Genomic DNA, 144,179 nt, shown 5'->3' with positions numbered 1-144,179 from the left:
CACAACTGGTGATTTTTCTTTTACTTTAAGGCGATTTGCAAAAGCCGATAAACGTGGAAGTCGCACAAAGGAAGTTTCTTAAGAGATTGTTATTTACGTCATTTAAGGTTCCTCTCATTTAAACAGTTATTATATATTATACACATACACGCTGTATTGTGTATAGTCTATATATAGAAGATCTGATGTGGTGTGAGTAAGCAGTAAGGGGAGAAATTACGCGAAATCACCCTCCCACTCTTAAAGATGAAGCATTAAGTTCAATCAGGCCCGAAAGGCATCCCAAGGGCCACAGGCGACTTAGCCCCGCCATGGTCAGGGATGTTCAGAGATGATAAGCTTTCATTAAACAAAGTAACCCTACCGGAAATCCCACTGAATCGATGTTTCAGTAGTTTTGGAGATTTTCTTGAAAACAACTTCTAGGATTTTCTGTAAACTAAGTTCCGCACGTAGTTCTGAAACTTTGAATCATTTTCCGGGGGAAAATTCGTTCAAGTGCATTTTTAGAGCTTTTCCTTTAAAGTTCAGCTTTATTTAGAAACTATTTGACCATTGAATATAAAACAAGAATTTTAATATTTTACCAAAAATTCCAAATTCTAAAAGAAAACTGGCTGACCGGAAATGGCCATTTAATTTAAGTGGGGTTTTTTCTTTCTTCAGAGATTTTTCCAAAAAATTTGAAAACCTTTCAAATGAGAACATTTAGTAAAGTAAAGTAAACGCCTATTTTTTCAGGCGGGGCTTAACGTCCATCTACCAATTAGGTATCGTGGACGGAGGCGGCTAGCAAACATACTTTACTGTAAATTTTCTTTTATTAACCATTAAATGAAATCCAATGCCTAAGACCGGGGGAATCGAACCCAGTACCACAAAGCATATTAGCTTTACAGGTCTCGCCTCTTAACCGCTCGGCTACCGTGGCGCCTCAAATGAGTACATTTATATTATGAATTTATTTAAAGGTGAACTAGTTTTTAGCACGAACTGTGAAGTTTGAAGAAAATTCAAGAACGTAATAGAGAAAATCGCGCGAGAGTTCACAGTTTTCCTCTTCAATTGAAACAACGATAATTATCTTTGTTTAGCTTTTCTTTTTCATCTTATTTTTTCTTGTCATTAGTGAAATTATTTTCAAAGAAAAACTTGGAAAATATCTTTTGTAAAGTACTACTTCCGCTAGAGAGATTTTCTTAACGTAAGTTACGTTCGAGTCCCACATTGGCTCGCGGACAATTGTAAGTACATACTATTTACCGTGTTTGAGTTCTACTAACCGGTAACTGACAGATGGAAATACAAATTTGTAAAAAAAACTAAGGAAGTAATTTTTCTTGTTCAGCGGATATTAAAACTGCATTTCCGGTCAAAACTGAACTGATAACAAATGCACTCGCTCTTCTAAGGGGGTAGAAGATTTTAAATTTTTTTATTTTAAATAATAACACTCTTCTAATTAGAGGAGAAAATCCAGCGTCACCTTGGACCCTCCTTTATTTGCTCAAATTGTACCCTTATAAGTGGTGCCAGGGGGCAAGTTATACCCCCCTGATGCTCTTCCACGTCATTGTCCCTAGACTAACCCTAAAGGAAACATAAGAACATACATATGTCGGCGGCGGGCGGGAGGAAAAAACAAGGAAGCACGCCATTGTTTAGCCGGAACTAAATGTTTGTTATATTACACTTTACATGTGTGCTTGTTGTGAAGCGGGGGTGGCACGAGGGTAGGCCATGCCTCCGGGGGAAATAACATTGTTTGCAATTTATTTATTTTTTGCTTTATTTTATCCGCGTTCATCTTTCTATCTGCTACATGTCTGCTCCCATCTCGACTACTATCAACTGCAGCTGATTCTGGCTGGCTCTCTAACATGTCCAGTAAACTTTTCTCATTTATTCTACGTTTTCATTCATTTCATTTTCTATTTTTATATAGATTTTGAATTTCTCTTACTCTAGTAAGTAAGAGAAAGCAGCTTAATCGTTCAGATTTTCAATTTGGGGATTCGAGGTCCTCTGAGTTTGAAAAAGTTTGTTCAGTTCGTTTGTCAGTTGAAATAGTTCGTTTTTTTCTGTATTTTTCATGTTTATGTGCGCACCATAAAACAAAATTGTCAATTTTTTTTAAAGATTTGCCCCAAAAAATAGTTTAAACGATTTTTTTTCTGAAAACCACTCATTTAACTAAGTTGCTCAAATTTAGGTTCTCATATTTGAGACATTCCCCCCCCCTCGGGAAAATTCAATGACGAAACTCGGCAAACCGGAAGTGACACTTTATTTTAAAGCTTTTTTATTTTTTAAATAGTTTTTTTTTTCTTCAATTTTATTTTTTTTAACTTAGTGCAGAGTTTAGAAAGACACACAAATCTAAAAAAAAAATTGTGCTCGAAACATGTTCCCCAAAAAGTTCAAAAGTTAAGTTTTATTGGTGAGATTATAAAGGTGGATTGATCCCTTTTAAAAAGTGATAAAGTTATGAAATGTAACTCAAACTTTCGGAGTTTGAATACTTTAGTATAAATTTCTCATATTAACCATTAAATAAAATCAAAGGCCTCTAGACCGGGAATCGAACCCTCTAAACCAACAATACATCTTAGCTTTGCGGGTCTAGCCTATAACCGCCTAACATACTTCACAATAAATTTCTCATATTAACCATCAAATAAAATCCAAGGCCTAAGACCGGGAATTGAACCCACTAAACCAACAATACATCTTAGCTTTGCGGGTCTAGCCTATAACCGCCTAACATACTTCACAATAAATTTCTCATATTAACCATCAAATAAAATACAAGGCCTAGACCGGGAATTAAACCCACTAAACCAACAATACTCTTAGCTTTGCGGGTCTAGCCTCTAACCGCCAAACATACTTTACTATAAATTTCTCATATTAACCATCAAATAAAATCCAAGGCCTAGACCGGGAATTAAACCCACTAAACCAACAATACTCTTAGCTTTGCGGGTCTAGCCTCTAACCGCCAAACACACTTCACAATAAATTTCTCATATTAACCATCAAATAAAATCCAAGGCCTAAGACCGGGAATTAAACCCACTAAACCAACAATACTCTTAGCTTTGCGGGTCTAGCCTCTAACCGCCAAACATACTTCACAATAAATTTCTCATATTAACCATCAAATAAAATCCAAGGCCTAAGACCGGGAATTGAACCCACTAAACCAACAATACTCTTAGCTTTGCGGGTCTAGTCTATAACCGCCTAACATACTTTACTGTAAATTTCTCATATTAACTATTAAATAAAATACAAGGCCTAGACCGGGAATTAAACCCACTAAACCAACAATACTCTTAGCTTTGCGGGTCTAGCCTCTAACCGCCAAACATACTTCACAATAAATTTCTCATATTAACCATCAAATAAAATCCAAGGCCTAAGACCGGGAATTGAACCCACTAAACCAACAATACTCTTAGCTTCGCGGGTCTAGCCTCTAACCGCCAAACATACTTCACAATAAATTTCTCATAGTAACCATCAAATAAAATACAAGGCCTAGACCAGGGAATTAAACCCACTAAACCAACAATACATCTTAGCTTTGCGGGTCTAGACTATAACCGCCTAACATACTTTACTATAAATTTCTCATATTAACCATTAAATAAAATCCAAGGCCTGAGACAGGGAATCGAACCCACTAAACCAACAATACATCTTAGCTTTGCGGGTCTAGCTTACAACCGCCTAACATACTTTACTGTAAATTTCTTATATTAAACATTAAATAAAATCCAAGGCGAAATCGAACCCACTATAAAAGTACACATCCCACTATAAAAGTGTGGAACAGAATATTGAATAGGAGGACAGATAGCCAGGAACCTCAAAGTCATCATGGCAGCCTCCGCAAACCTGAACGGCTCTGGAGAGTCCAAAGTACTCCTTTCAAAGGAGTGGAGCAGTGTTTTCCTCTTCGGTGTGTCTTTCTGTGCCTGTAATATCTGGTCAGCAGGCCTTCCAATAGTCTTTACTCGGCTCTGCTTTTGACCAGGATTCTCCAACGAATTAACATCGTCTGTCGCTGGTATTACTAAATTAATCCAGACCTCAAATTTAGGCGCCACGGTAGCCGAGCGGTTAAAAGGCGAGACCTGCAAAGCTAATATATACATTGTGGCACTGGGTTCGAATCCCGGTCTTAGGCTTTGGATTTTATTTAATGGTTAATATGAGAAATTTACTGTAAAGTATGTTTGTTAGTCGCCTCCGTCCACGACACCTCATTGGTAGTTGGACGTTAAGCCCGCCTAAAAAAAATAGGCATTGCTTTACTTTTACTTTACATCAAATTTGTTGCGGACATGGAACTTACAAGACTAGACAGATGGTTTCGGACCGATCAGAGACTAGCTGCATCTCTCCCGAATTTTAATAAATGCCCATTGTTTTCAGGGGATGCAAAAGGAATGCTTTCATTACCTTGCAAAGCGTAAAAACAAAGCTCGTAATTTTTTTTCACTATCGCCAATACTATTTGCTACGAGTAATTAATGTGGATATATATAAAAAGGAATATCATTTCTAAAAATATTTTATTATATATCAGTAATAATATTTCAATTTGTACAAGGGTAAGGAGTGAGGAAGTACTTCAGGTATGTGTGTCAGTATGTGTGAACAGTATTAATGTAGGATATGACGTAAGAGGTGAACATGTAGTAATGAAAAGGACTAATACTAATAATATCTGTAACGAAATTACAGCTACTTGCCTACAGACAGACACATAAATATGAAACTGAGCGAGGCTACGTGTAAGGTTATAAAGTTATAGGAGAAGGTTATTTAGAGAGTGGTCTCCCAGTGGTATCGGGGCAAAGTGATTGGTTGGACGAGAAATGTACCTTATACCACTACACACGCACATGTGCACAAATATAATTCAACTAGCACTCTATTGAGGAGGATCTACCAGCTGATCTATCCACAAACTAAGCCCAACACCTATTACTTACACAACCAATGAAAATATTATATTCTTTTTCTTCCTGTTAGTCACAAGAAATTGTATCACCAATCACATTAAGCGTGTGTAGACCAAGGAGAAAGTACTAACTTGCAAAGAAATGGGGTTGCTATCAATGATTTTTTAAAAAAAATTTACGTCTTTCCGTTACCACATAAATATATATATTTGTAGGAATTCGGTGTTAAAGAAGGATTTTATTTTAAATAACAAATCACTGTTTTAAAAACAACAAAAATCACAAACCATCCAAAAGAACTGTACTTCTCTTATAATATCTCTACGACAACTGTTCAATTAGCCAAACAAACAAAAAACATATCCGTAACCCTAGCAACTATAAAAAATAACAATCCGTAACCTAGCAACCTTAAAAAACAACAATCCGTAACCTAGCAACCTTAAAAAACAACAATCCGTAACCTAGCAACCTTAAATAAACAAACTCCTTTAAACAGTTATGAACTACTTAAATCAAAAGAACGTCTTCAACTGGTAAAACTCGATAACAACTCCCCAACTCAAACGGATTTCTCACTTCCTTACTTCCTCCCCTTCTTCTCCTATCCTATTCTTCTCTTTTCCTGCAATGAGTAGGTTCAGATCGATTTGATTAGATTTAATTAGGTTTTTCAGGCTGGAATTCCTGCTGCCTAAATTTTGACTAATGAGGAGATGGCCTCTCTAGGGCGGACGTTGGGCATTTAGCACTCGAAACCAGCAACGAAGACATGTTGACAAAAGGTTTTGGGAAACATCCCCTTCATTTGCGCAGCCCTTACACTTTTTAGAGCAGTGGTTCTTTATGACCAGGGACCATTTCAATATTTTTTGTTGTTAGCAGGGACCACAGGTTCAATATCACAGTAAACTACTTTTAGGCTTTAAAAAATAAACTTCAATTAGCATTGTGATTATGTTTTCAGTTATATTAATGTGCTTTTTGAGCTTGCATTTTCTTAACAAGTTGGGGTAATCCTGGGATTGATGAGATTGCTCAAAGCTACACATCATCATTTGCTTTTTAGTCGACTCTTGGACTTTTTTTTAGGCACTCTACGTTCGCTCGACGTCCCATTCACCCTGCCGTCGCATGTTAAATAAATATATTTTTATTTTAAAAAATGTTAAGTGTTGCGCGGACCATATTTTAGTTCTTGCGGACCACAGGTTTGGGAACCACTGTTTTAGAGGTAGTTTCCAAGGGCCAGCAGGTGACCTAAAAAGTCAATCCCTATAGCCTCCGCTGGTCGAAACATCAGCATACCCGCTGATAGCTGTACTGGCTGATTGTATATCTGTGAGTAGGTATATCTGCCACGAGCATCTATATTCAAATGTTTGACAGCAGTACTTCTTCATGATAAAACCTGCATGTTATTTTTGAAAGTGCCCCTACAAAGAAAAAATGAAGTCAATTCAATTACACGTGAGTGAAGATGTCCTATTCGTGTGAAAATAGAATTTACACATTGTAATATATAAACATGGCGGACCGACCTTTATGCCAAACATTTGGACTTGGACTTCCAAAAAAGTAAAAATACAAAATATAATAATAATAATAATAATTCAATATTCATGCACATCGATGTTTAGAATTGGTTGGTGTGTGCTAACAATATTTGTAGGAAATTGGATTGTCATATTGACATGGTCCCTTCATATTGTCACTTTGGGGACACTATTGTAAGTATGAATTGGTTTGAATGGAAACGAGGTAGCGTAGAAATGTCCAACATTAGGAAATCGTTCACGGGGTCTATTTAAAAGAATATTGGCATGCTTAATGGTTTAAATGATGAACATATCCTCGTCTGTAACTGTAAAATTTTTTTTTACAACAACGTAGAATAGATAGATTTTGTGAGAAACGTTGCCCAAAAATAGGGCAATAATATAGGGCATTTTCAGAAAAATCTAAGGGCCGGCAGCTGGATTAGAACGATCTTGGAATCCAGAGTTCGCTAGTCCCTTTGCTAATCCCTTTCCAAAAGTTATATTATTAAGTAAATGAGATGATTTAAACATAATCGACATTCAATTTAAGTTATTTTCTTTGGAGATAATGTAAACTGCTTTCAAAATATATGTGACACATTTAATGTATGTATTAGCGAATTATGTATATACTACATATACGTATAAACGATAGAGCGAGTAAACTTCTTCGACTATATCCTCCCCCCCTTCTTCTTCACAAACCCCGGAACACTTTCAGTGATGCCAACAATCCACTCTACGCAAATAATTATATATAAACGGGGGCCTAATTCAACGCCATTAACTATGTAATCAGAGGCCATTTGAATTCTAATGTATGTAAACATTAAGGGGAATTTTCGAATAGTTTGTTTTATGTAAAGCACTGTTTTGCCCCCCCCCCCGGGGGGGGGGGTTGTGTGGGTGGAGGAAAGAGATAAGTAAAAGCTGCTGCTGCAGACACACAGTTACGCAACTAACGGAAGTGAGGGATGTACGTTTTATTTAGACGTGGATAATCTGTCAGCATATATATGTAATAAGGGCAACTATTTCCTTTTAAAAGCCCAAAACTTTCATCGTCTTCAAATTCTATTTTCTCGACTTAAAGGATCTGGAATGCATACTCGCATGACTTCCTCGTTCTGCTCTTGTCAAGATTCTTTTCTTTTTTTTTTGGTCCAAATTCCATTAAATTACACAGAAGTTTGTACAACCGGAGATTACACAGAAATGAACCCTTACATGAAAGACACTGAGTAATCGATTTAGTAATTCGGTACTTCCGGTGACTGATTTGGATCAAAACTAATCGAGGCATCCTCTGTTGGCAGCTGAATGAAATATCAAATTTACACTTTGTGGTTACATACGATATACGAGGTCTGTAAATTAAGTAATGAGACTGATTTTTTTAAAAAATTTTTTATTCAAAAAGAATTACAATTCTATATTGTCACCTTCAAAATAACTTCCTTCTGAAGCCACACACAGCGCGCTGGAGACGTTTCTTCCACTCCTCATAGCAGTGCTCGAACTCCGATACTGGAATAGCCTTCAGCTGTTTCAGTTACAGCCGTTTGAATGTTTTCGATTGTCCCAAAATGAGTTCCCTTGAGGTGATTTTTTCAACTTCGGGAAGAGAAAAAAAGTCACAAGGACTCTCAAGTCAGGCGAATAAGGAGGCTGGAGGAGCCACAGGAATGTTTTTATTGACCAAAAACTCTGGTTTATTGAAATCGCTGTGTGACAAGGAGCATTATCGTGATGCAACATCCAACTTGTTCTTGATGTTTGGTCTCGTGCACACACACCAATCCCTACAGACCTATTCGTAAAAAAATCACCTTTCTAGGATTCAGGAGCCTTGAAAAAGGTTAATTCCCGTGTACACTAAAAATCGAAAAATCTGCAGGATTACGATGCTCTCTCTCCAACTATGGAAGGAATAAGAGGAAATATATTAAAAACAAAAAAAAGGAAGGCACTGCCTCCCAGCCATAGCTGCAAGCCCACCTGTCAAGTAGAGGGAAGCTTGCCACTTCAAAACGTATAAAGGATATGAAAACAGAAAGCAAGGATTATGAACTTGTATATACGCTTAGCAATCTTGTTACCGTGAGCGCAAGCTGTAGCAGAAAGACGATACAATCTGCTTTCCTTTATTTTTATTTCACCGTTCTTTTTAAGAATTGAATTGATACTGATAGCGAGGTTGGGTGGTGGCAGAGAGTGGAGAATAAGGGAATCTAGCGGAAGTTATAGACAGAGCGGGAGAAATGAACATTTCCGTACTAGATGGCCGTGTACTACTCGTCTCTCGTCCTGTTTTATAAGTGCAAGGAAAGGGATATCTTGATATCTTTGGGTAAAAGCGCATAGCTTGCCTAGGTATGGGAGTCAGTCCCCTGGCAAAGGGGACCATCTCTTCACCGGCAAGATGTTCATAATAAATTGTAAACGTGTTTCAGTTTCAACTTCTTGCGTGTCCTGCCGCTCTCTGCTCCGATTGTGCCGCCCACCCATACTTCCTGTTTACTCCATGGAGAAAGAAGAACGGACTGAGATATCCAAAGAAGTAGCAAGAGTAAGCTCCAATATCCATTCAATATCCTTCTTTATTGCCTTTTCTTCTATTTCACCCTACCTTATTTCCTCATTTTGAGAGAGAGAGAGAGACAGAAAGAGAGTTGCGAAGGTGAGTAGTCTTCTGCTCCAGAATACGACACCATCTCTCCACCACCTCCGTTATCCATCGCTATATCCCAACAGATATTGATTGCCATGTCTGGTAAATTGCTATAAATGAAGGTTTGTCGCATTGTTTTCTTATAGCTGTCGTTTTTTCTTTTGTAGCCCCTTTCTTTATCAAACCACTGCCTCTTGTTCTTCTCGGCCTCTCTTAGCCTCCTCCAGCCTTCTTTCCATTTCTTCAAGAGCTGGTCTTTCTCTTCTTACATGCTTTTGGACTTCTTATCTGCAATCTATGTCCTGAACTTGTTCCCTGAAGTCCACTACCTACTTCTGCTAGTGACAATTATTTCATTTTTATAACATTCCCCCCAACCCTGTTCTCCCGTAGTTTTCTGGGAAAGTGCAGATTTTTCCAGTTTGACTTTTCACTGGAAACATCCTGTATTAATATCATATGATATTAAATAAAATCCAAGGCCTAGAGACCGGGAATCGAACCCACTAAACCAACAATACATCTTAGCATTGCGGGTCTAGCATCTTAACCTCCTAACATACTTTACTGTAAATTTCTTATAATAACACATTAAATAAAATCCAATGCCTAAGATCGGGGGAATCGAACCCACTAAACCAACAATACATCTTAGCATTGCGGGTCTAGTATCTTAACCTCCTAACATACGAGGGTCGTTTGAAAAGTCCGTGCAAAGTCAGAGAGATAGCACTACTGGCGCGTATCGAGGTTATGTTTAGTTAGTAGCATCTCTTGGAAGAACAGACACCAAGTTTCAGTCAGATCGGTCTATTTCTTTGTGTTTGGCATTCGTTTGAATCGAGTGATTTTCAAAAAATGGACGAAAAAGAATTTCGTGTGTTGATTAAACACTACTTTATGAAAGGCAAAACGCCTCAGGAGACTAAAGAGAAGCTTGATAAACATTATGGTGACTCTGCACCTTCGATTAGAACAGTTTATAAGTGGTTTCAAAATTTTCGGAGTGGCCATATGGGCACAAGTGACGCTGAACGTTCTGGACGCCCTGTTGAGGTTACTACTCCAGAAATCATTGATAAAATCCATGATATGGTGATGGATGACAGAAGAGTGAAGGTGCGTGAGATTGCTAGTGCTGTGGGCATCTCGAATGAACGGGTACATAATATTTTGCATCAACATTTGGACATGACAAAGCTATCCGCAAGATGGGTGCCGCGATTGCTCACGCTTGACCAAAAACGAAATCGTGTGAAGTGTTGCAAGGACGGTTTGCAGCTGTTCCAGAAGAATCCGCAGGACTTTAAGCGTCGTTTCGTCACTGTGGATGAAACATGGATACATCACTACACTCCTGAGACCAAAGAACAATCTAAACAATGGGTTACCAAGGGGGAATCTGCGCCAAAAAGGCGAAGACCGTTCCTTCGGCCGGAAAGATTATGGCGACTGTCTTTTGGGATTCGCAAGGAATAATCCTCATCTACTATCTGGAAAAGGGTAAAACTATTACAGGTGCATATTATTCATCGTTATTGGACCGTTTGAAAACCGAGCTGCAAGAAAAACGCCCACGATTGGCCACAAAAAAAGTCCTTTTCCATCACGACAACGCACCAGCTCACACCTCAGCAGTTGTGGTCGCAAAATTAATGGAAATAGGGTTCCAACTCGTTTCACATCCCCCCTATTCTCCAGACTTGGCTCCCTCGGACTACTATTTGTTCCCCAATATGAAGAAATGGCTGGCGGGAAAAAGATTTTATTCAAACGAGGAGGTGATTGCAGAAACGAATGGCTATTTTTCAGACTTGGACAAATCCTATTATTCGGAAGGGATCAACAAACTAGAGCAGCGTTGGACGAAGTGTATAAACCTAAAAGGAGGCTATGTTGAAAAATAATAAAGGTTTACCCCAAAAAATTAAGTAGTTTTTATTTTTGCACGGACTTTTCAAACGACCCTCGTACTTTACTGTAAATTTCTTATATTAACACATTAAATAAAATCCAATGCCTAAGACGGGGAATCGAACCCACTAAACCAACAATACATCTTAGCTTTGCGGGTCTAGCCTCTAACCGCCAAACATACTTTACTGTAAATTTCTCATATTAAACATTAAATAAAATCTAAAGCCTAGAGACCAGGAATCGAACCCAGTACCACAATGCATATTAGCTTTGCGAGTCCCAAAATCATTATTATCATATTTTATAAAAAAAAAAAAGTAACAATTAACAGGAAGAACAATTTTTCGTAAATGTCGTTTCGGCAAATCTATTTGATCTACGTAGTTCCAAAAAAAAAAAAATTCTCTTATAAATCTGTGGCTTGGTGCAAGAAGTGCCAAAGTCAGATTTTGGTAAAAATGAGTTAAAATTCTGTTTTCATATATTAACTATCAAAATTTTTCTTGCAAGGAGTGCCGAAGTCAATTTCAAAGTAGAAACTGAGTTACTAAAACTTACTAGTGCCAATGTCAAAATTTAGCATCAATATTTCCCCCCCCCCTCCAGGTAAACCAAAGAGAACGTACACTGGTAATCCTTTTTTTGACATTGGCACTTCTTGCACCAAGCCACAGAAATAAGGATATGCCATATATTTTAAAGAAAATTTGGGAATTTTATCTTTTATAGAAAGAGAGAGAAAATGGTCCCAGCCTCCTGCACGATATGGAGCTCCATCTGGCGGCAGCCCTCATACCAATACGCCACTATTGCATTGCAGCAAATCATTTTAATTAAGAAAACATTTATTCGAGTTCAGGAAAACCTTAAAAAAGAAGAACGTATTTCTATTGGAAATTCAATACTGAAAATTAGAGACGTTCCAATAATTTTCTTTGCAAGTAGAGAATAACAAAGATGTATAATATTAGTTTGAGGAAGCTGCGCTTTTTGCGTGTGTATGTGTGTGTTCATTTCCATTCTGATCTCTATATTTTCATCTTGTGGTTGAACATCTCAAGAGATGGCTGCAAAAAAAAAATCAATAGAACTACTTCTCTTGATTACTTTACCAGAGAGAGGGGGGAGTGTCAGTGAGAGACATTTTCTTTAAAGGAAACATACCCAAGCAGAATGTGTGTATAAAGGACAGGAAAAGAGAGATTTGCCAAGGAGGAACAGGGGGCTGGTTGATGTACAGAAGGGAAATGGGAGGAAATGGTACACTCTGATGGGAGTTGAACGTCCTGGAAGTAAATTGTTGATGGATATGTTTCAATATTTCCTAGAAAGTAAACAGCCGCTCCCCAAGGATAATGAAGTTTTATAGACTCGTGCAAGTTGCTAGGGGCCCCGCCACCGCTGATGCTGTACAGCAGTTGTCTGAGCGAAAAGATTCTGTAACAGCCCCTTCTCACCGCCAAATAGTGGGTACACAAGCTGGGGGGGGGGAGTTGTAAAGAGTTTAGCAGGAAATATAAATTATAGGGAGTGAGATTGAATTCTAAATTTTCTCTCACGGGCAGTTATATTTTCTCTTACTATAGCGCTTTTCTTCATTCATATCCTTGGGAAAATTCAGGGTGTTTTCAAAGACATACAGGGTCATTGAAGTACTTGGGTGTTCTGGCGCATGCGTTTTCGAGAAATGCTAAAATCAACCTTGTAACAACATCCCAGGTTGAATCTTTAAAAAAATAATATACGAGTATCAAAACTGAATTATCTTCGATTTTTCCCCCAAGAAGAACGCCCACAAACTAATCGCTTAGACAAAGACATACATGGTCGTTGAAGTCACTTGGGCGCTCTGGTGCTTGCATTTTTTCGAGAAAAGCTAAAATCAATAAAAGGGTATTTCCGGTATATCATCGAATTCCACGTTAACCTTATAACAACTTCCCAGGGTAACTCTTAAAAGAATAATACATTAAAACTGATTTGTCTTCGACTTTTCCCCCAGAAGCCTACAAACTGATCGCTTACAAAAAACAAAGAAAAAAATACGTATTCTATTATGGGACATCATCATTTCCGGTGTAAATCTGTACAATAATATTCCACTTATGTTAAATGAGGGGCAAAAACAAATTATTATTATTTTTTTGTTAAACTTATTTTGTAATTTGCAATCTGTATACATTGTATACAATCAGTAAAAATGGAGAGAGTGATGAACTGGTGCGGGAGGAGAGCAGGAGGAGAGAAACTACCCAACGGTAGCATTCTCTATATGAGAGAGGAGAATATGTGGAGGAGAGAGGAGAATAATGGCGTTTAGGTCTTCAGACTACAAGGAAGTCGCAGGGCCACTGGCGATTCAGTCGGCGATGAGGATTGTTAGGGATGTCAGAGGAAGCGAGAAACATGTTCTCACGGTGAATGAGAAGGTGGCGCAACTATTCCCGAAGGCTAAACGACCAACCTCCTCCCACACAGGAGACAAAGGGAACTCTACCATCGTCCCTGCTTTACCACAACCACCACGAAAAACCTTACCTCAACTCTGGTGAACCTGGAGACAGAACTCCAGCGGGCTGTGGCTCACGATCCCGTGGTACCATTACGTGGAGAGACTCTGTCTCCTATTTTATGGCCTAGAATGGTTACTGGCCCAGAGCCATGCCCAGCTCATGACTTACAGGTTTTTCCGCACCCTCCTGTAAGTCAGCTTGGGCTTACTACACCATTCCAGGTGAAGATGGTACACCGTACGGCGTCCCCTATTAGTCGCCTCTTACGATAGGCAGGGGATACCGTGGGACTATTCTCACCCTCACGGAGGGGAGCGAGAGACAGTACAAGAGGATTAGCGCTAGACGAGATGAGAGTAGTATGGAATTTTTGAAAACCCTCCTCCCACGGGATAGCTGGGTGGTTTTAAACTGTGGCCACACAGCGATGTACATGTGTATAAAAAATAAAAATAAAATCGATTCTATAAACTAAAACTTAGCCGCCAAAAAAAAAAAAAAAAAATTGAACACAAAAAGCGAACAATGCAATAATCAATTTTGATTTAGGATCGATTTATATAACCGGAAATCGTAAAATACGTAATTTTGCTAAAATATCAATTTCTAATGTAATTTAGATGATTAATAGTTTTATTGGACATTTCTTTTTTCTATTGGTTAATAATGAATTCATTTCGTAATTGAGGTGATATTGTCAAACATGTTGGGCCCAAAATGTGCCATGTTTGTAAATTAATTGAATAAATTGCTGAGGTATTGAAGCTCGAAGTTCACCAATGAAATAATATTCAATTTTGATGACAAGTCCCAACAGCGAAGCCAAATTAATAATAATTATTATTGATAAACTTCCGTTGACAAAACAACAACCTGGAGTGCTGCGAACAACAATATTTACAAAAAAATCAAGTTTAAACAACTCAAATGACTTTTACTCAAAAGACAGTAAAATAACATTTATTTACAAATTTTAATTTTCATTTAGTATTCATCAAAAATTAATAAAATTGATCTAAATAATTAAAAGCTACTATTTACTACACCAGGGGTCGCCAAACTTTTTTTGATCATGGACCCCCCTATATAATTTTTCAGAAATCTCCATCGACCCCCTCCATAAAAGTAATTTTCAGTTAATTAAAATAAAACTATCAATTAGGTACTGTGTTTGTACATTTATTTTATGGTTTTAAACATTTATTAAAGTATACCTGCAAAACTAATATGCATCGTGGTACTGGGTTCGATTCTCCGGTCACTAGGCCTTGGATTTTATTTAATGGTTAATAAAAGAAATTTACAGTAATGTATGTTAGACGGTTGTAGGCTAGACCCGCAAAGCTAAGATGTATTGTTGGTTTAGTGGGTTCGATTCCCCGGTCTTAGGCCTTGGATTTTATTTAATGGTTAATATGAGAATTTTATAGTAAAGTATGTTAGGCGGTTAAGATACTAGACCCGCAATGCTAAGATGTATTGTTGGTTTAGTGGGTTCGATTACTGGTGTCTAAGCCTTGGATTTTATTTAATTAAAGTATGTTTGCTAGTCGCCTCCTTCCGCAACACCTAATTTGGTAGTTGGACTTAAAGCCTTCCTAAAATAATAGGCGATTACTTTACTTGACTTACTTCTTTTTTGGTATTAGTAAATTGAAAATTCTAGATTCTATAGCGTAGATCTGCTGTCGCTTATTAATCATTGCATGAAGAGTAGTGCAGTTTCTAAAGAGGAACTTAATTATAATCCAGCTACATCGTGTTCAAGTACATAAAGAAAGCTTCCCTCAAAGTTTGCATAATTAATTAGCTCCAGTGCAGGATACCTAATTGGTAGTTGGACGTAAAGCCCCGCCTGAAAAAATAGGCGATTACTTTACTTTACTTTTACTTTACATTTATTAAAGTAATTTGTACATTGTATAACAAATAGTTTTATGAAAACTATCTTAATGTTGAAATTTAAATACCTTAGTATTTATTAAATAATAAGTAATTATAAATAAGTAAAGTAACTACAGTATTGGCTTCTTAATTAATGAGATGGGTGTGTGCCTGGTGTTTCTTTGCAAGGTTCCGCTATATTGGGTTCGAAATTGTTTTTCCTTCGACCCCCCCTACATCTGTTAAATAGACCCCTGGAGGGTCTATATAGACCACTTTGGCGACCTCTGACTTACACAATATGTATTTTTGACCAGCCTGAAGTGAAGAAATGCGATATTTATGTATTTAGGAAAATATAGTAGACAATACAAGATACGTGACGTGTATTCAATATTAAACTTTTTATGAATTTATCCAATTTTATTATATTGTGATCACGTTCAGCTCACGTATGATGTACGAAAACACAGGAATCACTTACCATACTATTCCATAAATATATTTCTAAAATATGTATAAATAATAGCTGGAGTTATATGTCTATATTAAAACTGTCCGGCAGGACAGTTGTATAAGGGTTGATCGTCAAAAACTGCATGAAAAAGTTGTAACGTTGAAAAACACTCAAATTTGACAATTTTTTTCTCTTTTTCTATTGAAGTTAAAATTCCCAAATTTTCTCTATAGTATAGGGCAAATCCTCCTTTATAACTGTAAATTTTTTTGCAACTTTATCAAGAAATTTTACCTTTTCTTCCCCAATATAAAGCACAGACTATTTTATAAAATTGAGACTTGAGAAAAAGACCGCTATAAATCCTTTGATGGGGCTCAATATAAATATAACTTTCAACCAATTCTGGTGTTTTTCAGATAGTTTTGTCCATACACACTATTATAGTTATGTAGATAATAACAGAAAATCTACTTATATTACCAATCAGGAGTCGAAATAACTCCTATGGCTCAAGTAAAGTAATCTGCAAAAAGAAACTAAGAATTCCACAGTCTTCAGCTCGTGATTATCAAATGGTGAGAGAGTGGGGATAGCATATCTAAGAGCAATTTGGGATAGCTATGAGATGTGGGGAAACAGAGTCCTTTCCTATTTTTTTATGGAGTCAAATTGACTCCGGATTGACAATGCAGTTGTTAATTATTCCTGTAGAAAATTCAGGTAAACGCACTTTCAGGTAAAATCCTCGTAATATCCATTTTTAAACAGGGACGGGATTAGTTAATTACTGGATTCCAACGAGGAGATCATGGGTTCCGGGATCATGTCCCGGTGATGGGCAATGTTGTCTGTAACGAGAGATCGCTGACCAATAGACAGGCAGTGAACTGGAAAGAAAAAGCTCCTGGCGGTAAGAAACTTAATTCTCTTTTACTAGGTGGCTTTAGATCGTTTAGCTCATTCCTCCTTCTAGATGTTCTATTTCTAAGAACTAGGGAGTTCCTAGGCAAGACACCCATCTTACGGTCATTAACTACCCAGACAAATATTAACGCTGAGAACACAATTATCCAGAATGTGACGTGGTCCGCAATATGTACAATCGTACTGGGAGCAAGAGATGGTAAATACATCTCTAAAGATGACCCGCAAAACTAGTGTCCAGACTTGAAGACTTTCCTTACAACAAGGAAATATAAGAGATTTATTCTACAAGAACGTGGACAGAATTGTTGTTCAGGCGTACGGGTCTAAAGTTAGATATTTTATTAACTCCTTTGCAAAGAGGTATGGGGAAGATCGGCACTTCATTAAACTGCTGATAGTGCGAGCTTTTGTAGATATATATCTCTATGTCGGCCGGGGTATTGTCAGACACTTGTTGAGCTAGGCGCTACATTCCTAGCATACTCAACTATAACACTTCCGGTCTACCCCCCCTGCCACTCTCTATATCATTATTACTATAAAGGTCATGAAGTCTGTTAATGTCACTAATTGATTTTATAATATAAAACACATTTATATGTCATATTATTAATATTAATGAGACATAGCATAGATCTTTATAAAACTCTTTAACAAAAACTTACAGTTTAAAATGTTAAGTATAAGGGTTGATTAAACGCCAAAAGGTACACAAATCAGCAAGCACCCAACATTTCATTAATTCTTCATTAATATTTAAGTAATTTTACTGCATTAATATTCATTAATATTTTTTAGAATTTATTAGATGTCACAGACCCTTATGCTGGCCATTTTCGTCTACAAAATATATGTTCAAGTAGAACTGTAGATTGACTGTAATATCTAGTTATTTATAATAATCAAACTATTAATTACAGGTTAAAAAGAAAAACGTTATAAAAAATAAAAAAAATTATGAGGCTAAAGAATTCAAAACCTTTTTTAAAAAATGCTTACACCAACATACATTAATGATTTTGTTTATTTTATTTATTTATTTTTAAATAAAAATCGTCGGTTTAAGTTCATTCTTCGATTAAAGTAATTGTTATTTTATGTTGTAGTCAAACGTTTATAATAATAGGTAATAATTATCTGGCTTTATCGCAAATAATATAGTTTTCTACAATTACATTCTCAATCTAGGTATTCATCCCACAATGTTGTATACATGTAATGTAAAATGAAGAAGATATGCATATTTTTAGGGCAGCTAATTATACCAGTATCTTACTATAAGTAAAATTAGGGGGACTAAATTAAATTACAATTGAGAAATCAATAATTGTTGAATAATCTACTTGTTATTAACTGTGTGTTATTTGTGCTCATGAATATTTCGGTAAGATGAATTCAAGACAGTAGCCGACTCTAACTTTGTCTTTTTCTACTTTAACATGCATGTACGTATATGTGATTGATCATAATTATAACAAAAAAATATTATAAATGAAGTGGCCAGCATAAGGGTCTGTGACATCTAATAAATTCTAAAAAATATTAATGAATATTAATGCAGTAAAATTACTTAAATATTAATGAAGAATTAATGAAATGTTGGGTGCTTGCTGATTTGTGTACCTTTTGGCGTTTAATCAACCCTTATACTTAACATTTTAAACTGTAAGTTTTTGTTAAAGAGATTTTTGTACCTTTTGGATGGATTTTCCTTTTTGTCTATTTTGCAAAGTTACATATCTGCTTGACAGATTTTTTTTTAATTTGGAATAAGCATTTCTATCATTATAACCTGATAAGGTGTTAAGTCGGAACCGTAACTACCACTGGAGAGATCTTTTTAAAGAATGATTATTAGTTGCGGTCCCCCAAACCATCCTCTATAACAATTTTTTTTAAAAAAGCGTTTTGAATAACATAGGAAGATATTTGTACGTAAATAACAAAATTAAACTGCGATTTCAGTACTTCCCTTTAAGAGGAGTAAGAAAAATAAACTGCGATTGCAGTACTTCTAGGCAAAGAGACAAAGATTTTTTAATCGAACGACAATTCATTGATTTAAATCGGTTCACTCATTGATAATTTAAACGATTGCAGTACTTCCTCTTAGTAGGTGCAAGAGCATGATAGCACTTCACAGCCACGCAGAGGAGCTTTAACCACTTATTCGAGCTGAATTTTATCAAAATCGGACTAAGCGTTATAGAAATATTGGTAATAATAGTTTTAGAAAGGGCCTTATTTGGGTGGGGCGAACTCCCCTCCTTATGAGGCACAGCGTCCAGGCTTTTAAAGTGCAAATCTGTACAAAATTTCGATTCGAATGACACATCATTCATGAAAATCGGTTCACGTGTGGATAATTTGAAACGATTGCTGTACTTCCCCTCACAAGTGTAAGAGCAGATCGTCGCTTTAATGTTACGTAGGGAAGCCCTCACCCTATCATCCTACCAAATTTTATCAAAATCGGGCTAAGATTTACAGAGTTATTAGTAATAATAATTTTGGAGGGGGTCTCACATACATGGGGCTAACTCCTCTCCCATTCGATGTACAGCGTCGAGACCCCCAAAAGGCACATCTACATAAAATTCCGAATCGAATGACACCTCATTCATGAAAATCGGTTCGCGCGTTTAGGCGCTACGTTGTTTACAAAAAAGGTAACAACAAGAAGAACAACAAGAAGAACAACAAGAAGAACAAGAACAAGAACATTTTCTGAAAATACCGTTTTTGCTCATTTTCAGCAACGTATTTCTCAAAATCTATTTAATCTATGTTGGTGCAAAAAAATTACAGTCATAAAGGAGGATTTGCCCTTTATTTTAAAGAAAATTTGGGAATTTTATCTTTTATAGAAAAAGAGAAAAAAATTGTCAAAGTTGGGTGTTTTTCAACGTTACGCTTTTTCGTGCAGTTTTTGATGGTCAACCCTTATACAACTGTCCTACCGGACAGTTTTAATATTAAAATTATATCTATAATATAGTCTATAATGTTGTATAGCATGAGTCATGAATAGATCACTTTATTAGCATAAATATATGTAATAAATGTGACAACCTGGTGTTTTGGGTGTTGACCTACATCCTGTTCTTAGCAGACGCTATCCAGTTGAGTATCCCTAATAATTGCTTGGAGGTCTGAGGCCACATCAGTCATCTCTGGGATCCTGAAGTTTAGCGCTACGTAGTTTTCCGTAGAAGGTCATCCTGTTCATAATCTCTGGGCAACCATTTTGGAATTCAATCAACAAATAGTAGTTTTCTTAATTAAAAAAGGCTGGAATTGAGGTACTTTGATTGGATGATTGGTCAAACGGCAATGAGAGTCTCACAAAAATGTTATCCAAAGAAGGAAAAGTCTGATTAGACGGACGGGTCTGGAGGGCGAGCTCTAGTGTGGGGGGAGCCACAATAGATCTAAGGGGTCACAGAGGCGTAGGCCTTAAGGGCCGCCCTATTAGAATCTTAATTAATACCTCTTGTCGATGAATCCTTTTCTTATAAAAAGATCAAGTGCCAAATACCAGCAAACTTCCGGCAAAGAAGTTCTTGAAATGAAAGACTTCCGGTGAATACTCCCGAATTTGTAAAAATTGAATCACCACGAGATCACCGACTGCTTTGAGTAATGGACGGGTTGAGGGAGAAGTAATAAGGAGTGCACAGGACTCTTAAGAGTGGAGCAAAAAAAATATTCCAGATTTACATGGCCACTGTAAGAGAAGTCCCCCCTAAGAGAGAAGGAACAGCCGTGGGCGGGGAGAGGGGTGGCGCGCTGGTACGTGGGGTGTTCCCCAGTTCTGTGCTACATCCTGTGCTGTTATCATTGATAAATGACACTAAGATGGTCTTATCGCCCAGGCTGATTGTTCGCTAACAGCCAGATAGTTGATAAATGTTGCCAACTTGCAGACAGCGATAATGATTTATTAAACCTTGTGCTTTTATTACTAACACATTCCAAATATATCTCGTACATAAACATTTACAACGATCATTGGTACATTACCTAGTTTCCGGTTTATCTACTTATTTATATATAAATCTGACACGATTCAATCAAATCTGATTCCTTATCAGATTTTCCTTTAATCTTTCTAGAAACTACAACATTTCTTTCATAATGACGTAAACATTACGTCATAAATAGGACAGAACTAAACAGGAAATACAATTTTTTCTAAGGACAAATATGAATTTATATTAGCTTTTAGTGACCGTAAAAATTTTATATTAAGGATTCAATTTAGCGAGGAATCGAGGTCCAGATCAAAAAACAACAACAACAACAACTCCGTCTTTTTTGCCAACGTTCCTTGTTGGCGAGTTGGTTGTGTTACAAGAAAACACTGTCTCCAATCCTCATAGAATAGAATACATACAGGGTGATCCATTTAAAATGCACCAATCGCTAATAACTTTTTAGGAAAGCGGAATTTCGAGAAAACCCACGAAGTAAACTAAACGGTTTTTTCGTCTAGTTTTCAAATTTTCCATCTTCGATGCTGAAACTTCATTTTTAGCGGAGTTACGGGCAAAAAACTGAACGGGGTTTCATAAGGACCACTGGTTTTGACAATGTTTATGAAAACTACATAGAAAACTGTGAAAAAGAAGTGAGTTTTATAACAATATGGGCGACAAATTTAAATCATGTCGTGATGGTAAGACATTTTGGGAACTCGTAAATAAATGTAAGAATAAAAATTTCATGGGTAGTAGTACAATTAGTCCTTTGGAGTGGAAAAATTATTTTAGGGATTTATATAACCCTATTGTAAGTTCTGATCCAGTCCTCTGGGCTGAACCCTATATTGCCGATGTTGTGTTTGATCGTTCTTTTACACTGCAGGAATTGCTGCTTGTAGTGGGTAGTGTAAAGGATAACAAGGCTCCGGGACTTGATAGGGTACCCTACGAATTTTACAAAAATGCATCACTAAATTTTCAAGAATGTCTGGTGGATTTTTATAATTATTTATTTAGCGTGGGAGTTGTACCGGAAAGTTTTTTAAATTCAATAGTGTTCCCTTTGCATAAAAAGGGCAATCCCAGCACTCCAAATAATTATAGAGGGATCACTTTTATGGATTGTATATCCAAACTGTACGCTTCTTTACTATTGAACAGGTTGACTGAATGGGCTGATAAACGAAACGTCTGGAGTGGGTATCATCAGGCAGGCTTTAGGAAATTTCATTCGACCATTGACCATCTATTCTCTCTGACCAGCATTATTCATCTAAAATGGATGAAGCCCAAGACTAAAGTTTATGCTTTTTTTGTTGATTTTCAATCAGCATTTGATTGCATTGTTTTATAAACTAAGTAATTTGGGTCTTAGTACAAAGTGTCTAAAAGCTGTCAAAAGCTTGTACAGTGGTACTAAAGCAAGAGTTTGGTGTAATGAAGGTCTAACAGATGAATTTAGGACAGAGTCGGGTGTAAAACAAGGTTGTGCGTTAAGCCCTCTTCTTTTTTCATTATTTCTGCATGATCTACCAGCACGAGTAGAGGGGGGACTGATGATAGGTGGTACAAGAGTAAATATGCTCCTATATGCAGATGACATTGTTTTGTTGAGTGATCAGCCAAGCCTTCTACAAGAAATGATTGATAAATTGTATAATTATTCTGAAATTTGGAATTTAAAAGTCAATTTATCCAAATCCAAAATTATGATTTTTAAAAAAGGGGGTGGTAGAAACAAGGCTAATGAGAGATGGATGTATGGTTGCGAACAAATTGAAGTAATTAAGCAGTATAAGTACCTGGGTGTGAGCCTGACCCCTAACTTGAATTTCAAACCGCATATTAAGGAGAAATTGGTTATAGGAAAACGTAGTTTAGGAAGTATATGGAATAACTTCATTTCAAATAATTCTATTGATCTTACGGTGAAATATAAAATCTTTGATGCAGTTTTGCGATCTATTGCTTGTTACGGTAGTCAAATGTGGGGTTCTGTCGCCTTCGAGGATTTGGAAAAACTTCAGAAATACTTCATCAAAAAAATGTTTTGTCTTCCGATTAATACCCCTAATTATGCCATTTATTTGGAAACCGGTAAATGTTCACTGTTCACCTACACATTGAGTACACACTTCTCATATATTCTTAAGATTTTTGCTGAGCATCCAGATAGTAGATTAACTCACATGTTGGCGAAGGAGGTTGTTAGAAAGCAATGTTTCTGGTTTCAAGATTGGGTTCATTTGTCTGAGTTACATGATGTTGAACTAGAACGAGCGTATAGTCCTAAGTGGAAGCAGCAAATGATAACCATTATTGATAAGATAAAATCAGCTGAGAGGTCTGAATTTGAATTTCTTGCTAGAAATGCCAGTTTTCATGAACTATATAAATGCCTAAATTATGACCTAAATTACATGGAACTGAATATTGATCACTTTTCTAAACAAATAATATTTAGAGTGCGAACGGAAGGCCTAAATCTAAATTATAAACCCTGGATCACTCGCAATTATTTGTGTTCAATGTGCAACCTCAGGTCTATTGAATCTACTTTTCATTTCTTAGCTGAATGCCCCATTATGAGAGAGTTCAGGATCCGATATTTTAATAAGCGCGTGCTTAATAAAGAAGAAGTTCTGTGCTTACTAAATGGTAGTAATTGGAGAGCTCTGATTAATTTTGTAAAATGTGCGATGCGTTATAGGAGGTATTTAGTTAATGAATTTAACTATTAATTTATATATTGTATATAGTTCTCCTACTTTAATTATTATTACCAAATACTACAGTAACACTTAAAACTAGTATTCTTATGTAAATATAGTTTTCTTTTCCTCACTTTTCTTTTCATTAAATATGTATTTATCATTAAGTTAATAATTTTTGTTTCAAATGAGACTCTGACAGACGGTAATGTACCATGTCATTGATGTTTATAAAAAGAATATGTATATTTTGTTTTCCCTATTCAAATAAAACATTATTATTATTATTATTATTAGAAAACTGTGGAAAATGGCGTTGACCCCGTTTCGATATCCCTAATATTAGTCGAGATATTTAAGATCAAATTTACAATTTTATCTATTCGTGATCGGTTTTCAATATTAATTTTCCACCGGAAATACACCAGTTTTGGGGAGGTCCTCTGACTGCAAAAAATGTTATTTATGACGCAAAGAACAAAAATAATAACAATAATTGAATGAATACATTTTGTTATACTTAATACATCTTAATACTTTTTTAAATAAAATCTAGTCATACGCGGGATTCGAACTGGGGATTTACATAGCCACGCTTTTGACCACTAGACCAAACACCCTGGCAAGATATTCTTACCGTAATCATAGGTCAAGAAGTCTTGCATACGGGATGCGTTAAAACGATGTGATGGTTGCATTTATTTGATGATAAAACATCATTTATCCTCATTCACCTGTGAGGAGCGGACAAGCGAGTGGTGGGGCGGAGAAGACTTGGAGTGGAGTGGGGATGGGGCATCACAGCGAGAAGAGAGGCAGTGTGGCCTGTGGAGCGGATAAGGCATGTAATAGGAGGGAGTAGCGCTCGATTACCTGCCGCTTGTCTCTAGCCAGCTGTGGTGTCTGAACTGAACTGAGCGACCGACTGACAGACCTGAGCCGATAGTGAAGGTGGAATTTCTTAACTTACCGTTAATAATTTTATGTTTAATAAAAGGTTCCGTTAATTTTGGATTTTGTGTTTCCTTTAGGACCCACTTCCGTTCCCGACCTTACAAATGGTGACAGGTGTGGGGTATAACATCCAAAAATAAAGTAAAATTAAATAATAATAATAATAAGATTTTTATATGTAAAAAAAAAAAAAAAAAAAAAAAAAAAATTTATGTAGGTATGCATGTAGTGTATATAATAACGAGAATGATAGTCATGTTTGTTGTATAGTCTATGTATAGTATATGTATGTGTTTACGTGATTAAAAGTTATTTAGTTTATTTTCTGTTTTATTTACCTTTTCGTTTATGTGAGTAACAGTCATTCAGTTTATTTTCATTTATGTTTATGCATTTAACAGTCATTTAGTTTATTTTCTGTTTTATTTACATTTACGAGTGGAGCAAAAGATTCGTTCTTTTACTAAGTATATTAAGTAGTATTACCACCTAGTAGTAGGGATTGTGTATTACTGGATTAAGCTGAAATAGGAACGTGCGCTTCTCCAGTGGAACGACCTTGAGAGCGTTCGCGCGATAACTCTGTAACGAAGGCTCCTCCACGCTTGTTGAAGATTTTCCCAGTTTCCGAGAGGTGGAATATTATTTTCCTAGGCTATTTTTCTATTTTAAATTTTCAAAAAAAAAAAAAAAACCACTGGTGAAAGTATTTACTGATAGGCCAGGGGGTGTAAAGGGATAGTGTAGGGGCCCGTTGGAACCAGCTCGACGAGCTCTCTGAACAGGTAATCCTTTCCAAACCGGGTATCATGGACGGAGAAATCGAAAAATTAAAAGCGGAGGTGGCCAGATTAACGAAACAGGTGCAAACGTTAAGTGTAGCCTCAACATCTTCCCGCGATAGCTCTATACAGGCAAGCCAGGTTGTTAGAAAGGAACTGGGACTGCAGTCTTTGATTCAACCTTGGAGTGGAGTAGAGGGAGAGGATGATGTTGATACTTTCCTGCAGCATTTGGACATGGTGGCGGTCACCGGAGGATGGAGCGAACAGGAGAAAATGTTAATCTGTCGTTCAAAATTAACCGGAGCCGCGAAGGCTTGCATAACGGCTCATCCGGAATTATTAAAACCCACGGCCCAATTCCAAGAGTATACCACCATACTCCGTCAACGGTTTGAAGGGTTCTCGACTCCGGAACAGCGATTACTACAATTGAATTCCATAGAACAGCTATCGGGGGAGAAAGTACGCGATTACGCGGATCGATGCCGTAGAGTGGGAGAGCAGGCGACCCCCAAATCCAGCTCAGCCGAGGAAGCAACATGGATAAGGGGACATTTCGACAGGGTGGTGACGGCGGCATTTATCAAGGGACTGAAACCTGAGGTTCGCCGACAACTCCAATTTGACCCCCCCTCCAGCTTCCAGGAAGCGGTGAACAAGGCTTCTAGAGTGGAGCAGGCGTTGACTGATGACCCGACCAGCAAAGATGTCTGGGCCATACAACAGGAGAGAGTCGTGGGTGGGCGCTCTGCACCGAAATCGGGGTCCTCGAGTGTTCTATGCTACCGATGCCACCAAAAGGGCCATATCGCTAGGGACTGCTCTCGACCAAATTTAGTACCGGGACCGGGGAACAGGAGATCACTTCGGCTTCCTACCCCGGGAGTTTGCTTCGTGTGTGGCTCCACCAGTCATTTCGCACGAGCCTGTCCCAGGCGCGCCACCCGAGCGGTGACTGTAGGTGAGGAGGCGAAATCGCCAATGATCCCAAAAGCCGGGGGCTCGACGGAAGCCCCGCCGTCGTAGGCCCAACCAATAAAGGGGTCGCCTATATAATCCCGAGTGTCACTTCGACCCAAGAGAGGGGACTAATACAAAAGGTGGAAATCGGGGGAGTACACCGGAAGTTGTTAATAGACAGTGGGTCGGAGATATCGATATTGAAGAAACCTATAGCGGGCTATCCAATACATCCTTCTAGAGTGGTGGCCTCAGGGATCACGGGTGCTCCGATAAATCTCCAAGGCGAGCAGGAGTTAGAGTGCCGAGTACACCCCCTTACTTTCTCACACAGATTTGTGATCGCCGATGTGATATCTCGGGCGGATGGAATAATGGGTTGGGATCTTTTAAGCAAGGTGGGCTTTGTGATCGATGCTGCTCAAGGGCAGCTGGTTATAAAGGGGGTAGCAAATGTGAGCCATGGACGAAAAGAGGGAGACATTGTTGAGAGAGCGGAACTAAGGGGGACCGGTCCCAACCCGGAAGTGAGCCAAGTCCAAGCCGTGACGAAAACTGTAATACCGCCCTTTAGCGAAATCATGGTCGAGGGGAAATTGAAACAGCACCGATATAGGGATGTGCTTGTGGAGCCTATAGCCCAACCTCAGCACGGAATACGGGTTGCACGTAGTCTTAATAGGCAGGAGGGACGCAGGCTGTGGGTTAGGATGGTGAACCTCACTGGAGGGAACGTCGTAGCGAATTAGTAAACATTAGTTTAGCGAAAGGTCAACATCTTGGGTTAGCGGAGGCGGTAAACACACAGGGCGGATCGGGGGAAAATGAAATAGAAGGAAGGACCTCGGTCAGAGTTCAAGGCATAGAGATGAAGGTACTCGAGCAAGAAAAGTTGATAGAGGGGTGCCTAGAACGACTATCTCACTTAAGTGGCGAGGAAAGGGCCGGTATTTTGGAGGTCCTCAAAAGGCACATTGGCCTATTCGGCCCTCCTGGGAAGGAAGGATGCCGAGCGGGGGTGTACCACAAAATAAGAACCACCGAAGAGGGCCCAGTCGTAAAGAGACCCTACCGGGTACCTTTCCACCAGCGTGACGTGGTCGCTGACCATATTCGGGATATGTTGGAGGGGGATGTCATTTGTCCTTCGACAAGCCCATGGTCTGCGCCTGTGGTGTTGGTCGAGAAGAAATGTGAGGATGGTTCTCCTCCCAAATACCGGTTTTGTACCGATTTTAGGGGGTTGAACAAAATTACCAAAACAGATGCCTACCCTCTACCTCTTATCGTCGAAACCTTGGAACGACTGGGCCGGAGTAAGTATTTTTCAACGCTCGACCTAACTAGTGGGTACCATCAAATTCCAATCTGGCCCGAGGATCGGGAGAAGACAGCCTTTACGACTGCCGGGGGACATTACGAGTATAAGAAAATGGCCTTTGGGCTGGTCAACGCACCAGCGACGTTTCAACGTCTGATGGACCAGCTGCTGGCAGAGATAAAGGGAGAAGAGTGCCTAGTATATTTAGATGATATTATCATCTACAGCGCCACCATAGAGGAACACTGCCAGCGATTAGAACGGGTGTTGGTACGGTTGGAGAATGCAAATTTGCGAGTCAACCTGAACAAATGTACCTTTGCGCAGCAAGAAGTGCGTTATCTGGGGCACCTGGTCACGGCAGAGGGGGTTAAACCAGATCCGGGCAAGGTGGAGGCGGTTGCTAATTACCCAGTCCCACAAAACTCAAAGGAGTTGAAAGCCTTTCTGGGCCTGTGCGGATACTACCGGCGTTTTGTGAGGCGATTTGCCGATTTAGCAAAACCACTGACCCAATTACTGAGAAAGGAGGTGACCTTCCAATGGGGGGAAAGTCAACAACAATCCTTTCAATCGCTGAAAGAAGCATTGTGTTCGACCGCTGTTCTCATCTATCCGGATTTTAGAGACCCTTTTATGTTGTCTACCGATGCATCTGGCGTTGCTTTGGGGGCGGTCTTGTCCCAGATGAGAGAAGGGCACGAGAGGCCTATTGCCTATGCCAGTCGCCAGCTTAGTGCAGCGGAACGAAATTACTCCACCACGGAGAGAGAGCTCCTGGCGGTGGTGTGGGCGACGGCTCAATTTCGCTGCTATCTTCTGGGACGCCGGTTCACCTTAGTTACAGACCATTCCGCGCTGCGTTGGATGCTCCACCTAAAAGATCCATCAGCCAGGTTGACGCGTTGGTCTCTCCGGCTGGCAGAATTTACGTATGAGGTTGTGCATAAACCGGGGGTGAAACATGCTAACGCGGATGCACTCAGTAGAACAATTCGGGCGGTGGAGACGACTCGCGGGGACCGCGTAAGCGGATGGCGTGCAGCCCAGAGGCGCGATGAGTGGTGTCGAGCGATGGTGGGAGCGGAACGAATACAGACAGCAAAGAATGGACTGCTGTATCGGGCCAGAGAAGAAGGCGATCGCTCAACTTGGCAAGTGTTAGTTCCGAAAAGTAAAAGAGTATTGGTGATCTCTCACTGCCACGGAACCGCTTGGTCCGGGCATCCGGGGGTGAAACGCACGATACAGAGGGTCCGAGCGAAATTTTACTGGCCTCAGATGAGTGGCGATGTAAAACAGTACGTAAGAGAATGTAGAGTCTGCCAAGAAAGAAAAACCCCAGCTGGGTTGCGAGTCCCTCTAGCGGAGGTACCGGGAGCCTCTCGCCCCTTTGAGCAGGTTTCCCTTGACATTGTGGGACCTTTGCCTAGTACGGCGGCCGGTAATCGCTATTTGCTGACCATAATCGACTGGTTCTCGAGATATGCCGAAGCCGTGCCCCTGAAAGAACAGTCGGCAGAGAAGACCGCTCGAGCCTTTGTGGATACTCTGATTCTCCGGCATGGAGCTCCGGAGAGAGTGCTCACAGACCAGGGACGGAACTTCACCTCGGAATTATTTCGCGTTGTTTGTAAGCGGTTAGGAATAAGAAAATTACAAACAACTGCCTACCACCCTGAGGGAAATGGCTTAGTGGAAAGGCTACACCGAACGTTGACGGACTCACTGGCTTGTATAGTAAGACGTGATGGGAGGGACTGGGATCGGTGGGTGCCCTACGCCCTGATGGCGTACCGAACCACTCCTCATTCGTCCATAGGCTACTCGCCCCATTTCTTGATCCATGGGAGAGAGCTCCGGCAGCCGTTTGAGTGCGAGCTAGATGCCAATGAAGGTCCAAATGGCGTGGCGGAATTCATCCGGCAGATACAAAAAAATTTGGGGGAGGCCTACCAGCATGCCAAAGATATGGACTCGCGGACAAGAAGAGAACGAGCGAGAACTCACGATCGGGGGAAAAGGGTGCGGAGTTTCAACGTAGGTGATAAAGTTTATCTCTATGAACCAGCGGTACCGGTAGGTCATGCGCGAAAGTTTAGGCGCCCGTGGACAGGACCGCACAGTATATTGGCTCGAATATCCCCAGTAAATTATGAGTTAACTCTCTCCTCGGGAGGGCGATATGTTGTCCATGTGAATAGACTTAAGCCGGCCGAGACGAGAGTTCCTTCTCTCAATAGCCTCAATAGAGAAGAGATGGATCGAGAAGAATTCGAGCTAGGAGATTCCAGGGGGGTTGAGGGTGGACGTGAAGGTGAGGGAATTGACATAGAGCCTGTAAGCGAGGAGAGCTCGGAGGTGTCCGAGGACGAGGGGGAGGCCAGTCCCAGTTCCGAAGATGAGGGATCAGTAGAGGAACTTACAGTGGTGGACGATCCCACGAGAGATCCAACCTGGTCTCCAGGCCAGGAAGAGTGGGACCAAACGGAAGCGGCCGAAGTGTCGAGGTTACCTTGTACCCTCAGATGCCATTCGCGTCGCGAGGTGGAGCCGGATAAAGCCGCAGAAAATAAGGGGGAGGGATCCCCAAACCGATGGGAATGGGTTAATACTCGGCCCCGATTCCGGAACCGGACCCAACAGTATTCAGCAAATGAGTCCGGGGAGAATGAATAACGAGAAAACTAGGTCGATAGGGAACTAAGGCAGTAGGTGGTGAGAGTCCACTAACCTCAAACAAAACTAATTTTGATCTGAAGTTAGGACTAGACACTGACAGAGGCTGAGTGCGGAGTGCTGGTGGTGGAGAGTGCGAGCGGACGAGTGCCCCCCCCCTTATGACCGACAAAAGATCCGCACCTAATAGGGGCCTTATGAAGAATTCACTATCTCCTAAAATAAAGCCAAGTAGCAGCCCTAGCCTGGTGGAGGGCGTGGAGATAGCCGAGTGGAAAATGGTCGACAGGCTGGTCAACAGTGAGGCAAACGCTCGAAGAATTGCTATTGTTGAAAGCTGCTTTGGAAGTTCCGGCCTTAGGACCTTAGGAAGAGTCTTAGTTGGAGATGGAGTTCTTACAAAATGTAGGAGGAAGCCTAATGATAGACAGTTCTTCCTTTTAACGACATCCTCGTCTATGGGAATATTATAATCAATAAGAAAATCGAAGACATCATTGGCGTAAATGTGGCGATGTGGTTTGCGGCCCGTGTCCCAATTGGCTTAAGTGAAAACAGGAAAAGTGAGGCTTGCAGGAGAAGCCTCACTTTTTTTAAAGGGGGAGCAGATGTGAGGAGCGGACAAGCGAGTGGTGGGGCGGAGAAGACTTGGAGTGGAGTGGGGATGGGGCATCACAGCGAGAAGAGAGGCAGTGTGGCCTGTGGAGCGGATAAGGCATGTAATAGGAGGGAGTAGCGCTCGATTACCTGCCGCTTGTCTCTAGCCAGCTGTGGTGTCTGAACTGAACTGAGCGACCGACTGACAGACCTGAGCCGATAGTGAAGGTGGAATTTCTTAACTTACAGTTAATAATTTTATGTTTAATAAAAGGTTCCGTTAATTTTGGATTTTGTGTTTCCTTTAGGACCCACTTCCGTTCCCGACCTTACACACCTACAACCGTTAAATTACACTACATTCTTTAAAATCTTCCATTATTAGTTTTTTTTTTGCCAAAAATAGATTGTACACCGGAAGTATCCTGTTTTTTTTTTTTTTTATGTTTCCTGATGCAGAAAAAAGGAAGTAGAAAAGATAAGAATTTCTTAGCTTCTGTGTTTTTATTTTTAAACTTTGAACAATGAACAATAAATTTATAAACTTTTCGACATGAAAAAACCTGCAGAAAATTAGCAAGTTTTATAAATTTAAGAACAGTAATGAGTCGTGTGAGTATACGGAACAAGATTTATTTATTTATTTTTTTAATTTTCTCCATCTAGCGTTAAAAGATTTATTTTCTTTATTTATATATATACATATATAATATACAGAGAGAGAAGAAAAAAACGACCCACATACCCTGTATATAACTTTAATAAATATTTATTTATGGGTCTCCCATCAACCACTAGAATTTATTTATTTATTTATTATTTATTTATTTATTATTAATTTTTTTGTAAAACCATCAAAAGTTCAAATATGAAGGATGTCCCTGGGCCCATGTGGCAGACTATGTGAAGTTTGTTTTTCATTTAAATGCTCACCCGCCTGGGATGGGCCGGGACAACCCACTCGTATTCACTTAGTAACTAGGGAGAGGTCAGTGCATGTATATATATATATATATATATATATATATATATATATATATATATATACACTGACCAAAAGGGAGAAAAATATGGCAAAGACCAATCTGGGAGTTTTCATTAACTAAATATATATATATAAAATAAGCCCCCAGCTTTACTATTGCTGTTCACCTATTCTTGGTTAAATTTCCTTTGGGACTTAGAAAATTAAAAGGCTAAAAAAAAAACTGGTACCAACTGGTGGTAGTTTTATTTACCGATCCATATCCTGTTTATTAACTTCCTTCCGCCATGACTACAATATACACACACATTTTTCTTTTTTCAACTTCTTTATTGTTATTATTTTCCTTAATAAACTGTTCGTTTTCTTTTTCTTTTAGCTTGGAAAAATCTTCTTTCTTTTCCTCATCCCCCTCACCATTGGAAAAAATGTTTACTAATTTTTCTTGAAAATTTATTATCTTCTTTATTATTCCAAATATTTGGGAGAATTTATTTCGGTGTGAAATTGTTTGTACAACACTCCTGACCTGTATGGGGCAAACTCCTCTACTGAATTACACAGCGTCGGTACCTCTAAAAATGTAAATCTACATGGTTATTTTTAATTAAATAACACTTCTTTCAAGAAAATAGGAAGATTGCAAAACTTCCCCTTAGTAGGTGTAAGAGCAGAACGTACGTAGGGGCGCCCCAACCCTTTCATCCTGCCAAATTTTATCAAAATCTAGCTAAGATTTACAGAGTTATTAATAATAATTTTGTAGGAGGGAAGGGATTAGCTATGAGGTTAGCATACTGGACTCCCACGCGGAGGTCCCGGGTTCGAATCCAGCAGCTGACCCTTAGATTTTCTCTTCCTAGGAGCTTCTTACAGCTCACTGTTCGGTGATGGACAGTGTTGTCTGTAACGAGAGAACACTGTCCGGAGGCCGGCAGTGCACTGGAAAAAGCTCCGGGCGCTAATGACCTCAGCTGTTGATGCGCCAAATAAAAAAGAAAAAAAAAAAAAAAAAAATAATTTTGTAGGGGGACCTCACATACATGGGGCTAACACCTCTCCCATTCAATGTACAGCGTCGGGACCTCCCAGAAAGCACATCTACATAAAATTCCGAATCGAATGACGTCTTATTCATGAAAATCGGTTCACGCGTTTAGGCGCTACGTTGTTTTTCAAAAAAGGTAACAAGAACAAGAACATTTTTTTGAAAATGCCGTTTTTACCCATTTTCAGCAACTTATTTCTCGAAATCTATTTGATCTAGGTTGTTGCAATAAAATTCATACAGTCATAAAGGAGGATTTTCCCTATATTTTACAGAAAATTTGGGAATTTTATCTTTTATAGGAAAAGAGAAAAAAATTGTCAAAGTTGGGTGTTTTTCAACGTTACGCTTTTTCGTGCAATTTTTTGACGATCATCCCTTATACAACTGTCCTACCGGACAGTTTTAATATTGAACGATGAAAAAGATATCTAATTGAAATAAATGTTGGTAGAGAAAAAAATGATGTGGCGATAGATCTACAGGAATATCGCTTTTTCATAAAAAAAATTCTCCGCCCAGCTCGGCGGTAGAGTTGAGAGCGAAGTTTACAAGTTTCGCTTAGTGTGGGAAGCTGTAAAAGCCGAACTTTTTTTTTTTACGCTGGAAAGCTGAAGAAGTAAGAAAAAAATCCCTGTAAGTCCTTATTCGGGAAAATCATAGTCAAAGGATAACGTTAAAAAAAGATAAAAAAAAAAATACGAATTATTAAAGTCATCAAGGAATAATTGGATACTAAGGAACTATATCTGTGTTATCACATTACCAAGATTGTAATCGTGAAAACAACACAGATAACAATGTAGAATGGTAGGCACAAGGAAAGAAAAAAGGATAAGAAATAAAGGGACACTTTGTTCATTGTTATGACAGGCACATGTAAGGAGAGAGGACCCATAACAATCCCTGGAGCAATCGGAAGTTGGTGATCACTGTTCAGGGAAATTTTGTTTTGTAAATTTTTTTTTTCTTGGAATAAGGAGAAACTGGAGCGAAGCTTGGGTATCTGGAGAAAGGGGGAATGTAAGGATGGTCCAGAACAGAAAGAAATGGGGGAAGAATGTCATCGCATTGGGTTTTATTTTTATTTTTTTTTATGAATGAAGCAAAAGCAATTGTGGACGAAGGATTGTGGAGTTTATTTAATGATAATATGGTTGTAGAGTAAATGCAATAAAGGGCAAGAGGCTGGGTTAGTGGTGGTGGTGGGGGTTTGTCTCTCTCTCTCTCTCTCTTTCTCTCTCGATGGGAAAACAGAGGTCGTCGAACACAATACCAGGAGAACAGTACTGGAGTATGAATACAGGCTCACCTAAACAGGCGCACACGGCTCTCAAAGCGAACAGGAGCTTTGTGTGCGTGGTAGCAGAGACAATCCAAGCTCCTCTTCTCTTGCAAGCTCCCTCTCAGCTTTGCTTTACTCTCTCTCTCTCTCTCTCTCTTCGACTCACTTAACTAGTGTGTCCACCAAATCCCTATACTAGGAATACCTAAACTAGTGTTGGGTCTCTTCTTCTTCTTCATCTTCTTCTACCACCCACACCATAGCTGAAAAACCATCCTAAAAGGAGTTTCCCTGGCTGCTACTAAAAGTACCTTCCACCACCATCCATGGTAGGACGGTGTTTCCACCTTTTGATACCTGAAACTTTGTATAAACTCCTACTTCTTGTAACAAGCCTACACACCACACTTACTACTCCACTTCTTATACTACCAAACATTTTGCCCGTGTACACTCCCTTCTACAGTCAGCCAACTACTGCCAATCCCAATTCCCACACAGTTCTAGAACTAAACTTACAACAACACTCTTCACATTGGCTTGGTCCCTCTCCCGTCACACCGTCAAACCTGCCAGAGAGAGTAACTAGCCAAAAACCCTTATACCCACCCTCCGCTTTCATCCACCTAACTTACTCACTCTCTTCCTGGGATCTAGTGGCTTCGGTCACCTGCTTGAGTTAGATTGCTTGCTAAACTTATTTCGTTTCCCACTCTTGTCGGCCCTTCTTTAGATTTTCTACTTTCTAAAACCTCCTGACGTCAGATCAGCCTTATACTTCTCAACACTGTTGACTTCACCCAAGAAAAACAGTATGGAAATCCTTATTAAATATTCCAAAGATGTAACCCCCGTCTCAAATGGTAGATTTGCACTTTTTTTTTTTCAAATTTTTGATAAACTCGAAGCAGGAAATATCGTAATCTGCTTTCCCAGTAAGCTGCTACTAACAATTTCTATTGGTTTGTAACTCGGCTGCCATCTTCAGGATTCCTCGTCGCTACAGTGACGTCACTGTTGCTCTTACATGATACGTATTCCCTATTACGTACACCCAAGGAAAGAACGTGTAAAATGACAGTAACTAATTAAAAATAGCCAACTAAATATTAAATACTTCATCAAATTATTACTACATAGAGGAAACGTACATAAATTAAAACTAATTCAATATGGCAAAGAGAAATCCAATACCAAATTCGTTTAAAGATGAAGAAGAAATTCAATTAAAGAAGCGATTAGAAGTAACAATCAATTATGTTTAGTTTTTGAACTGCTTAAAATACAATTAGTAATCTAAATTAATTTAATTAGATAAAAATATAATATTTTTGTAAAGATATATTTTAAAAATAAATAAAATGCATATTTAATTAATAGTTTATGGTCTAAATAAAAGATTGAGGCCAAAATTAAAAGAAAAACCCAGGAAATCTAAAACAAATTACGTAACTTGTAAAAATTCCTATCTAAAATTTTGGTAAAATTCACTTTTAGTATCATTAGAACATAATGGTATAGGAGCTCGCTGTAGAATCAACATGTGAAGAGTGTGAAAGAGTGGGGATAAACACCAGCCAATGAGAATTCACTAGGACTGATCGTCACCATTCACTTTAACCAATGCGAACATAGGTATTTTTCAGTGCAAAATGAAGGCCTATACTAGAGCTTCTGATTGGCTGACACTTTCTACCAATCAGACACTTTCTTTTTACTGTGATTTTTATACTGAGCTCCTACAGCATTATGTTCCACTGATACAAAAATTTGCATCTTTTTCCCTCAACTTTTAAATGAAAACTGGTAATAATTTTGCTTCTTTTTCGAGATTTTGTTGCTCTTTAAGATTAATTGATTTTTTAATAATGATGTATTTATAGTAATTTTAAAAGACGATATTATTTTGAATGTAATTTTAAGTATATGATATTTTGTAATTTTAATTAACTTATTACAATTGTTGTATTTTAAAAGATTAAAATAAATTAAGTAAATCTGAAATATTGAATAGAGTTCCTCTTTAATCTTGTTGGCAATTTAGTTTGTGACAAATCAATGTTATATATGTATATATTGATTGTAAAAATATACAGTTCATCTGTTTATTTATTTATTTTTGTGGCATTTTGTTCGATTCTCATTATCGATTATTCTTTGGGGAGTATCCGATTTCTTAGCCCTAGGCATTTTTGACAGAATTTGCTTAATTTGTCGACCTCTATTAAGTTCTGAGTACTGCTTTTTTAAGGTTCTGTCAAGGCAAACTAATATTTAGTAAAAATTCTTTCATTAAATAGTTTGTGTTTCATTAAAGAAGAATTTTAGACGAACGATACAGGATAATAACCGGAATAAATCTTACGTAAAATAGAAGACCGGATATGAAAAGAGTTCTATTATTTTTATTACGGTACCCATAATTTGACGAGTGAGATATTTTACCGCCCCGGAAATATACTTAAAAGTTGGCCCCCTTTAAAGGGCATTTCCTCTCTTATTTGATGGTTTTTCTTTTTACATCAACATCACCAACTAGTAATTTTTAAGACTTTACTCAACTCAAGACATCTAATCACACATTTGCGCGGTTCCATGTGTCACAACATTCACACTAGCGAACCTATACTAATAGTTTGTAACTAGAGTTATTAAGGTACCTGTTTTGCTAAAATAGGATACAGTTGGGTACACATGAGTGTGTGTGTTGGACATGGGCTTAGTACTAGTGGGTAGGCGGAGGAGTAATGCATTGAACACAGGCAGTTCGCAGGAGAACTACGATCCAAGTACCAGGGATACGAGGTGGAAAAGTGGACTAGCTAAGGGAAGGAGGTGGAGTGTATAAGAACTCCCGGGAAACTGGAAGAAGGAAAATTACTTTTACTAACAACACTTAACTGTTGAAAGAAGAAAACTCCTAGATGAAGAGTTTTGGCTAAGTTAAGCATTTCCACAGTTTGTACGATATGTGTGTGTGTGTATAAAAGAAAACTCATGTTAACTTGCCTAATTTTATACATACTTTGGGCTTGTAAAAGGGAAAAACTTTTTTTCTTTTTTTTACACAAAATAATAAACCTGTTTTCCAAACTCTTTCCACCCTTGATTTTCATCAGTATTATTTTTATGGGAAAAACAAAATGGCGACATAAAACATGAAAAAAAAAACCATCAGTAAGTTCACAATGTAGACCAATATTCATCGTCGGAAAATGCTGAGTATCTTTTAATATTTTTTTTTCTGAGGGGAGGGGGAATTTTCCGGCTAAACTACCTTGAAAAGTACCCTACATCAAAGATCAAGGAGCTCATCATAGTTTGCTAGTCAAAAATCCCATTCTCAACTCTTTTCTAGATTCTTTTTTTTTTTAAAATTTAGAATTCAAATTAGCGAGGAATCGATCCAAATAACAAACAACCCGTCTTTTTTTTGCTAACGTTTCGACAAATATATTGCCTTCTTCAGGGCGTGGCCTATGCGGGAGTTACAATTATTTTTTACGGTCACTAAAACCAATATAAATTCTTTTTTAATCTTATCAAACATTCCTGTTCAGAATTGGTGAGACGGTGATGCTGGGACTCACGATTTACTACAATCGATGGCGACCAGGATAATTAGCAACTGTATCAGGAGAATGACGACTGGGGTGACCGTTTCAAGAGATCACATTGTTACAGGAGATCTCTGCTGCTTCATTTTAAAATAAAATCCTAGGGATGGTATTTAGGGCTTCAGTGTGTTGTTAACGGAATCCTGGATTACAACGTGGAGATGCTGGATTTGAATTCGGGGGCCCCCTTAGATTTTCTCTTGCTATGAGCTACATACTTACTAGTTCATTATTCCATGCTGTAATGGAGCAGTTTTCTTTTCTGCAAGGAAAGGGATTTAGGGCTTTTGTGTGTTGTTAACGGAATCCTGGATTACAACGTGGAGATGCTGGATTTGAATTCGGGGGCCCCCTTGGATTTTCTCTTGCTAAGAGCTACTTCATTGTTCCCCGGTATAAAGGAGCAGTTATCGTTTCTGAAGCAGTTCCTTGGAAGGAATTAGAGATAATAGACTGTCTTCTAGTGTAATGTATGGTTCCACAAACTGTAAGAGAGTTACAAAATTTTTTTTTTAGAAATTACCAAATTGAAGATGAATTTCTCAGGTTAGAACTTATTGAACCGGAAGTACGAGTAACTCGTGACAGAAGAAAGCAAAACGAAACATTGGAGGAATTTTTGTGAAAATTTGAACAAAAATACTCCAATAAGGCTAATATGGAAAAAAATTAAATCTTTAATGACCCCACCAAATAGTTACATTCCAATAGTTAAAGGTGATTGGTCCAACGATTTTATAAACAAATTAGCTCCCCCTTTTACACAAAATAAAATAGAATTAATGGGCAATAATAATGATAAACATACGCTATTAAAACCGTTTACCATCAATGAGTTTAAAAGAGCTATCAAAAACCACACGAATACGGCCCCAGGAATGGATCAAATACATTACGCAATGATTTTTCACCTTCCTTTAGCGGCTAAATACAGGCTGTTACAATTGTATAACGAAATGTGGAGTAAAGGTAAATACCCACAACAGTGGAAAAATTATTCAATAAGTCCGATATTGAAGAGAAATAAAAATAGGGAACAATGTGAGTCATATCGACCAATTTCGCTGTCTTCTTGCGTCATGAAGACGTTCGAAAGGATGGTGAAAAACAGGTTGGAATGGTGGCTGGAGTCAAAAGGTTTACTTCCGAATAGCCAATGCGGGTTTAGGAAAGGCAGATCGGTACAGGATAGTCAGACTGAGCTCGTTACCGACATTCAGTTGGGTTTCACGACCAATAAAATAACATTAGCATTGTTTTTAGATTTTACCGCTGCTTATGACTCGGTTCAAATACCTATACTAGCAAAAAAGTTAGAAAAATTTAAATTGCCGGGTAAATTTATTAGGAATATTATCGAACTAATATCAAACAGACAGATCTTCTTAAAAATAAACAACCTGCTGGAAGGCCCCCAGCGGACCCAGATAGGCTTACCGCAAGGAAGCATTTTAAGCCCAATCCTGTACTCTATGTATGTAGCGGATATAGAGACAGTGTTGGTCGAAAATGTTAAAATGCTACAATACGCCGACGACGTGTGCATCTACACAACACAAAAAACTTCTGAGGATTGCAAAAAAGCGCTTGAAGAAGTTATGGTAAACCTAAAATCCTGGACACTTCTGAACCGGCTGTCGCTGTCAGAACCAAAATCAGTTCTCTGCCCTTTTACTAGAAAGAGGAGATTGGGCCTCTCCGGTGAGATGGTACTGGCGAACTGGAAATTTCCATGCCAAATGTCCGCAAAATTCTTAGGGTTGACAATGGACAAAGTACTTAATTGGAAAAAACACATCGAAACCGTGGAACTAAAAATAGAAAAGTACTTTAACACATTACGAGCCTTTTCCCATAGGAAGTGGGGGGCGGACCCGGAGGTGTCCCTAATGTTCTACAGGGCCACAATAAGAGCGGTACTGGATTACGGGTGTTTTCTGTATGGTCAGGCCTGCAAGTATGTTATGCGACCCCTTCACGTACTACAAAATAAATGTATCAGATTGTGTCTCGGATTCTTGAACAGCACACCTGTGGACGTAATGTACGCAGAGGCTGGCGAATTACCGCTCGCTTATAGAATAGAAGTACTGTCCGATCGATATGTCTTAAAAAAATTAGCCACGAACCGGATAATTTATAATAAAATAAGCCAATTAAATACCGAAGTCCTCACTCACAAATATTGGACAAAAAAGAAAGGCCCCATTTACACAGAAAGTTTTATTAGAATCTCTACCTTTAGAGATAAGGTATATTCTAATAATAAGTTAGATGTGTACAACTTAAAATACGAACATTTATTGAGCGAATTAAGTGTTATTACTTCCTTCGACTTGATAAAGGTACCGGAAAAGAGGAGAACCGCGGCCTTCGAAGATTACATTTCTTCCAATTATCCGGGCTCATATCGTTTATTTACAGATGGGTCCAAAATCAATAATAAAGTCGGAAGTGCTGTGTATGATCCGGTTCGGAACTATTTTACGATAATTAAATTAGAAGATGAGGCATCCATCTATACAGCGGAGCTAATTGCTATTTTAACGGCTTTAAAATATATTTATTCGTTGTCGGAGAAAAAATATACCATTATTAGTGACAGCCAGAGTGCGTTGTGTAAATTATCACATATACACAACCAGTCTGCAGGAATGAATCACATTATCGCAGAGATTGTAGAAACTATTGCCATTTTTAAAGAGAAGGGAGTCTGCATTAATTTTTTGTGGGTAAGGGGTCATTGTGGTATAAAAGAGAATGAAATTGTTGATACACTTGCAAAGGAAGCCACCAATAGTGGGGAAATGGCTAATTATAAATTACCACACACCGATATCAAGGGTATAATTGCAAAAGCAGCACTACAAAAATGGCAGACAGATTACAATAATGGTGATAAAGGTAGATTCTATAAAACTATGGCAGATCAGTTACCTAGACACCCATGGTTTAAGGGAACTGTCACTAATAAATGGGTTGTTACGACAATAAGCAGGCTGAGAGCGAACCACGCGGTGTGCGGATCGTATCTACACAGGATCAACAAAAGGTCCTCTCCTCTTTGCGTAGATTGCAATGAGGAGGAGGATTTCAAACATGTAATAATGATATGTCCACATTATGTGGTAGAAAGGAAACGCATGTTTGACGATATATACAGGTATTTAGATGCACCATTTCGCTACGAAGACATTATATTCTCCACCAACATTTATGTGCTTAAGTCGATAGCAGAGCTAGCAATGAAATATGAATGTATTTAAAAGCGATAGCCGAATTAGTATGAATGGAAGAAAATGCTTAGAGAAGGATTACGTGATTTTAATTTTGGTTAAGCTCGTAGAAGGATGGTAGGAGCACAGAGTGCTGCTCCATCCATTAGCAGTAGTTTATGTAAATAGCGGTATATAGTAGAATGATGAATGTGTGAAGCGAATGTATCTATAAATAAGAATGGAGAGTGAGTGATATTCTAATGATAAGCACCTAGACGATGCTGGCTGTATGGCGGAAGCCAATGCCAAAAAAAAAAATAAAAAAAAAATAAAAAAAAAAAAATAAAAACTCGTGACAGTATTCTCACCAGATATCTTTTGCGTAATCAAAAATACATCATTTTAGAGAAGTGATTGGATAATGTTGTTATACAATTCTTTTTCTATAATGATTGGTAATTATGTAATCATTTTTTTATAGATCTTTCTCTTTGGTTTTTCCCCCCATTCTCTCACTCGAGTAAGTGGAGGTATTGTAATCGTGCAGATTATCGATTTTTAGTTTGTACCAGAAATAACCGTTTTAAGGTTTTTAGCTGAGCAGTTAAGATACTAGACCCGCAAAGCTGAGATGTATTGTTGGTTTAATGGGTTTGATTCCCCCCGGTGTCTAGGCCTTGTATTTTATTTAATGGTTAATATGAGGAATTTATAGTAAAGTATGTTAGGCGGTTATAGGCTAGACCCGCAAAGCTGAGATGTATTGTTGGTTTAATGGGTTTGATTCCCCTGTCACTAGGCCTTGCATTTTATTTAATGGTTAATATGAGGAATTTATAGTAAAGTATGTTAGGCGGTTATAGGCTAGACCCGCAAAGCTGAGATGTAATTGTTGGCTTAGTGGGTTCGATTCCCCGGTCTCTAGGCCTTGCATTTTATTTAATGGTTAATATGAGAAATTTATAGTAAAGTATGTTACGCGGCTAGAGGTTAGACCCGCAAAGCTGAGATGTAATTGTTGGTTTAGTGGGTACGATTCCCAGTCTTAGGCCTTGGTTTTTATTTAATGGTTAATATGAAAATTTTATAGTAAAGTATGTTTGCTAGTCGCCTCCGTCCACGATACCTAATTTTGTAGTTGGACGTAAAGCCCCGCCTGATAAAATAGGCAATTACTTTACTTTTTACTGGAAACATTATTTCCTTTAGAAATTCGATTCTCGGGTAATACGAGAAAAGAATTAGATTCTATTGAATCTTAATTAGGAGAAAATTTGTTGATAGTATTTTTGAGTGTAGTAGTGACAGAATGTCGTGTGAGGTAACCGACAATCAAATCTATCTGAAAAGTAGTAACAATATGGGGGAGCTGTGTGCTAAGATTTATAATAAGTGAAATACGCTGGTCCCCCCCCCCCCAGTTTAATGCACTTAAGAATTGTTGTTAGAAGACGAAGAAGGCGGGTGGGAGATGAAAATATGAAGATTAATGTGTAAGGATGTATGCTGCGCTGCTGGTGGGTGGGTGGGGAGGCTGAGAGTTGAAAGGAGCCCTCCGTGTCTATGACAGGACTCTCCTGTTGGCCGTCTCCTCCTGCGTCCAGTTCGCCTTGATTAATGGTTTTAATGGTGAAATGTGACACTCGCACACCTACCTATACAGGGCAGAGAAGGTGAACATGAGATTGGGAGGCAGCCTTGGACCACTTTAACAAGAACAATCGTCACATTAATTATATCTTATTTCACATGGAAATATTTTTTTCCCTTAATTTGTCTTCCAAGTCTGGCTACATTTGTAACACAAAAATTACATCCGAAACTTTGCAAAATTAATACTTATTATTAATCGACGAAAAACATGAAAGCGCCGTGAATGACGCAATTATTACTACAATGCTTCTATTCCCAAAGCTCTAACTCACGAATTCTCATCAAACTCCTAAGTTTTGAGTATCTATTCCTTACTCAAGCTTACAAAAAAAAAAAAAGAAGCTATTAAAATTGTAACGTAGCAAACTTTGGCGCTATCTCTTGAAAGAAGCTAGAACCTCTAGTTCGCTAGTGGAGCTACTAGGAAGAGCTAGCATAGGAGGAGGCCTAGAATGAACTAGTAAGATCTGGCATGCCTAGAATATGCTGTAAGCTTCTCGCAGATTATAGAACATTCTACGGGGTTATCCAGACAGTCGGTCCAGTGCAGTGCAGCCCATTAGTTGAGTCAGGTCTTTATTGTGAATTAATGGGATAAGTGTTTTACAGTGTTGTAACTTTAGTGAATTAGATCAGTAAATAGTCGTGTTGTTGGTAAATGTTCAATCCTGTGCTATGTAATAAATTAGTTTTATGAAAAGTTTAGCGGGTTTTTTCATTCACGAACCTACTTAATAACTACTGGCAGTCACTAGTTCGCAGTTTTCTTTACATAACATAGAGGGAAAATTTTTACAATATGTTTGTAATCACTAAATAAAGTTTAAATAATATCATAGAAGTCAATTTTAAAATACGAAAAATTTCTATCTTTTGGGTAAAGTAGCTGACTTCCGGTCAACCGATATTTAACAAGTTTTGGAAATCCAGTCCAGCGTATGATTTTTATTAATACGTCGTATTATACAGGAAGTTAGAAAATTTGTTCCAAATAATGCAGATCCACGTACTGTACTGTTAGCGCATATCAATAGTAGTCGTTTTCGCGATTAAAGTTGAAAACAGGAAGTGGTACTTCCTGTAGCCGAAAAGATTTATGATTTGTGACTTAAATCTTACAACAGCATCTTCTGATGGTACTTAAGCGAAATACGTATTAAATTTCTACCTTCTACGGTAGTTTACTTTTTGAAATACAATGGATAAATAGACTTAAACTTAGTAACCAACGTGCTTTCGATCTAAGGGGACCTCGAATTGGATACTTCCGGTGTAAACTCCGTATCGAAATTTGCACGATTCCAATATCTAGAGAGAAGAGAAGGAAACAAGTACAACCATGGTGCCAATGATTACGGACATTCTAGTAAAAACACACTTCCTTTTTAAAGAGTAGTTTTAATGAAATGCTTTTCTAGACCCCCCCCCCCCAAACAAACTAAAGTTCAAAATGTTGTTGTTATTGACGAAGTCTTTTACGTCACTCCACACCAACTGGGAAGAAAAGCGGTGACTAGACTTTCAAAACAAAAAAAAAAAAAAAGCGAAAAAAGCTTGATGAAAATAAATTGCCAGGAACTTTACGAGAAGAGAATAAGGAAGCCAGGCTTTCAAAAGCTCCATAACAAAGAAATCTTGACAAATTCGTCGACTTAAATCTTAAATAAATCTCAAAAGAAAGGACCTACTCCTGCCACGAGCTGCAAAAAGAAAAGAAAAATAAGAATATGTCCGTCATTTGAAAATATTAAATATAACATATGGCGCTCTAAATGTTTTTCTGGTGAGGGGTATAAATACTAGAACGGTAAATGCTGCAAGATAAATGGAGGGGGCCGTTGTACGTTATGGTATTCCTGAAGGACAAACAGGAAAGTCTTCCCTACAGTTTCCTAGGGACACACAGTGTTCTCTCGTTGGGTGCGCGCGTAAGAGTGAAAAGGGTTAGAGTATTAAACTCACATATAATGTTCCTGCGGGTCCAGGTATGTGCTCCTTCACATACTAAACAGTTCCTAGATTCATCTTTATACTTCATACTATATTTCAACTAGGTACTTTTAGTAAAAATAATTCTTTTCTCCTCTGTCTCTATCTCTCTTTATTTGTAAATAAAAGAATCTTTTAAATTATTTTATATCATCAAAAATTTGTTGTTAAAAGTACATTGTTAAAAGTACTGTACATAAACTTTATGTACAGTAAAAATAAATAAATAAGTAAATAAGGTGTTAACACTTTCATGATTTTTCCCTAAACCTAGTTTTACGTAATTAAATTTCCTTTGAAACTTGAGAACACAAAGAATATGGTTAGCGTCACTCTGGAAAATCTTCAACGAACACAAGTAGCCTTTTTTCTGACTAGCTACTAGTAGGTTTTTCAGAATATCAGGGGAAGGTATCTTGGCTCCCGTAACCTGTTTGGTTAAGGAATAAGAACTGGCCAGATGAGATCATAGCATAAGTTCGATATAATCATAACTCCTTCCTCAATCTAGAGAAGGAGTCGGCAACCTATTTTAAGTCGATAGCCATTTCTCCTTAAATAATTTTAATAAATCTTAACCAAGAGCCGCAGGGAAGATGGTGTAAAAAACCTCAGTAGGTCATTTTCATACACTAATTATTATTTTATGATATTCAATAACATTTAAACGTTTTATATATTTATTTTCACGTATTGCAAAGTAAATAAACAAATAAATAATAACTAAACCTGTGTTTGAATGAAAATGGCGGCAGCTCCTATATATTACGTACTGTATTTTAATATAATTCTATTCAATTTCAAACCTATCACATTTAAAATTCTTTTTGAAAAAATATCTTAACTTTAATAAATGAAATTTTCATTTGTTTCAATAAAATTGAAATATACAATTTATTTTGGACAGGCTGAAGAGTCACAAAATTTGGATAAAAGAGCCAATCTAGAGGAATCGAAACAGGATTTAAGAGCTTTCTCCGATCTTCTAGGATGCCAAGAAGAGCGGAAACATTACTAGACCTTCAGTGGGATAGTTACATAAGCTTCTGATGGCAGCGGATTCTTCAGGAGCGGTACCCATCCCTTGTACTAATCTAATCTCCAATCTAAACCTAATTTTTTTGGGCGAAAAAGCTCTAAATTCAAAAAATCTACAAGCAAACCATCTGTAAAACGAAACGATAAAATTGAAAACTTACATAATACTCATGTCTTCCCTGAGTTAAAGCTCAGCTTGCTTTAATATGAGAACTTTGAAGCACAGGTAGCAAAGCCAGAGCAGGGTTATCGAAGGGAATTATCGTTTTTTTGAGGGGTCGGAAAAAAAAAATGGGCACGTCAATCTTAGCTACAGCGTGTTGGGTTCACAGCATCCTGGCAGATGAATTGAATATCCATGGAGAACTCTGGAGCATCACTCACCATCTCTTCCTGGAGGATCCTTAATTAATTAAATAATTAATGTTCTTGTTGTGGGAGAATATTATGTCTTTCTTCCTTTCCTGTTTCTGTACTATTTTCAAGATCTGCTGATGAAACCGGATACTCAAGTTTAGAGGCTTTTTTGGTCTTCTGGTTTTGATGTGTAACACTTTCAGTACAGTGGGGATACCCGAGATTTGGGAATCTGACCAAAAACTTGATGACGGCGAGAGATTGTACGATTAGAGCAATGAGTGAGTGTAGTATGATGGTATTTCCGGTATTTTCCGAAAGCTCTGCTTTACGAAAAGAAATGTTGAGTTCGATAGTGTCACACTTTGTGACGTAGAACAGGATACCATCTTAAATTGGTAAGTCTGAATTTTGTATCCGTATGTTTTGTCACCAACCCTTTTTTGAGATCTAGAGCTCCTGCATTCTAGAGCTAGCGTCGGTCCAATTAGGACGGTAAAGAAGTTTTCAGTCTTGGTAGGTCTATTACCCGAATATAGTTCAGGGAATATAATCGTAAATAGTTTATTTTTGTTTTGTAAAAGGATATGTAAAGAATAGAGTTCGTTGAGGAAGGGCCGGAAACCCCGTAGTTCAGTGGGGGGAAAAATAAATTTTCAGAACAGGAAACTGGTGGACGCGGCGGCAGAGAGAGAGGGGGATAGACAGCAGTGTTGGAGCATCTCTCAAGTGAGACGGAAGTGCCACGTACGGTTGAATACTGGATTTTTTTTTTTTTTAAGAAAAATAGGCGAAAATAAGGACTATCCTGCCAGTGCACCTGTTTGGTAGAATTTCCCAGGTAGATTCACCTCTCGGGGATATAGGGTCAACGCCTACAACATCGAGGACGACCGGAAGAGCTGGTATTTCGTTCTACAGCAAGTGGAAATCTGTGCGAATATTATATGTAAGATTCTTTAATATTGGCCAATATTCAAATTAGAGACCTTTTTTGTTTAGTTTATTAAGCTGTAAGAACTGTAGTTTTATAACTATTTTAAGTAAACTACTTTTTATTTATTATTGTTCATTTTGCATTTTTCTTGTTCGTTTGTTTATTTTTTTTTTGTGTTTTTGTTCGTGTCAATTTAGTTATCAATGAATAGTGCGTCCTGCTTTTCTGTTACTTTGTTCTTTTATTTGTTTTTATTTATTTTGTTTTATTTTGTTCATTTCTGTTCCTCCTGGTGGTTCGCTGTTAACACCACTTCATTTTGCCTTATCTTTATAACAACGTGGCGCTCAACGGTTGTTTGTGTTTTTTTTAAATTAATTTCTTCCCTTATTTTTTCTTCTTCTTTGCAATTTTTGTCCTTTAAGTCGCCCATCCCCTTCTCCACTTAGCGGTGTCGGGCTTTAATTATTTCAACCACAATTTTAGGGGGTAATAAGTCCATTATTTGGATTTCATGGTTAATCATAGCACTAAGAAGAGCTCAAGAGATAGCTTTAATTATTGCAACCACAATTTTGGGGGGTAATAAGTCCATTATTTGGATTTCATGGTTAATCGTAGCACTAAGAAGAGCTCAAGAGATAGCTTTAATTATTGCAACCACAATTTTGGGGGGTAACAAGTCCATTATTTGGATTTCATGGTTAATCGTAGCACTGAGAAGAGCTCAAGAGATAGCTTTAATTATTGAAACCACAATTTTGGGGGGTAATAAGTCCATTATTTGGATTTCATGGTTAATCGTAGCACTAAGAAGAGCTCAAGAGATAGCTCTATGGATTCTATGCTTCTATGATGCAAGAACCTTCAGTAAATATGTACTGAAGCTGATGAAGGATTTGGGCAAAACTTAAACTGATCTATCTAAAAACTATTACTGTAATCATTACTGTAATTTATGTGATCAAGTTTTAGATAGATTAAAAGCTTTAATCAAAAAGATCTGGGTCAGAATTAGAGTACGCTAAGAATAGGAGCCTATTGGTCCATTTCTATTAAGCAATTTACTACTTGGAGTAGAGGGGTTCTATGTTTAGATTGTGCGTGCGTTAGTATGGAGTCAGGGAGAGTGTTGAGTAAATTTAGAAGTGGATTAATTATTTGGCTAGTCCATGGATTAGACTTCCTTTTTCCCTAGTTTCGATTAAGCCACACCAGATCAGCTGATTTACTTTATCAAACAAGGCCAGACGATAAAAAGGAAAAGAAAAAGAAAGCAACAACTCTGGAAAGCTTTTTGACTTGGTGTTTGTGGAGACTTGTGGGAGATCACAGGGCAAAATTGGGGGGGGGATTGTGGACTAGTACACACGGGGAGAAGCAAGTAAAAGAGAACAGGAATAGGCCAAAACCAAAAGCAACGGTGGTTAAAAGTTACCAGTCCAGGGCGGGAAGTTGTAGAGAAGGATGGGTGCATTTTGGGGGTGTGTGTGTTTGTGTGTGGTGAAGTAGCAGGAACAGTTAGACAGTAACAACTCGTCCCCCGCCCAGAGGAGGGGGAGAGAGAAGGATGAGTGCCCCGTTTAGAGGGAGAGCGAGCGGACAAACCTCTCCCACTTCCATTCAGCGGGGCCATGATCGGGAGCGCTGTCTACCCGACCGACAGTTCTCTTCTACACACACACACTCGCACACGCTGGAGCCGAGCAATCCAGTATTCCCAACTACCGCCAGACTTGTGCCAGTCTCAGACAGGCGGCCGTCCTGGGATCATCGTCTCTCCTACATGTCGTCTACAAATGTTCAAACTTCTGAACAGTTCGTACTCTATACGTCTTCGTATCGTCCTCCTGCTTTATGTCTTTATCTTCGATATCGCGATTAATGGTAAGCTCATTATTTCTGATTTATTTATTTTATTTTCATATTTAGCAAAAATATCAATTTTTTTTTTATATTTTATTTTTAAGATTTAAACACAATTTAAAATTTTTAAATGAATTAAAATTTGATTATATTTTGTACCAAAAAATAAATTATTTTGAGCTTTAAAACAAAACTTTTTAAGTAATGTATCGCGAGTAAATAAATATTGCAAGAGTATGTATTGAGTTTAAATTGTTTAATATTGTGTATTTAGCGGATTTACGTTCCAGCGCCCCTCAAATTAAACTCTGCGCTGAAAAAATTAATAAATGAAATAATATTTGTAAAAAAATTAATCCAAATAAAAGTATTGGATCTACGTGTACGTAATATAATACGAGCAGAAGTTAGGGGAGGAAACAACTTTTTCAAGAAAATCTGACTAAAGAGGAACTTCCGGTTTCGGAATTCCCCTTCAAACTCTGAATTTAAGCAATACGCTTCCGGTACATTACGCTGAAAAGAGTACCTTTTAGACGAAAGTATAATTCTCTTCCCCCTCCCCAAAGTGTCCCATTATCGAACATTCTGGGATATTGTTTTAAAAAAAAACGTGTACATCGTACGAGTACATGGTGTACACAAAGTTTGAAGAAAATCGTTTCATAGCCTTTTCTAAAGAAGAAAACTCCATTGTGTAAAGTATTATTTCCGGTTTAACCAGTTAAGCAAAAAAAAAAACAAAAAAAAAAACCACAATGTGCGGAATTAAAATCAGACAATGTCGTGTATACAAATATGTCGAACGCAGGTCAAATACAAATCAGACAATGACGTGTATACACGTGGCAGAACGCAGGGGGCAAAACGACCAAAAGTTTACAATAGTCGTAATAAGTCACTGCAAGCAACTTTTTCTGCAATCTCTCTGGGGGGCTTGAGATTACCAGAGCATTCTGTGTGCATTTCAAAAATCTTGCACCGCTTCACGTTATGCATTGCCTAGTTAATTAGGGACGCACAAGAGCTTTTTTTTACAAGGAAGAAAAGAGCTTTTTTGAATTCTAAGTAAAATGAAATCATGCTCGTACTGTGAGGTCTGAACCTCTATCTAAGGTAAAAACGGGCATAGCACGAGGGTTGAGAGCTTTTCTATTTGTGGGCATAATTCCCCAATCTCTACTGCGGAGACCATACATGTACCAACCACTTATCCACTTGGCTGGCTCCAACCGCAGTTCTATTGGGTAAGATAAAGGAAATATGCCATCAAATAATTATTCTTATTGTATTTTATTAAAATTTCGAGTTTTTTGTAGTTAATGGCAATTTTATATTTTTTTCACAACGAGTATACACGTCGAACGCACCGTAACAGAGATTTGATTTGACTTGTATACACGTTTAAACACTCTTAAACTGGTTAAAGAAGAATATTGAGTTTAGAACTTACGAGAATATCATCTGATTATGCTCAGCATCACTTCCTCAAAAAAAAAAAATGGCTCCTACGGGCTTAGCAAACTACGTGATGTCGGTGAGAATTAAATACTGGTCAATTATTCTCGAGTTTGAAAATATAAATGAATTCGAACTTTGTGTATACGTATCGTGTAATGCTGCTCACCATAATATTTATAATTAACGCCCAAATTAAAGATAAACTGAGAGAAGGTAAAGTAGGGATAATTATCCCTAATATTCCTGGAATATATCAGATTTTAATTAAATTTTAACATGTTTGCAACTTGAGCTTCTTTCGGTTCATTTTATTAAATTAATAATTCTACAGCGCTGTTATATTAATATTTAACAGATCCTTTGTTTCTATTTACAATTTTCTTTATCAATTTTTTAATTTTTTTTTCTCCATCTCTGCACTGCCGGCCTCCAGACAGAGTTCTCTCGTTACATAGGGCCATCATTGGACAGTGGTGGCTGCAAGAAGCTCCTAAAAAGAGGAAATCTAAGGGCCTGCCGCTGCGTTTGAACCCTTTACTATTTTATCTTTGTTATTATAATTGTTTTTTTCTTTAAATTTTCAATATAATTACTAATAATAGATAATAATTACTCTTTTCTATCGATACCCAAAGTACAATCGAAACTTCTGCGAAAAACATTTTGACCAAATTTAAAAAGAAGAAATTACTTTGAACTTGAATTGTATCAAATATTTATAAAAAGAAAAAAAAAAAACTGGTTAAACTTTTCCAAAAAGGAAAATTCAATAGTAGAAAAATAAAAGAAAAACTAAAATAAACTTTTCTTCGTTTTGCTTTATTTTATTCCGCTTTTCTCTATCAAAAACTTTAAGAAATAACCCTTTAAATAACTTTTCAACTATATAATTTCCTTCAATATTCGATATAATTACTTTAAAAAAAAAAAACTCAGAATATCGATAAAGTAGAATAAAAACAAAACTAATTCAATATCTAATCAACTGGAAGTTCAACTCGCAGCAAAAAAATAAATAAATAAATGAATGTGGAGGGGGGAAAGAGTAAATACATCGATAAAACTCTTCGAATCGGAAACTTTTAACAAGTTTAAAATGAAAACAAAATCGATATTAGATTGAAAGTAATTAATGGAATTTTGTCCAAATGTTTGTACAAGGTAATGGTTAAACAACTAAATTTTTGTCATTTCGTTCACCACATCCTGCCCTTATTTATTTTATTTCCGTTTCCACACTCGTGTTTCATAAGAATTACAAAAAGAAAAAAAACCCTTGCTGTGAACAAACACAAGATGCTGCCAAAGATGAGATCAAATTTGAGAATTGTGTGGGGGTAATTAAATACAATATAATGGTATATTTCGGTTTCGGATTTTCAACCATCAACAGAGGTAGACTAGTCTGACGTCAACTTCATTTATGTTTCCGTCTCAAGCATGCTACGACGGACCAGATATAAAAGCCATTATCCAATACGCCAGTTCTAACCACATTTTCAATGTAAGTAAAGTAAAGTAATCGCCTATTTTTTCAGGCGGGGCTTTACGTCCAACTACCAAATTAGGTGTCGTGGACGGAGGCGACTAGCAAACATACTTTACTGTAAATATCTTTTATTAACCATTAAATAAAATCCAAGGCCTAAGACCGGGGAATCGAACCCACTAAACCAACAATACACCTTAGCTTTGCGGGTCTAATATCTTAACCACTCGGCTACCGTGGCGTCTTACATTTTCAATGTAATTAATTATTAATTGAAAAAAAATTAATTATTTTAATATTGTAAGGGACAAAAAATATTATTCCCAAAAAATTGTTGCCTTAAAATTTATTCCAATCACGGTTCTAGGCAGGGGATATTGGGAATATTGTAAAAATGGGAGAGAAAAAACCAGAAATATTTTTTAATAATCTGTCTTAATGGTTATTTAGGAAATTGATCATTTTCCGATTATATGTTTGGAAAATTGATATATTCGTGGTTTTTGAAGGGTGAAAAATCGTGAGTTTGTGTGAGTGTGAGGGAGAGAGAGAGGGGGGGGGGAGAGAGAGATCACAATTTCAATATCAAAATAACATGCGTAAATCCGTCATTTTAATGGAAAATATTTCCCAATAAGAGCCGTGTGACATTTTGGAGGGGGGAAATTTTACTTTATTTATTTATTTTTATTTTTCCAACTAATCCACTGTGGAAAAACCATTTAGTAAATATTAAATTTCCAGAAAACTGATTAGTAGATGGTTTTCTTTTGTGGTACGAGTTCAACCAATTCGAAGTATGTGGTAAACACGATAAATATGATTTCAATTTTGCATATTGGCGTTTCGTATTTATTTTCTTTATATACACGTATATACAGGGTGATCCATTTAAAACGCACCAATCGCTAATAACTTTTTAGAAAAGCGGAATTCCGAAAAAACCTACGAAGTAAACTATATGATTTTTTTGGGTCTAGTTTTCAAATTTTCCACCCCTCGATGCTGTACCTTCCCTAGCAAGATATTCTTACCGTAATCATAGGTCAAGGAGTCTTGCATACGCGGAGTACATTAAAATGATGTGTTGGTTGCTTTTATTTGCAGATAAAACACTCACAACCATTACATTACACTTCTTCTTCTTCTTCTATGGGCACTACAGACCGAGACGGTCCATGGCCTGCTCTATGCGGGTAGACCACTCAACCCTATCATTCACCAGATGGGCCCTCAAACCTATCTTTCTCATATCCGCCCTCACATTGTCCACCCACCTGGTCTTCGGACGTCCCCGGGGGCGAGAGCCGTGCCACTTTCCTTTTAGCACCTTTGATGCTATCCTTTCCTCGGACATCCGGCATACATGCCCATACCATTTCAGCCGCTGGGCCTTCACAAACGCGGTGATGCTTGGCTCCCCATACAGGGCGTACACCTCTTGATTTGGCCTTCTTTTCCAGCTCTGGTTTTCCCTTTTCGGCCCAAAGATCCGTCTTAGGACTCGCCTCTCGAACCTGTCAATCCTCTCACAAGCTGCCTTATTCAGTGTCCATGTTTCGCTTGCGTAGGTCACGACAGGCCTTATCAAGGTTTTATACATCTGGATCTTTGTTCCTCGGTTGACCAGGCTGCTCCTCAATATTTTATATAGACCGTAGTACGCTCTGTTTCCCGCTGCTATCCTTCTTCTGACTTCTTCTTTTTCGCCGGCAATGTCCGAAATGATAGAGCCCAGGTAGGGGAAGTTGGAGACAACCTCGAACTCGTAATACCCAAAGACGTAATACGTCGCGGGATGCACCAGAGGCTTCCTCCTAGCCACCAGCACTTTTGTCTTTCCCTCATTAACGCGGAGCCCGACGCGCTTGGCTTCTCGCTCCAGCGTGACGAAGATACTTTTTACGGCTGCCAGAGATCTACCAATGATCACCACATCATCCGCATACGCCATGATCTGAGAGGTGCGATCAATCAGCGTGCCATTGAGGTCCATCTCAAGAGTCTTGCATATCTTGTGCAGCAGACAGTTAAACAGGAGGGGCGACATCGGATCTCCTTGCCTTAGCCCGTTTCCGATATCGAAAGCGTCCGAAAGAGTCCCGCTGGAGATAACTAGTCCTCTAGAACCTCGCAGTGTCATTTCAGTAAGCCTTATTAGTTTTGGCGGGATTAGCATGTCTTTCAGAGCTTGTACGAGTCCGTTCCTAAATACGGTATCATACGCGGCCTTAAAATCCACAAACAACATCCAGACAGTCATGCCATGTTCTCTCATTTTTTCTTGGACTTGCCTTAAAGCAAATATCTGGTCGATTGTGGACCTCTCTCTTCTGAAACCTCCTTGATTACATTACACTACATTTTTTAAAATCTTCAATTATTATTATTATTATTTTTGTTCTTTGCGTCTCAAATAACATTTTATGGGACCTCCCAAAACTTGTGTTTTTCTGGTGGAAAATTAATATTGAAAATCGAACATGAGTAGATAAAATAGTAACTTTGATCTTAAATATCTTGGCAAATATTAGGGATATCGAAACGGAGTCAACGTCATTTTTCACAATTTTTTATGTAGTTTTCGTAATCATTGTCAAAAATCAGTGGTCCTTATGTAAACCCGATCAGATTTTCGCCCGTAACTCCGCCAAAAATGAAGATACAGCATCGGGGATGGAAAATTTGAAAACTAGACCAAAAAAAAAATATATAGTTTGTTTAAAGAGTTTTTTCGGTTTTTCGCTTCCTCAAAAAAGTTATTAGCGATTGGTGCATTTTAAATGGATCAGTCTGTATGCACACATAACGTGAAGCTGCAAAGATAAACACTTAGATGAATCGAGCTTAGAATAATCGATATGAATGAAGTTAGATTAGATTAGATTCTAGCTGGGTCGCCTCAAAGGCCACCGCGGCCCAATGGATCTATTGTGGCTCATGAAAAGTTAGTTACAATGATATGAAGAATATTGTGACCCAGGTAGCATAGCAAGTGGGAGATATAAATAAATATCTAGCTCAATGTTAGAAGTGGAATTACAATAAGAATATCTCAGAAGTGGGGCTCCGTTTTGATCAGCAGTATTTTGAAAGTACCATCTTGGCGTTACCTACTAGAAAATCTGCTAAAATGACCACAAAAGTTTGATAGAATATAAATTATTAGATGCATTTGCATCGTGTTAAGTATTCTCAATATAACATTCTGTAGACTAATATTTTATTATTCTATAGTGTTACCGACATCCACACTTACATCAAACTAGTTTCAGACTATACTTTTTTTAATTATCACTTGAATCTTCTTCTTCTTCTTCTTTATTAGGAAACGTTTCGTCACCACTTTCTGCCGCCATCAGTCCCAGTTTTGATATCTGTAAATCCAAATCCAATAATTATTTTTGGTCAAAACAAATATTTCAGAAATTTTTGCGCGGCGGCACACTTTTAACAATTTTAAAATTTGGGGCGGTACACTATCAATAAGATAAGTTTAAAAGTATTTCACTTATCCCAATAATACACTGTGTAAAATAGTTTATGTTTATTTTCAATATAAAATAAAATAATATTGTGCTGCAAAAAACGAACAGTATATGTTTATTAAGGGATTAATTACAAAGTTAATAATAAGAATACTTTTAATGAGAAATTTGAGCTTGATGTTTTTTTGATAATTACAGTTTATATTTGGTCGTATAAATCGATAATGCTACTCTCATATCGTCTTCTACACATTTAATATCTAATTTTTTGTTGTATGCATTTCTAAAAATTTATTCGGCACAATTCAAAATTTTCGGGGCGTTGCAAAAGTGCCGCGCGGCACAATGGTTGGTGAATCACTGCTCTAAGGGCACCGTATAGTTCCTGAAGGATTATTAAAAGGGGGTAGAAAAATTAAATCAATAACTTACAAATTTAATGACGATTTAAACCTTCCTAACCTGCGCGTAATGAGTTCTAAGATATCGTAATTAGACAGTAAAAAGCTATGTGAATATAAAACAATAATCAGCTGACACTACAGACAGCTGGTAAAATCAACCATGATGCTCTAGTAAAAGATTCAAAGCAGTCAATTAGCGATGTTATAATAAAAATACATAACATTTTGTTTAACTTTATTTTAGAGTTAATTTAATTTAAAATTGATTAAATAAAATTTTAATTTAGCCCCTCCTTGAATTATAAAACATTTTGTAGCTCCTTGACAGCTGTACTGTCGCTAGTTTTTGTTCGCTTATTTAATCTCTGTTTATGATTATTTTAATTCCATTATATTTTTTTTTTTTTACATCGGAAGCGCCAGGCTGATTTTGGCCAGCATTGATTATACAATTATTTATTTATATGATTTAATCAAGCGGAAATATCTCGACCAAAAATGATTTAATCTCTCAGCTCTTCGCCACCACGGGAATAAGCTCCAGTCTGTGTCGGCCGTCTAATACCCACCAGTCAGTCTCCATATATTTTCGTTTTATCTACACACTGTCGACATCTACTAATCCTGCAAATACACCAGAGTATTGGCCAGTACTTCCCGTTCAGCCAGGAATATATCGATCTAAAATCTTTTTTAATTCGGTAGTATTTCCTCTTACAGTTAGAATCCTGTAGAGATTTTTCTAATTTTTGTTATTATCACCAGAAATATGACGTTATGATTATGAAAATGGTCTTCTTCTTTTTTTTTTTGGTGACAATTTGATCTATAATCATACAGTTGGCAATACTCGTACACATGGAAACATCAACATGTAGGTGATTGAGTCGTACAAATTTTACACAAGCAGAACACAAGATAAGAACTAATTTTACTCCCTCTCCCCTTACAAATCGTAGGAGCCGCTTTGGAGTGGCATCCTCCACCTAAGGCTTAATATCAAATTTGAATTTCTATGATTTTGCTTTTTTAAGACACAATATATAAATTTACATGGTAGTCGAGCGGTTAAGATACTAGACCCGCAATGCTAAGATGTATTGTTGGTTTAGTGGATTCGATTCCCGGTCGAGAGACCTTGGATTTTATTTAATGGTTAATATGAGGAATTTATTGTGAAGTATGTTAGGCGGTTATAGGCTAGACCCGCAATGGTAAGATGTATTGTTGGTTAAGTGGGTTCGATTCCCCTGGTCTAGGCCGTGGATTGTATTTAATGATTAATAGGAGAAATTTATAGTAAAGTATGTTAGGCGGTTATAGACTAGACCCGCAAAGCTAAGATGTATTGTTGGTTTAGTGGGTTCGATTCCCGGTCGAGAGACCTTGGATTTTATTTAATGGTTAATATGAGGAATTTATTGTGAAGTATGTTAGGCGGTTATAGGTTAGACCCGCAATGGTAAGATGTATTGTTGGTTAAGTGGGTTCGATTCCCCTGGTCTAGGCCGTGGATTGTATTTAATGATTAATAGGAGAAATTTATAGTAAACTATGTTAGGCGGTTATAGACTAGACCCGCAAAGCTAAGATGTATTGTTGGTTTACTGGGTTCGATTCCCCTGGTCTCTAGGCCTTGGATTTTGTTTAATGGTTAATATGAGAACTTTATTGTGAAGTATGTTAGGCGGTTATAGACTAGACCCGCAAAGCTAAGATGTATTGTTGGTTTACTGGGTTCGATTCCCCTGGTCTAGGCCGTGGTTTGTATTTAATGATTAATATGAGCACTTTATTGTGAAGTATGTTAGGCGATTATAGGCTAGACCCGCAATGGTAAGATGTATTGTTGGTTGAGTGGGTTCAATTCTCCCTGTCTCTAGGCCTAGGATTTTATTTAATGTTTAATATGAGAAATTAAATAAAGTATGTTTGCTAGTCGCCTCTGTACATGACACCTAATTTGATAGTTGGACGTATTGCCCTGCCTATAAAAATAGGCATTACTTTACTTTTGCTATACACACACAAAGAAAAGAGGACTCAGGGAACTATAGACGGATATTTTCCGGCGCCAACTCAAAATCGGATATCTGCGCAATAACGTAGCTTCTTCTTACTGCGCAGTCGACTAAAGGAACGTAACATTAGGGGAAAATAGAAGAGATTTTCTCAGTGATTAGCGTACTAGATTCCAACCTAGAGACCCTAGGTTCTAATCCAGCTGTTAGCCCTCAAAATTTTCGCTTTCTAGGTGCTTCTCACAGCTCACTGTTATAGAAAGTTATGTTCTATAACGAGAGAACACAGTCCAGAGTGCACCAATAAAAGTCTAAGGGTGCCCATTAACCTCAAATGTTTGACACGACTTAAAAAAAAAAGAAGGAAAAATGAACAAAGAGAGAGCGAATCACACAGCCACCATGATTAACGTTGCAGCGCTTTTTGAAGATGCGAACTGGTAAGCCAGGCAGGAAGTGGGAGAAATAATGTTTCCAACCCATGGCGGTAACCAGAGCGAGGCTCTATGACATCTTTAATGACTCCATTAAAACATCCTGAAGGGTTGTCTCTCCTACTCTGTTCACACTTCTCATTTTCGCCCATTATACTACTTTAATGAAGCAAAATTGTGATGAGTTGCTGTGGCAGAGATCTCTACACCACACGGAAGCTGATGAACACCTCTTTCAAGAGTGAGGTAGACCAATTAATTGGACCAACGTAGTTTTGTTCCTTTATTATTTTTTTAGCACAGTTGGTCCAGATGTGTGATAATATTTAACAATTTACCTTCTATTTCACATTTTACGTGTTGCCAGTGTTGATAAAACAATATAAAAACATGTAGATAGCGATTTCAAAGCTTAATAACCACAAATCAGGCAATTTTTAAAGAATATCTACCAATGATATTTTAACTCTCTTTATTTAATTTATAACTGCCTATTGGCAACAAGTAAATAGGATTACAATACATTAATAAAAATGGCTTGAAAGATTGGAATGAGGGCCATCCAACGATAACCATCGTGAGTCGACTAACACAGAGGATGCCGTTGAAGTGAATTCGAAGGATACCCTTTTCCATCATGCGATCAGGCAAGACCATCGACGCTACAGTCTTCGGGGAGGATTCGAGGAAAGAGTAGACTGGGACACAGGTTGTGGTATGAGCGGATTGAAGTGTTTGGGGAAAGTTTGGAATGAAATCTGGTGTAACGGGATTTGGCTAGGACAAAAGGGATTTTTAGGTCAGTGTGGATGGTGTGATTGCTTATGTAGAAAGGAGCGTTAAGGATTATGCGTAGGATTTTCGATTAAAGAGGGATAGGATGCGGTTGAGATTGGAACGCTTTGCAGAATACCGTACAGTTCAAGTCCGTATTGTCCAGATTGGGGGGGGGGCTAGTAGAGTTATGTAGATTTTCTTTTTGTTGGTAAGAGACAATTTGGAGCGTTTGTCGAGGAGTCTGTTGGCCATTCGGCAACGTAAGTAAAGTTCCTGTCGCTTGAGTCGAGTATCGGGGTTCCAAGTAAGGCGCTTGTCGAGAAAAAATCCAAGATAACGCACCTTATCTGCCGGAGGAATAGGAGTATGGTTCAAGTAGATTGGCGGGGAGTACCTTGTGATTGAGAGTAAAGATTGTGTAATGAGATTTAGACTCGTTGACCATTATTCTCCATTTACGAAACCCATGGTTCGAGGATATAAAGATAAGACTGGATGGATCGGATTGCGTACACTGGAACTGAATTATGGGATAGGATGAATAAGGGATGAATTATGGAATAGTACGGCTTTTTGTGAATTGAAGTTGGATGGGCTACAATAATCTGCCAAACAAACCAGGTTAAGTTTTTGCGGAGAGCGCAGTTATACCCTGAGGAGTTCCCTTTACCCCTTGCTTCATCCCTTACTAATAATTGTTGCCTTCTTAATTTATCTGGAGCAAAACTCCTGACAGAGAAAACGGGCTTTCTTAGTTCAGCCAAAAAAAAATCCGAATTCTAAAATCTTTTGCTCACAAATTTTACCTGAAAGAATAACTTATCTACGTAACAAATTATTAAAGGAAATCTGAGATTCCTCGGGAAGAGAGAGAGGGGCGGATAGAGAGAGAGAGAGAGAGTAAAGAAGAGAGCTGCAGGGAAAAGAGAGAGAATGCTCCATAGAGAAAGCTGTTGTATTTAATTACCAAAATAAATTCGTAAAATATTCAATGCAAAACAGATGCCTATAAGCTGTTGGCTTCCTGTTTAGAGCGAGAAAGAAGGCGAGAATAAAGTGTTTGTTGTTGTGCCGAAGCCGGGGGAGAATTTAATTAAAATGAATTTATAATTTAACAGGTTATGGCAGAGGCGAAGTGAAAGCCAACAACGGACTCACCCTAGGAACCTCCCTAGGTTGCAGGGTGCAGAGAGGCGGTTGTTGAATGAAGTGTTTATAAAGGGAACTTACTGTGGGGTGTGAGAGAGGGAGAGAGCGGTGATGCTGCAGCGCCGCTTCTGCACTACCTGGAAACTACCTCCTCCTCCTAGTCCGACAAACCTTAGGAGGAACAAACCTTCCTCCCAGTCTACTTTCTGTTAATTGGGAAGGTATTGTGAGTGGTTCATTTTGGAGGATGGTGAGAGGATGCTGAAGTATGTCGGAAATATAAGTAAAAAAAGGGAACAACTAGAGTAGCGGAAATAGTAAAGGGAAGGCTTGGTAAAGTTCTTGTACTTATTTTTCTTAAGGGGAGAATAAAAAAGAACCCTATTTTATAGAAATAGGCGAATAGGGCTTCAGTATAGTCTCGAGTATACTGAAGAAGAAATGAAGCAAGGTAGCCCCTTCCCTTTTCATGGAAACCCTAGAGGCTGGTTTTGGTTACCAAAGGCATATAGCACGTTACAAATATACCTTCATAGATTGCAAATTACAAAACAAGTTTGTCCATCGTAGCTACAAAAAAAAAGGGGAAAGTGTCATAGAAGATTTAAAAAAATAATATTTCCCGTAGGATTACCTACCAGAGGATTTCTGCAACAATAAAGTTTTAGGGTCAAAATCGGCCCTAACAGGATCATTTTTCAAATTTTCTAAAATATCCTGGAAAAAGTTCCTACGAATTCCTGTAAACTTAAGGTACTAATTGTGCAAGCAGTACATCCCTATCTTGGGATACATATAGACAAACCTCTAACTTGGAATTCTCCAGTCAGACTTGGATACTAACAGGACGATTTCACCTGCTATCAAGACTACTGGAAAAAAAAACGATCTAAACTTGAGCCTACTTTGTACCAAACTTTGATGCGACAAATATGGGACTTAGGGATTAGAGGTATGGAGTTACGCTTAGCGTTTCTCCCTATATTCTGGTCATAAAATAATCTATCAATTTCCATTCCCAATCTGATAAAATTCTTCCTCAAAAAAAAGATTCTACAATTTCTTATTCCTCTTTTTACAACAGCTTTAAAGCCTAACCTTACCCAAAAACCCCCTTTTAAACGTCTGAAGCGCCAGTGTCTTCGTGATCATCTTCACTAAATCCAACTACATGAAGTGATACCACTGGCGTATCTTCTTCAAATCTCATTTATGCCACTTTATTCTAGATTCACATTAGCTTGTTTTTAAATTTGTACAGGTTGCAAATAAATAAATGGATAATAATAAATTATTGATGCAGGCGCCACGGTAGCCGAGCGGTTATAGGCTAGACCCGCAAAGCTAAGATGTATTGTTGGTTTAGTAGGTTCGATTCCCCGTGTCTAGGTCTTGGATTTTATTTAATGGTTAATATGAGAAATTTATTGTGAAGTATGTTAGGCGGTTAGAAGCTAGACCTGCAATGCTAAGATGTATTGATGGTTTAGTGGGTTCGATTCCCCGTGTCTAGGTCTTGGATTTTATTTAATGGCTAATATGAGAAATTTACGGTAAAGTATGTTTGATAGTCGCCTCCGTCCACGGCACCTAATAGGTAGTTGGACGTTAAGCCCCGCCTTACAAAAATAGGCGATTACTTTACTTCACTACTTACTACTAAATTATTGATACATAGATCTACAACTTTTACTTAAAACCTTTTTCCGGGAAAATTCTATTAAGGCTACTTCTGGGAAAGCAGGTGAATAGATTTTTCTTTTTTCTTTCAAAAGGAAAACTATAGTTTCAAATTAGTTCTCTGGGAATAAACTCCCCCCCCCCCCACAAGGTGTCATTTCCGTGTAATTTACGTTTTTACGAACTATCTAAGCTTATGGGTCAAAGTTTCCAAGCTTGCCAGAATATAAGTTTAGAAGCTTGAGAATATTTTTGTAAGAGATAAAGTCTTGTAAGTGTGAGCTTTTATTTAGCTTTAAAAACTTTATTGCTTCTTGTTAAGGCTCCGCAATGAACAAGTCCAAGTCGAAGGGAAAAAAAGGAGTAGTTTCAAAATACACCTGCCAGAACTAAATAAAGGGAATAGAGATACTAATAAAAAAAAAAAAAAAAAAAAAGAGGGAACCTTCCATTAAAGTGTAAACATAACAGGAAATAGGGCCCCCCCAAAAAACCGGATACCACAATCAGCACGTGTGAAAGTGTCGATCAGATAGCCTCATGTAAAACTACCGGGATGTAACTATTGGCAACGACCACAGCAGTAACCACTTCTATTAGACTTCTTGCAGCAACAGCATTCTGTGGTGTTTTATCACGACAACACGAGGGATAAAAGTGTCCATCAATATTTTGTCTCACATTAACGCTCAAGACAATTCGCAAACCTGGGAAAAATCTGATTAAATGATAAACATTTGGAATTTTGTACCAAAAAAGTACAGATTTTTTCATACTCCCCCATCCACTCCGCTCTGAATGATGACGACATTTCTCTCCCCCTCTTACTCGCTAAGTAATGTAATAAGATTAGCCTTTTTTTCCTTGGCATTTTATATTGAAATAAACATTGAAACATGTAATAGAAATGATGAATTTCATTACAATTATTTCAAAACTGTCTGAAAATTAAATGAAGAATGTTTTAATTTTGTTAAATTGAAATACCAACAAAGATTATTATTCCGCTTTGTTGGTATTTTAGCTTTAAATTGGCCAAATTCTGAAAAAGATTCAAAATTAATTACTGTTCATTATTTTTGGTGACTGAATCATAGTTCCAAATAGGATGAAACAAATAACTGCCAGTTTCAGTCATGATATATTTTTATTATGCCGGAGCTTTCCACCTAGGGACTAGGTCATCTTTAGGGGCTAATAGACAATGTAATATTTTACTACAACATTAAAGGGTTGGTGTGTCTTCTGTCTTGTCTGCTGTCCATTGAAACTATGAATCAGTCACCAAAAATAATGAACAGTAATTACAAGACGAAAGCCAATCGCAGTCCATGTACAGACAAGACAGAAGACACACCAACCCTTTATTAGTGTAGTAAAATATTACATTGTCACAATTAGCCCTGAAGATGACCTAGTCTCTAGATCGAAAGCTCCGGCATAATAAAAATATATCATGACTGAAACTGGCAGTTATTTTTTTCATCCTAATTCAAAATTAAGACATACAAAAAGCGATCATATCTGAACTTTTTTACGTAACTGAAAGAGTAAGAAAATTTCTTTATATTTCACTTTTCGATGTTCACTTTTGTTATCGTGAAAAACTGTGGTCACAAAAAATTTTCCACCAAGAAATATATTTTTAGTGATTTGGATAAGTAAAATTCAGTTAAGTACCAATTTTCGGATACGGTTTTTAGAGCTTTTCCAAATTTTCTTGAACAGTAAGTTTGCAGCGTTACATAAAGTTTTCCTTTTTCATTCATCTGAATAATATAATATTTTCCAGGCAATTTAATTATTTATTCAGCAGAATTATTAGGGAGAGGTAAAGCTCTTCTTTAGAGAGCCATTTCTAGGATTGCACTGGTTTTATAATAATTAAGCTGGATAATATTTAATTATTAAATTTCTAACCAAAATTCTGAGTAGAAAGAATATCAGTACTCCGGAAGTGCGACGAGTTGGAATGAAGTTACAGGAAGTAACACATGCTTCGGTGTTTTTCTTTTGATGTTTCTGAGATTTTCTTTTTCGTGAAAATGATTTTTGCACATTTTCTCTGAAGTAGTAAAGTAATTGCCTACTTTTTTTTTCAAGCAGGCTTTACGTCCAACTACCAAATTAGGTGTCGAGGACGGAGGCGACTAAACATACTTTACTATAAATTTCTCATATTAACCGTATTAAATAAAATCCAAGCCCTAAGACAGTGGTATCGAACCCACTAAACTAACAATACATCTTAGCATTGCGGGTCTAGCCTATAACCGCCTAACATACTTCACAATAAATTTCTCATATTAACCATTAAATAACATCCAAGACCTTAAAGACCGGGAATCGAACCCACTAAACCAACAATACATCTTAGCTTTGCAGGTCTAGTATCTTAACCGCTCGGCTACCGTGGCGCCTCAATTTGTATGAAATTCCTGTTATAAAGTCTACAGTTTTTTCTTTTAAAAAAAATCTTTCTATGAAAATTCTTTGAGATATGTTAGAATTTTACTGTACGTACTGTAGAATCGCAAAGCTGAGTGAGAAATTAATGATTAATTAAAATAGATAAGGAAAACAAGAAAAATTCTAATTTTCAAATCAAATCTATCACAGAAGGCAGATGGAAATCTTATTTAAATAGAAGAACAGACCGATCTGGAGAAGGTAGGATATTGGGGCTAAAAATGGGTAGTATAATAAAGGTATGTAGAATTATGAGAGGGTTGGAGGGAAAGGTGATCGGAGTTTCCATTTCGGGTTTCTCGGCAACATGCTGACTGCCGAACGGAGCCAGTCCACAACATTACTAACGTTCCAGGTGTTCCCTACACAGTATTACTGCTCCAAAAAAGTATTGCGTCACACAGAACTCCGCAGGAACCATACAAGACAGATGCAACCACCACCACAACAACACCAACAACTTGTGAGCATAGTGGGGGGGGGGGGAAGTGAGGCAATTTCAGGAAGTGTCGGCAAGAAAGTGTGCTTCCTTTATTGTAATATGTTTGCCTTTTGTCTTTTCCCATTTTTTTTTTTTTTTTTATTACAGCAATATAAAATTGTGTGCGCACGGAGGGGGGATGTTGTTGCGTAATAAATTGACGTCATAAAGTTAGTACAAAAGTCTGCATTTATGTACTTTAGCCTCACCTATATAGACGCAACGCCAGTATTACTTCAGTTCTTACTATCTTTACAAGGCAAAAGAGGAAGTGAGGAAGTATGGCGATCGATCGATTTTTACCGGAAACATTCACAGTGGTCCTTAGAAAATCGATGTAATTAATTGTATCATAAAAAATGTTTTGTGTATGTCAATAAAAATAATTGTTACTTGAAACGAGAAATAATTTATGAGAAAAATGACAAAAATCAGGCACACTGTTCACAGAGAATTAGTTTATCCACTAAAAGAAAATGAGGCACCAGAGATTTCCAGTTAAACTGATTTTTACTGATTTTTCACCGCTTGGAAAAGCTAAGTAGATGTTCAGCACAGCTAATGAGTGCTTCTGTTTTTTTTGTTTTTTTTCAGGCTTTCCCAACGCTCCTGTCGCCACAATTTTTCATTTATTATAACAAAATACATTTTTCTTTACAATCCTTGGGTTCCCGATTTTTTATCAAAGATTTTTTTTATATTATTTTTACTCTAATTTTATTAACTTTTGCCATTTTGACATTTTAAATTGAATCACTTGGTATTATTAAATTTAAAAATAATAAGATAATATGGACGTATTGAAAAGATGAAGTATTTTGATACCTTTTCAGGTATCTTCAGGAAATCCGATATTAATGGACTAAAGAAGGGGTCGCCAAACTTTTTTGATCATGGTCCCCCCTATATAATTTTTCGAAATCTCCATCGACCCCCCCATAAAAGTAATTTTTAGTTAATTAAAATAAAACTTATCTATCAGGTACTGAGTTTATACATTTATTTTATGATTTTAAACATTTATTAAATGTAATTTTACATTGTGTAACAATAGTCTTATGAAAAATATACCTTAATGTTGAAATTTAAATACCTTAATATTTATTAAATAATAAGTAAAGCAACTACAGTATTGGCTTCTTAATTAATGAGATGAATGTGCCTGGTGTTTCTTTGCGAGGTTCCGCTATATTGGGTTCGAAATTGTTTTTCCTTCGACTCCCTGGCTCAGATCGACCCCCCTACTTTTGTTAAATAGACCCCTGGGGGGGGTCTATATAGAATACTTTGGCGACCACTGATTCTAAGTAAATGCCAAAAGCTTTGAAGCTTTACGTAGAAAAGCTTTATTTTCCTGTACAATTTATATTATAACAACTATTTGCTTGCAACAAATTTTAAATAAGTCCCTTATAGACGAATCTCAAAAATAGCCCAAAAAATACGCTCAGCGATGTACTTCCGGTAAGAAGAAATTTTGATCATTAGGTTCCAGTTAGGACTCAATCTAAACTTAAAGTTTCCAATTTTCTTGCAATTTTCCGCTTTTTTGGGGGGATATTTCGTTCATACACATAGAGAAACACAACAGTTTTCCAGACTTATGATCCCTCAAACAGGTTATTTCCGGTGAAAATCTTGAAATCACAAAATTTGAAATGATTGTAACACTTTCCCAGTAAAAGTGAAAGGAAAAGCGAAAAAATAGAAAATTGTAGTTCGACTAACAAAGAAAGCAATTTCACTTTCGACTATAAAAGTTTATTTTCCTTATTTTGGAAACATCCTGGAGAGCAGGAAAGAATATTTTATAGAAGCCAGGAATGCAATTTTGTCAAACTAGGAAGCCGTGGTGTATAGAATATATTAGCTTATTGTAAAAGTAGCCTTCCGCTAAAGGTTATCCCTGTATTGGCATTGAATGCGGTGTATTGTGTAGGTATATATACATATATATATATATATATATATATATATATATATATATATATATATTTGTATGGAGGGGATGAAGGACTAGAACATGCTGTATTGTATGGGATTAAGTAAAAGGGCAAGGAAGGAGTTTGTGTGTCACTTGCCGCCATGAAGGACGAGGTTAAGGGTAAAAAGAGGAGGGGTCTTCTTAGTGTGACGAAACAAAAGCACCACCGTTCCTTTTCACGGTGATGCAATCTTCTTCACTTCCGAAATAAAAAGAGGAGAAGAACTTCGGTGAAGAGGATGAAGGAGTATAAAGAAAAGATGGAGAGAGAGTGTGGAAAATCCACGTCTTACCAATCGATAAGGAGATATGGGGAACATTGCGGACAAACCACAGCAGGAGTAGGACCAAGCGAACGTCTTCCTTCCCATAATGGGACAGGGTCAAGTGGTGTTATATTTGTAGCGAATTGCCAGCCCCGGGCCGCCCACCATATCCGGTCCCTCGACTTCCACACCATCCTGAGCCTTCCACATGGACCATGTCTGAAACCACTTTACCGCCCCAATATACACAACAAGGATAAATCACATTATCAGAATTAAAGGGCGTGTAGTAGAACAGGAAAATATGCCACCAGCAACGTGACAATTGACCAGAACACCGGTTCTTTGTTAAAATGTTGTCTACAATTGCTTAAAATTTCATAATGATCTGATCAATGGGGAACGAGATATTGCAGATTTAATTTTGGTTGTGTTTAAAACTATGAAAAGTTTAACTGCTGATATCTTCTAAACTAACACACCATTTTGGTTCGTATTTTACTCGTTTGTAGAGACCGATATTGTCTACAATTGCTTAAAATTGCATAATGATCTGAACAATGGGGAACGAGATATTGCAGCTTTAATTTTGGTTGTGTTTAAAACTATGAAAAGTTTAACTGCTAATATCTTCTAAACTAACACACCGTTTTGGTTCGTATTTTACTCGTTTGTAGAGACCGATATTGTCTACAATTGCTTAAAATTGCATAATGATCTGAACAATGGGGAACGAGATATTGCAGCTTTAATTTTGGTTGTGTTTAAAACTATGAAAAGTTTAACTGCTAATATCTTCTAAACTAACACACCGTTTTGGTTCGTATTTTACTCGTTTGTAGAGACCAATATTGTTTACAATTGCTTAAAATTGCATAATGATCTGAACAATGGGGAACGAGATATTGCAGCTTTAATTTTGGTTGTGTTTAAAACTATGAAAAGTTTAACTGCTAATATCTTCTAAACTAACACACCGTTTTGGTTCGTATTTCACTCGTTTGTAGAGACCAATATTGTCTACAATCGCTTAAAATTTCATAATGATCTGAACAATGGAGAACGAGATATTGCAGATTTAATTTTGGTTGTGTTTAAAACTATGAAAAGTTTAACTGCTAATATCTTCTAAACTAACACACCGTTTTGGTTCGTATTTCACTCGTTTGTAGAGACCAATATTGTCTACAATCGCTTAAAATTTCATAATGATCTGAACAATGGAGAACGAGATATTGCAGATTTAATTTTGGTTGTGTTTAAAACTATGAAAAGTTTAACTGCTAATATCTTCTAAACTAACACACCGTTTTGGTTCGTATTTTACTCGTTTGTAGAGACCAATATTGTCTACAATCGCTTAAAATTGCATAATGATCTGAACAATGGAGAACGAGATATTGCAGATTTAATTTTGGTTGTGTTTAAAACTATGAAAAGTTTAACTGCTAATATCTTCTAAACTAACACACCGTTTTGGTTCGTATTTCACTCGTTTGTAGAGACCAATATTGTCTACAATCGCTTAAAATTTCATAATGATCTGAACAATGGAGAACGAGATATTGCAGATTTAATTTTGGTTGTGTTTAAAACTATGAAAAGTTTAGCTGCTAATATCTTCTAAACTAACACACCGTTTTGGTTCGTATTTTACTCGTTTGTAGAGACCGATATTGTCTACAATTGCTTAAAATTGCATAATGATCTGAACAATGGGGAACGAGATATTGCAGCTTTAATTTTGGTTGTGTTTAAAACTATGAAAAGTTTAACTGCTAATATCTTCTAAACTAACACACCGTTTTGGTTCGTATTTCACTCGTTTGTAGAGACCAATATTGTCTACAATCGCTTAAAATTTCATAATGATCTGAACAATGGAGAACGAGATATTGCAGATTTAATTTTGGTTGTGTTTAAAACTATGAAAAGTTTAACTGCTAATATCTTCTAAACTAACACACCGTTTTGGTTCGTATTTTACTCGTTTGTAGAGACCAATATTGTCTACAATCGCTTAAAATTTCATAATGATCAGAACAATGGAGAACGAGATATTGCAGATTTAATTTTGGTTGTGTTTAAAACTATGAAAAGTTTAACTGCTAATATCTTCTAAACTAACACACCGTTTTGGTTCGTATTTTACTCGTTTGTAGAGACCAATATTGTCTACAATCGCTTAAAATTGCATAATGATCTGAACAATGGAGAACGAGATATTGCAGATTTAATTTTGGTTGTGTTTAAAACTATGAAAAGTTTAACTGCTAATATCTTCTAAACTAACACACCGTTTTGGTTCGTATTTTACTCGTTTGTAGAGACCAATATTGTTTACAATTGCTTAAAATTTCATAATGATCTGATCAATGGGGAACGAGATATTGCAGATTTAATTTTGGTTGTGTTTAAAACTATGAAAAGTTTAACTGCTAATATCTTCTAAACTAACACACCGTTTTGGTTCGTATTTTACTCGTTTGTAGAGACCAATATTGTCTACAATCGCTTAAAATTTCATAATGATCTGAACAATGGAGAACGAGATATTGCAGATTTAATTTTGGTTGTGTTTAAAACTATGAAAAGTTTAACTGCTAATATCTTCTAAACTAACACACCGTTTTGGTTCGTATTTTACTCGTTTGTAGAGACCAATATTGTCTACAATCGCTTAAAATTTCATAATGATCTGATCAATGGGGAACGAGATATTGCAGATTTAATTTTGGTTGTGTTTAAAACTATGAAAAGTTTAACTGCTAATATCTTCTAAACTAACACACCGTTTTGGTTCGTATTTTACTCGTTTGTAGAGACCAATATTGTCTACAATCGCTTAAAATTTCATAATGATCTGAACAATGGAGAACGAGATATTGCAGATTTAATTTTGGTTGTGTTTAAAACTATGAAAAGTTTAACTGCTAATATCTTCTAAACTAACACACCGTTTTGGTTCGTATTTTACTCGTTTGTAGAGACCAATATTGTCTACAATCGCTTAAAATTGCATAATGATCTGAACAATGGAGAACGAGATATTGCAGATTTAATTTTGGTTGTGTTTAAAACTATGAAAAGTTTAACTGCTAATATCTTCTAAACTAACACACCGTTTTGGTTCGTATTTTACTCGTTTGTAGAGACCAATATTGTTTACAATTGCTTAAAATTTCATAATGATCTGAACAATGGAGAACGAGATATTGCAGATTTAATTTTGGTTGTGTTTAAAACTATGAAAAGTTTAACTGCTAATATCTTCTAAACTAACACACCGTTTTGGTTCGTATTTTACTCGTTTGTAGAGACCAATATTGTCTACAATCGCTTAAAATTTCATAATGATCTGAACAATGGAGAACGAGATATTGCAGATTTAATTTTGGTTGTGTTTAAAACTATGAAAAGTTTAACTGCTAATATCTTCTAAACTAACACACCGTTTTGGTTCGTATTTTACTCGTTTGTAGAGACCAATGTTGTCTACAATTGCTTAAAATTGCGTAATGATCTGAACAATGGAGAACGAGATATTGCAGATTTAATTTTGGTTGTGTTTAAAACTATGAAAAGTTTAACTGCTAATATCTTCTAAACTAACACACCGTTTTGGTTCGTATTTTACTCGTTTGTAGAGACCAATATTGTCTACAATCGCTTAAAATTTCATAATGATCTGAACAATGGAGAACGAGATATTGCAGATTTAATTTTGGTTGTGTTTAAAACTATGAAAAGTTTAACTGCTAATATCTTCTAAACTAACACACCGTTTCGGTTCGTATTTTACTCGTTTGTAGAGACCAATATTGTCTACAATCGCTTAAAATTTCATAATGATCTGAACAATGGAGAACGAGATATTGCAGATTTAATTTTGGTTGTGTTTAAAACTATGAAAAGTTTAACTGCTAATATCTTCTAAACTAACACACCGTTTTGGTTCGTATTTTACTCGTTTGTAGAGACCAATATTGTCTACAATCGCTTAAAATTTCATAATGATCTGATCAATGGGGAACGAGATATTGCAGATTTAATTTTGGTTGTGTTTAAAACTATGAAAAGTTTAACTGCTAATATCTTCTAAACTAACACACCGTTTTGGTTCGTATTTCACTCGTTTGTAGAGACCAATATTGTCTACAATCGCTTAAAATTTCATAATGATCTGAACAATGGAGAACGAGATATTGCAGATTTAATTTTGGTTGTGTTTAAAACTATGAAAAGTTTAACTGCTAATATCTTCTAAACTAACACACCGTTTTGGTTCGTATTTTACTCGTTTGTAGAGACCAATATTGTCTACAATCGCTTAAAATTTCATAATGATCTGAACAATGGAGAACGAGATATGGCAGATTTAATTTTGGTTGTGTTTAAAACTATGAAAAGTTTAACTGCTAATATCTTCTAAACTAACACACCGTTTTGGTTCGTATTTTACTCGTTTGTAGAGACCAATATTGTCTACAATCGCTTAAAATTGCATAATGATCTGAACAATGGAGAACGAGATATTGCAGATTTAATTTTGGTTGTGTTTAAAACTATGAAAAGTTTAACTGCTAATATCTTCTAAACTAACACACCGTTTTGGTTCGTATTTTACTCGTTTGTAGAGACCAATATTGTTTACAATTGCTTAAAATTTCATAATGATCTGATCAATGGGGAACGAGATATTGCAGATTTAATTTTGGTTGTGTTTAAAACTATGAAAAGTTTAACTGCTAATATCTTCTAAACTAACACACCGTTTTGGTTCGTATTTTACTCGTTTGTAGAGACCAATATTGTCTACAATCGCTTAAAATTTCATAATGATCTGAACAATGGAGAACGAGATATTGCAGATTTAATTTTGGTTGTGTTTAAAACTATGAAAAGTTTAACTGCTAATATCTTCTAAACTAACACACCGTTTTGGTTCGTATTTTACTCGTTTGTAGAGACCAATGTTGTCTACAATTGCTTAAAATTGCATAATGATCTGAACAATGGAGAACGAGATATTGCAGATTTAATTTTGGTTGTGTTTAAAACTATGAAAAGTTTAACTGCTAATATCTTCTAAACTAACACACCGTTTTGGTTCGTATTTTACTCGTTTGTAGAGACCAATATTGTCTACAATCGCTTAAAATTTCATAATGATCTGAACAATGGAGAACGAGATATTGCAGATTTAATTTTGGTTGTGTTTAAAACTATGAAAAGTTTAACTGCTAATATCTTCTAAACTAACACACCGTTTTGGTTCGTATTTTACTCGTTTGTAGAGACCAATATTGTCTACAATCGCTTAAAATTGCATAATGATCTGAACAATGGAGAACGAGATATTGCAGATTTAATTTTGGTTGTGTTTAAAACTATGAAAAGTTTAACTGCTAATATCTTCTAAACTAACACACCGTTTTGGTTCGTATTTTACTCGTTTGTAGAGACCAATATTGTTTACAATTGCTTAAAATTTCATAATGATCTGAACAATGGAGAACGAGATATTGCAGATTTAATTTTGGTTGTGTTTAAAACTATGAAAAGTTTAACTGCTAATATCTTCTAAACTAACACACCGTTTTGGTTCGTATTTTACTCGTTTGTAGAGACCAATATTGTCTACAATCGCTTAAAATTTCATAATGATCTGAACAATGGAGAACGAGATATTGCAGATTTAATTTTGGTTGTGTTTAAAACTATGAAAAGTTTAACTGCTAATATCTTCTAAACTAACACACCGTTTTGGTTCGTATTTTACTCGTTTGTAGAGACCAATGTTGTCTACAATTGCTTAAAATTGCATAATGATCTGAACAATGGAGAACGAGATATTGCAGATTTAATTTTGGTTGTGTTTAAAACTATGAAAAGTTTAACTGCTAATATCTTCTAAACTAACACACCGTTTTGGTTCGTATTTTACTCGTTTGTAGAGACCAATATTGTCTACAATCGCTTAAAATTTCATAATGATCTGAACAATGGAGAACGAGATATTGCAGATTTAATTTTGGTTGTGTTTAAAACTATGAAAAGTTTAACTGCTAATATCTTCTAAACTAACACACCGTTTTGGTTCGTATTTTACTCGTTTGTAGAGACCAATATTGTCTACAATCGCTTAAAATTTCATAATGATCTGAACAATGGAGAACGAGATATTGCAGATTTAATTTTGGTTGTGTTTAAAACTATGAAAAGTTTAACTGCTAATATCTTCTAAACTAACACACCGTTTTGGTTCGTATTTTACTCGTTTGTAGAGACCAATATTGTCTACAATCGCTTAAAATTTCATAATGATCTGATCAATGGGGAACGAGATATTGCAGATTTAATTTTGGTTGTGTTTAAAACTATGAAAAGTTTAACTGCTAATATCTTCTAAACTAACACACCGTTTTGGTTCATATTTCACTCGTTTGTGGAGACCAATATTGTCTACAATCGCTTAAAATTTCATAATGATCTGATCAGTAAGAAACGAGATATTGCAGGTTTAATTTTGGTTGTGTTTAAAACTATGAAAAGTTTAACTGCTAATATCTTCTAAACTAACACACCGTTTTGGTTCGTATTTTACTCGTTTGTAGAGACCAATATTGTCTACAATCGCTTAAAATTGCATAATGATCTGAACAATGGAGAACGAGATATTGCAGATTTAATTTTGGTTGTGTTTAAAACTATGAAAAGTTTAACTGCTAATATCTTCTAAACTAACACACCGTTTTGGTTCGTATTTCACTCGTTTGTAGAGACCAATATTGTCTACAATCGCTTAAAATTTCATAATGATCTGAACAATGGAGAACGAGATATTGCAGATTTAATTTTGGTTGTGTTTAAAACTATGAAAAGTTTAGCTGCTAATATCTTCTAAACTAACACACCGTTTTGGTTCGTATTTTACTCGTTTGTAGAGACCGATATTGTCTACAATTGCTTAAAATTGCATAATGATCTGAACAATGGGGAACGAGATATTGCAGCTTTAATTTTGGTTGTGTTTAAAACTATGAAAAGTTTAACTGCTAATATCTTCTAAACTAACACACCGTTTTGGTTCGTATTTCACTCGTTTGTAGAGACCAATATTGTCTACAATCGCTTAAAATTTCATAATGATCTGAACAATGGAGAACGAGATATTGCAGATTTAATTTTGGTTGTGTTTAAAACTATGAAAAGTTTAACTGCTAATATCTTCTAAACTAACACACCGTTTTGGTTCGTATTTTACTCGTTTGTAGAGACCAATATTGTCTACAATCGCTTAAAATTGCATAATGATCTGAACAATGGAGAACGAGATATTGCAGATTTAATTTTGGTTGTGTTTAAAACTATGAAAAGTTTAACTGCTAATATCTTCTAAACTAATACACCGTTTTGGTTCGTATTTTACTCGTTTGTAGAGACCAATATTGTCTACAATCGCTTAAAATTGCATAATGATCTGAACAATGGAGAACGAGATATTGCAGATTTAATTTTGGTTGTGTTTAAAACTATGAAAAGTTTAACTGCTAATATCTTCTAAACTAACACACCGTTTTGGTTCGTATTTTACTCGTTTGTAGAGACCAATATTGTTTACAATTGCTTAAAATTTCATAATGATCTGATCAATGGGGAACGAGATATTGCAGATTTAATTTTGGTTGTGTTTAAAACTATGAAAAGTTTAACTGCTAATATCTTCTAAACTAACACACCGTTTTGGTTCGTATTTTACTCGTTTGTAGAGACCAATATTGTCTACAATCGCTTAAAATTTCATAATGATCTGAACAATGGAGAACGAGATATTGCAGATTTAATTTTGGTTGTGTTTAAAACTATGAAAAGTTTAACTGCTAATATCTTCTAAACTAACACACCGTTTTGGTTCGTATTTTACTCGTTTGTAGAGACCAATGTTGTCTACAATTGCTTAAAATTGCATAATGATCTGAACAATGGAGAACGAGATATTGCAGATTTAATTTTGGTTGTGTTTAAAACTATGAAAAGTTTAACTGCTAATATCTTCTAAACTAACACACCGTTTTGGTTCGTATTTTACTCGTTTGTAGAGACCAATATTGTCTACAATCGCTTAAAATTTCATAATGATCTGAACAATGGAGATCGAGATATTGCAGATTTAATTTTGGTTGTGTTTAAAACTATGAAAAGTTTAACTGCTAATATCTTCTAAACTAACACACCGTTTTGGTTCGTATTTTACTCGTTTGTAGAGACCAATATTGTCTACAATCGCTTAAAATTGCATAATGATCTGAACAATGGAGAACGAGATATTGCAGATTTAATTTTGGTTGTGTTTAAAACTATGAAAAGTTTAACTGCTAATATCTTCTAAACTAACACACCGTTTTGGTTCGTATTTTACTCGTTTGTAGAGACCAATATTGTTTACAATTGCTTAAAATTTCATAATGATCTGAACAATGGAGAACGAGATATTGCAGATTTAATTTTGGTTGTGTTTAAAACTATGAAAAGTTTAACTGCTAATATCTTCTAAACTAACACACCGTTTTGGTTCGTATTTTACTCGTTTGTAGAGACCAATATTGTCTACAATCGCTTAAAATTTCATAATGATCTGAACAATGGAGAACGAGATATTGCAGATTTAATTTTGGTTGTGTTTAAAACTATGAAAAGTTTAACTGCTAATATCTTCTAAACTAACACACCGTTTTGGTTCGTATTTTACTCGTTTGTAGAGACCAATATTGTCTACAATCGCTTAAAATTTCATAATGATCTGAACAATGGAGAACGAGATATTGCAGATTTAATTTTGGTTGTGTTTAAAACTATGAAAAGTTTAACTGCTAATATCTTCTAAACTAACACACCGTTTTGGTTCGTATTTTACTCGTTTGTAGAGACCAATGTTGTCTACAATTGCTTAAAATTGCATAATGATCTGAACAATGGAGAACGAGATATTGCAGATTTAATTTTGGTTGTGTTTAAAACTATGAAAAGTTTAACTGCTAATATCTTCTAAACTAACACACCGTTTTGGTTCGTATTTTACTCGTTTGTAGAGACCAATATTGTCTACAATCGCTTAAAATTTCATAATGATCTGAACAATGGAGAACGAGATATTGCAGATTTAATTTTGGTTGTGTTTAAAACTATGAAAAGTTTAACTGCTAATATCTTCTAAACTAACACACCGTTTTGGTTCGTATTTTACTCGTTTGTAGAGACCAATATTGTCTACAATCGCTTAAAATTGCATAATGATCTGAACAATGGAGAACGAGATATTGCAGATTTAATTTTGGTTGTGTTTAAAACTATGAAAAGTTTAACTGCTAATATCTTCTAAACTAACACACCGTTTTGGTTCGTATTTTACTCGTTTGTAGAGACCAATATTGTTTACAATTGCTTAAAATTTCATAATGATCTGAACAATGGAGAACGAGATATTGCAGATTTAATTTTGGTTGTGTTTAAAACTATGAAAAGTTTAACTGCTAATATCTTCTAAACTAACACACCGTTTTGGTTCGTATTTTACTCGTTTGTAGAGACCAATATTGTCTACAATCGCTTAAAATTTCATAATGATCTGAACAATGGAGAACGAGATATTGCAGATTTAATTTTGGTTGTGTTTAAAACTATGAAAAGTTTAACTGCTAATATCTTCTAAACTAACACACCGTTTTGGTTCGTATTTTACTCGTTTGTAGAGACCAATGTTGTCTACAATTGCTTAAAATTGCATAATGATCTGAACAATGGAGAACGAGATATTGCAGATTTAATTTTGGTTGTGTTTAAAACTATGAAAAGTTTAACTGCTAATATCTTCTAAACTAACACACCGTTTTGGTTCGTATTTTACTCGTTTGTAGAGACCAATATTGTCTACAATTGCTTAAAATTTCATAATGATCTGAACAATGGAGAACGAGATATTGCAGATTTAATTTTGGTTGTGTTTAAAACTATGAAAAGTTTAACTGCTAATATCTTCTAAACTAACACACCGTTTTGGTTCGTATTTTACTCGTTTGTAGAGACCAATATTGTCTACAATCGCTTAAAATTTCATAATGATCTGAACAATGGAGAACGAGATATTGCAGATTTAATTTTGGTTGTGTTTAAAACTATGAAAAGTTTAACTGCTAATATCTTCTAAACTAACACACCGTTTTGGTTCGTATTTTACTCGTTTGTAGAGACCAATATTGTCTACAATCGCTTAAAATTTCATAATGATCTGATCAATGGGGAACGACATATTGCAGATTTAATTTTGGTTGTGTTTAAAACTATGAAAAGTTTAACTGCTAATATCTTCTAAACTAACACACCGTTTTGGTTCATATTTCACTCGTTTGTAGAGACCAATATTGTCTACAATCGCTTAAAATTTCGTAATGATCTGATCAGTAAGAAACGAGATATTGCAGGTTTAATTTTGGTTGTGTTTAAAACTATGAAAAGTTTAACTGCTAATATCTTCTAAACTAACACACCGTTTTGGTTCGTATTTTACTCGTTTGTAGAGACCAATATTGTCTACAATCGCTTAAAATTTCATAATGATCTGAACAATGGAGAACGAGATATTGCAGATTTAATTTTGGTTGTGTTTAAAACTATGAAAAGTTTAACTGCTAATATCTTCTAAACTAACACACCGTTTTGGTTCGTATTTTACTCGTTTGTAGAGACCAATATTGTCTACAATCGCTTAAAATTTCATAATGATCTGAACAATGGAGAACGAGATATTGCAGGTTGAACTTTGGTTGTGTTTAAAACTATGAAAAGTTTAACTGCTAATATCTTCTAAACTAACACACCGTTTTGGTTCGTATTTTACTCGTTTGTAGAGACCAATATTGTCTACAATCGCTTAAAATTTCATAATGATCTGAACAATGGAGAACGAGATATTGCAGATTTAATTTTTGTTGTGTTTAAAACTATGAAAAGTTTAACTGCTAATATCTTCTAAACTAACACACCGTTTTGGTTCGTATTTTACTCGTTTGTAGAGACCAATATTGTCTACAATCGCTTAAAATTTCATAATGATCTGAACAATGGAGAACGAGATATTGCAGATTTAATTTTGGTTGTGTTTAAAACTATGAAAAGTTTAACTGCTAATATCTTCTAAACTAACACACCGTTTTGGTTCGTATTTTACTCGTTTGTAGAGACCAATATTGTCTACAATCGCTTAAAATTTCATAATGATCTGAACAATGGAGAACGAGATATTGCAGATTTAATTTTGGTTGTGTTTAAAACTATGAAAAGTTTAACTGCTAATATCTTCTAAACTAACACACCGTTTTGGTTCGTATTTTACTCGTTTGTAGAGACCAATATTGTCTACAATCGCTTAAAATTTCGTAGTGATCTGATTAATAGGGAACGAGATATTGCAGGTTGCACTTTGGTTGTGTTTAAAACTATGAAAAGTTTAACTGCTAATATCTTCTAAACTAACACACCGTTTTGGCTCGTATTTTACTCGTTTGTAGAGACCAATATTGTCTACAATCGCTTAAAATTTCATAATGATCTGAACAATGGAGAACGAGATATTGCAGATTTAATTTTTGTTGTGTTTAAAACTATGAAAAGTTTAACTGCTAATATCTTCTAAACTAACACACCGTTTTGGTTCGTATTTTACTCGTTTGTAGAGACCAATATTGTCTACAATCGCTTAAAATTTCATAATGATCTGATTAATAGGGAACGAGATATTGCAGGTTGAATTTTGGTTGTGTTTAAAACTAAGAAAAGTTTAACTGCTGATATCTTCTAAACTAACACACCGTTTTGGTTCATATTTCACTCGTTCATAGCGACCAATATTGTCTACAATCGCTTAAAATTTCGTAATGATCTGAACAATGGAGAACGAGATATTGCAGATTTAATTTTGGTTGTGTTTAAAACTATGAAAAGTTTAACTGCTAATATCTTCTAAACTAACACACCGTTTTGGTTCGTATTTTACTCGTTTGTAGAGACCAATATTGTCTACAATCGCTTAAAATTTCATAATGATCTGAACAATGGAGAACGAGATATTGCAGATTTAATTTTGGTTGTGTTTAAAACTATGAAAAGTTTAACTGCTAATATCTTCTAAACTAACACACCGTTTTGGTTCGTATTTTACTCGTTTGTAGAGACCAATATTGTCTACAATCGCTTAAAATTTCGTAATGATCTGATTAATAGGGAACGAGATATTGCAGGTTGAACTTTGGTTGTGTTTAAAACTATGAAAAGTTTAACTGCTAATATCTTCTAAACTAACACACCGTTTTGGTTCGTATTTTACTCGTTTGTAGAGACCAATATTGTCTACAATCGCTTAAAATTTCATAATGATCTGAACAATGGAGAACGAGATATTGCAGATTTAATTTTTGTTGTGTTTAAAACTATGAAAAGTTTAACTGCTAATATCTTCTAAACTAACACACCGTTTTGGTTCGTATTTTACTCGTTTGTAGAGACCAATATTGTCTACAATCGCTTAAAATTTCATAATGATCTGAACAATGGAGAACGAGATATTGCAGATTTAATTTTGGTTGTGTTTAAAACTATGAAAAGTTTAACTGCTAATATCTTCTAAACTAACACACCGTTTTGGTTCGTATTTTACTCGTTTGTAGAGACCAATATTGTCTACAATCGCTTAAAATTTCATAATGATCTGAACAATGGAGAACGAGATATTGCAGATTTAATTTTGGTTGTGTTTAAAACTATGAAAAGTTTAACTGCTAATATCTTCTAAACTAACACACCGTTTTGGTTCGTATTTTACTCGTTTGTAGAGACCAATATTGTCTACAATCGCTTAAAATTTCATAATGATCTGAACAATGGAGAACGAGATATTGCAGATTTAATTTTGGTTGTGTTTAAAACTATGAAAAGTTTAACTGCTAATATCTTCTAAACTAACACACCGTTTTGGTTCATATTTCACTCGTTCATAGCGACCAATATTGTCTACAATCGCTTAAAATTTCATAATGATCTGAACAATGGAGAACGAGATATTGCAGATTTAATTTTGGTTGTGTTTAAAACTATGAAAAGTTTAACTGCTAATATCTTCTAAACTAACACACCGTTTTGGTTCGTATTTTACTCGTTTGTAGAGACCAATATTGTCTACAATCGCTTAAAATTTCATAATGATCTGAACAATGGAGAACGAGATATTGCAGATTTAATTTTGGTTGTGTTTAAAACTATGAAAAGTTTAACTGCTAATATCTTCTAAACTAACACACCGTTTTGGTTCGTATTTTACTCGTTTGTAGAGACCAATATTGTCTACAATCGCTTAAAATTTCATAATGATCTGAACAATGGAGAACGAGATATTGCAGATTTAATTTTGGTTGTGTTTAAAACTATGAAAAGTTTAACTGCTAATATCTTCTAAACTAACACACCGTTTTGGTTCGTATTTTACTCGTTTGTAGAGACCAATATTGTCTACAATCGCTTAAAATTTCGTAATGATCTGATTAATAGGGAACGAGATATTGCAGGTTGAACTTTGGTTGTGTTTAAAACTATGAAAAGTTTAACTGCTAATATCTTCTAAACTAACACACCGTTTTGGTTCGTATTTTACTCGTTTGTAGAGACCAATATTGTCTACAATCGCTTAAAATTTCATAATGATCTGAACAATGGAGAACGAGATATTGCAGATTTAATTTTGGTTGTGTTTAAAACTATGAAAAGTTTAACTGCTAATATCTTCTAAACTAACACACCGTTTTGGTTCGTATTTTACTCGTTTGTAGAGACCAATATTGTCTACAATCGCTTAAAATTTCATAATGATCTGAACAATGGAGAACGAGATATTGCAGGTTGAATTTTGGTTGTGTTTAAAACTATGAAAAGTTTAACTGCTAATATCTTCTAAACTAACACACCGTTTTGGTTCGTATTTTACTCGTTTGTAGAGACCAATATTGTCTACAATCGCTTAAAATTTCATAATGATCTGATCAATGACGAACGAGATATTGCAGATTTAATTTTGGTTGTGTTTAAAACTATGAAAAGTTTAGCTGCTAATATCTTCTAAACTAACACACCGTTTTGGTTCGTATTTTACTCGTTTGTAGAGACCAATATTGTCTACAATCGCTTAAAATTTCATAATGATCTGATCAATGAGGAACGAGATATTGCAGATTTAATTTTGGTTGTGTTTAAAACTATGAAAAGTTTAGCTGCTAATATCTTCTAAACTAACACACCGTTTTGGTTCGTATTTTACTCGTTTGTAGAGACCAATATTGTCTACAATCGCTTAAAATTTCATAATGATCTGATCAATGAGGAACGAGATATTGCAGGTTGAATTTTGGTTGTGTTTAAAACTATGAAAAGTTTAACTGCTAATATCTTCTAAACTAACACACCGTTTTGGTTCGTATTTTACTCGTTTGTAGAGACCAATATTGTCTACAATCGCTTAAAATTTCATAATGATCTGATCAATGAGGAACGAGATATTGCAGATTTAATTTTGGTTGTGTTTAAAACTATGAAAAGTTTAGCTGCTAATATCTTCTAAACTAACACACCGTTTTGGTTCATATTTCACTCGTTCATAGCGACCAATATTGTCTACAATTGCTTAAAATTTCATAATGATCTGATCAATAGGGAACGTGAGATAGCAGCTTTAATTTTGGTTGTGTTTAAAACTATGAAAAGTTTAGCTGCCAATATCTTCTAAACTAACACACCGTTTTGGTTCATATTTTACTCGTTCATAGCGACCAATATTGTCTACAATTGCTTAAAATTTCATAATGATCTGATCAATAGGGAACGTGAGATGGCAGCTTTAATTTTGGTTGTGTTTAAAACTATGAAAAGTTTAGCTGCTGATATCTTCTAAACTAACACACCATTTTGGTTCATATTTTACTCGTTCATAGAGACCAATATTGTCTACAATCACTTAAAATTTCATAATGATCTGATTAATAGGGAACGAGATATTGCAGGTTGAACTTTGGTTGTGTTTAAAACTATGAAAAGTTTAACTGCTAATATCTTCTAAACTAACACACCGTTTTGGTTCAAATTTTGCTCGTTTGTCTCCTGTGCCTATTCCTTCTTTCTAGTTTTGCTGCTATCCGAATGAAAATCTGATCTTCCTAATTTTTACAATTTAGTAAGTTTTTCAAACATTAAATGTGTGTATAAAACTTGCGAACCTTTTCGGTTAATGTCCATGTTTGTTAGCTTTATTATGTTCTTGTTCGCTATACGCATACGTAAATGTAATGGAAGGGGTAATTAATTTTAAGGTTATCTAAACTAATCAGTGATAATTAGTGCTTAATTTGTTTTGCAAATGACCTGTCGCTACATGCCGTACAGATTGCACCAACTTTGTACAAACTTTAACTCACCACCAACAAATCTAACCAATAAATTGGTTTTTCACAAATATGGATGTACATCTCGTATTTATGGGGTATTAAGTGAACAGTAATTAATTTTTTGATTGGTTATTTCTTTATATGTGTTTATTTTGAAAACATTCTAACAAAATGGATTTATTTAAAAAATATGTTATAATCGTCTTTGCTAAAATCCTGATGCCTATTTGATGCAACCAACACCTCCTAGAGGTTCGTAGTGCATTCTAGTGCACTTTATCTGGAAATGAGGCCATGTCGTTGGTCCACTTTAACTCGTTTTCTTCTTTGGAGGACTAATGCCTTAGATCAAAAGTATAATTCTAAGAAAACAGATGTTTTGAGAAGCTGAACGGGGTAACGTAATTTGTGATAAAGATAAATATAATAAAAATATTTTTCTTCCAGTGCCAATGTAAGTAATAAGAATGGCTTTTCCACCTTCAGAATTGCTGGAAATAGAATTTTACTCCAACTATAAACTATAAAAATATAGTAACACTTTAGAGTTCAGCGTGAGAAAACTAGTAGAGACCGGAAGCAGATGTGGGAAGACTGAAGAGATGGTAGAGGGTAAGGTTGGGGCATACAGGATCTGGGGGGGTGGTTACAGAATCCCCCGTTACAATACCCAAGGATAGGGGGCATCTAAAGGACATTACAATACACTATATACTTGTATGGGTCTCTGGTGGTAAACGGGATGACATTGGGACGCGTGAGTAGATTTGGTAATGTGAGCGTACAAGCCATGTAGTAGTGAGAGAGAGTAGAAGTGTGCTCTCTGGCGTGAACCCATGGGTTCTTCTTCTGGAAAAGTGGGAGTTGAGCTGGAAAAGAGACTTACACACGCACAAAAACCGGCTAGTACATATTTGAAGTACCTTTGAAAATAACCTCCGTAGTATAACAAACTATGGGGAGTCTCTAGTTGTGTAAATAGTTAAAGAGGATATAACACCGAGTCGAGGATCACTATTTCACCTAGTACACTCTTCCACCTGGACACAGTTTACTCCCTCATCCTTTACTAGACCGGACCCAAAATCTTGGAAATCTTCTTTTACTTCTCTCTTCCTCCTCAGGCTACCAGTTTTCTTGTTGGCCAAGCATCTCCCACAGGAGACTACCCGCACGTACTCCAACACCACCATCCCCCCAATTGAGAATAGGATTTGCTAAACCCACCTTCAGTTCTTGGTTCTGGTTTGCTCTTCTGCTAACAGGTCTTTTACACTTCCACCCCCGCTACCACGCTGAAGATTACAGTCTGTTAGTCTCCAGTCAATCTGTTTGTCTTACTTACTAAGTACATGACCTTCAAATCACTTTCATCCTTTACTAAGATTTATCCTGTGTTCTATTCTAAGATCTTATCCATTACTACAAACATTAAAACACACACACACACACACTCATAAATCTGGAAAACCTAATAAGTAGCTAATTTTATGACCATTTATCGGAATTAGTTACAATTACATCCGGCCTAATTTATAAGTGACCAGAAATAAAAGTTTCAAATTTCCCTTTATTTAAAAAAAAATAATGGTATATCCAGGACTTTGCCACAAATTCCTACTTGAATTATAAACCAAGGACGAAGCAGGGCCTAATATTTTTTCAACAATTATAGCGTGATAATGATTTTAAAAGAAAATAAAACATTTACGACCATTTAATGGGGGGGGGGGAGCTAATTAATTTTGACTTTCTCTCACTAGGTAAGAAAAGTATTGTGATAAAGTCGAACTTTGGATTCTGGAATTTTCACTGGAAATGTTCGATTTTGTGGTCCCTTGAGTTCGAAAAAGTTTTTAAAGAACAAAAAATTAAGCGGAAACTTTCTATTTAGATTGAACTTGAATTCAACTTAGCGGGGGCCCCAAAATCATTCATCCCCAGAAGTGCCACTTTATTTTAAATGAATTTTTGTTTTTCGACACTTTTCTAAATTTTCCTTAAACTTACTATTTAATATCAGAAAATTTGTATTTTAATTATTTTTCCAGAGGAAAATTCAATTTGAGAAATTTTAAATTTGAGCTTAATTTTAAGCTCACAGGAAATAAAATTAACAACTCGAGAGTTCTTACTAAACATTAATCGATTTTTAATTCTGCTTTATTGTGAAAAAAGCAAATTTTGTGGAAAACAAGGCGATCTCCTAAAAGTAAATAAAGAAATAAATTTTTAAGGAAAAACTACTTCAATCATAAGAAAACTGATTACACTAATTTCTGAATGAATTTTACTTTTAAAAAAACCAAAATTTTAACCAAAATTTTTACTACGCTTTTCCCAAAGTCAGTTGTTCTTAAAACGAGTAGTAAAGTACTTGGCTATTTTTTCAGGCGGGCTTTACGTCCAACTACCAATTAGGTGTCGTGGACGAAGGCGACTAGCAAACATACTTTACTGTAAATTTCTTTTATTAACTATTAAATAAAATCCAAGGCATTGGAGACCGGGGAATCGAACCCACTAAACCAACAATACATCTTAGCATTGCGGGTCTAGCCTACAACCGCCTAACATACTTTACTGTAAATTTCTTTTATTAACCATTAAACAAAATCCAAGACCTAGACACCACTAAACCAACAATACATCTTAGCATTGCAGGTCTAGCTTCTAACCGCCTAACATACTTCACAATAAATTTCTCATATTAACCATTAAATAACATCCAAGGCCTTAAAGACCGGGAATCGAACCCACTAAACCAACAATACATCTTAGCATTGCGGGTCTAGTCTATAACCGCCTAACAAACCTTACTACAAATTTCTCTATATTAACCATTAAATAAAATCCAAGACCCAAGACCAGGGGAATCGAACCCACTAAACCAACAATACATCTTAGCATTGTGGGTCTAGTCTATAACCGCCTAACAAACCTTACTACAAATTTCTCTATATTAACCATTAAATAAAATCCAAGACCCAAGACCAGGGGAATCGAACCCACTAAACCAACAATACATCTTAGCATTGCGGGGCTAGCCTATAACCGCCTAATATAATTTACAATAAAATTCTCATATTAAACATTAAATAAAATCCAAGGCCTAAGACTGGGAATCAAACCCACTAAACCAACAATACATCTTAGCATTGCGGGTCTAGTAACTTAACCGCTCGGCTATCCGTGGCGCCTTCTTAAAACGAGTATATTCGGTAAAATTCCACGATGTATCTTTTCAAAGTTCACAATACATCTAATATAATATATAGCATACCTAGCCCGTTCTGTTTCCCCGTTAATACGCAATTTTCCTTTAGAATTTCCCATCGTTGGTGTATGATGACGTATGTGTGAAAAAGAAAACTGAGGAGTAGAAGTTGTTTAAAACTGTACATGGACCCAGTTAACGCGGTCTCTAAACCATACAAAATGTTTAGACTTTTCCTGCCAGCAAACTTATATAAGATTGAGCGGGGGAGGAGAGGTTGATAGTCTAAGTTTGTGTTAAAAAAAATGTGTGCGTGTGGGGGAGTGGGAGAGAATGTAACGATCATAGGGCCCCGGAAGTAGTGCTGAGGGAGGCCTTCCAAGTTTAAGGAGGGACTTCCCAGCTTGCTTGATATTACATGAAGGCGTTTGTAGAGAGAGAGAGAGAGACTGCTTTACACCCAACTCCGGTAGTACTTGGGTTTGTTGTTGGGCTTGCTATAGCTATTATAGTTAGTGTAAAGAAGTTATGGACACCCAGAACTCTGGAACAGCCAGAGTTCTCCAGTCTAATGCAAGAGAGACTTCCGCTAGTTCCTACTGGGGAAGGCGGCAGCTACTTTACCTGTAACAGTTCTAGCTCCTTTAGTATTCCCTTTTCTGTGCCAAACTCTTAGATGATCAAAGACTTCACCCAACCTTTCAAACAATACTGTCTGCAACTCCTCGCCGGTTTCCACAACACAGAATTCTCTATCTCTCTCTCTCCCTCTCTCTTCCTCGTTTCATCACGTAACACGCGTGTGTAGGACATTCAATCTTATATAAAGAACTAGAAAGCTCAAATCTTTCGTAAAGGGAAAAACAGTCTAATGTAAAAACTAACTCGATTTTATTCTCAACGTTTAGATTCACAATATATTCATACTTGCAACTTTTAAATCTTATCCAATCTTACCAACATTATAAAAGTTTGTACGATCATTCGTTACACAATAACTGTAGCCTGGGCACACCAAATCCACTCCAAAATTAACCCTAAAACGACGCAGAACCCTAGCAAAACTCAAAAATGTGCCTCTCTTCCGCCCCACGAACAAATAATAAGTTCTTGAGGACGCATTATTGCCCGCCAAAAAAAAAAAAAAAAAAAAAACCATAAATCTCCACATGCTGAAATAGTCTAGCCTTGCTAAGCTGTGTGCATAGAGTTATGGGTACAATTTCATTGTTTCTGGAATCTCCCCATGAATTTTTTGTCCCTATTGTTATTCTCCTAATAAAAAAAAAACCTTCCCCTTTTTTTTTGTGGGAGGGGCAGAAAGTTCAACTTTGCAAACAACTGAAACTGCTATTATTGCTCATAATTGGAGGGTTGGGGGAGTCAAAACCAAAAGTTTAGCTTTGATAAATGGGGGGAAAGCTGGCAAATACTATTAAAAAAAAAAAAAAAAAATGGCAAAAGAAATCCAGCTGATATTTATCTGAGAACACGGCGCACCTCCCAAAAACCAAAAAACCAAAACCCCCAGGAAATGGTTGAGGAAGTATGGTCTTCGGGGGCCATGTCCCGTGCTCATTTGCTGGACATGACCCAAAAACTTCCGACTTCCCCTATCTAATCACGTGCATCTTCATCCACTTCCTCTTCACCGCCAAAACTATATACACACACACACACACACACACACACACACACACACACACACATATCCCACCCATCACGACACTAACCACCAACCAAACCCTTCACTCTACTACTTTCTCCATGGTCTTCTTTATCGATTTTGTAATCTAGAGTAGTCCTTCTTGTTTTTAGTGTTATTTTTTTTTGCTCTTTAAAAAAAAGAGACTTTGATAGGGGGGGGCACTCTAACAAAATATATCCGACTATGTATACAACATACTTTAATGGCCCCCCCATTTTTCTTGTTTTTTTTTTTTGTTAGATTCTGTGGCCAATTTGTTCTTTGTTTTATCTTTAATTTTCATACTTAAAAACAAAAGTGTTTTTATGTTCAGTAACAAAATGTCAGTGATTAACATTTACTAAAATATAAGTAATATTAATTGATTTTTCTCTAAGTGAACCAATTATTTTTTTTTTTGAGAAAGAGGGGAAAAATTGTATGGCATTTTATGGCATTACAAGCTAACATCAATTATTAATTCTTCATATTAATTTATTATTCAATCATATCCTTGTTTTTTAAATAAGTCAGTAAGGCGCCACGATAGCCGAGTGGTTAAGATACTAGAACCGCAAAGCTGAGATGTATTGCTGGTTTAGTGGGTTCGATTCCCTGTCACTAGTCTTTGGATTTTTATTTAATGGTTTAATAATGAGTAATTTATATCGGTTATAGACTAGACCCGCAAAGCTAAGATGTATTGTTGGTTTAGTGGGTTCAATTCCTCCGATTTAGGCCTTGGATTTTATTTAATGGTTAATAAAATAAATTTATAGTAAAGTATGTTTGCTAGACGCCTCCGTCCACTACACCTAATTTGGTAGTTAGACTTAAAGCCCGCCTGAAAAAATAGGCAGTTACTTTTATTAATTTATTATTATTCTAAGTTAATTCACATCTTAAGCATCATATTTTAATTTTCTGATTTAAATGACTTTATTAAGTAATAGTACTGCGTTTAATTCACTGCCAGCAATAATAAAATTGTAATAAAAATAATAATATAAATACAAAAAATCGTTTTACGAGCAACCTACTTAACCCAAGACCTCTCTTTTAAATATAAAATATTTACAAGACGATTTATGGCTGTAGAAAGAAGACAACAGAAGCTGAACAAACAACACACACAAATTTATGTCCTTTTATATTAGGCCGACATAAAAGTGAGTAGAAAAGTATTTTTAACGTTACAGGACATAGAAATAATGGCAGTTTCTTTCGTCTGCTAGTTATGACCATAGCTTTTTTTTTTGTTGCGACAGTTTACATCAAGAAATACTAATATCAAACAACTACATTATACTACAAACAGCAGAAAACAAAATGTCGTAATGACGGAAGTACACAAAAGCTGTAATAAGTAAGTAGAAAAGTAAGCAACAAAGAAAGTAACATCAACAGATAAAAAAAAAGAAAGAGGATGGTAAGGAAATAAGAAAATTCATGATACATTTTTCCTAAGGTCTAAGTTTAGGGGGGAAGGGAACAGGAAAAACCACGCGCGTTTCCCACTAACTCAAGATATTATAATACACACAACAGCCATCATGTTATTACTTACTATAAAGTAATAGACCATTTTCTATAACTTTTCCATTTCCTTTACCCTTTTTCCCAGAGCTTTTCCTAACCCATAATTCGCTGGCTTTGGCCAACCAGTTTTCCCTATAGTAACATTTTCTTTTGCTGTAAAAACTCTCTCTAAAATGTTTTTTTCTCAAACTTTTATGCCTTTATTAACATTGATTTCTTTTTTTCAAAATAAGATGGTATATTACCTTGTTTTTCTCTTGTTAGTAGGATTGGGAATATTGGTAAAAGTTCTTAGATGTTTGATCAATGTAATTTTCAATCAATGCTTTTTCATTTTTTTTTTTAAGGAAGTGTTATGATTGAGTAAATTTTTTAACTTAGTTTACAAAACATGGGATATAACAGACGCTTATAATAACCCATAAAAATGCTAGATGATAGATCTGAACTGTTTCAAGACAACAGAAGACTAATTTATTCTTCTATTTTATAAAAACATCTGGGCGTATGTAGTAGAACTGTGTGGTTCAACCAAACGCAATACATCTCCAAAGAATTCAAACTCTACGATCTAAAATGCTTGGATCCATAGTAAAATCTCTTTTTTTACGTCACTAACCGGAACTGTGCATAAGATTTTCAACATTTATTTATCATTCATGTCGTCAAAACCGGATACAGGAAACTCCACTTCAACCTTCAATCACACGCAAATGCTCTAGCTCAAAATCATTCTTCTAGAACTCTTCCTGATAACCCGACTAGATGTCTTAAGAGAGACAGTGAAAAGAATGAATATTAGTATAATGTTTTAGGGTGGTAACACTGAATAAATTCTCCGCTCGTTTTCATCTACTGATTTTCACTGTTACAGTGTTATATTTCTCGTGGAAATTCTAAATCAAAACTCTAATTTGAGACCAAATTAATCTTACTTATAAGACTTACAAATAAGTAAGTAAGTAAAGTAATGCCTGTTCTTTCAAGAGGGCTTTACGTCCAACTACCAAATTAGGTGTCGTGGACGGAGGCGACTAGCAAACATACTTTACTGTAAATTTCTTAAATTAAACATTAAAATAAAATCCAAGGCCTACAGACCGGGGAATCGAACCCACTAAACCAACAATACATCTTAGCATTGCGGGTCTAGCCTATATCCGCCTAACGTACTTCACAATATATTTCTCGTATTAACCATTAAATAAAATCCAAGACCTATAGACAGGGAATTGAACCCACTAAACCAACAATACATCTTAGCTTTGCGGGTCTAGTATCTTAACCGCTCGGCTATCGTGGCGCCTACCATATTTGAAAAAGAAAAGCTCGTAAACAAATAATAATAAAAAAAAGAACCCCTAAGATAAAGTAGCAAGTATCCTCACAACGCGCATCTTTCTCAATCACGCTAGTTACACAGCTTCCCTGTAGGTGAAGACAAAACTAATAGAATAATTTCTTTGAAACTGAAATTTGAGCTACAAAAAATGACGGAATAAATTTTCCCAATTCAGAAAAGTACAACATTAATAAAATTGCAAACTTTTTTCCTCTTTTTTGTCACAAACACGCAAAATACAAAAAATATATTTATCCAAAGTAAAGTAAGCTCTTCCATATTAAATTTTAATACACTCTTTAATATTAAAATATCATTTTAATATCTCCAGAAAGATGTTATTAAAAAAAATAAGGAAAAAGGAAAAAAAGAAGGTTATTTTGGAAATGTTTTATTCCAGGGAATCCATTTTAAAGTAACCTACAGGAGCCAATAAGAAATGGAGTTAGAGAGAGTGTAGGATAAAGGACAATTCTTCCTTATTTAAATTAACTAAACATCCTGATGGAAATATTTCCTATAACAATTTTCCATTTCCCTCAACAAAAGATTTCTATTAGTAGCAGAGGTAAGGGAAACTGGATTTTATTATTTTTTCTTTTAATTTTCTTATTAAATTCTTGAAAAAAAATAATAATAAAAAAAAGAATCTCCATTAAATTCTATAAATAGATTCCAAGAAAAGTCAAAATTCATTTTGGGTTTTCAAGAAACCATACAACGATTTCCACGAGGTAAATCCAAGCTTTTCAACTAAAAACTTTTGCCCTGACCTGAACTTATTTGCCCTGGAGGGGGAAAAGCGTAACTGTGCCTTTGGTAGCTTTAGTTAAACTGGAAAACTGGCAGAAAGCAGACCAAATATTACAAAACTCTTAGGGCAATAAGATAAAGGGAGTCCTGCAGCTTCACTAAAATGAAGCTTACTTCCTAGGCTGGAAAGTTAATGGGGACCAAAAAAAAAAAAAAAAAAGATCAGTCCGGGAGACTAAGATCTACATCCCACCACCTGGTGCAGCTCGCACCTATCCCTTGAAACATCCCACGGATGGCTGCCCCAAATCTACATGGGTCCATGCAGATCAAGAACAGAGGGGAGAACGGCTGTCTGTTTCTCTGATACACCAAAGATCGCTGAACAAATTAGGAATTTTGGAGCATTTTTAGGAAAAACTGTAGTTCTGAAAATCCCAGGGAACCGATAGAGTGCTACTACTAACTTCTAGAACCAGACACCTGTTCCAAAAATCCTCTCCGAAAGAGAAGGGTGGCAGTAAAGTGGAATGATCATTTCCTGGAGTCTGTCATCTTGCTCTCCCAAAAGATATACTCATATCCTCTTTTAACAATCGGTAGCTATGCAATCCCCGCGATAATGAGGAAAGCCTTCATGTCGTCAAACATTCGTTTCCTTTCTACCACATAACGTGGACATATCATTATTATATGTTTGAAATCTTCCTCCTCATTGCAATCTACTCAAAGAGGAGAGGACCTTTTCATTCATCCTCTTGCTAAGCCAAAGGGAATACCTGGAGGCTCCTTTCACGCACAGTTAGCCATTTTTCCCGCACGCACAGGAAGGTCGCCAGATACCTTAGATTGTGTTAGCGAAGTTTTAGGATATTTTAAATGGAAGTAGCAATTAAAGGATTAGCGGAAAATGCTTTCCTTCCGCATGATTTACCTCCATCCTGACAAATGGGTCAAGTCCTCGTATCAGATCTGCTCCTTGGCAGACTCCAGGAGCCTATAGGTCTTGGGCGCACCACGAGGAGGTTTCAAAAGATGCTTTTCAGTGAGCTTTAACTTTATACAATTGTTTGCTCGTTTGTTCGTTGTTAGCTACCTAGCTAACAAGGTACCGTTCGATGCTCCGCATTCAAATATAAAGTAAAGTAAAGTAATCGCCTATTTTTTCAGGCGGGGCTTAACGTCCAACTACCATTTACGGTCGTGGACGGAGGCTACTAGCAAACATACTTTACTGTAAATTTCTTTTATTAACCATTAAATAAAATCCAAGTCCTAGAGACCAGGAGTAGAACCCACTAAACCAACAATACATCTTAGCTTTGCGGGTCTAGCCTATAACCGCCTAACAAACATACTTTACTGTAAAGTTCTCATATTAACCATTAAATAAAATCCAAGGCCAAGACTGGGAATCGAACCTACTAAACCAACAATACATCTTAGCTTTGCGGGTCTAGCCTATAACCGCCTAACAAACATACTTTACTGTAAAGTTCTCATATTAACCATTAAATAAAATCCAAGGCCAAGACTGGGAATCGAACCCACTAGACCAACAATACATAGTAGCTTTGCAGGTCGTATTCAAATGGAACATTTAACTATTAGAAAATTTAGAGAAAACTTTCTGAATAATTCAGCAGTACTAGCTAAAATTTCAGCCTCACGGATAAAACCCAACCAGTTTCAATTGGCCAAAGATTCATCAAAAGGGACTTTATTAACCTGGCTGAGTTGCCCTCGCCCTTCTTGCTCTAAAAATAGATGAAAGATTTGCACGGGAGACTCCATTTACACCCTCTTGTTCTAGATTTCCTGTCCTGAACATCTTATCAGTGCTCTGCCATCATCCACTCCGGTTCTCTCCTTTTTTGGCTGTAGCGCTTCTTATCAAGAAAAACCTCTTTTCATTGATTTAGTTTTTCTTTTTTTTTCTTTCTTAACTTTATCTCTACAAAATACTTCTTCTTTTCTTTTTTATACACCTACGTCTTCAATACACTTCCTTTTTTTTTTTACTAATTTTCCAATTCAGTAACATCAAACTGAAGAAGATATGTGAATAGAAAGGGAATTACATGTCAGATGTGTTGATAGATAAAGAAGATTTTCTCTGATGAGAAAAGAAAAGAGACATTTTATTTGATAAATGTATTGAAGATTGGAAAAAATAACAGAATTTGTTTATTTGGTTTACTCAAGATGAAAGGAAGTCTTATTTATATTAAGCGGCAAAAAAGAAATCAGATATAAAAGTCACTTGATTTCTTTAACTTCAATATTCCAGCATCAAGGAAAAAAAAAAAAAAAAACTGAGATGAGGATGGGAAAGATTTAGTCGGAAAAATCTGGAAAGAATGGTCACATGATTTTTCTCTCGGCATAATTCAATTTTCTCGAAGCTTAGAATTTTTCCGAAAAAGAAAAGTATTGACTCCAATATTAGAAAAGCTTACTGAAATAAGATGACCTTGTTGATGACGTCAAAGCTCTGAACTTTTTTCAGGAAACAGTATATGCTTCCAGCTACGTCCACCTAAAAATCGCCAGCAAAATTAGCGATTACTCTATAGTTCTATTACTTTTATCAGGAATCAAGTGGTGTCCCAAGGGCTGGAACAAGTTAAGCTGCTAGAATAGTACTCAGTCATTTATGACTGCAATATGATATTCAGGAGTGAGAGGTGACTAACCGAACAGGAAGATTATTCTGTCTACCGGAAGTGCGCAGAACTTTGGGCTTATCATCTAGTTTCATTTTTTCTTTTCTAAGGAATGTTAGGCATAATGGGACTCTGGGAGAGCTGTCACGCTCCCTACAACAGTTCCCCTATTCATATCCCATTTTAATATGGTAAACATGTATAATATTGAAGCCAGCCGTCTCTGTAGTAGTAGAAGCTGCATATTGACCTTGTTAAATGCAATGTAAGTTCGAGGAATATATAATGATGTGATCTCCCTCTTACTTGTGTGTCATGACTTTCTATGCCCTACTCATCCCTTGGTTATATCCTGCACTGGAGCTAATTAATTATGCAAACTTTGAGGGAAGCTTTCTTTATGCACTTGAACACGATGTAGCTGGATTATAATTAAGTTCCTCTTTAGAAACTGCACTACTCTTCATGCAATGATTAATAAGCGACAGCAGATCTACGCTATAGAATCTAGAATATTCAATTTATTAATACTAAAAAAGAAGTAAGTCAAGTAAAGTAATCGCCTATTATTTCAGGCAGGCTTTAAGTCCAACTACCAAATTAGGTGTTGCGGAAGGAGACGACTAGTAAACATACTTTAATTAAATAAAATCCAAGGCTTAGACACCAGTAATCGAACCTACTAAACCAACAATACATCTTAGCATTGCGGGTCTAGCATCTTAACCGCCTAACATACTTTACTATAAATTTCTCATATTAACCATTAAATAAAATCCAAGACCTAGACCCTAATAGCTTGATTTCGAGACCCAAGATTTGTCTGTGAAGTGTGCGTTCAGCATATCTCAAATTTAATATTTAGATACCAACTACCGGAAATTTGGGGATTACTTTTCCAACCAAATTAACTTACCGGAAGTTTATAATTTATTGAATAATTTTTTTTGTTCTGACATTTTAATGAAAATGGGTACTACATTTTTTCGAGTAAATAGAGCATTTGTAGGCAAACGATATTACTGGGCTTGCTTCCCTCTAAAGACTCATTTCAGTATAATGTATACACTTATCATCTTTAATTATTAATAATTATTAAATAAAATTCTTCAGCGAGTTTATAGGGCAATTGGAAAATTGTACACCCAATCTGAATGAAGCTACAATAAAACGAAAGCAATTAAATTTTGGAAACATCAATTTGATTGGTTGACAGAAAACAAAACAAAAAAAAAAAACCAATGACAGCATTTGCCAAATAATAAAAATATGTATTTCAAATATCAGAATGTCATAAAATTTCCTGGAAAATATTGGCCAACTGGTAAATTCTATTTTCGTACGATTTCTAAATAATCCAATCAAAATCTGGAAATTTTGGTGGAAGTTATTTTGAATAATACATTTTTTTTTTTTTTTTTTTTTATTGCAGCTCTGACAGAAGGCCCCAAATTCGCTGAGCCTATACCTAACGTGACAGTAGCGTTGGGTAGAGATGCCTCACTGCCTTGTGTCGTCGACAATCTTGGCAATTATAAGGTAAAGTAAGTGTTATCTAATATTATAGTTTTTGATTTTAAAATAGACTAAATACCAAAAGTTCCACACTACTCTCTCTACAAACTTAAATCCTCTAGTACAGTCTCTCGCTTCCTCTGACATCCCTAATACTCCTCGCCCGACCGAATCGCCAGTGGCCCCGCGACTTCCTTGTAAGCTGAAGACCTAAATCATTATTCTCCTATCTCTCCTCTCTCCTCCTCGTATTCTCCTCCTCACATTCTCCTCTCTCCTATAGAGAGTGCTACCGCTGGGTAGTTCCTGCTCTCCTCCCGCACCAGTTCATCATACTCATCATATTTACTGATTGTATACAATGTAAATTCAAAAAAGATTTTAAAAAATAAAAATTTGAGAGAAGAGGAATAGAATTTGATTAAAGTTTAAGGTAAATGTTAAAAAAAAAAAACGGTTTTTCAGATTGGTCTATTTGAGCACGGCAATATGAAACTTAATGAAGCATTACTCAAAAACCGGAAATCAACGGATAATGCCAACTTTGGATACTTCGTTAATAAGTACAATCAATTTTGTTTATAGCAACCACGTCCAAGAAATATACTTAAGCAGACTCGTGAGAGTACATCTAAAAGTTGTAGGACTATTGTACTTAAGTTCAATTTGTAGATTACAAAAAAATCTTTGGAGCGTTGTTTTTGAAAAGATTTTGAAAAAAAAAAGCTCAAAAATCTACTCAGTAAAGTAGTATTTCCTGTTTGTCTAATTTCATCTAAAAACTTATTATTGGTTCCTAATGTTGAAGTTCGAAACTCAATGAAAAAGTCTGAAAACAATAAATAGCAAAAATTTGATCCGTTCGCCAATACTTCCGCTCCAAAATTAGGAGAAAGTCGAAAACTTTGACAGGCAAAACCTACAATAAAGGTTTATATCTAGTTAAGTTAATTTAGTTATCATATTATGGAAGTAAAGCCAAAATTATTCAGCCGGCTGAGTGATGAAAACGAGAGAACAGCGGAAGTAGACCTTCGTGCGGCTGTCATTATCGACCTCATTCCGGAACTGAGTTAGAGCCACGCGTTGGATTCACCACGTCAGCACACGGAGGAGGCGGCATCTTCCCATGCTTTCTTACTAAATTCATGGATATATTATTTAAATACTTTATTAAATACTTTATTTACATTATAAAAGTAAAATAGGTTTATCCATATTATGTATTTAGACACGGAGAGGTATTTACACTGCAAGCTGTGGAGTTAGTGTGGCTTAAAAGCTGCAGGGGTGCTTAACGAACGCAATGTCGCACTAACCAGCTCTCCCTGGATGATTACTCCCATCTCCTTGCGCGGGCTTCAATCTAAAGAAGTTCAGAAATCCTAACTGAAGCATTCCTCCAACAGGTGTACTTCAAATTTAGGTACGACTACTCAATATCTGTGCATTATTTGGCCCTTTCCTGCTCGTTGTTTTTCCTCCTTCATTCTTCCTCCTTTGGAAGATCCTGTGGGTATAGTTGACCCAGATGTTGAGAGAAGAATATAACCCCCTTCTTAAGCCTTTTGGGGGGGAGCGATTTGTTTTCTTCCCCTGCATATAGTGGGGGGAAAGGACTTTATAGGTGGAGCCGTGCGATTGGCAACAGAACCATAAAACTGGATGAGTTGTTCTTTGAATTTAGGGGGGGGGATACTGAGGTATTATGGGTCACCGGGAGTTACACAAACGATATCTGTTTTGGTATCGCCATGCTCCATTAACTATGTAAAAGTGACCAATTGTATTTTATTTTTCATAATCTGTTATTAAAATTTCTTAAGTTAAACTCGACAAACTGCACAACTGCGATATGCTAGATCGTCTATTCGTATTTCTTTACGTGAATACAAACGTTTGTAGAAAACTTCAATCAATTTATCGACAAACTGTACAACTGCGATATCCTAGATCGTCTATTCGTATTTCTTTACGTGAATACAAACGTTTGTAGAAAACTTCAATCAATTTATCGACAAACTGTACAACTGCGATATCCTAGATCGTCTATTCGTATTTCTTTACGTGAATACAAACGTTTGTAGAAAACTTCAATCAATTTATCAACAAACTGTACAACTACGATATGCTAGATCGTCTATTCGTATTTCTTTACGTGAATACAAACGTTTGTAGAAAACTTCAATCAATTTATCGACAAACTGTACAACTGCGGTATCCTAGATCGTCTATTCGTCTATTGTATTTGTTTACGTGAATACAAACGTTTGTAGAAACTTCAATCAATTTCATTATAAAGGAAGTCGTGGTCGATATTTTTTTACAAATATTTTGTGGGCACTACAAAATTACACTCTGATTGTAAATGCACAGAGGAATTTTTGTAAAGTTATTTTGTTTTGTTTGTTGTTGTTGTTTCACTTTGTTTGCTTTTTGTAGCGACTAATAGAATTATAGCAGAATTAAATGTATTAACACTTTAATGATAAGTAAACAATTTTAGATTTATGTTTAACTTATGTAAATTGAAATTTATCAACTTGTTTAGAAAGATAAATAATGGAACAGATTAATAAAGATAATATATCATCTATATACATATACACGGTATAATTTGTATAATAACAGATAGGGTTTGTATATCCTGACGCTAAATACATAATAACTATCTAGTTGGCACTGGATTATTGTTAACAACAACATTCCCTCTACTAATTACCGCCAATAATTACTAAGAGAGAGAGAGAGATTGTCTTCTGGACGTTTGCCAATAGCATCAGGTAGTTCGGGGGCCCTCAGTTAATCTTCATCTTCTTCAAGACAACAAACACCCAATAACAGAGAGTTGGGATCCTAGCTCTTGTTTTAGTAGGATATAGGTGATTGGTTCTGTGGTAAGGGGAGGAATTGTAATGGAAAAGGTGATTGGGCCAATCAGATTTTGTCTCTTTTTAAATTACCACCCAATTTTTGTTACTTCCTACTTCCGCTTACTGGTAAATAAAAGGAGAGAAAAGTATTGCAATTGAATCAAATTTTTCTAATGCCTCATGAGTTTGAAAACAAATATCTGGGGTTCACACTCGCACGACTTCCTTTGACTGATATATTACAGTTGTTAATTTACAGAAACATTTTGACACGCCTCAAAGTGCCCAAAAAACGAATTCCCCCTCCAAAAGTATTCAAATAAAAAATTTAGATATAAAAATAAGAGGGAATAGAGAAAATTTCAAAGATATTTTCGGAAAAACTTAGAAACGTGAGAAAAAGGTGTACTTCCTTCCGGTTGTGGAATTTTATTTATTTATTTTTTTCTTCTGCTATGGAAGTGGCGTACTGCTCAACTTAAAACTAACATAAGCTTAACCTAACTTATAAACTAGATAATTTAGCGATCCATTGAGATTCCTAAGATATGGTTTCTTCACTTATGGCAGGGGCATACAGCCCAACTTACAACTAAGCTTACTTATAAACTAGATACTTTAACGATCTATTGAGATTCCTAAGATATGGTGCCTTCTCTTATTGTTGGGGAATACTGCCCAACTTAAAAAACAAATTTCCTGGAAAAATTCGATTAAAGACCCTTTCGATTAAGGACAACTGCTAATTAGGTGTTGTAGACGGGGCCGGAAATTTACAATTAACACTTTTTCTAACAAATGAAAAGTAGCTATTCGCAGGATTCGAACTAGGGATCTCCCACTTCATAATCTTCATATTAATAATAATAAGGGAAGGGATTAGCCCTGAGGTTAGCATACTGGACTTCCACGCGGAGGTCCCGGGTTCGAATCCAGCAGCTGACCCTTAGATTTTCTCTTCCTAGGAGCTTCTTACAGCTCACTGTCCGGTGATGGACAGTGTTGTCTGTAACGAGAGAACACTATCCGGAGGCCGGCAGTGCACTGGAAAAAGCTCCGGGCGCTAATGACCTCAGCTGTTGATGTGCCCCCCAAAAAAAATAAATAAATAAATAAAAAATAATAATAATAATAATATGAAACAGAATAGTTATATCTAGTATGTATTCTATAAAAGAGTATTGTGTTAGTCTTTTAAATATATGTAGAATTTGTAACCAATGTGGAGCCGGCGCAACTGAGTAGAACGACAAATAAGTTCAAAACTATATTTCTAGCCAACTAACTTCAATAGAGAATAAGCCTGTCTTAGGATGATCCGATCCCAGCATAAAATAAGAAAAAACCACCAGAAAATAAGCATAATCTTCGTATTATTGATTGCAGGTTGCTTGGATCCACATTGACCGACAGATGATACTGACCATACACAGACACGTTATTGCCAGGGTGTCTCGGTTCAGTGTGTCGCATGATAACCATAAAACTTGGCTGTTGAACGTGAACCAGGTACAACAGGAGGATCGAGGCTACTATATGTGCCAAGTGAACACAAATCCAATGATCAGCCAAGTCGGCTATCTACAGGTGGTCGGTGAGTATTATTGAGAATCTATGTGTTTAATTAAACGAGATTAGAAGTGATTGCCATAAAATGGTGCCATTATCTAGGCAGGTGATAGGCTGGCAATAACGATCCGATAAAAAAAAGCGAATGTCGAAAATCTAGTAAGAGCACAATTCTTTCACTTGGAGTACAATAATTGCCTATTTATTAAGGCAGGCTTAACGTCCAACTACCAAATTAGTTGTCGTGGACGGAGGCGATTAACAAACATACTTACTGTTAAATTTCTCGTATTAAAACCATTAAATAAAATCCAAGGCATAGACCAGGAATCGAACCTACTAAACCAACAATACATCTTAGCAATGCGGGTCTAGCCTATAACCGCCCAACATACTTTACAATATATTTTTCATATTAACCATTAAATAAAATCCAAGGCATAGACCAGGAATCGAACCCACTAAACCAACAATACATCTTAGCAATGCGGGTCTAGCCTATAACCGCCCAACATACTTTACAATATATTTTTCATATTAACCATTAAATAAAATCCAAAGCCTAGACCAGGGGAATCGAACCCACTAAACCAACAATACATCTTAGCATTGCGGGACTAGCCTATAACCGCTTAACATATTTCACAATAAATAAATAATAAATTTCTCATATTAATCATTAAATACAATCCAAAGCCTAGACCAGGGGAATCGAACGCACTAAACCAATACATCTTAGTATCTTAACCGCTCGGTTATTCTAGTAGCGCCTAGATTCTGAAAGAGTAAAAATTGTAATATACAATAAATCGCTGTCTACTTTGGCAAATATATTACTTTTCATTTAAGGATAAATTTTATTGGAAATTAGAAACTAATAAGATCAAACCGGATTTTCCCTTTTTTTTTAAAAAAAAAAGGGAAAATAAATTAAAAAAGAAGGAAGAAGGAAATGTTCCTTTCTCTTTTTCTCCAATATGGCAGTTATAGATTTTTCTTCTTTGTGTTATTCCACTTTCCGGTTGAGGGGGGGGGGAAAGTATGGAAAAAATTTACAGATTCGTACAGCAGCAGGTTTAAGATTAATTTCTGACAGCAGGACATTAATCTCCAATCATAAATCTGTCAGAACGAGGATAAAGAAGGAAGGAAGTGCGGGTCAGAACAGGTGCGGGGCCGGTGGTATTTGAAATCTAGATGAATATTAAGGACCAACAGGGTGGCCGGCCGAGGGGTGTGGTACGGATGCAGCAAGAAAGAAACCTTATCGGTTTCTAAATATAAAATGAAAAATATAGAAATTTCTCAACCGTTTTCCTGTTCTCCTGCCCCCCCCTCCTCGAATTACAATTTTACTTTGACAAAAGAGTCTGCTATGATAAAGAGAAGTGGGAGGCGTGATAAGGCTGAGGTAATTTATTGCGGGGGTTAATGGGTTCCTAATTTTTGCTTCCCATCTGAGTGACGTCTTCAACATGGCGTCTCTCTTAGGTTATTAGATTCAAAGCTATTTATCATTACGTTTGTACTAAAGAAAAAAAAAATAGAGAAAGAAAAAATGCAATAAAGTAATTGGCAAAGTTTTTTATATGTTTTAAAAATTCAGAATTCAATTTACGTCATTAATTTTTTTTTTTTTAAATAACTTCCTTTCCTGTTGGAGGAAGTAAACGATAGCCACAAAATTCCGCCGGAAGTACAAGTTCCCTTCATTCTTACACGGCTTTAGACCCCTTTGGATCTATTGTGGTTCCCCTCACTCTAGAGGTCGCCCTTACAGATCTGTCCGTTTAATCAGACTCTTAATTCTGGAGAGCGTGATTCTTGGATAAAGCTCCTTAGGCCTTGGTTTTTTCACTCCCTGAGAAGTAACATCCTGAGCCAGAAGTGGCCACCAATAGGAATTGACAATGACGGTGGACCGACTTAGACTAAAATCTTATTGTAACATCCTCTGCTGGTACTGCTAGGCCGGCAGCTTTGCCAAAAAAAAAATCAAACATGTAATCGCGGTTATATACACGCTGAATAATTGGTTAAACGCCAAAACGAAATTCTGCATGATACCATTAGCCTACACTCTTACTGCAGTTAAGAAAGAATCATTACGCGACCGGTCGATAATAAAACTGATGATTACCTTATTTCCTCTGGATTTGATATGGATTCTATCCATAAATCTCCATACCCTCCACTCCATTGAAACTGCCCAGCAAGAAGTTGTCCTGGTAGGGCACCACCAGAAGCTAGAGATATCAGATTTTAACCATCGATATCCCTTGCAATGTCACTGAAGTGAATAACTTGGCATAAGAAAGAGAGTACTTCCGGTCTTTATTAAAATTAAGTGGCTTCCGGCTTTGTTTCCAATATTTTACACAAAATTTATTTCCATAAAAAAAAAAAAAAAAAAAATGGTGAACACTAACCATGAGTTCAATAGAACAATAAACATTGACGATTATTTTTGTTCTAATAACGTAAACTTTTCTAGGTTACAAACTTATCGATTAGGGTGGGGGCCCCGGATATCGTTTTTAGTAAACATATTTAGGCCAACTTTACTACATAAAATATCTTTATAGTCCCGGACAGACACAATGACTGACTTGACTTTTAGATATGATGATGATGATGCCATCTCTCGTTCTGGTACAAGTTTTTCAATATGAAGACGAACAAATATAGAAAGCTTTATTTATATCAATTCTTTTTTTTTTCTTCCGTTAGGTCATAATCTATCTTTTAAAACATCATTTTTTAGCAGTTTAGAGTTTAGGTTTTTGGTTTGCGTGACATTTAAATATCTAAATGTGTGCAACAAAATCAAATAAAGAAAATAAACAAATGAAAGTTCATGAAGGTTATTTACCCATAGTTTTCCCCGGGGAGTTTTTCCACCATTCTGACAGGATGACACCACAGGTATTTAAAAGAAAAACACAAAAAATTGCTACGTATTTTACCTTAATTTAATACTTTTTGAAAAGTGGGAGGGAAAAACTGACGTCAGTTTTGGATAAGCAGCGATATCCGGTTTATAAAAAAGAAAATCACTTGACATATTTGCGTGATCGTATTTTATTAAGTTTCAACATTTTTTTCTTCACCCAATTGGATTAAGTGGAAAAATAGATTTTTAAAAGAATGAAATAAAAAAAGAGAGTAGATAATTTATAACTGACAGTAATAAGATTGTTATTTCTCTCTCTTTTTTTGAAGTCACGAAGATAGTTTAAAGAACATGTTATAGAAATTTTGATCTGCGTGCTTGATTGATCACGACAATCTGGATTGCCCTGTTAAAGTTTTTGTTACAAAGCTTTCGGCGCTTCAAACAGTTGCCAAATCCAGAAGTGTCGAGCATTGTAGATCCACTATCCAAAAAACTTATCTGACTGCTTTTAGTAAAGTAAAGTAATTGCCTATTTTTTCAGGCGAAGTTTACGTCCAACTACCAATTAGGTGTCGTGGACGGAGGCGACTAGCAAACATATTTTACTGTAAATTTCTTTTATTAGCCATTAAATAAAATCCAAGGACTAGAGACCGGGGAATCGAACCCACTAAACAAACAATATATCTTAGCTTTGCGGGTCTAGCCTATAACCGCCTAAAATACTTTGATATAAATTACTCATTAATAAACCATTAAATAAAATCCAAAGACTAGTGACAGGGAATCGAACCCACTAAACCAACAATACATCCCAGCGTTGCGGGTCTAGTATCAAAGCCGCCTAACATATTTTACTGTAAATTTCTCTTATTAACCATTAAATAAAATCCAAGGCCTAGACCAGGGGAATCGAACCCACTAAACCAACAATACATCTCAGCGTTGCGGGTCTAGTCTCTTAACCTCTCGGCTACCGTGACGCCTAGAAAGTTCACTAAGCTCATTAAGAGCGAAAATAGGACCCGCTGAAGAGAATTATTGGGCTAGCTCTCAGCTAGACGAATCTTCTTAGTTTATATCTAATTTCCGGTTTAAAAAAGGTAAAGAGGAGGGAGATTTAGAGGGTAAAGTGTGGGGAGAGAGGTAAATTATCTTTTTTTAGACTCGCATTTCTCTTTGCTGATAATTGGGTCAGTAAAGCTTTACTCTCTGAGAGAGGAGACTTTTAATCATTCATCTGGTACAGTGGCTTTTCCTTTCTCTCAGAGGATTATGAAGACGACAAATTAGCAGAAAATTGAGTAAATTACCTCAATTGATGATTAACTGTAACTGAAAAAAATGAGAGTACGGACACAGTTTCTTTCTTTCTTTCTTTAGAGAAAATTGACGTAACACGCGTGTTTATTGTATCGGTTGGGGCGTCACGGTAGCCGGGCGGTTAAGATACTAGACCCGCAATGCTAAGATGTATTGTTGGTTTAGTGGGTTCGATTCCCTGCCTCTAGGCCTTGGATTTTATTTAACGGTTAATATGAGAGATTTATTGTGAAGTATAGTTAGCTAATCGCCTCCGTCCACAACACCTAATTGGTAGTTGGACGTAAAGCCTCGCTCCGTTATCTAACTGCTTTGTCGTGATCAAAAGATAATTTCCGGCATGTTGTGTAGCCACTCAGAACCGCATAGTATTGTCGTAATTTATTCGATTTCCGATCTAGATCTTATTTAATGTGTTAAATACGAAAATTAAGTAAAGTATGTTTGATATTAGCCTCCGGATTGGGCGTACAGAAAACATCTTGAGAGATTTTAATAAATAAGAAAATAAGAAAAATAGACATTGTGAAACCAGATATATTTTTTTTTGTGCTTGACAGGTAATTATATTAAAAAGAAGTAGAAGAAGCAGAAGGGAAAAGGTATTATTTAGCAATATTTCTCTAAATTGTCTCAAAATCAGCGAAAAATATACAGTCACTTGCGTACGTGCTTTTAAACCAAAATCACTGAATGTCGAACAATCCAGGGAACTCAATTAGTTTCCGGAAAGTGTCATAAAAATGGGTGGGGTGGGGCAAAAAAAAAAAAAAAAAAACTTGGTGAGTTATTCGCGGATGAATAGCTGGTGCACCAGAAAAAGATAATTCGCTTAAAATGGAAGGGGAAAAAAATTCAAACCAGAAAAATTATGTGAATAATTCACAAGGTATTCTCGCGCTGCAGTTATTGAACTAACAATGGAAAATTGTTTTTCCCTAATATCTGTGAGTTTTTAATTAATTTTTTACCCTCTAACCTCAACAATGAAAAATAAATGTTGAACTGGCATGTAGCTAGCCGTGCAGAGTCCTGATCTCTCCCTCCATTTCCGGGACAGAGTAGCCTTGTTACTCTGTTTGGGTCTAGCCTATAACCGCCAAACACAATTCACAATAAATTTCTCAAATTAACCATTAAATAAAATCCAAGGCTTATACCAGAGGAATCAAACCCACTAAACCAACAATACATCTTAGCATTGCGGGTCTAACCTATAACCGCCAAACACAATGCCCAATAAATTTCTCAAATTAACCATTAAATAAAATCCAAGGCTTATACCAGAGGAATCAAACCCACTAAACCAACAATACATCTTAGCATTGCGGGTCTAGCCTATAACCGCCAAACACAATGCCCAATAAATTTCTCAAATTAACCATTAAATAAAATCCAAGGCTTATACCAGAGGAATCAAACCCACTAAACCAACAATACATCTTAGCATTGCGGGTCTAACCTATAACCGCCAAACACAATGCCCAATAAATTTCTCAAATTAACCATTAAATAAAATCCAAGGCTTATACCAGAGGAATCAAACCCACTAAACCAACAATACATCTTAGCATTGCGGGTCTAGCCTATAACCGCCAAACACAATTCCCAATAAATTTCTCAAATTAACCATTAAATAAAATCCAAGGCTTATACCAGAGGAATCAAACCCACTAAACCAACAATACATCTTAGCATTGCGGGTCTAACCTATAACCGCCAAACACAATTCCCAATAAATTTCTCAAATTAACCATTAAATAAAATCCAAGACCTAGACCAGAGGAATCAAACCCACTAAACCAACAATACATCTTAGCATTGCGGGTCTAGTATCTTAACCGCTCGGCGCCTTTTTATCTTACTTTATAACTATATATTTTTTTCTTTCTCTTTTTGCACTCCAGAAACATTAGACTTGCATTTCTGGCGTTTTTAATAATTTGTTATAACAAGTCTCACAATGTTGTGATTACGAATCTCTGCTTTTCATTTACCTGCTTGTGCTATTTTTATTCTATTTTTTTTTTTTTTTGACCAGTTCCGCCGAACATATTGGACGATCAATCAACGCCATCTTCAGTGGCTGTCAGAGAGAACCAAAACGTCTCTTTGACGTGTAAAGCTGATGGACTACCACAGCCAAAAATCTATTGGCGTAGAGAAAATTCTCAACCGATTTTTATTGATCGGAAAAGTAAAGGTGATCAGTTTTTCTTCAATTAAAAAAAGTTCTTTAACTTTTTAAAAAAGTTGTATTTATTTAACGTGTAGAAAATGTGATTTTTTACAACTGAAGTTTATTCGAACTTTTTTCTCAACTAGGAAAATTAATTTCAAAACAAACAACGAAAATCACTTGTTCTTCTCTCTCTCTCACTCCTAAATTAAGGAAAACCTGGACGCAGAAAACTTTGTATAACTAAAATTAGCTCAACAAAGCTCATATAATACTGGCGTCCTACATGACATAGTATCTAATATTTACTGGCGGCCTACCTAACTATTCGTTGTCCAATAAAATTGGTCCACATCTTTGTGAAAATTTCACCAGCTTTTATGGGGCGTCCAGGATGAATTTTTAAAACTGGTTAAAGTTTCAACTGAATTCACAAATTCTGCTTTCAGCAGGTTTTCATGTACAGTTCTGGGATGATTTTCTTTTAAATATTGTTTTCTAAGTTTTAAGGATGTGAGTTGATGGAAGATTAAAGGAAATAAATAAAAACGTTATAGTTTCATCTAAGGATTTATTCTCTAATTCAAGTTAACCTTTCTCTAAGATTGTCACTCTTTTTACTCCGCAAATGAATATACTTTTAATTAAATCATCTTTTAACAACGGAAATTCACAACTTAGTGCTTTATTTTTTTAAATCAGCTGTTTACTGTTCTACAGATTCTCCTTCTATTTGCTTTCACTTAAAGAATTTGAAACTTTCAAATTCTATATTTTTCTTTGGCATGAAATAATTTTAAAATTTAGTTAAAAGAGTATTAATTTTATCTTTTTCAGACGGTTCAAAATTAGAAGTATTAAATTTTTCTAATACCTCCATTTTCGATCAAATGGAGCAGTTGGACACATTGCTTACTTCCGGTTTTTTATTGATTTCGGTTGCCTGCAGATGGTTTTCAAATTTCTTTCTCCAAAATTGCCAGTTTGCAGCAATATTCCCAGACATACACTGCCGGTCAAAAGTTTAGGACCACCTCAATTTTTTGAGAATATTCGATATATTTTGGAATAAATAACACAAACTAACATTGTTTTTCTACAATGAAGCTTTAATATGTGTTAACAGAAGTACACAGTTCAATATAAGAGGGGCACTATTTATATTTTGAGCCTAATAATAAAAAAACAGTAATTTGTCATTGAAAATGACTTTATTGTTTTTCAAAATATTCTCCTTTATGATCTATACTCGTACACTTCTGCAAGCGTTCGAACCACTTGTCAAAGCATTTTTTCATTCCGCTTGAGACACCTGGTTTTTGAATGCATCAACGGCTTCTTCTACCGACGAAAATCGTTGTCCACGTAATTTATTCTTGACGTTCGGAAAATAAAAGAAATCATTTGGTGCCAAATCAGGACTGAACGGCGGATGACCTATTAATTCGATTTTTTGAGTGCTCAAATAGTCGGTTGTTAGACGAGATGTGTGACAGCTGGCATTGTCTTGATGAAGAATGATCCGACGGCGCTTGTTTGTTTTCCTTATTTCATCGAAGACTTCCGGCAAACAAATAGTTGTGTACCATTCAGAATTGACCGTTCTACGTTCCTCTAAAGCAGTGGTTCTCAACCTTTCTAATGCCGTGACCCCGCAATACAGTTCTTCATGTTGCGGAGACCCCAAACCAAAGAATAATTTTGGTGGCTACTTCATAACTGTAATTTTGCTACAGTTATGATTCGGAATGTAAATACCTGATATGCATTATGTATTCTCATTGCTACAAATCAAACATAATTTAAAAGTAGTGATTGATCACAAAAACAATATTTAAATTATATATTGAGAAATATTTGTTACTAATTCCAATAAATAACATTAACGGCCATAACGGCGTGCGTTCCCGCTGAATAGCGCGGCTGCAGACGGTAGCGCGGCTTCTCAGCGGCTAAAGCCATCGGAAATATGTATTTTCCGATGGCTTTAGGCGACCCCTGTGTTTTGGTCGTTCAACCCCCGCCGGGGTCGCGACCTACAGGTTGAGAACCGCTGCTCTAAAGGCACTGTTGCCACATGACCAGTTTTTCCGAAAAAACAGGCGACCGTTTGTTTCGAAGTGCTTCGAGCGCGAAGTTGCTTTGTTGGATTTGGTTCATCTTGAAACACCCATACAGTCGACAGCTGTCTAGTTTCCGGCTCATACGCATATATCCATGATTCGTCGTCACCTGTTACAATCTTATACATGTCTTTTGAAGCACCGTCATTGTACGTACGCCTACCGTAAGTGTAATTAGGGTTTTGAGTGATTAAAACTTATTAATTAATATAAATAACAGGTGGTCTTAAACTTTTGAGCGGCAGTGTATGTAGTTGTTGTTTGCCGTTTAAAGAATTCATGTTATGATATTTTCTTATTAAATTTTCTATATTTATAATTTAAAAAACCAAATTAGATGATGATGCTCTGCTTACTTAGCTATTTCACCGCCTGGAACATTTCATATATGAGGAGGTCTTTAAATGAGTACTACTGAACTTTAAACTAACTTTATTTATATGAAGATTAATACAGCAATAAAATGAAGAGTGGGGAGCCACACTAATATTAAGACATACACATTACGAAATTTATCACAAATAAATATGAAGAATTGAATCCAGGTCTATGTAAGAAAGACATATCTTTGGAGAGGTGCAGAATCTGGAAAAGATATTTCCTTTTACGAAGCGATCAATGGTAATGGATCTATGATTTAACCCTTATTTTAAAGATGTAGCCTTGAAGTGGTGGAAATCTTGAAAGAGGTTACCGCACATGTTGACCTAATATTTCTACAGTTGAAGGATTGAGGTCAAGTTTGACAGAAGCGATAGTTAGATTACCATTAAAGCATTAAGCTCTTGCATGATCAAAGTAATAGACGTGTCTTCGGCCAAGATAATGGTTAGGCTGTGAATAACTACGATCGGGTTCTTCACTAATTTAGGGCCAAAAATAAGATCTATTGCGTTCTTCCCATTTTTTTTTAGGGTTGTTTAGATAGTACTCATCTTATAGCATTCTCAGACGCTCATTCTGGTTCTCTAAGAATGGTATAGCCCGCTTCAACTTCTAGTAACTACTTAAGACCCCCAGGGGAAACCCGGAGAGAAAGAGTCAGCAGATTTTGGGCTACCTCCTTGCTCTCAAAAGAGACTAAATCTTCTTCACGATCTGGTAACCTCGCAGACATCTTTTGGAGGAACTCAACTCCATCCATAAACTCACATCAGGCAAAACTACTAACTCTTCTTGGCCATCGGAAGCTCCGTCTTCCACACAGTCACCCCTAATTTGCGATAATTTTTAGAAAAGTTTGTAGAAAAACAATCCTGCTTCCTTTCTTGTAAAAAGCGACTTTAAGTCCACTTGGAAAAATACTTGATAAGTCTTGGTTGATTGAATGCAGCAGTTCTACCAAGAATAGCAGCTATTTGAAATTGATCTCAGGGTTACTCTAAAAAATCTTGATTCTTCCGCTTTTTAAACCCTTAAGTAAATCGCTAACTTCATTGCTTTTTAGTTGACATGCAAGAAGGAGAACAACTAAATCTGACTAGGATATCCAGAAACGAGATGGGCGCATATCTGTGTATCGCCTCCAACAGTGTCCCGCCTTCAGTCAGCAAGAGGATCATACTGGACGTGGAATGTAAGTACGGCCCCCCTCAGAAATTATAGCAATATACAAAATATTGTTTGAACCGTTAAAACTACTTCCTTTTACCGTAGGTGACGTAATTAATTTTTCTTAAAACTTGGTATTTATACTAAAAAAGTAGATGACGATGATGAGTTCACTTTAAGGACATCTTTTCGGAAAAAAAATTATGTAAAGTGTAAAATCTAGTCAGGAAATGGCACTTTCTATTGGGCTGATTTTATCTAAAAGCTAATTGTCTAGGTTCTACGATGTAACTGAAGCCAAATATCAAATTTGAACTTCCTGTGACGTTTTGTTTTTGAGTTATGCTACACCTGCCTAGCCGACAGGATATTTCCGGCAATGAATCGATTTCGAAAAGTTTTTCTCACCATGCAATCATCAGAAAACCCTCCCAATTTTCCTAGACTTTAGTGATACTTCTTCTAAAACTCAATATTTGGACTAAAATACACTCATTACAAGCATAGTAAAAGCAAATTCAGACAACAGTAGTCATTTGATAAGAAGACTATGGACAAGAAGTCATAAAAGCAATGAACAGTCAATATCAAGATGGCTATCAGACTAGTTTCACGATCTGTATATCCTACATTCAGATATTGTCCCCATACCCTCCCAAGTTTGTGGAGTTCCAATGGGGGCGTGCTTCGCTCCCAAACCAAACCCCAAATAGAGGACATAAACTTTCTAACTCCCCTTATCCCCGAATGTATTAGAGCGATTTCAACAGTTTGCCAACCCCCACCAATTCATTTCAGAAATCCACACCATAAACACTCCTATAAATCATTCCCGATTCCCTTATCTAGAAAGAATAGCCACTTGTTTTCCTGGCGGGGAGGGCCAGTTGTATTTGTTTATGATGAAGCTCTTAAATTATAAAGTTTTCTTTCCAATTTCCTTTTATGATATAACTAGTACTAAAATTTTTCTGCTAGCATAAATTGTTATCTATGATTCTTAATGATATTTTTATTGTGTACATATGTTTTGTAGACACTGGATAGAACAGGATTGTGAAGGACGGTTTCCCCCAAGAGCAAATCCAAAATGCCCACTGTTCCTCGCCCACCCCATATCTCATAAGAGATACCAGGGCTTCAAGACCAATAAATCCGTCTACAACTTGCCAGATAACAGTACAATGAACTGATAATGTAGCAACAGGACTGTAGGAAGCATGACGACTCAATCGCCACAGTGCACTGGGATAAACCTAGAAAGTTCTGGTAAAGATTACCAGATACCACAATCTCCGGTCGGGGAAACATTAAACCTCCCAAAGCGCGAGAAATCCTAGTTTTAGAATAAACGGGACACTCCTCTACAAAGTGCAAGCCCAGTCCCTCATTGGATTCACCACAGCCAGCGTAGATTCGCGATTGGTTAAGGCCACATTCAAAAAAAAAAAAATGGTACCCTAAATTCTCAAGTCCACCAACTGGCCGATCCAGGACCTACTGAAACCAAACACATTCGCTTTAGACAGTCCAAGAATTTCCTTAGCCTGACGGATGCCAGCTTGGAATCTCCACCATTTCCGGTGTTCTTTCAACAGGGATAATAATAGACCAAAATTACACAACTTCTTTTAATTCAGAAGGCCAGAATTGGTATCCAAGTATTCGTGAAGGGCCGTACTATTCCACCCTTCCAATGTCCTATATAAGCCTAATTCTCATAAGATCATTTATTACTATAACAAAAAATTATTCATGATGAAATAAGTAAAAGTAATGTAATCGCCTATTTTTTCAGGCGGGGCTTAACGTCCTACTACCAATTAGGTGTCGTGGACGGAGGCGACTAGCAAAAATACTTTACTGTAAATTTCTTTTATTAACCATTAAATAAAATCCAAGGCCTAGAGACCGGGGAATCGAACCCACTAAACCAACAATACATCTTAGCTTTGCGGGTCTAGTATCTTAACCGCTCGGCTACCGTGGCGCCTTCATGATAAATTAATTTACATTATAGAAATTTAACTTAAAAAAAAAAAGGAGAGGATTTCCTTTGTGGTAAACGTACTGGATTCCCACGCAGAATTTCCCGGGTTCGAAACCAGCTGCTGGTTCTTAGATTTTCTCTTCCTAGGAGCTTCTTACAGCTCACTGTCCGGTGATTGATACTGTTCCCAAGCCTGGCAATGAACTGCAAAAAAAACTCCAGAACATCAATGACTATAGATGTTGACGCGCCTTAAAAAAAATCAGAAGGGAGGGAATAACCAAATAAGGCGCCAATTTTATGGCATTTTTTTTTAAATTTCAGACCTTATATTAAGCACATGTTAGAGGGAGAAAATGTTAAGACTTTGCGAGAAGTGGCTGATTAAAACATAAGCAGGAGAAGAATGGTGGTTATTTAGGAATTACTGGAGTCGACTTTATAGCAACCAGTAATAAAACCTAATTAAGTTGGCGCTACATAAAAAGGAAAAGAAAAGAAAAATGAAGAAAATGCTGCAAATTAATTTTCCCTGTCTGAAGTGGGTAGTAAAGGTCCACTAATTATCTGCAGAGGAAATCAATTTTCCTCGCACATAAAAGATAATGAAATGAGAAATTAACTAAAATTGAATCAATAGAGCCACATTTGTGACCACCACGTACATACATACATACGCACAGCCTCTCTACCTCTACTACTCTCTAGATGCTCACAACCTAAACCTTCCCCTACCCTCATCCTACAGCCCACAGCATCCCTCTAAAAACACTCCCAACACTTTGCTGATCTTTGCAATAAAATTTTCAACTTGAAAAGACAGGAAATGAACATTAATTAAACGTTTATTGTTCAATGTATCGGTGGGGGGGGGGGGCTAAAAACCGGAACAATAAATATGTGTGTAAAAAAAACAAAAACAAAGTCACTAATTTGATTCTCTTTTCACCAATTCCATCATCGCTGACAATAGGATGTTCCGCGTTTAGTTAGTGTTGCATTTACTCTTCAACAGTAGTTGGTGCCCCAAAGTTTCGTCGTCGGAGAGGCAGCTGGCTTCAGATGGTGTTCCGCTCGTAACATTGGTTTTCCGCCTCTTGTGCTCGAAAAAGAAATAAAAAATGGTAACAATAACAAATAACTGATAGTTCAATTGCAATATATATCCTTATCTTATTCAGTCTCATCAAAATTAACAACTACAAAGAGAGAATCAGTCCTCTACACCAGGGGTGGCCAACTTTTCTGTATATAAGATCTACTTTTCATCTAACAAGTGTGTCGCGATCGACTTGTTGTCATAGGCCTAGTCTAAGGGGGAAGAAGGAGTGTGAAATGCATACTATGTTTATACACTGTGTTTCAGTATAAGGTACATCCCAGCGAGGTTTATCTACCTGCGTAAAAACCAACAACAATAATTATTTAAAGGGCCAAAAACTCACATCCAGGGGAATTAAAAGAACATGGATAATTATTAACAATATTTGTTAATTCTAAGCAGCTACAGATAAAGACAGATTTAGAATTTACTTTGTTGCCTTAACATTAATGGGAAGACTGAGTTTGCATGTCTCTAACCAAGGAATCATAATTAGGTGTGTCTATCCTGACAAAGATAATAATAGTGAGTCTTCACTTATGGGAATCAGTCAGGACAGGACGTTGTTTAGTCTTCGTTAGCTTCAAGTATGAAGTATGAAAATTTGCATAGGTATGTAGATCCGAAACGAGAATATACATCCATGGTACACGGAATTCCACTCCAGACATTGCGAGCAATCGACAATCGACTAAAACTGGCCTCGCCATCGACCGGTCGATCGCGATCGACTTGTTGGCCGCCCCTGCTCTGTATGATTTCAATAGTTTTTCATTATTTAACTAACTTTTCTTTTCAAAAAAAAAAACTGATAGCTTTACCTTGTAGCCGTCAGTTTTTCTTTAAAAGCAGAATTTTTCTTCTTTAGATAAAACGTTTATAAGGGGGGGGGGGAAAAGAAGAGGAAAAGTCTTTGCGAAAAATACGAATCTTTATCCAGGGATTATGGATCCAGATTATTCAAAGTGAGACATGTTTGGAGGAAGTTTTTCCACACACACACACACACACACACACACACACACACACATACACACTTTAACACAAATCTCCCCTCTCAAGAACCCTCCAGTAGAGCGACGACATTTCCCACAGTATAAACCCCCCCCCTAACTTTGGTTGTTATCCAACAGATGGAGCGCGGAGCTTTACACTCCGCTGATACGTCAAACATGCGGCTAGTTTATACAACCCAAACGCAACCCCAACACACAGCTTTTTGGGGGTTGTGACGTAACACCCACAAATTGTGACAGTTAACCCCCTTTCTTTTCTGCTATCGCGCCCCCCCCTCTCTATGGACTGACTCGCGTTCACTCTGCTATCTTTAAACCAACCTAAAGCCATCTTTAAACTGTCTTCACCTTATCTAAATGATACAACACGCCATGACACTTTTTTGTCACTGTTTGTCTGTCATCATCTACAGAATCATCCCAGAAGCAGCTTTTCCATTCATATCTTTTCACAATCTCGTACTCTTTTTCCAGTAACCATTTTTTTTTTTTGTGTGTGTGTAGGGGAAGATGATTCTGATCAGATCAATTTCTCTCCCTTCGCAAACGTTGTCATAACATTTTTTTTTCTTAGTCTCTTTATTCCACAGTTTCACCAATGATCTGGGTACCAAACCAATTGGTGGGCGCTCCAGCTGGCACAGATGTCACCATTGAGTGTAACACCGAAGCATATCCCAGAGCGATCAGCTATTGGGTATACGATAGTATAATGCTATTGCCAAATAAAAAATATCTGACCAAATCGCAAGATAACTCTTATAGAACGTACATGAAATTGACTGTACGTAATTTAACGTCTAGAGATTTTGGCAGCTATCGATGTATATCGAAGAATTCTTTAGGCGAAACTGAAGGATCGATACGACTTTATGGTGAGTTTTTTTTTATTATTAATTACCTTTGATGTACCTATATATGTTTATATTTGTAAGTATTGTTATTTAGGTGAGTAAAATAATGGTTTACTCGTGATCACAACAGCGTGATCAATGGATATCGATGTTTATGTCAGCAATCGTGTTTGTGGTTATTAATTAAGATGAATTCCCTTAAGGAGTCGGGAAAACAATCATCGCCTATAATTATTACCTGGATAGGTAATAATTACATACATCTAAGTCAGGGGTTGCCAAACTATAATTTTTCGAAATCTTCTTCGACCCCCCCCATAAAAGTAATTTTCAGTTAATTAAAATAAAACTATCTATTAGGTACTGTTTCTACATTTATTTTATGATTTTAAACATTTATTAAAGTAATTTTACATTGTGTAACAAATAGTTTTGTTGAAAAATATATTAATGTTGAAATTTAAATACCTTAATATTTATTAAATAATAAGTAAAGTAACTACAGTATTGCTTCTTAATTAATGAGATGGGGTGTGCCTGGTGTTTCTTTGCAAGGTTCCGCTATACTGGGTTCGAAAATGTTTTTCCTTCGACCCCCTACTTTTGTTAAATAGTCCCCCTGGGGGTCTATATAGACCACTTTCTAAGTCCTCTGATCTAAGTAGTACCAATAACTTTGACATGGTGCTTACGCTGTTGTGGGCGTAACCGGAAGAGTAGCCCACGAATATAACCTCCATAAAACTGATCAAAAAGGCATTGAGTACATATCTCAAGCGGTAACTTGGTAGATATGGTGCTTACGCTGTAGTGGGCGTAACCGGAAGAGTAGCCCACGAATATAACCTCCATAAAACTGATCAAAAAGGCATTGAGTACATATCTCAAGCGGTAACTTGGTAGATATGGTGCTTACGCTGTTGTGGGCGTAACCGGAAGAGTAGCCCAGATAAGTGTGATGCATTTTTTTCCAAAACATTTTCCTTAAAACGCGCTCTATTTCCGCCTAATTACGGTACCATCTAATTTTTTCCATGCAAGGAAACCTCTGGAATTTACAGAATTTACCATTTTTTGTTTTGTTCATACCGAGAGGCATTTCCCAGAGGTTAGGGAAATTCATACCCAGGCAGATTTTTGCTTGTTTCCTCCAGAGTGAATCTCTGCATACCTCTTTTATATTCAACTCGCACTTAGGGCACCACGAAGCGGGTTTTGACGCCCTATTTGGGTAGCACCGCTACTGGCTTCGATGTACTACAATCTACTGGTATAATGTACAGACAAACTAGATACCAGTCTCTTATGCCCCTTTTTTTAATTAACACACTCCGCGGAAGATGAAAGGAAAACGTCAAAAACCCATCAAAAAATAAGAAAAAGGAATGAAAACCCAATCTTACAGAACCAAGAAACCTCATTTTTTGTTGTACAGCAAAAGATTCAAGATCATTAAAAGTTTAAGCTAATTTTTGACGTCATGTTACTTTGAAAAAGTAAAATAAAAGCCTTTTTCCATTTGAGAAGATCTGTTTGTGATTATTAAGTTTGAACTTTACAAGTTTTAAAACTTAAATACATTTAATGAGAGCTTGTTTTATAAGAGTGGTGTGTTGGTGTGAAAGCTAAGAAAGTAAGTTTTGTAGCTTTATTTGGTAATATTGCTCGGCTGGGATTGTAGTTGAGTTTCCTGTTTACTTGTTGCTTGCAGAGATCCCGTTACCATCGCAAGCACCACGCTACACGGAGATGGGCAGCCGGGCTGGTAAAGACGGTAAGCAGAACTCTCTTACTTCCTGCATTTGCATTGTAAATACTTCCGTTTTACAGTTTAAGAACAGAGAAAGAGAGAGAGAGAGTATGCTAGATAGAGAAAGAGGATTCAACACACGCTTAAACTTCGCACGTCACACTATCACAAGACTTAGCTGTAATAAACGTCACACATTTATAGCACTTTAACACAGTACACAGACTCCAATTTCAATATTGAAGTGAAACTGTTACCATTTAAGAAGAATAAGTTTATGCAGTTTGTTAAAGACGTTTTGTGGTTTAGTACAGGCTCATTCATGCATTTAGATAATACTGCATGTTCACCACGTAGGGTTTACTACGAGGGTCGTTTGAAAAGTCCGTGCAAAGTCAGAGAGATAGCACCACTGGCGCGTATCGAGGTTATGTTTAGTTAGTAGCATCTCTTGGAAGAAAACACACCAAGTTTTAGCCAGATCGGTCTATTTCTTTGTGTTTGGCATTCGTTTGAATCGAGGAAGTCGAGTGATTTTCAAAAAATGGACGAAAAAGAATTTCGTGTGTTGATTAAACACTACTTTATGAAAGGCAAAACGCATCAGGAGTCTAAAGAGAAGCTTGATAAACATTATGGTGACTCTGTACCTTCGATTAGAACAGTTTATAAGTGGTTTCAAAATTTTCAGAGTGGCCATATGTGCACAAGTGACGCTGAGCGTTCTGGACGCCCTGTTGAGGTTACTACTCCAGAAATCATTGATAAAATCCATGATATGGTGATGGATGACAGAAGAGTGAAGGTGCGTGAGATTGCTAGTGCTGTGGGCATCTCGAATGAACGGGTACATAATATTTTGCATCAACATTTGGACATGACAAAGCTATCCGCAAGATGGGTGCCGCGATTGCTCACGCTTGACCAAAAACGAAATCGTGTGAAGTGTTGCAAGGACGGTTTGCAGCTGTTCCAGAAGAATCCGCAGGACTTTAAGCGTCGTTTCGTCACTGTGGGTGAAACATGGATACATCACTACACTCCTGAGACCAAAGAACAATCTAAACAATGGGTTACCAAGGGGGAATCTGCGCCAAAAAAGGCGAAGACCGTTCCTTCGGCCGGAAAGATTATGGCGACTGTCTTTTGGGATTCGCAAGGAATAATCCTCATCGACTATCTGGAAAAGGGTAAAACTATTACTGGTGCATATTATTCATCGTTATTGGACCGTTTGAAAACCGAGCTGCTAGAAAAACGCCCACGATTGGCCCACAAAAAAGTCCTTTTCCATCACGACAACGCACCAGCTCACACCTCAGCAGTTGTGGTCGCAAAATTAATGGAAAATAGGGTTCCAACTCGTTTCACATCCCCCCTATTCTCCAGACTTGGCTCCCTCGGACTACTATTTGTTCCCCAATATGAAGAAATGGCTGGCGGGAAAAAGATTTTATTCAAACGAGGAGGTGATTGCAGAAACGAATGGCTATTTTTCAGACTTGGACAAATCCTATTATTCGGAAGGGATCAACAAACTAGAGCAGCGTTGGACGAAGTGTATAAGCCTAAAAGGAGACTATGTTGAAAAATAAAAAAGGTTTACCCCAAAAAATTAAGTAGTTTTTATTTTTGCACGGACTTTTCAAACGACCCTCGTATGCAAGCCAGAGTCTCGCTCGGCCCTTGCGACCTACACGATGGTACTTCAGGGATGAAATTCTCTTCGCTTTTTTTTTTTTTTTAAAAAAAAAGACTAAGTTCACTGAATAAGCTAGAAAATTAAAGCATTTAGTGTGAATATTCACAAGCAGTGGCGTAGATGCCCCTGCGCAAGAGGCTGGGCCAATCCATTTATTATTATTTTTTTAAATGATTTCAGGCGCGTCAACATCTAAGGTTATTGGCGCCTGGAGCTTTTTTCAGTGCACTGCCGGCCTCCGGACAGTGTTCTCTCGTTACAGACAACACTGTCTATCACCGGACAGTGAGCTGTAAGAAGCTCCTAGGAAGAGAAAATCTAAGGGTCAGCAGCTGGATTCGAACCCGGGTATTATTATTATTATTATTATGAATTACATGCTCTACGAATAATTATAATATGGAGTTGCAGAAGCTGGAAAGAGGAATAGGCCCAAGGTTAGCGTTCTGGATTCCTAGGCAAGGAAACCTGTAGATTTCCAGAATTTACCTTTATTCTAATCGAGAGGTATTCCCCATGAGGTTACGGGAATTAGTTACCCAGCCAGATCATTGCTTGTCTCCTCCAGCAGTGAATCTCTGCATACCTCTTTTATCTTCAACTTGCTCCCAAATATAATCCTCGTCTTGCCCTATGGAAGAGTTTTAGGGCTCGATGAAGCGGGTTTTTTTTTACGCCCTGTCCTGGGTAGCACCGCTGTTGGTTTCGTAGTACTATAGTGTACTGGTAAATGGCGGAGATCTCAATCCAGCTTGTCACTGGCTACATGTCCGTCCGATGATGGTGACAGTGCTGTCTTTAACGAGTGAACACTTCACAAAGACCGGCAGTGCTCTGAAAGAAAAAAAATTTCCTGTTAACGATGATAACCTTAGACGTTGATTTTTAGAAAGTTTTAAAAGAATTGTAAAACTAATTCATTAAAAAAAATAGAACCTTTCAGGTTGACCTAAACCTTATTTTGGTACTTTCTGGATGGTACCTGAAATATTTCAAAGTTCAAAGTGCATTTTCAACAATTTTTTCATTTTTCAGTTACGGTAACCACAAACAGAATGGGACCAAATTGCAAAAACCATTTTTACGTATTCACAATCGATAATCGAAATTGAAATTCAGAATCGAAATCTGCACCATTATAGACACTAGTAAAGAGATTTCAATCAATATTTCCCGTAATCGAAGATGAGTTTCTTCCTCTTTACACCAATAAGGGCACGGTATATTTTTTTCTTTTAGCTTTAATCGGATGTCAACTTAAACCACCTCGAGTGTCTTGTTTATAACAGAGCGATTGCCATGTTCCCACAGTAGTCTCCAGTTCCTTTGGGCTGTTCACTATAAAAACTCTATGTGTGACGTAGGCAGTATGTCTTGTCTTGTATCTCCACTTACCTAATATTCCCATTGGATTTCCGCTTCCTTCTTTCAAGGGTACTTCCTCTTTTTTTATTGCTTTCTCTTTCGCGCGCGCACAACACGCTCTTTCCACCAATCAATATCAATCACTGGAAATGTTCTACGGCTTCATTGGTGCGCGTATTTATTGCGCGAAAAACAAAAATTTATAAATGTACTGGATAAATGAAGGGGATTCGTTGGCGACAAAAATGCAGATTTGCGACAGTTTCATTGGTTACTTTAATGGTAGTCAGCAATCCCCCCCCCACCCCAATTAGAATGGGAATTCAGTCTGTGCAGTTTAGAATTCAGACTATTCCTACAGCAATCGCTAGGGAGTCAAAATGAAAAAGTGAATTTCTACCATTCATTACTTTGCTATTTCATTACTTTGTTAAGTAATAAGTAATTCCAGTTTAAGAACTTTATCGGTAGTGGGGGGCGGAAATTGCCCACCTTAAGCTTTGCACAAGCATAAATTGGCTGAAGAGAGCTTTCAATTCACTGATATGGTGCGCATTTCAGCATAAATCATGAAGAGATATTAGAAGAAGCAAGATCAGAGTTAATCAGGGCTGAAATAGGAGGGAGCATTGTTTTTGCATTGATTCTGGCTCATTCGGCAGCGAGATGAGCGTAAACCTTATTGACCCTTTCTAAGGAAATTATTTAGTACCACGACGATAAGGAACAACTATTTTTTTAAAAAACGAGGAGGCGGTACACTGAAAAGCAAAGATTTAGGAAGCAACTAATCTAAGATCAGTCAACAACCTCGAACAGTACAGGATGCTTGCTTCCGGTTTGAGACGAGGCACTGTCTATAACAGCATTTCCCAACCTTTGTAGTACATAATGCTAAATTGTACCACTTCCTAAAAATGATTGTATTTCGTGAAATTTATTATTCCGAGAATTAGTATCATCTTTATAGATGTATAGAGATACAATCTATCTGTTACAAAGGAGTTCATCATGTTCATCTTCACTTTATAAACTTTGTAAAGTGTAAGATCTTAGTTTTAAAACTTTTTTAAATAATCAAAAAATTGCGTACATATTTCTCTCTTCAAAATTATTAATTAATTTACAAAGTTCTTCTTTAAGATTATTATATTTGTGCCCAAAATCTTCTAAATTAATTTCTTTTAAGCATTCCAACTACCTGTAAGTACCAATTAAATTTAATGTTGCTTGGATAGAGCTTACTCATTACAATCAAGTCTCTTTAAGCAGATTTTTACATAGTTATCATTTAAGTTCTGTCGCATGATAATTCTATTAAATTTTCTTTATCTTTTATCGATAATGATGTAGCTTTTCCTAAATTTTCTTTATAGAAGGAGAATTATCCGAATTATCATTTGTGTTTTCGGGGTTTTGGGAAAATGCTCCATGAAAGACAAATTTAATTCCTGTTAAATGTGCTATTATATTTTCTCGTATATCTTGAGACAGACTAACCTTATTACTGTACATATTAACTACTTTACTGTGTAAAATTTTTATAAATTACAGGAAAAAAACGTTTTTATGATATTTTTATGATTTATTTTTTTTGTAATTTTTATGTCCGCCATTATTATTTTTCGTGTACCACCAACCAGCAACTCGCAACTACCACAGTTTGGGAAACGCTGGTCTATACCATAACTTCGAACTTGATTGACGGACTTCGATACCATCAGATCCACCTCATCTAATAAAATGACAATCTTATCTCAAAACGAACTTAGTAATAAAACTTGCATAACTTGCGTTTTCAGATGTAATGCACCTCTTTAAAAAAAAAATAAAGCAACAACGATAATTATAATTTTTAATCGCTTTATTAATTGCAAAAAGTCCTTCTTTTTTTTTTTTTGACAGGAAGACGAGTGGAGGCCAGCTGGTCAGGAGCGTGTCTGTTCCTGACGACCATAGTCATCATGCACAATACGCCTACCTCGGTGTAATCCAGCTTCATCATCAATCTTCATTCTATGTCCTCGTAAATTTATATTACATACATTATACATATACATAATACATACGAATATATGTATATATGTTACGTAATTAATATTTCAAACCACTAATTCTCCTTTCCATTAGCGGTCACTGGTTAAATCAAATTAGATACTTTCTTTCGGATTGATTTTTTTCTTTTTGGTTTAAGTTAATTTCCTGATGACACCGGAAGTTTGCCTAACAGAGGTATTTTTTTTAAAATAAATTAAAAAATAAAACAAAATATATATTCTGAATTAGTTTATAATAGTTTGAAAAAAGAATTCTTATTGATTCTAGATTAATCCTATGTACGAGCGATTCAGTGCTATTTTAGGCCTATTATTTATTTATAATGTTGCATGGCTCTCTGCTAAGTACAGAAGGCCGAAGGCCCCTCGCCTCTCCTCCCAAACAAAATAAATAACCAACTAAATATATGAAAATTAACAACGAACACTCGATATTTAGCTTATTGCAGATTTTTAGCCGATTCATTTTCTAGTAAATCTAATCTCTCACGTTAAGCGTTTATAAAACAATTGCGTAATAATTTTAACAAGTTTCAACCTGCCTTGAGTTGAAAAATGTCACTAGTTTTAAACGCTGTCACACGTTGGATTGGCAAAAGCGATGTCCTGGTTTCACTAAACGGCGTAATCTACTTCAGGCAAACTTTGTAAACCTTATCGTAATACTAAGTGGTTTGAAACTTTTCCAAACTCAAATGTATCCCCCCCTCTTCTTCCTCCTCCGGAAAAATAACCATTTCCTTATAACTAAAAAAAAACAAACAGAAAATTCAATGTAAATACTTTTACAACAGAACCAACTAAAGAACAGATGTTTTTAATTTTTATAATTAATTATAAGGTCAATTGAAAAACTATTTATGAGGCTTTCTGCATTGAGGCAAAATTTGCATATTTCTCGTTTACATCAAGTGCAATGCTCACAAACGTTGAAAGTTTTATCAACGTTAATATTGCTGGCTAAAAGCCACTATGAAAATAATATTATTAATACATATTCAATGTAAATTATGTAACTAAATGTAAATTTGTAAAAATATTTTGAAGAATATTCTGTAAATAGTGTAAATAACAAATCTAACGGCAATTATGTACTTTGTTGTAATTATATTTATTTATTATTATATGTTATTTTGTAATATTAATTTAATTATTAAAAAATGAAAATTTCTTGGTGATTATAATTAAATGAGGTAAATATTCTAACACAGAATCTACTCAACATGTCTCTGCTATTCATCAAAGCACGCGGTACATTTCCAGGTGTTATTCTCCGGATTTCCGGTTTCTCCAATCCGGACATACTGAAAGCCTTGATCGAAATTTTAATAATCATCGTCTTATGTCAATCAAAATTTGGGATTAAATTTTCCCAGTTTCCATTTCGTCAATATTTTCAAGGAAGTAAGAATATTAAGGGACTCTAATAAGCCGCTATTTATGCTGCCAATGTGGATGACATTGGATAGTTTAGCACTAGCGATGATCTGGGTGGAAATGATAAGGTTATTCTGTTGTGGAAGCCAAGAATTTCTAGTGGCCCAAAACGTTTTCTTTTTGTGAGGGAAAATGGCTAGCTATGCTTGGAAAATTGCTGAGAAAACCGCACAGTTTTCTCCAGCTGATAGCAAATGAAAATTCTGAACAGATTTGGTGAGACAGTTTAACACAAATCTGAGTACGGAGAAAGAAAAAAAGAATTTTTCTGAGAAAACTTTACGGATCTGTACGTGTCATGCTTTCTCAGGGAGTTTTATGGACTCAGAACCATCTGAAAGAGTTCAGAAGAGAAGCTGTTGGTTCTGTAATTGAAAGCAGAATCACATTTGTTCCTTTCATCTGAAATGAATCTAAGGAAAGCCTGGTTTCTGCCAGGCATGAAGTGAATTCTTCCACAAATCCTAGGATTAAGTGATTGGTTGAGGGAGGACTATCGTTTGATTAAGAGATCTCATCTCGGGCACTAAAAAAGAAAAAGGTCTTTCTAAAATCGCACAGCATCCCAGTCCAGAAAAAAAAAATCAACAAAAATCTTAATTTTTCTTAATTATTTACCCACTATAAATTTATTGATTTTATCACCAAATCACTACAATTTTTCATGAAAATTGTTTACAAAATAATAAATGGAAACCTCAGTTTTTCTATTTACAAATTCAAGCATTTATACTTAAGTCCTAAATAAGACATGATTTACTTTGAATCAAAAACTCAATATGGCCACAACAAAACATGTAAATAACTTAATTTCAAATATATATATAAAAAGTAAATAATAAAGATTTATATATATATACAGGGTGTCCCAAGCTATATGGATAACGACTTTTTCTCGGAAACTAAGATAGCTAGAAAAAAAACTAAGAAATACGTGTTCCTTTAGTTTTTTGTTAGGAATCCAAATTTACTTTGTAAATTTTTTTCGGTGCTTCCAGAAGCGTGATACAGGCACCAACTTCATTTTTTCAAATGGAGAGGTGGGATTTTTATTTCAGAAATAGATTCCTCTATTTTTTTTAAGACAAATTTACTTGAACGTCTTTTTTCTGTGAGCGATATTTTAGAAGTTATGAATGAAACCATGATTCTTATAAGAAATATCAAAATGATATTATAACGGTTTTTTGATTGAATAAGAAGAAAACTAATATTTTATTATAAATTTCACTCCTCATTAATACCACTGAATCGCTCCCCGTGTCGATATAACACCATCAGGCATGTGAAGAGATATCTCGATAGGCAATTTGATGGGCGTGTTATATCGACACGGGGGCGATTCAGTGGTCACCTCTCACCGGATTTGACATCTATGGACTGTTTCCTTTGGGTATCCCTGAAAAATAAGGTGATTATTCATAACTTTTATCTTTCCTTCCTTATTTCTGCTTATCTAAAAGCTTTTCAAAACCTAGGTGTATCAGAATCAAGCCGGGATTGCATCTGTAGATGAACTAAAGCAGAGGATAATGGATGCCTGTAACTCGGTTAAAGCCGAATCTATTTTTTTGGCAGTAAGGGACAATTGGCAGGAAAGAGCATGTCTATGCATCTCTAATGGTGGAGGCCATTTCGAGCATGATCTGTAATATTAATGAGGAGTAAAATTTATAATAAAATAGTACTTTTCTTCTTATTCAATCAAAAAACCGTTATAATATTATCATTTTGACATTTCTTATAAGAATCATGTTTTCATTCATAACTTCTAAAATATCGCTCACAGAAAAAAACCGTTCCAGTAAATTTTTCTTAAAAAAAAATAGAGGAATCTATTTCTGAAATAAAAACCACACCTCTCCATTTGAAAAAATGAAATTGGTGCCTGTATCTCGCGTCTGGAGGCACCGAAAAAAATTTACAAATTAAATTTGGATTTCTAACAAAAAAACTAAGGGAACACGTATGTTTTAGTTTTTTTCTAGCTACCTTAGTTTCCGAGAAAAAGTCGTTATCCATATAGCTTGGGACACCCTGTATATATAAGGAAAAACTAATTTTGTAATATGTTAAAAGATAAAAGTAAGATTTTATTTTGCTTCAGGAAAAACTTAGTAGAAAAGAAAAAAATTAGGGCTAAGTAAAAGGAAAATTATGAAGAAAACTATGTGCCAATTGTGTGTGAGAATGGAAAGCTGGAAAATTTGAAAGAAAATTTAGAAAAAAAGAATAATATTAAGTTAAGCTTGTGTAATGTATAGTCTCTGATATATTATATAATATTTGTTATAAATAATAACTTGAGAAAAGAGTAATTTATAATATAGTATATAAATGAAAGAAATATATAAATATATAAAGTGTAAAATATATATAAAGGCTAAATAAATATTTTACAGAATGTAGAAAAAGAAAAATTAAAAAGAAAAAAATTGTTAAAGGCACTTGTATACTTTATAAATAATTAAAGTTAAATAGTTAATTTGAGAGAAATAAAGTGTTAATAAATTAATAAATATTACAATAAATTAATGGATTTTTGTTTAATTTCTCTATAAATAGTGGCCTCAATTGGGTAATGTCCTAAAAAGGAGGAGTCCTCAAATAATAATAATTATTTAAATACAAAATTTATTTATTGACTGGATTGCAAACTTGAGATCTCGATGGATCTGGATGATAAGAATGGCTGGCATTAGTTTGGTGAAAGAATGATTCAATCTTCTCCCCTTCCCCTCTTGTGCACCATCGAATTTCATGAAGTACTCTGCTGTCCACCACTGGACAGTGAGCTGTAATAAAGAGAAAATCTAAAAGGTCCAGCAGCTGGATTTAAATCTGGGGTTTCCGCGAGGGGGAGTCCTGTAAGCTGAACCCCTTAGCTTATTCTTTTCCTGGACGAACTTTCTTAATACTTCTACTTATGCCAATTTTTTCAGACAAGCTTTACCGTTCAGCTACCAAATTAGGTAGCCATGGACGGAGGCGACTAGCAAACGTACTTGAATATAAATGTTTTGTATTACCCATTAAATAAAATCCAAGGCCTAGACCCAAAGAATCGAACCCACTAAACCAACAATACATCTTAGCTTTGCGGGTCTAGCCTACAACCGCCTAACATACTTTACTATAAATTCCTTTTATTAACCAGTAAATAAAATGCAAAGACTACACCCCGAGAATCGAACCCACTAAACCAACAATACATCTTAGCAATGCGGGTCTAGTATCTTAACCGCTCTGCTACTCGTATCATGGCGCCTCGGTTTTAATATCTATTATAAAGGTGAATTGAATTTACTACTAATACACTGGAGCTAAAAGAATTTTCCACATCCAGAAATACAATTTTATTTAATTTTCTTTTTATTCCCCCACTTCTCCAGGACTTTTCCCGGAACTTTTTTTTTTCTCAATTTTCTGTAAACTTTCTAAATACTACAAACATACACACACTTAGATTCATAACTTTTATTGAACAATTTTTCCACGAAAATTTCATTCAGGGAAATCTGAGTGGAGAGATGAGAGGTAGGTTTTATGTGTTTTCTCTTCAATACAGATTTTCCAATTAGTTAGTTAAATTCGGAATTTGAAATATTGCCGATCTTAGAACTTCATTAACAGAGATGCACCTAAAAATAGTTTTTTCAAATTAAATTGAAATTTATTTTGAGCGAATTTAACAATTGTTTTTAGAATTAACGTAAAAAAAAAAATGGAAACTTACTGATTAAGCACAAAAGCTCAGATTAAGCGTAACAAAGCTCAGAGATTGTAATTTAAACTTCCTTTACTAAATTTAACATACTAATAGGGACCATAATTCAACGATTTTAGAGAAAATAAAATTTTAAACTGATTTAAGCATTTATTGAAAGAATCGTATGTAGAATTTTGTTAGTAATGGCGATTATGGTGACTAGTGAAAGAGGTGAAAAATTATTTCAGACTTTCATGTAGTATGTAGTGATTATATGTACATAATCATGAAAACAGAAAGAAAACTCAAAGTGAAAATTCAAAAATTAACTCATTTTCAAACCAGCAATAAAAGAAAAAATTAAATCGAGTAAGTCGAGCAAAAATAATAAGAATTCATTGGAGCATAGTTGGAATCAGTTTAAAGCAGATCAGATTGTGCTTAATCATGCTGACATAAACCTAGGCGGATCATGATCCTTGGGAGCGAGCGGTCCAGGAAATGCTGGAATTTTTTACGCCCCCCCCCAAAAAAAAAATTAGACCCCACGCCCTGTCATTTATAGAGGCTCCGTCATTTTTTTTTTTTTTTTGGAGGGGGCGGTAATTGTTATACTTTACCCAACTACTTTCCAACTCAATAAAGCTGTGCCTGAATAGTTTTTCAGCCGGAAATTTAATAGTATGTTCTGATGTCCTGATGAATTTTGACAAAAAGTGGTTGTTTGAAAGAAGGTTTAAAGGTTTGTATGTATGACGGTTTGAAAGGCATGTAGAGAGCATTTTAGCACAAAAAACTGGATAGACAAACTTTAAATAAAGTTACTTAAGTCAAAACTGAGGCGCTGCGGTAGCCGAGCGGTTAATATACTAGACCCGCAAAGCTAAGATGTATTGTTGGTTTAGTGGGTTCGACTCCCTGTCTAGAGGCCTTGGATTTTATTTAATGGTTAATATGAGAAATTTATAGTAAAGTATGTTAGGCGGTTAAGATACTAGACCCGCAATGCTAAGATGTATTGTTGGTTTAGTGGGTTCGATTCCCTGGTCTGTAGGCCTTGGATTTTATTTAATGGTTAATATGAGAAATTTATAGTAAAGTATGTTAGGCGGTTAAGATACTAGACCCGCAATGCTAAGATGTATTGTTGGTTTAGTGGCTTTGATTCTCCTGGTCTAGGCCTTGGCTTTTATTTAGTGGTTAATATGAGAAATTTATAGTAAAGTATGTTTGCTAGTCGCCTCCGTCCACGACACCTAATTCGGGTAGTTGGACGTAAAGACCAGCCTGAAAAAATTAGCGATTACTTTACTTTTAAGTCAAAATTGATCGAAAGAAATTTATAAGGCAAAAAGTATAAAATCTGATAGTGGCTAAAAATTTTTCTCTTTTTTAAATTTTTTTTTCCATATTTTGAACTCTCATGACTAGACATTTCCCAGAGATCTTGTAAAACGACTTATCCCTGAACATGTTTCATATGTGTGTGGGTGTGTGTCTTTTTTGGAAAAGGGGGTATCCTGAACTGTTAAACAAATATTAAGGTAAGTTTAGATAGAAAGAGTGAAGAAATGAGAAGCCGACAATTAGGGATAAGCATCCCTAATGTTTAAACGTCAGCCCAATCGCTCAACATTCTCCTCAGATATTTGAAAGATGGTATCCTAAATTTAAAAGATGGAAAAGGTTCCAAGGAGAGAGAGAGTATTACAGCCTTCTCCACTGGGGAGTTCCCTGGGGTGTTCCCATTCAGAATGACCACTCCATGAAGGCAAACCTGCGGATTCCACCTTGGAAGTATCAAAAAGAAGAAGAAGAAGGGTTACCGGCAGATTTGGAATATAGAAGCCCTGATTGATCCCTAAATAACTTACCCTTCCAACAAAAAAAAAAAAAAACAGGGTACATCCATCTCGGGATTGCTTTTATTTACGCAAACAGAGGTAAAAAATATTCTTAAGCAGACCCCTTTCATGACTTGGAAGTTCCGATCACCACCTAGTTACATCACATTACATCACACCTTGAATTAGACTGAATTACAGTTCGCCTTTAAACTCGCAGTTGCCCTCAACAAATATCTTTAAGCCCTACCTATATCGTGTAAGTATCTATAAAGTACAATATTTTGAGTACTGTTTGTGTAGTATGGCCACGGGATGATCGCTGGGATGCCCAGAACTCTGAAGAAGTGATTGGATCCTCCTTTCCCACTTCCTAAAGAAGATTCAAGCCCTATTACTATATCCTGGAAGATATTCAGTATTTACATTGCTGGATCAATATTTAATAAACCTAGAAATCTAAATCCTCCTACAGAACTAATTTCCAAGAAAATTAGGAAGACAGAGTTCCCCAGTTGAAGATAAACATTCCCTTCATATTTGAATTGGAAGTCTAATTACAAAACCACTAACTTGAATCAACGGAGAAGTGAATTCAATAGATTACCACCAAGAAACCCTTCTGAATAACCCCCCCTTCTCTCCCCAGCCCTTCCAAACTGTCCCCGACATCAAACACCTGTTGACAACTCCTTCACTGCGGTAGTTATCTAATTCCACTGATATACAGATGATCTAATTAAAACTAGAGAGATTTGATCAGAACAAATAATTATGATTATTACTAAATACATAAAACTTTACTAATTTTAATTAAAAATTAATTTAAGTTGCTTTTTTTTCCCCTTGAGTAACTTCTGGAACATAGAACCGAGCACAAGTGTTGTGTTGCTATCTCTGGTACGATCCACAAACTAATCTTCTTATAACTATACTAACACCATCTTTTGATAATCTCTGTAACAATCAAATTTAGATCCAAGGCACATATAATTTTTGGTGTAATTTACTAAAAGTTTGGCTAATTAAGTTTTTTCTAAGGCCACAAGGAACTCCCTCCTCTCATACAGGGTAACGAAAAGGTTGATGAGTTGAAGAAAGATGGGTTCTTTTCCAGGATTGCGATGTTTTTTTTTGTGAAAACACCAATTTTTCTTTCAGCATGGGGTACCAATTGTGTACAAATATGTAGAGTTTTAGTGTAACATTTTGCCCCCGGAAAAACGATTAGGGAAATGAAGTAGGAAGATTCCCTCTTTAGCGACATTTTCCCTGAAATTTGTTAATGTATACTGGAAATGGGGACAGGAAATTAAGGTGTTGTTAATAATCGATTCCCCTATCGGAAATACCTCTCTTTATTCAATCGATAGTTCACTTTCAAAATGGATATTTGGCATTTCCGTTAACATTCTTAATGTTAATCACTATTTTTATTAATTGTTTTATTTAAGGCACATTAACATCCGAGGTCATCCAACTACGGACAGTCAGCTGTAAGTAGCTCCTAAAAAGAGAAAATCTAAGAATTAGAAGCTGGATTCGAACCCGGGACCTCCGCGTTGGATTTCAGTAAACGCTAACCACTCAGCTAATAACTTCCTTTTTTTCTATCTAGGAAAATTCGTTTAGGGGCAGATCTCGGGGATATTTAATAGTAAAGTTCCTAGTATGGTTAAATTTCAGTATAATGTACGGTTACTTAAAAACTTAAGATTGGTTTAAGTTAATTAAATGTCTTTCAGGTATTCAGAATTTGAAGAAAATTTTAGAGTTACAACTTACGAGTGTAGTAGTAAGAGGGAAATTCACCAGAATTTTCCATTTTCAAGGATTAAACATGCCTAGAACTTAGAATGACTAGTAATGCCTATTTTTTTTAGGCATGCTTTACGTCCAACTACCAAATTAGGAGTCATGGACGGAGGCAACTAACAAACATACTTCTCTGTAAATTTCTCATATTAAACATTAAATGAAATCCAAGGCCTAAGTTCGGGGGAATCGAACCCACTAAACCAAGAATACATCTTAGCTTTGCGGGTCTAGCCTATAACCGCCTAACATACTTTACTGTAAAGTTCTTCATAATAACTATTAAATAAAAGCCAAGGCCTAGAGACCAGGAGTAGAACCCACTAAACCAACAATACATCTTAGCAATGCGGGTCTCTAGAATGGCTATAAACAGTCAACACATTACATGCTGATTACTAAACTGAAAGAATACTTTTCATCCCCCCCTCAGTCAATCCATTTTTTTTTAAAGTTTGTTTTGATATTCCCCCCCCCCCCCAAACAGTAAAAATGTAAAGAAGAAAGAATGTGAAATTTAAATTTTTAATAATTGCTTAGTGAACTAAACTGAATTAAAAATAAATAAATTTTTAGAGAATTTAAATGTAACATGGCTGAACCAAAAATCTACCAATTTATTACGTAACTCTTTATAAAATTAAAAATGTACGAGTTTTTTAACTTTTTGTTTTAAGGGAGGGGGAAACATTAAGGTAACCATATTTAATATTCCAGTTCACTCGAAATGAAAATGAGTGGAAATGAAATTAATAATTTTCCAACATTTCTCCCTCAATTTACAACTTTTGGAAATTTTCAGCTACAAAATTATTCCAGTTTTAATTCTATTTATCCAGCAATCACACAAACCTTAATTCTTCCTTCAAGGGATAACTTTTTTTGTAGGAATGGTTTAAAAGTAGGAGAAAATTCATTTAATCCCATCCTTTCCACTTTATCCTTCCCAAATTAAGGATAATCAAATTTATTACTGTACGCCCAAGATATGGAAGAGGAACGGGCTGGGGTTGATATATTTTTTTTTTTTTTTGTCTTCATTCTTCCTGGAGAGTATTGTCTGGAGCACAGCAGGATATTCACTAACTGTGGATAGGTTCTGCAGGAGATCACACTGTGAAGTAGGAGATGATGAGAACTTTGGAGAATGTCTACCCAAAAAAAAAGACGTTTTGTACTTAGTATGTGTTTAAGTTGTGAAGTTGGCTCTAAGTTTTTTCCAGCCTTCCTGGAAACTTGGTGACTTCTTGGTTCTAATCGTATTTAAAGTTGTCTGTCTTCCTTTCAAGTTCTATCCTGAGTATCCTGTGCTGCTACGTCTCCTTTCCTTAAGCAATTACTTCTCTTACTTGAAGTTCACTTCTTATAATTCTATTGTAAACATTAAATTATCATTCAAGGACGAAGCTAGACGAAGTACGCGGTACTTAAAATTCAATCAAGAAAGTGTTTTCTAATTAGAAAATATGATTTTCATTTAATTTTCCCTTTAAAGGGAAAAAAATGAAAAGAAATGTTTTTCCAAGTTCACCAAAAAAAAAAATTAACAAAATACCCACAGCGACCCATGTTTTGCATTATATATAGTACTCAACGAGTCTTAAGAAACCTGAAGAACTCCTAGTACTCCTAGATTTGTGGTTTGATTCTCGGTTTTTAGCCTTGGATATTACTGTTAGTCATAGACCAATAGAAAGACGGTGATTGTTTAGTTGACCACGACCTGACCAAGGAAGCCACGCCCCTGCCAATGAAAACGGAGCTAGCCATTAAAACAGAATGGTGGACCTGTACTTACTATATCTTACTCATGAAAATGAGTTCGTAATCAATTTTTTTAAAAAAATAATCATTTAATAAAATATTAAAGAATTCTGTATAAAACTTAAGTTTTAAATAACTTAAGTTGATAAATGGAATAGAAAAATTCTGTATTTCGTGTAATTTAACCTATTACAGGGATTCATTGCTAATAATATTTAAATAATTTTTGAAATAATACCTAATGTTTATAAAAAGTTAAAGAAAAAACATAAACTCAAATTTTCAGCTTGCATAATAACCAAAATAACTGTGCTGATTCCAGTATCAAAGACAGATAATAACAATAATAATCATAAAAAATTGAAAATAATATTAATAAAACAGATGGGAATATTTTTTTTATTTTTTATTTATTTATTTATCCATCTAAAGATACAAAATCTTGTTGGACAGAGCTCACAGTACATAATTAACAAACAAACTTACACAATTATGAACAAACTTAATAGTTAATAACTAATAAACAAAAAGAGAAGAAAAAAAAAATAATAACAATTTCCTACAAGTGAAAACATACATTTAGCCTTTGTACATTAACAGACTGAATACTATTTCTCATTTACACACACAAACACAAGTACATTTTATAATTTGTCAACACTAATTTTAAACTTATCCAAGTTACATCAACACGTTAAAACAAGAGCATACTTTTCTTGTATATTCAGGGTACAATGGCAAATAGTAAATGGGTCATTGACCCAAACAAAAAGAACGTAATCTACATATGTTATAAAAATAATTATAAATCCATACGGCTTTGTTTTTTGTATCGATGTTTAATACTTCAAAGTAGTTGTTTGCATTTAATTTATTTTTAATACCTAAATTTGTAAACAGTATTTCTCTTAGTGGCGTGTACAGAGGACAAATTACCAATAGGTGATAAAGATCTTCAGTTTCCATCATATTACAAATTTGACAAATTTCTGACGGATTAATCGCGTATATATTATGTTTAAAATATAATTTTAAATTTAATGTATTACAAGTTCTCAATTGAGCTATTACTGTTGTGACATTATGGGGTAGTGGAAGTGTTAAATATAATTGCGGGTTACTATATTGATATTCAATATTTAGTAGTTTGTAAATATAACAGAAGATACTTTGTTGTACACGTTGTATGTCATTATCCAATAAAAATGTCTCGTACTTGGCCAAAATTGACGAAAATTCTTTCTTTAATGTTCCGAAATTTAAATTACCACGATTTGCATCAAAACTGCCATATTGCATTAACTGCTTGAGCTGGGACCACCAGTTATATTTCAAAATATTGTTTGGTTTACTGTCCAACTCAAACAGTTTATGGAAACAGATTAAAGGGTATCTATGCGATTCCATTTTCAGGATTTTTAGTAGCCACTTTAAAGACATTTTCAGGACAGAATGTGAAACAGGGAGTATCCCTGCTTCCATTCTTACCACATGATGCGGAGTGCTCACCGGTAAAGAAAGAATTCTCTTATAAAATCGTGTAACAGCTGGCTCTAGTACATGCAGATAGTTCAATGCAATAACTTGAGTACCATATAACAACGAGTTTAAAGTAAGCGATTGGAAAAGTTTCTTTCGAACTTCCCAAGAGTTACATTTCATATGGCCTAATAATTTAATTAGTGCACCAAAACCTGTATTAGTTTTACTTATAGAGGATTCTACTGCCCGCTTGAATAAGCCAGAATTACTAAACACGACACCTAAATAACAATACTGTTTACATTGATCTATTATGGATCCTCCATATTTATATGATATATTAGACCTGGCCAATTTACCTCTATGAAATACGACCACCTTGGTTTTCACTACATTTACTTTTAACTGATTAATTTCACAGTAATTCCTTAATATATTTAACTTATTATTAACATCCGTTATTGAGTCACAAAACAACGCAAGATCGTCCGCATAAAGTAAAGACAAAATATCTGTATCATTCGTTATTCTAATACCACAAACATTGTGTTTTCTAATAAACTGCTCCATATCCGATATATATATATTGAATAGTAACGGCGAAAGCGATTCGCCTTGCAGAACACCCTTTGAGGTATTAATATTCGGTGTGAAGCCGAAATTAGTTTTAATCTGTATTGATGCATTAGTGTACAAACTTTTCAGTACTCTCACAAATTTGCCGCTGATACCAAATCTATAAACAAATAGGAATATAATAATAAGAAGAAATAAACAAATTGTGTTTTTCTAATTTCAAGAAACATTGATGAATAATTTAAATAAACTAAAAACTTAAGTTGATACCAACATTAAAATGGAAGAAAGAATCGATTCTATTTAATTAATACCTCTGATACTGTAAAAGTAATATCGATATTGATATTGGAATCGATATTACTGGACCAACCGTATAATACAATACGTATATCACAAAGTAAAAAAAAGAGAAGAAAAATCTTGAGAAACCTTTACATTTTCTCACTTTAAGATAGAACGGCCACAATTTCGATTTTTTTTTTTAAATATTGAATATTCCATTAAATCGATACAGTAAAATAAAAACCCTGAATCCTCTCATGAATATAAATACAAACACAGAACCATGCTTTACAGAAAAAAGGCCTTTTTTTTTTTTACACACAGCCCTTCAAATCACTGCGATTACGTCACTAGAAGGAGCCCTTAAGGTTGCTTTCCCTTAGAAAATGAATCAAATTTAAGTTCTACTTAGTTCTGCAGGTGTGTGCAATCAAGATGCAATGTTTGCTACCTAGCTTACCTTAAATAGTCTGAGGAAATAGATCAAGTACGAGTATATACCTCGGTCTTGGCCTCTTAATATTCCTCTTAGTCGTGGGCCAATAGAAAGCCGGGGATTGTTTAGTTGACCACTACCTGATCAATGGAGGCCACGCCCCTGCCAATGAAAACGGAGCTAGCCATTAAAACAGAATGGTGGATCTGTACTTACTTAGTTTCAAATGTAAAACGAATTACACAAACTAAAATGAAGTAACGAATAATATAAAGTAAACTTTTCGAACCCCTTATTTTTTCCGATAAGCTGTTCAAACAAAAAATTCACAGACAAACACGTCGAAAGATAAACAAAACTCCAGCATCACTTAATGAAACTTTGCTAGAAAGTCTTGCGCAAGAGGTAGAAGTAAAAATCTGTACACAGATTATGTTACTACGTAGTCAACTGGAAGTCTAAACAATACTCCAGGGTCGCTTTTTAAAGAACGTGGTGCAGAATACTTGACGATGGTCTGTCGTTGTAAAAAGAGAAAGAAAGGAAACGAGAAAGATGTCTGATGTGAACATGCAGGGCTGTAGGTTTGTCTGTCGCTAAAAGAGAGAGAGAGAGGAGAGAGAAGTTCTAATGTTTTAGTGAGAGCATACTCCCGATGCTGTGGAATTGTACACAGTGTGACTACACCGGATGTTATGTATGTTGGAGAGGGGCGGTGGGCCTGGGTGAAAATGACAAAAGGATTTTCTATGTTGAGAAAGAGAATTTTCTAAGCGTAGAGACGTGTTTTTGTGTAAAGTATAGAGAGTATCTCTCTAGACAATAGAGAGCAGTGCTTAAATGAACGCGCTCTCTGGAGATGTTTCCTCAGTTGTGGAATAGAGTGAGTGGCCGGTGAACACAGAAGGAAGTAAAAACAGTACTTTCAACCACCTGCCCACAATTCTTCTTCTGGTTTGTTGTAAAAGAGGGAGATAGAGACAGTACTTCCCAAAATTCTTCAGTAATCAAGCACCTAGCGCCTAATTTCCAGAAGTAGGATACCCAGATGGTAGCTATTTAAGGGACAAAACGGAGGAAATCCAGTTACACTATGTCTCCTCCAACCATTAAACTAAGACCACGTTTGGCCGGTGAACTGTTCTTCTTAGAACGGTCCAGCTGTACATGCTCTTCTGAAGACGCCGTTAACATTGGAAGAACATTTTTCTGCCCGCCCTAGTTCCACTCCATCCAACATAACCATCTAAAAATGATATTTTTAAAAAAAAAAAAATCTCAAAGCTATAGATTTAGGAGTAAAGCAGCAAAAACATGGCGAAAGTTATAGTAGCAGATGAAGGAAAAAACCTGCCATTCCCCCCCCCCCCCCAAACATGGCTGATTAGAGGAAAGCCTACTCAGAAGTGTTCTTAATCAAATTTCTCCCCCAGAAAAATATTTGAAATAAAGTTCCGGGAAAATCAAACCAATTGGAAAACCCCCCTTGAGTACATTGGTACTTCTGGTTGAAGAATTTTTGGACCGCTAACTTCCTGTTCTATTCCCCTAGGAATAAATATACACACATGAAGTTTGGGGAACTTTTTTTTTTGTATTTATGTTGGCAACCACGAATATACGTAGGACAGAGGCAATTTTGCCTAAATACTATTTTTTGGAAGTCCAGGGGAACTCAACAGGGAGAACTCCGGAGAAAACTTGATATACAGAAACTAAGACAAGTAAAGTAAAGTAATTGCCTATTTTTTCAGGCGGGACTTAACGTCCAACCACCAATTAGGTGTCGGTGGACGGGGGCGGAAGCTCATACTTTACTATAAAATTTTTTTTTCTAACAAATAAAAAGTAGTCATACGTGAGATTCGAACCGGTGATCTCCCTCATACGAAGCCACTCTCTTGACCACTAGACCAACACTCGCCCCTTTTTTGCTTCCCAAGAAATACAAATGAATATCAGAGTTTCAAGTTTCCGTCCATTTAGGACATCAATATAAAGGTGTGTACGTGAACATATCGGAGACCCTCTGAAACTAAGACAATAATCTTATATATATATATATATGAAAAGAGATATCTATCTCAGTAGTACTTCTATTTTATCAACCAAAAGTTGGTTAATGTAACTGGAGTCGCTTAAAAATACTGGAGAGAGAGAGAGAAGATTCTCCCTGGAGTCTCCAGAGAGTCTACGAGAAAGTACAGTGACATTAAAGTGCAAACAGATTGTTACTGTACGTACCATCAACATATTCAAAGATATATTCGGTGGTTAACTGGTGATTGGAGTGCTGCTACAGCACTATATAGAGAGCAGTGGAAGCAGCTACGTACGAAGAGCACTTTTCTCCAGACCCGCCACTTCCGGCACGCTCTCTAACACTTCCTGGCCCATTTATTGCCAATAACATTCATAAAATTCCACACACTCACACACACACAGAGAGAGAAAGATAACTTTCCCCTTCTACTCTGAACAGTTTTCTCTGCCATATCTAAACAGCATAACACATTTCCTCTTCACTATCTCTTTGGAAAATTACATTTTCCACACGTTTGCATTCTCACAACATGCTTTCATAAAACAGCAACGTTTTTTTTTTTTTGTTAACTAATAAATCGTCTAGAAATAACTAATAATGTTTCACGTTTCAAGGCGCGATATTAGTAATGGTCGATTTTTGGACGATAAAACTCGACTCAATAACTCTGTTGGCCCATAGATTTTCTTATTTCTAGAAGCTTCGTGCAGCTCCCTTTCCGGTGAGAGGAATTTCCGGGCGCCAAAAACCTCAAATGTTATCGCGCCTTAAATAAATATTAAAAAAAAAACTTGTTCTTTAAACTTGATTTAATTATTAAATTATTTATTATTTAAAATCTTTATTTATAACTGTTACGCACATAAAAAAAAATATTAAAAATAAAGTAATCACTTCTAAAGACATCAACCATGGTCACAGACAGTCGGTAAAGTCGAAAAAAAAATTCCCTTTCAAATAAAGAAAATATACTCCAAGACAACGAAATAAAAATCAACTATATAAGCAGTATTAATATAAGTGTGATTAGGATAATACAAGAACACTTTAAGAAACAGAAAGTTTAGAAATTAGGTATAAATTAAAATTTCATTTAGCAATTTAATTATTTAACTATTACGCTTATGTGACAATTCGACTAAGTACTTGGCGGTTAAGATACTACACCCGCAAAGCTAAGATGTATTGTTGGTTTAGTGGGTTCGATTCCCCGGACTCTAGGCCTTGGATTTTATATAATGTATGTTAGGCGGTTATAGGTTAGACCCGCAAAGCTAAGATGTATTGTTGGTTTAGTGGGTTCGATTCCCCGGACTCTAGGCCTTGCATTTTATTTAATGTATGTTAGGCGGTTATAGGTTAGACCCGCAAAGCTAAGATGTATTGTTGGTTTAGTGGGTTCGATTCCCCGGACTCTAGGCCTTGGATTTTATATAATGTATGTTAGGCGGTTATAGGCTAGACCCGCAAAGCTAAGATGTATTGTTGGTTTAGTGGGTTCGATTCCCCGGACTCTAGGCCTTGGATTTTATTTAATGTATGTTAGGCGGTTATAGGCTAGACCCGCAAAGCTAAGATGTATTGTTGGTTTAGTGGGTTCGATTCCCCGGACTCTAGGCCTTGGATTTTATTTAATGTATGTTAGGCGGTTATAGGCTAGACCCGCAAAGCTAAGATGTATTGTTGGTTTAGTCGGTTCGATTCCCCGGACTCTAGGCCTTGGATTTTATTTAATGTATGTTAGGCGGTTATAGGCTAGACCCGCAAAGCTGAGAAGTATTGTTGGTTTAGTGGGTTCGATTCCTAAAGACTTTCTAGTCAATAAAATTTTTCTTAATATATTTTTTTTTTTAAATACAGTTTTTATAATTATTCATAACTTTGAAAGTAAAATGGCCATTAAAATGATTCCAACTGCATTGTCTTTATAGCAAATTATATTTAAATTAACTTAGTACAATTACATGTTTTGCTAATAATTTTAAAAGCTACAAAACATTTAATTAAGATTTTTTATTTAAAAAAAATAAAAGTAAACAAATATCTTTTGTTCAATGTTAGCGACCTCTAAATATTAATCGATTTTGCTGTACTACAGATGAAACTTTTTGTTTTTAAATGAACTAATTGGGTTTCAGTAAATAATAATATTGTTTACAAATTTTTGCGCTTTTATTCTAAAAGAACTTATATACATTATTATATATACCTTTCATAAATAACTTTCATAAAACCAGGCAAAAAAAAATTAATATAGCTTAGAAATCCACACCTACAGGACTTCACTATTTCTGTACCGTGTTTTGGATAAGACTTCACCCGTTTTCTCAGTGTATACCATACTTTCATCTGGCTATAACTTTGAGACTAAAACCATTACATTCAAAACTAAGTTGACCCATCTGAAAGTTTGTGTGATGAACTAAGTAATGATGCCAAAAACTCATTTTCGTCAAAATTAGACTTAGCCCCTTTTTTCCGTGGTGGTCTTCACACATAATTATGAAAGCAACTACTTTTTAGCAAAAAAACTATTAATTTCAAGGAGATTCAATGACGTAAACTGCGGTAAAAGGAAGTCATGCCAGTATTGTTTCCCCTTCTACCCAAACATTTCGAGATAGATAAATAATTCGGGCGAGTTTAATATTCGTAACCCAAAGAAATTGCATATAACCCCATTTATATCGGGAATCTCCCTTCCTTCCTGCTCATCCACTTAGACAGTCTATTAAAAGCAATATCCAATGATCTTCGTCTTCAATTTCTTCTTCTTCATAGTGAACATTCCCTTCAATTGTATTCTTCCGGTTTCTATATATATACTTCCTATTGTGTGCTCTGGGGATATTACAACCTCCTACAGCCATCAAGACAACACAAAGTCTTTTATATAATAAGACTTTCACTCGAACCCCTAGTAACCAGATATTGCTCTTTTCTCTTTAAATGAAAATAAAAGCCATAGCTTATGTAATTTATTATCTTTTTCTGGAATTTTCATACAAAGTTTTTCTTTTTATTTATTTATTTATTGTCAATTTTACTAAAATAAGGAATCGCATCCTCAATATTCAAGAACCAAACCTCTTTGCTCTTTCATAGGATCTTGCTATTGAAGTCCTTTCCTGAAGTCCATTTATTAAGCACCGTTTCATTATATTGGAAAGCTCGGTTTATACACCAAAAACTTAGTGAATGTTTTGCCAGAAACGATGGCGCCAATTTTGAAATATTTTAGGGAAGGTAACCCTTCTCAGGCTGACTAGGAAAGTAAAGTAATTGCCTTTTTTATTGAGGCAGGCTTTATGTCCAACTACCAATTAGGTGTCGTGGATGGAGGTGACTAGCAAACATACTTCACAATAAATTTCTCATATTAACAATTAAATAAAATCCAAGGCCTAGAGACCGGGAATCGAACCCACTAAACCAACAGTACATCTTAGCTTTGCGGGTCTAGCCTATAACCGCCTAACATACTTCACAATAAATTTCTCATATTAAACATTAAATAAAATCCAAGACCTTAAAGACCGGGGAATCGAACCCACTAAACCAACAATATTTCTTAGCATTGCGGGTCTAGTATTTTAACCGCTCGGCTACCGTGGCGCCTTTCAAGCTTACTAGAGAATCCCCCGAATAGAACGTGGAGCTGGAAGTTAGGAATAACCACTACCGCCTACTGTGTGCTACCGGAAAGTACAATAAGCAAACAGGAATGTCCAGAACGGGAAGGAATTATTAGCGGGGTCAACAACCACCAGAGAACGTGTTAGCAACAACACATGTGCTACGATGACATTGTGTATTAAAGTTTTTGGTTTAAGGGGGGGTTCTGGGATGCTGTGCTGTGTTCAATAAAGGCGCTCCTCCCCGAGTGTGGAGAGAGTATAGAAGGGTCGTCTTGCAGCCGGCTGGCTGTTCACTAAAAAGGGTCGGATGCGGGACAAGAGTATATATATGGGCAAACACTCGGTGACTAGTGAGGAAGAAGGGAGAGAAGTACTGATATTGGGCAATAGAACGGCTCGCTTTTATCCCACGTGAAACCCAAAAGGTCTAGATCGTGTGACCAACCGATCGCACTTGATATTGGGGAGGTGTAACACGTGTCGAATTGCTGGTGGCCCTTCTGAGACCTTCCCACTTATTGTCTTGATATTTCACCTTCTGTGACCCCTTCTCCCACTCCCCCCGAAACTATGTTTCCTTCCTCTCTCACACCACCCTGTAGTGGACCTGTGGACAAAGATATACAACCTCAACGAGCATCTACAGGCAGACATACGTACAGAATTTGTTCACTAAACCGGCAGAAGATTTACAGACTGAAAGGAAACCTCATGTTCGCATCCTGTTCTGAAGGTAAACTACTCCCCCAGCTTTACTTTTTCTTTTTTTCCTCGCTTTTCCAAATATTCCCACAACCTAGTGTATGGGTATATAATCCCTTATTCCAATAATTGGTGAACAGTTCCTTACTCTAGTCTAGAGGACTGAAGACCAAATGTACCTTGACTCCCACCACACAAACTTGTTGATTTCAAAATATAAAATAACTTGCAAATCTTCAGTGATTTTTCCCTAGATTTTCTCTTACCATATTTACGTAACTAAATTTTCTTAAAACTTGGTATTTATACTAAAAAAGTTCTTGTGTTCAATATTATACAAAAAAAAACAGTCAAACATCACTTCCGTTTAGTCGAGTTGCTTAAAAGTTAAAGTATTCTAAACTTGAACACTAAAGGATAAAGCAAGGCAACGAAAGACATTGAAAAATGACTGGATAATAAAAGAAAATTCTTACTTTATATTAAATATAAGTTTCCAATTAGTTTTAATGTAGGTGGTGATTTAAATGGCATTAACACTGTGAACTCTGATTATCTTGCCGCTATTAAACCAGCAAACAGCTGATTTATATTTAGCATTGTTGCCAACTTATATTCAGTCAGTTGTTGTACGGTTAAAACACACTAACTGTAATTATTTAATATTAATTATTAAGAATTATCTTTATTCTTAGTTTACTTTAGTGAAAATTAATTTCTACAAAAGACAGGAAAACTAAAACCTTTCTTTAGAGAGAGAGAGAGAGTGAGCGAGTGTTGGTGGGAGGGGGGAGAGAGAGCAATTATCCATTGGAATTATATGCTTTAGAGGTCTTTATAATATAATGGAATCGAATGAATAATCGATCAATTAATTTAATTGCACAAAAGAATTACATCTTTATGGCTAGAAGTTGAGGACACTATACTTACAAGAAAATAAAACAGAAATAAATTTTGTAAAAAGCCACGGTAGCCGAGCGGTTATGATACTAGACCCGCAATGCTAAGATGTACGAGGGTCGTTTGAAAAGTCCGCGCAAAAATAAGAACTACTTAATTTTTTGGGGTAAACCTTTTTTATTTTTCAACATAGTCTCCTTTTAGGCTTATACACTTCGTCCAACGCTGCTCGAGTTTGTTGATCCCTTCCGAATAATAGGATTTGTCCAAGTCTGAAAAATAGCCATTCGTTTCTGCAATCACCTCCTCGTTTGAATAAAATCATTTTCCCGCCAGCCATTTCTTCATATTGGGGAACAAATAGTAGTCCGAGGGAGCCAAGTCTGGAGAATAGGGGAGAATGTGAAACGAGTTGGAACCCTATTCCCATTAATTTTGCGACCACAACTGCTGAGGTGTGAGCTGGTGCGTTGCCGTGATGGAAAAGGACTTTTTTGTGGGCCAATCGTGGGCATTTTTCTTGCAGCTCGGTTTTCAAACGGTCCAATAACGATGAATAATATGCACCTGTAATAGTTTTACCCTTTTCCAGATAGTCGATGAGGATTATTCCTTGCGAATCCCAAAAGACAGTCGCCATAATCTTTCCGGCCGAAGGAACGGTCTTCGCCTTTTTTGGCGCAGATTCCTCCTTGGTAACCCATTGTTTAGATTGTTCTTTGGTCTCAGGAATGTAGTGATGTATCCATGTTTCATCCACAGTGACGAAACGACGCTTAAAGTCCTGCGGATTCTTCTGGAACAGCTGCAAACCGTCCTTGCAACACTTCACACGATTTCGTTTTTGGTCAAGCGTGAGCAATCGCGGCACCCATCTTGCGGATAGCTTTGTCATGTCCAAATGTTGATGCAAAATATTATGTACCCGTTCATTCGAGATGCCCACAGCACTAGCAATCTCACGCACCTTCACTCTTCTGTCATCCATCACCATATCATGGATTTTATCAATGATTTCTGGAGTAGTAACCTCAACAGGGCGTCCAGAACGTTCAGCGTCACTTGTGCCCATATGGCCACTCCGAAAATTTTGAAACCACTTATAAACTGTTCTAATCGAAGGTGCAGAGTCACCATAATGTTTATCAAGCTTCTCTTTAGTCTCCTGAGGCGTTTTCCCTTTCATAAAGTAGTGTTTAATCAACACACGAAATTCTTTTTCGTCCATTTTTTGAAAATCACTCGACTTCCTCGATTCAAACGAATGCCAAACACAAAGAAATAGACCGATCTGGCTGAAACTTGGTGTGTGTTCTTCCAAGAGATGCTACTAACTAAACATAACCTCGATACGCGCCAGTGGTGCTATCTCTCTGACTTTGCACGGACTTTTCAAACGTCCCTCGTATTGTTGGTTAGTGGGTTCAATTCCCCTGGTCTTATGCCTTGGATTTTATTTAATGGTTAATATGAGAAATTTACAGTAAAGTATGTTTGCTAGTCGCCTCCGTCCACGACACCGAATTGGTAGTTGGACGTAAAGCCTGTCTGTCTGAAAAAATAGGCATTACTTTACTTAAATATGTAAAAAATTAAACTTACTACTTAAATAAACTTTCTACTACGAAAAATTTAAAATCCAAGAAATTGTATTGATTCGATTCATCTTATAATTAGGTTTTGTATGAATAATGTGGGTCATATCTTAAAAAAACTTAATTAAAAATAATTGAATGATTAAAATTTAGTCTTACTGTAAAATTTGTCAATGTGTTTGGTCGAATGCTGCAATAATCTGGTCGAATGCTGCAATGATTAGAAAAGATTTTATTTAATTTATTTCAGTAGGGCTGTCTATCTACAAGAATGTACATTTATATAGTAATTCTGGTATCTGATTGGAGTATGAGGAGCAAGTAAGAGATTTCTGATTGGATAGGAATTGATTAATGATTGTAAATACAAGAGATTAACTAGGATGTAGCTGTAAGGTAGACTGTGTGGTATAACCCAGTTAA

General features: G+C 36.1%; 1 protein-coding gene across 2 annotated transcripts; it reads left to right on the top strand.

Moving 5' to 3' along the window:
- Positions 1 to 47,199: 47,199 nt before the first annotated feature.
- LOC141448331 (lachesin-like) lies at positions 47,200 to 125,494 on the top strand. Of its 2 annotated transcripts, XM_074116663.1 has the most exons (8): positions 47,211 to 48,893; positions 95,094 to 95,200; positions 99,436 to 99,643; positions 105,879 to 106,040; positions 109,587 to 109,715; positions 114,389 to 114,673; positions 116,364 to 116,426; positions 121,375 to 125,494. In XM_074116663.1, exons 1-8 carry the CDS (start codon positions 48,641 to 48,643, stop codon positions 121,458 to 121,460), a joined length of 1,293 nt encoding a protein of 430 aa, XP_073972764.1. In that variant the 5' UTR covers positions 47,211 to 48,640; the 3' UTR covers positions 121,461 to 125,494. The 2 variants fall into 2 exon arrangements, with proteins under 2 accessions (XP_073972765.1, XP_073972764.1); XM_074116664.1 differs by lacking the exon at positions 105,879 to 106,040 and having other exon boundaries at positions 47,200 to 48,893.
- Positions 125,495 to 144,179: the final 18,685 nt, after the last annotated feature.

This window comes from Rhodnius prolixus, unplaced genomic scaffold (assembly GCF_049639745.1).
Source record: "Rhodnius prolixus isolate KJV_2025 unplaced genomic scaffold, Rpr scaffold_19, whole genome shotgun sequence".
Classification (NCBI taxonomy): domain Eukaryota; kingdom Metazoa; phylum Arthropoda; class Insecta; order Hemiptera; family Reduviidae; genus Rhodnius; species Rhodnius prolixus.
Note: the sequence above shows the minus strand (reverse complement) of the source record. Positions and strands in the feature narration are given on the sequence as shown.

Coding starts and splice junctions, on each gene's coding strand:
- LOC141448331 (XM_074116663.1), top strand. CDS start 48,641: ATGATCGGGAGCGCTGTCTACCCGACCGACAGTTCTCTTCTACACACA. Junction 95,201..99,435: donor ACAATCTTGGCAATTATAAG/GTAAAGTAAGTG, acceptor TATTGATTGCAG/GTTGCTTGGATCCACATTGA. Junction 106,041..109,586: donor TATTGATCGGAAAAGTAAAG/GTGATCAGTTTT, acceptor ATTGCTTTTTAG/TTGACATGCAAGAAGGAGAA.